The sequence below is a fragment of the Apostichopus japonicus genome, chromosome 1 (assembly GCF_037975245.1).
Source record: "Apostichopus japonicus isolate 1M-3 chromosome 1, ASM3797524v1, whole genome shotgun sequence".
NCBI classification, from domain to species: Eukaryota; Metazoa; Echinodermata; class Holothuroidea; order Aspidochirotida; family Stichopodidae; genus Apostichopus; species Apostichopus japonicus.
The window spans coordinates 11505671-11636623 of record NC_092561.1 but is presented as its reverse complement, the minus strand read 5'-3'; the positions used below and the strand labels follow the sequence as shown (position 1 = coordinate 11636623).

General features: G+C 36.9%; 4 protein-coding genes and 1 long non-coding RNA gene across 11 annotated transcripts; 2 read left to right on the top strand and 3 right to left on the bottom strand.

Annotated features, from left to right (window-relative positions):
• Positions 1-4339: 4339 nt before the first annotated feature.
• Positions 4340-8776, bottom strand: LOC139967608 (C-type lectin domain family 19 member A-like). The gene is made up of 3 exons (XM_071971574.1): positions 8618-8776; positions 7164-7344; positions 4340-4657 (listed from the first exon to the last, which is right to left on the bottom strand). Exons 1-3 carry the CDS (start codon positions 8725-8727, stop codon positions 4445-4447), a joined length of 504 nt encoding a protein of 167 aa, XP_071827675.1. The 5' UTR covers positions 8728-8776; the 3' UTR covers positions 4340-4444.
• A 14213-nt stretch (positions 8777-22989) lies between these two features.
• On the bottom strand, positions 22990-29071 carry LOC139967632 (uncharacterized). Its single transcript, XR_011793059.1, has 2 exons — positions 26515-29071; positions 22990-25931 (listed from the first exon to the last, which is right to left on the bottom strand). It is a non-coding gene; the product is annotated as an uncharacterized lncRNA (long non-coding RNA).
• A 7007-nt stretch (positions 29072-36078) lies between these two features.
• On the top strand, positions 36079-107429 carry LOC139967565 (uncharacterized). 4 transcript variants are annotated; one of them, XM_071971517.1, is made up of 28 exons: positions 36079-36721; positions 44819-44974; positions 56271-56316; positions 56837-57727; positions 58443-58700; positions 60657-60926; positions 62854-63105; positions 63650-63898; positions 65157-65414; positions 70125-70412; positions 71944-72225; positions 75187-75329; positions 75603-75698; positions 76303-76372; positions 79965-80105; positions 81629-81751; positions 82209-82323; positions 82900-82967; positions 83943-84045; positions 84645-84737; positions 85452-85533; positions 86359-86449; positions 87367-87443; positions 88016-88150; positions 91521-91643; positions 95926-96080; positions 96433-96568; positions 104333-107429. In XM_071971517.1, exons 2-28 carry the CDS (start codon positions 44903-44905, stop codon positions 104456-104458), a joined length of 4743 nt encoding a protein of 1580 aa, XP_071827618.1. In that variant the 5' UTR covers positions 36079-36721; positions 44819-44902; the 3' UTR covers positions 104459-107429. The 4 variants fall into 4 exon arrangements, with proteins under 4 accessions (XP_071827618.1, XP_071827629.1, XP_071827601.1 ...); XM_071971528.1 differs by having other exon boundaries at positions 36080-36721; positions 56873-57727; positions 81629-81760; XM_071971500.1 differs by having other exon boundaries at positions 36080-36721; positions 81629-81760.
• Positions 107430-108570: 1141 nt separating this feature from the next.
• LOC139967618 (single-stranded DNA-binding protein, mitochondrial-like) lies at positions 108571-120563 on the bottom strand. Of its 2 annotated transcripts, none has more exons than XM_071971595.1 (6): positions 120429-120563; positions 118640-118703; positions 118315-118428; positions 117694-117790; positions 116994-117082; positions 108571-110391 (listed from the first exon to the last, which is right to left on the bottom strand). In XM_071971595.1, the coding sequence occupies exons 1-6, from the start codon at positions 120429-120431 to the stop codon at positions 110354-110356; spliced, it is 405 nt and encodes a 134-aa protein (XP_071827696.1). In that variant the 5' UTR covers positions 120432-120563; the 3' UTR covers positions 108571-110353. The 2 variants fall into 2 exon arrangements, with proteins under 2 accessions (XP_071827696.1, XP_071827686.1); XM_071971585.1 differs by lacking the exon at positions 120429-120563 and adding an exon at positions 120160-120410.
• LOC139967581 (protein AMN1 homolog) lies at positions 120463-130360 on the top strand. Of its 3 annotated transcripts, none has more exons than XM_071971546.1 (6): positions 120463-120484; positions 123397-123529; positions 124507-124651; positions 125975-126192; positions 127174-127342; positions 128011-130360. In XM_071971546.1, the coding sequence occupies exons 2-6, from the start codon at positions 123488-123490 to the stop codon at positions 128082-128084; spliced, it is 648 nt and encodes a 215-aa protein (XP_071827647.1). In that variant the 5' UTR covers positions 120463-120484; positions 123397-123487; the 3' UTR covers positions 128085-130360. The 3 variants fall into 3 exon arrangements, with proteins under 3 accessions (XP_071827647.1, XP_071827640.1, XP_071827656.1); XM_071971539.1 differs by lacking the exon at positions 120463-120484 and adding an exon at positions 120651-120874; XM_071971555.1 differs by lacking the exon at positions 120463-120484 and adding an exon at positions 120910-120928.
• The last annotated feature ends 593 nt before the right edge of the window (positions 130361-130953 follow it).

The window sequence follows — 130953 nt, the reverse complement described above, 5'->3', positions numbered from 1 at the left end:
CAGTTCCAGGCTGAGAAAGTGAGTATGGATTATCCTCATGACAGTCTGCCATCGTGCAAGCCATTGATTGTGCCCCACAATAACCAATTTAATATTAGACTTGACAAAGTAAAGTCATGTCCATGTTCACAGTTTAATTACAGACTCAGCATTCTGGCAATATACATTACTCCTATGTCCAATGGGACTTGCAGCATGATCAAAGTGTTCCATTCAGTAACTGGTGAAGTAGCTCGGTTAGAATAATACTTTCATGACATGGGTGTAAGCTACTGTAGGTCTTACTGCTGTGTCCCATGGATAGGTAGCAGACTTATGAAAGGTGCTACTCAGTTGATTTCCACGCTTCTAAAGTTTGCCACATTAGTGATACCTTGATATCCCTAGTCTGCTGGCTGCCTATTCAACAAACAAGTTTAAAAATAAGTTAAATTAAAAGTTCTTGCAACTAATTAAGGACTTTGTATGATATGATTGATATTTACAGACATCATCCTGTGGTTTATGCGCATGTTCCATGATTCTTACACGAAGAATCAGGGTATTAATGTTGTGGGTATATTAATGGATTTGTGAAGGCTAGCATTTCTGCTTATTTATTTACGCATGCATCTGTGTAAGGGAGGAATGCTATAGAAATGATATTCACGTGTATGGCGGGCCATCAGTCTCAAATCATGGGAGATCGACTTATACCGATTTAAATCGACATATACCAGTTTCCTTCGACTTATACCAGTTTCCAGCAGCTGAAATTGACTTCTACCGATTTAAATCGACATATACCAGTTTCATTCTACATATCAATCGATTTAAATCGATGATAAGTAAAATAAATCGATGATATGTAGAATGAAACTGGTATATGTCGATTTAAATCGATGATATGTCGAAGTAAACAGGTATATGTCGAATTAAATCGATGATATGTAGAATGAAACTGGTATATGTCAATTTAAATCGACATATACCAGTTTCATTCTACATATCATCGATTTATTTTACTTATCATCGATTTAAATCGATGATATGTAAAATAAATCGATGATATGGTCCATTTAAATCGTCATCTACCAGTTTAAATCGATGATATGTCGAATTGAATCGGTAGAAGTCAGTTTCCGTGGACTTATACCAGTTTCTAGCGTCTCAAATTGACATATACCTATTTAAATCGACATATCATCGATTTAGCTCATTAACATATTCCAAATCCCGATTTCGGTGATGATTGACATGTGGAGATACATCACGTGTAGTCAAGCAATCATGGCATTTAATCCCGACTGACATTGCTCCAATCATGTGGCTGTGAATTCGAAGAGGAATTTCTGTTTTAGTGGCAATTATACTATATTCCATTTGCACCATTTTAGGAAAATCATGCAGGAAGAGTTATCACTGAACTGTTAATTATCTTTGTAAATTAGCCATTTAAAGTTAGCTTGATTAATATGTTGCTATTAATATGTTGCAATTAATATGTTGTCGTGTTTTTCTAATATTGTTGCAATTGTTCTTGCTGTTATAGATGTTTTTATTTGTAATTTATTTTGAAATTCTCTGTTCTTCTCCTATTTAGCTATCATTTCTTGCATAACATGCTGTGACATTGGTTTGTTTGGAGAAGTGCTATCAAAACAATTCAGTAACATTGCCTCCATGCAGGCAAGCCATCTTTGGAGAAATTCTAACCTACCATTTCAATGTTCATATACTTTACTTTTAATACAATATTTATTGTCTTGAGTAACATATAACAGGGCACGTCCACTTGGTATAAAACCAAGCCTAGTCCAACTCACCATGTACTGAGTATGTGCCATATGTTAGAGTCAGATCAGTGAAAACCCAAACTAAAATATCCAATTACAAGTCAAAGAGTACAGCTGAAACACAATTTTGATTTTGTTGCTCACAACAAATTTGGCTTGCCTTGAGGTATTTCTTGTAGTTGTGTGATTTATTTGCGACATATTTGATTACCACTGTGAATAAATGGTAAGTATGGACAACTCAACAAAGTAGCTGCTAGTGGTGATTGGGATAAAACAATATCTTAAAGTCTTGCTTATCTACAGTAAGTATCAACGAAGCAGTCTTTAACTCATCTATTATCAGTTCTCATTTTCCTATTGCATATGAGGGGGCAGGTATAAGAAATTGTGGCTGTAGGGGAATGGTGGGTATTGGTGTGATTAATGGCTATGGCGATGATGTTGCTGCTATATTTGTTGTGTTGCTGATGCAGTATTAATTTTATCTGCCAGATCTTATTTCTGTCTTTTCTTCTTTAATCGATTTCCCTTCCTTGCTCAACATGCTGCTGTAGCATTTGTTTGATTGGAAGAGTACTTTAAATGATGTGCTTCATCCTTGTATGTACACAATTATTTTGTGGCAATCCAATATTTTGGAAATATCTGAGTACAATGCCAAACCTCAGTAGTGATAACTCCATGCCAGCTAGGTTTGAAAAAAGTGATTTAAGCTTATAACCTTATTAACATCTATGGTATGATCATTATACATTGAGGGAGAGATACTATAGCTTCCAGTTAAAGCAGTTGTTTTGGTTAGAGCAAATCTGGCTGACCTTTTGCTAATTGTTTAGTTATTTTCAAGATATTGGATTGTCACATTGTAAATACAAAGTAATGGTTAGTATATGGACAATGGTTAGTATATGGACAATGGTAAGTAATGGACAATGGTTAGTATATGGACAATGGTGAGTATATGGACAATGGTAAGTATATGGACAATGGTTAGTATATGGACAATGGTAAGTATATGGACAATGGTAAGTATATGGACAATGGTTAGTATATGGACAATGGTAAGTATGTGGAAAATGGTAAATATATGGACAATGGTTAGTATATGGACAATGGTAAGTATATGGACAATGGTAAGTATATGGACAATGGTAAGTATATGGACAATGGTAAGTATATGGACAATGGTTAGTATATGGACAATGGTCAGTATATGGACAATAGTTAGTATATGGACAATGGTAATTAGTATATGGACAATGGTCAGTATGTGGACAAAGGTTAGTATATGGAAAATGGTTAGTATGTGGACAATGGTAAGTATATGGACAATGGTAAGTATATGGACAATGGTTAGTATATGGACAATGGTAAGTATATGGACAATGGTTAGTATATGGACAATGGTAAGTATATGGACAATGGTTAGTATATGGACAATGGTAAGTATATGGACAATGGTAAGTATATGGACAATGGTTAGTATATGGACAATGGTAAGTATATGGACAATGGTTAGTATATGGACAATGGTAAGTATATGGACAATGGTAAGTATATGGACAATGGTAAGTATATGGACAATGGTAATTAGTATATGGACAATGGTAAGTAATGGACAATGGTTAGTATATGGACAATGGTTAGTATATGGACAATGGTAAGTATGTGGACAAAGGTTAGTATATGGACAATGGTAAGTATATGGACAATGGTAAGTATATGGACAATGGTAATTAGTATATGGACAATGGTAAGTAATGGACAATGGTTAGTATATGGACAATGGTTAGTATATGGACAATGGTAAGTATATGGACAATGGTAAGTATATGGACAATGGTTAGTATATGGACAATGGTAAGTATATGGACAATGGTTAGTATATGGACAATGGTTAGTATATGGACAATGGTAAGTATATGGACAATGGTTAGTATATGGACAATGGTAAGTATATGGACAATGGTTAGTATATGGACAATGGTTAGTATATGGACAATGGTAAGTATGTGGACAATGGTTAGTATATGGACAATGGTAAGTATATGGACAATGGTAAGTATATGGACAATGGTAAGTATATGGACAATGGTTAGTATATGGAAAATTGTTAGTATATGGACAATGGTTAGTATATGGAAAATGATTAGTATATGGACAATGGTAAGTATATGGAAAATGGTTAGTATATGGACAATGGTAAGATTGTTAAAATTTCCCATCCCAAGGTGGGGAGGGGGGAGAGAAGCTTATCATTTGACATCCCAATGGACTTTGAACTGTATTGTATATTATCACGTTTACCCCCTGCCTCTCGCACTTGTTAAAATAGGCAAGGGCTGGGGTTGGGGGCTATTTAAATCGTCCTGAAATGTCTTTCGGAAGGTAACCTTGTGGTAAGATTTGATGTTTTGTTATGTTTTGTTCTTTCTTTCTTAGTATTTATTATTGTTTAGCCTTACCGTTTATATAGAGTACCATCCATTACCTCCGTCACCTCAAACCTTTAAACCTTACACGGCATTGCGTCTTAAACAGGCAAACAGAGATACAACAAATTCACTGCTGAGATCGTTTTATTAGCCAAGAAAAGAGTTCCCAATCACCAAACTACTCTACCACTGATTGGATTTCAATTTTAGAACGTATTCATCATTATCATCCTAGTATTCACAGATGAATGCCCGGGTTCTGCTGCATTCTTCATCATCCCATTTTCCGAAGTCAGAAGTTGTTTTCCAAATCACCGCACAGTGCTGACCCCCTCCGGCATTGTCCGGTTGGCCACTATCCCATCTGGTGTAGGAGCTAGTACTTCCATCGATCCACCGCCATCTTCCCTCTGAACCACTGTCAGTGTAACCGATTCTGACATGCTTTTTAAAAGAAATTATAACGAGAACTTGTTAAGAAGATATTCCAGAGGAAAACTTTACAATTTACAGATGAGGCAGGAATTATAATTAAAAGCATCCTGGTGAAATTTGCATTCGATTCCTATGTATCATTGTCCAGATTCCAGCAACATTTCGCAACAAAAGTGAACTTGAAGTAAGCAGGCGTAGTGTCATAGAAGCACACTAACAATTTTTTCTTAAAAATGTAATTACAATTTTTAAAATTGAGATGTATCTCAGTGTGAATACACTAGAGATGGGTGTTTTGCTAATTAAGCAGGTGTAATATCACAAGCGCTTCAAAACTGAGTTGCATCTCACTATGAACTCGCTATCATCATTGGTGTATTTCTAATGGGGCACAAAGCTCAAGAACCGGCACGTGCTTGTACAGCAACCACAACATACATTTGATCAAGGGAAGCAGGGTGGCAACTTGTGCAACGAGTTACATACCTTTGCGAGAATATGACTAACAAGCAGGGCTATACCCCCCCCCCCCCACAACGTATTCACCCATGAGCGGCAAAATGAAGGAAAGACAAAACGAGGTGAAGGAGAGAGAAAAAGAAGAGAAAGAAGGAAGAGAAAAGGAAGGGAGAATTAAGAGAAAAGTGACAGTGACGTACGATGTGGGGAGGGGATGGGGCGGTTCTTCGGGTTCCAGTCAGGGGTTGCCATGCCGCCCTCCCCCCCCCCCCAAATAAAGTTAGGAACATTCAATAAAGAATGAGAATTCCCAAGCATGTAATCAGTTCAATCCTTTGCCAAAGCTAGCACCATTTTGCATTTAAGCCAGCTGATACATAACAAACATTTCTCAAAGAGGAGGGCGACTTACACCCTCTTAGTAAGGGGCTACTATTCTGTGTGCTCATTGCCATCAAGGAACTATTATATAATATATATAAGGTATGCACAATGAAAAAGACTAGGCTACTGAGAGGTCTGGGCAATATTAAGGGATGAACTCTTACCTGTTTGGAAATTAATATTATTAATTTCTATAATTTTCTAGATTGGAGATGCATGACAACTTGGAGTCTCTCGCTTGCAAACTTAGGCGTTTTAAGAAATATTAAAGCAAAGAGAAGCTTTGAAAGAAATGAGTTATCCCACTCTACCAAACAAGATTTTACTTAAGACTTGGCCACACATTATCCAGGAATTAGACACAGAGATTACACAGAGCATGAAATTACTCTTAACACTTCAGGGAAGAATAAAACAAGGCCATGGCCTATACATACATGGACTCGGAAAACTGTGGTTAACTACACAGTCTCCCACAGAATACTTATAAAGTAAATAATAATTAATATAAGAGTAAAATATGACACTTAACAGACAAGGCCTAACATTAGCTTGTGGTAAAACCTACCAGAGACTACAACAGGGAAGAGTGTGCTCCTCTTTAGCAGAATTGAAACAAGCAAACAATAGGGCTTATACGGATACAGAGTCACTGAACTCTGGGAACATAGCTATGTAGGGGACAACAAGGAAATGGAAAAAAAATGAAGAGGAGGAGGTACGCCGTACAGGGAACAAATCGATAGACACTGAAACTGGGGGTGCTATACACTAACTTCACACCCTCTTGGGTAAAGTTGGAATCCTTACCCAATCCAAGTTCAAAACAATAGAGTGAAAAATTAATTGAAACGAAATATTTTGCTGTCAATGTGCAACTATGGCATCACACCTGTTTGCTTCAAGTCCATTGATGGTACGAACTAGGACAGTTTCTACCATTAATATCTTGAGAACGCCATGTAGTGATTGTGAATAGGATGCAAATTTCTCATGCATTCTTAAAAATGGCTCCTTTTTCATCATTCAATAAAATAAATTTTCCTCTGGAGTGATATTCAATAAGAAGAATAAGAAACACTTAGGTTGCATACTTTGCAAAAATGCGAGATAAAGGGTGAAGGCCAATCATAATTGATCAAATAAACTTTCTCAACGTCAAACGAAAAGCATGGGTTAAACTCTTTCGTATATCTTTCTCTTTTACTTATTGTTTGTTTGCATTGTAAGAAACGGGGGGGGGCGGGGGGAGGGGCGCAACCTAATCAGCGGTCCCTTTGACATGTTCTTTAGGGTATAGAATTCTCGTATAATAATATATCTAAAAAGAAAACACAAAGATAGCTAACGATCCAGCATGGCCATGAAATACTTCCTTAGCTAGAAAAGGGAAAGCAGAAACGTAATCCTGCCACCCCACCCATCCACCTTTCAAATGATGTAAAAATTGTGTCTAGATTGTCTCACACGTTTACACAACTGAGGCTTTTAGTACGTGGAACAGATAAGACCATCTTTGAAGCATATGTTTGATATACTGCGTTCAAATTGTAAGAATCAACACCCCAACCCAACCCACCCTACCCCACACACCTAACTTGCTTTCATACCCCAGACAAATAAACCTGGTAAAAGCGGGGTTAACTATTTTTCTAACATATTGATGACGTACCTGTCTGTCGGGAATTGGTTCTCTTACTGACTTCCACCATTCATGGAGAAAGGTGTTCTCTTCGGATGAGTCGACAGTCACAAGATCAGCACGCCTACAGGAGCAGTTGTCAGGGTCCAGTCTGAAGTTTTTGCAGTAGGACTGCGATGCATCAAAGTTTAGGCGAGGCTGGTTGAAATACCTGGGTGTTCCAAACAAATCGAGTGCTACAAAGAACTATCTACTGTTATGACTTCTCTTCACCACGTCTGTGCTCTTAATTTCATGTATTTTAGTTGATGTCTTTCTTTCTTATTGGCGTGTTTCTATTGTTTTCATTTCTGTACCTACTTCTTGTATTTACTTGTTATGATGTTAATGAGGGCTGAAGGCAAGATATTAACTTCTGACTACCGAGTAATCCAACAATTACACCATTAGAAAAAGTTGTATTTTTACGTGAACTACCGGCAGACGGTTTCTAACGGGTACATTGAAAACGAAAAATTACGTCGTTAGAATTCCGTCAAAAGAACTTTACCTACTGTCAACAGGTAACTTTCTGATTAATTGTATACTAACTTCTTAATTCGGCAATTAATTTCGTGTAGATACGAATGAATACCACAACTGCTCAACGTGTAACACATAATGTTTGGATGAATTTCAGTTTTTTAAGTTTTATTTGCTTTTAAGCCAAGTCAGCTGTATATATATATATATATATATATATATATATATTTATATATATATATATATTTATATATATATATTTAGGCCTATACCGATTTTGTGTTTTTATGATAATAGTGAACACTTTCACTTTAGTTTGAGCACAGACAAGTTTTCAAGCAATATACACACATCCTTTCATGTCAAATGTATTATTTCTAACAACCTAAATCATAATTTAGACAAATTATATGCATAATTAAGCAACGAAATTTGGGTAACACCTTCACTATGAATATATTCTATATATTCAAATTGAAGTATAACGCTACATACAAATAAAGGTTGAATAATGGGTATCAAGTCATTATATCCACGATTAAGATAGTTATTCTTAATTAACGTTATTTAATTAAAAGTGCGTTCTCACTGTTATTCTACGACAAATGTTGAATGTTAATTTAATATGGTATTATGGTACTTTTACGTCGAAAACGTCCTGTCATTTAACAGGACGGGCAGTGAACGTGAATTTACGGCGAATGCACATGCTATATACGTCCTGTTATTTTAGCCATAAACACTGTTGTTGATACAAACGGCGAGCTACAGTAATATGACGTCAACATTTCATCTTTAATTTAATATATATATATATATTTTTTTACAGTGTACATAAAGTATTAAAATGAGAGATTTGGAAATTTACAAATATTTCAGCGAGACGATATTGGATTGAGATTTACACTTTAATTAAAATTGATATTTTAGCCTGTTTTTCAGTAAAGAGTTTATGAACTCACCTGTAACAATGTCCATTGAATTCCGTCCAAAACTTCGGACATCGGAATTCACCGTAAGTTTCTGCGAACGCAGAAACCAACAGAACAACAATGACAAGACTGGTCTTCATGTTTCAGTATTGATGGAGAAAAAGTGATTGAAATCCAGAGAGTCATAGCTTTATATACGGTAAAACTCGTCTACAGTTAAGGGGTGTATACCCTTACAAATTGGCACTGTCCCAGCGTTCGACATCCTGCCAGTTTGGCGATAATCTGGCAGATTGGTTATAAAGAAGATAAAGTGATGACAGCTTTTTTGTTAAAATACTTTTCAAATCGAACCAATAGTATATATATGTCATTATTAACTTAAGTACAGAACATGACCAAACTTTCAATGCATCATCATGAGTTGATTTCAATCAGTTTTTCTAACATTCCATAACAACTGAAGGTCAAAGTCCATTTGAGTAGTACAATGAAACTTTTTATTTTTCCAGGTGACCTTTAAATTTGTACACAACTAGTATGAAACTTGTTCGGGCGATCAAATGTTAATTTTAAGCAAACTATATTGAGGGAGCGGAGGAATATATACCCCGTTAACTCTTGTCTTCAAGTCCCCAGATAACGTTTACTCGGAAAATTTGATACATTGATTAGCATTATCATTACATTGGAGTATACATATGGAGATGTGCAGCCTACTATGCGATTATGACATAACAGAACAGGCTCTCTGGTAAACAACTTGAAAGCTCAACAACATTGCCCCACAGTTGGCTAGGAAGTAAAATGATATGCTAGTTGCTTACGAGCTTTGGCATTTCAGCAAGCAAGCACCCTCCCCCAAACTAGAACAAATGTATTTGCATAAAAACAGGCGCTGGTTTCTCAGCATCCCAAAGCACGTATAAAGGCCCGGTCACACTTTACCGATTTTTTATCGGAATACTATCCGATTTTCCCGGAGGAATCGAAACAGCCGGTTTTTCGTTCGGGTCTTCTAGCCACAGTGATAAAGGACCTGATTTGCTATCTGTTGAGCCATTCCGATGTGGAATAGCCCTCTCCTAACTTTTGATATTGACTCCGTTTCCTTTTATCGGATAGCTATCCGATTTCTCTTCCGATTTTTATCGTTTTTCGATGTGACGTCATTTCAGAATGTAGTCACAAAACCTCACTCTTCGGCCTAAAATCGGAAATATCGGACCGTATTCCGATAAAATATCGCTGTAGTGTGACCGGGCCTTAATACGCCATACACGGCCAACCCTATACGTACGGAGCAGCAAGCTGTGTAGTATATAATGCCATGCATGTCATTACGGACTAGATGGACGTGGCTGAGATCACCAAATAAAATTAATCAAATAATTAATTGTTTTGATTCGAGAATGTTGAACCATAGTATTTAATTAGGCTAACTGTTTTGGAGTAGTATGTCAGTTCTCAAAGATATATATTTTCTTTGCGTGCATAGAGTCAACACTGATCCGCTACAGATTTAGTGCGTAACGAATCTGTGCAATTGAAATACCTTCAGAATGTATGCCAAGCTTCATTGAAAGTTTACCGATCAGCCAAGCAGTTGATTGAACAGGACTGTTATAAGTCCCACTATTGTAGAGCGCAAGCGCACTACAATAACAAATGAAGGAAAAACTCTATACATTTTTAGCTCAGCTAATAGCTTTCAACTGAGGTATAGTTATCATGCATGCGATTTTCCCGAAATTCTTTCACTTTTTGCACCGTGTTTGAATGGCTACCATTTCGTCATTTTTCATTCGATTTGGCTGAAATTTCTTAATAGGTTTGTGTTAATTTTCATACACGGGATCATATTTTATAAATTTGAAGGTCATTGGAGTTGACGAGAGGAATACGCTACTCCTCCCAGAGCTTTTGTCCAAATTTGCTGAAATGTTGTGGATATAACGTTTCAATGGTTGAACCAAAGTTGTTCAGGGGAAGAAAAGGTCGTCACGTCAGTGCTTAAAACATGGCATTCTGTATAATATTTATTGTGCCCCCCCCCCCCAACATCTTCCTCGTGGTGATTGTCCTTGCAACAATCTTGAATGTAATTGACACTTAAAAGGAAATCTACTTTTGTCAATCCTTGAAAGTAAATGGATATGGCCGCCAAGCTCAAATTTCAACAACCATACCTTATTGCCAACAAGCTAATCAGTGTCCTCGGAGACTTGTTTTAACACACCTAGCATGAGGAAGACCGCTTTGTCCTATACTGCTGTGCCGCATAGAGCAAACATTGCCCCTGGAGAGCCCCCCCCCCCCATCAAGAGAGGGGAGGAGCGCTACCATTTTTACTGCCCATTATCCTCTCATCATTCTTACCTCTCCTTTGTTGAATCTATTTTTGCTATATCCATGGCTCATTTAATTGTCCAACTTAACTATCTGTCCATCTGCATCTATTAATGTCTAGGTACTCCTGGGAGGGGGTGGTATTGCCAGGCTGTGCCACCCTCCCAGTGAAGTCAGCTTTCTCCTCCTCTGGCTAACACCAGAGTTTCTTTATTCTATATTTAGTTTTACGCTTCCAGTCTGAAAATTGATTTGCTTGTCTTCTTAACGACGACTCTATCCTCCTCTGTAAATTACTAATATGCTTTATTTTATTCCTCGATCATACTTGTCAACAACCAACCCCCCCCCCGCCCGCCCGCCCGCCCCGCCCCGCCCCCCCCCCCCGTCACTATTCTTATCGTCTTCGGTTAAGTTCGTTTCATTTAGCCTCTGAACAATATCCTACTAGAATCGAAACGCCAGGCTCTTTAACTTTCACATGTAAATTTGAATGTTCAGAAAGATTCAGGAAAATAGTTTTAAAACGTGTTGACGATATTTGGCAAGTTAACAATTTTGAGGTAAATATAGGATGACCTTCATTGATTGTGTTATATTTGCGGTGCACTGGTGGACACTGGCGGATGTTCAAATTCGAGGGTGGTGTGATTTACATCCTTTTCTTGGTAATATGTTGAGAAAAAAAATCTTGTGAAGTTGACCTTTATATATGAATTGTAGTTATATTTCTTTAGCTGCTCAGATTACATACCATTTCCATGATCAATTTTGTCCAGGTATTATATATCGTAATCAAATCTTTACAAGTTCGTAATAAAGAATGAACGTGCTCGTGCCGAGCCCCGTGGCATTACAAATCAGCACATGGCGACACTTGTGTGAGACAATGGCAGGCGTTGTTTTCGCCTATGGCAAGCCGCGTGGGACAAAATCAGTATTAATATATACTGGTGTTAACTCAATCAAATTATAGTAACATTAATACATTTCAGTACTAAATAGAACATATCACAGTACTAAACCGAACATATCCCATTCTTAAATAAAATATATCCCAGTATTATAAAAACCAAGTATATCTCCCCGTATGAAATCGAATATAGGCCTATCCCAGTATTTAATCAGCCAATCACATTGAAGGTACGGTTTCTTTTGAGACCATGGCACGTGCCATGGTCCGTTTCGTGGTTTGTTTTATATTCACAAACTTTGCCAGGATATGTCTGGACTAACTCTCTTCGAAAAAGCCATAGCCTCACCCACATTAACATAAGACGGATTAATTTACTGGGCCTATATGTATACATACACATCGTCGGTACAGCGCTAACTTAGTGATGGTTGCAACCACTGACACTAAAACCCTTTCATGGTCGTCTGGGCGGGTGGTCGTCTGGGCGGATGATCGTCTAGGTGGATGGTCGTCTGGGCGGATAATCTCTAAAATTAATAAAACTTCATTTGCCATATGCAAAAATTGTTATTTGAGCCTCATGGAATGGCATTGTAGATTTGGTAGAATTACGTACTTGCGTGAAGTGGTAGCATACTTTTAACCAGTGTGGTTTTCCCCAATTTGTTACTGTCGTTTGACGGGACGGGACTCAGTAGCCAAGAATTGTGAGTTTAATGGGCAGCAGCATTTCAAGGAGAGACAGCCATGCACAATTCAAGCAGAGGTAGAATAATATCAACTGTGAATTGTTGTACATGATGATGGGACAGATGGGAGGCACAACAGTTTGTATGAGGGAGGGGGAGGGTGGGAGGAGGGTACATGTGGCAATCCTGGCTATACAGGGAGGGTAAAGAACATGGGACTTGCCATGTAGTTTGGTTAATTGTGAGGATACTAAACATATAAATTACCACCGATCAGAACCGATCAATCGCATGTGCGTTACCAATCAATCGGAAATTCGGTACCGATCGATCGAATGTGCGGTATCGATCAATCGAATGTTTGGTATCGATCAATCGAAAGGGCGGTACCGATCGATAGAATGTGCGGTACCGATCAAAAACCTAAACAATAATTGAGTTTTTTTATTTATTGCCTTCTCCTCTTCTCAAATAAATATAAAATAAGTTCAATCACATATAGAAAACTATACACCCGACCAATAATGATTTTAAACAAATTTGAAATAAATAAACATATTAGATGCAAACTACCTCTAAACCACTGATTTGAATTGTATAGACACCATGTTAATTGGTCAAACATTTGAGGCAGTTGTGATTGTGATATTTCATATAGGCTGCCCACCCCTCAGATTCTTCTCCCTTACAATACTATTTATAGATTTGCGGAATAGGGTCGGAGCCTCTACATTTTCTTTTTGTACGAAATACTCGTCTAAAATTTAATATAATCATGCTTTTCGGGATTTTTTTAGGGCAAAAGTTGACAGCATTTACAACCTGATCTTTAATCTTTTACTTCAGAATGTCTGTTCTGCAGATACAATGGAATTAGATCGAATTAAAGCTCGGCGTTTTTTATTTGTTTTTATCAAATTTATAGACATGAGGTGGGTAGACAGACACTGCCTACGTGTTATTTGATCAAATCGTCTGGGATAAATGAATGGCATCTATCATCGATGATACATGTGTGTGTAATGTATATATAAACTTACTGCAAGTAATCAATGATAAAGACAAAGCGTGTGTATTGGCGATTTGTATAGAGCCAATGTACTAAACACAGTCGTTAGAGCTCGAAACTAAAGGAGGCGAATAAACCAAGATGTGACGTAAGAATTATTCAGACTCCATAAACGTGTGGATCGTGAACCACGAAGGTTCAAAGTTACATAAAAACATAACAGTCATCACAAAGGCTCAAGCGTTCGAAGCATTTCCGTTTTATAGTAATAACTTTGCAGCACACTTTTCTGCACGAGTTTGACCAATTCTATATAAAGCCTACTATAGCGTGCCGGTTATTTACCTTCTACAGGTCCGACGGAGAAGGGGAGCTGCGGTTTGGATTTATCCGTCACTTTTTGTTTTGCCATGTCTAAACATGTATAACAATAACCCAGGCTGTTGTAATCATTGAAAATTCGAGTCAACGTAACACTTAAATATCACTGCATAGCACATTGGTATACCGACGTAAAAGCAATGCCCGGTTCAGGGGCGTATCCAGGATTTTCTAACCCGGGGGCGCGAATTACTATCTAAGCGGAGCGCCACCATCGGTTGGCTCGCAGCGTACAAGAAAATTTCGGGTTTTGTTACCCCCCAGATTACCGGAAATGGCACTTCTCGGGCTTAAAATGACCAACCAAATGTACACTTTTGCCTGATAACCAAGAATTTCCTAAAAAATGTTTTTCATCCATAACCTTTTTGAAGATTGTCACCAGTCACACATCCTGTTCGACCTAATTGCATCTCATGTGGATCATTGCTTTTTGTAGGTAATTCTACGTCGCGGCCCACAATACCCGTAAGCACAATTTTTCAAGGTTTTGAGCCCATTATTTGTTCAGAATTTGAAAATTCACACTCTCGTGAATAAATTCTCTTCCAAAAATATCCATAATGTTGCACAAATTTCATCTATGGACACCAATATAGAAAAACCTCCTTCAACCCCTAACAGACCGGTCAAAATTGCACGAGTAGAGGGAAGTATGATGAAGAATGGTGGTCAGGGAATTTTCGAAAATTCAGACACAGTTTATTTATTGGTGTACAAATATCAAAACCTCTTATAACGGCTATACTATCAAACTTCGTTGAATGGAATGAAAAACTACCATATATTTCCGAAACCGAACACTACATACATATACCACCCGAACCGAATTGTACAGTTGCTTATAATAGCGTTTTCGACTTGAATATATTGCGCATTTATATGCATCTGTGTTATAACATGATAACACGTGTTATGCTACAGGCCTTTTTATTGCGGCCTGTGTTAAAAAATATATAAAAATATGAAAATAAAAACAAATATAAAAAATATTTTATATTATATAAAAATATAAAAAGATATAAAAATAGACAAAAATAAAAAATATAATACCACTACTATTTACTGTATTGTATTGTATCTTTAACATATCTAGCTCTCGCATGCTCCCAAACATAACACGTGTTAGTGTGTTATAACACCCTGGCATATAAATGCATAATATGCTACACGTTAAGAACAAATATAAGCTCACACCTTTTCGGCTTGGGTGCATATACAATTTGGAGGTTGTTCATCCTGGAACGCCATTTTCATGCTCACTCATATGATGTGATATCTGCTGTATGCTTTACAAATTCGAGTAATTGAAAACAAAAGAATGAAATAAATAACTTTTATCTGTTTATTGTGCGATGCCCCACATTATTTTCATTTCGAAAGATGCACAGTTTCAAGTTCATTACATACTGAAGGCATCGGTTCTCTATCTGCCCTCAGTTTAGGGTAGATCTTGGGATTTTCATACCTAGATATTGCTAGATATCCATACAGTTCAGTGTCCTTAGCATTTTTCGGGGCCTGATCTTGGAAATTGCAAAATCGGGAGTGGTCACACTCCATGTAGGTCAGTGGACGTCGACCTCTAGACGTCACTAATACACAACCCGATCACTTGTTATCGATGAAGTGGTGTCTTGCCGGATTTTGTCAAGGTCTTGGTACAACGGGCAAAAGTCATTCATCTGGAAGCGATCAGAAGGGCTGAGCGTAGGGTTCTGGGGTTGTGGGGCGCGCGTTTTTGTGCAGATGGGAACAATCTCAAGGAGTGATGGGTGCGTCCGCCCCCCCCCCCCCCTCCATTACATGATATTCACAGGAGATGTGCTCAATTCTCCAATCGCATGCGGAATTTATTTTTAGATTTCTTGTATGAGTTACGGTACTAGATTTGGGGGTAACAATTAGCATTCAGGTCGGAGTGTATAGCATTTTATCTTTGGATGACAGTGTTGCATCGAAGGACATAGGTCTAGTGCAGTTCGCATATAGATCCTGGTCTAATACCGAAAATGTTCGAGACCAGCCACAGTTGGTTTCATAACACAATTGTACAATTGTTTAAAGCGTCCATACACTCACGCGTAATAGACCATATATGGTATAATTATATGCATTAGTGAGAGAGGAAAAATGGAAACGTCAAAATGGAGTTGTCGGTGTAAGGGGTAGGCTGAGGCGTACGCCCCTTCCGAAATCCTCGATCCGTCACTGGCTACCCTGTGTATATAATAGGGATCAGCGCTGTAATTATGTCACTGTTCCTCTTTCTCTTCCCGGTGTCGTAGCGTTGTTTCTGTGTCATGACATATTTAGACCCGTCACATCATGACTTGAGGGGTTGTTGTTATTGTAAGAGTGTTACATACATTGTACTTAATACTCAGCAGTACAATAATCAATGTGATGATTGTGTGTTTAACATGTTGAATGTAACATTTATTACACAAACAGTAACATGAAATTGATATACTGTCATAGCACAGTGTCCCAAGAATGCTAATGGTCAGTTTAATACAAATATGTTTCAGGTCACAAAGTTCACTATTTTTCCATTTTCTTTCAAGAAGATTATATCGGCTCATTTCATTCTTCATTCTTTATTTGGTACTGGTTGATTGTTGACTCTTAATTGAAATTAAACTATTATCTGCAGCAGATTATGAAAATGCTGCTTATATGGGTGACTACAGGAAGAGTTGTATCTTTGTAAATGTCTTCAAAACCGACAGTTGATTATGATTTAACTTTAGCTATAAACTGATGTTTACTATAAACGTTGAAAAGGTGGGGTATTTATGTGAAAAGAGAAGGAAACTAATTTCTTAACTGGCTAATACCAAATATTCAAGAACCTTCAACTAACTTGAGGATGTATAAGTATTGATCCATTGTGCTTAATAGTATTATATCATAACCCTATCAAAGCGCTGATAGTAAGTTTTACTTGTTGGAAAAGTACTAGAATGCTCTTTATATACCAGCATTTTTAAGTTGCAAAGCTCATATGACATAGAACGATTATCATGTTTCTTGTAATAATATTGTTGTTATTGAAACTAAAGTAACCATGAACAGATCATTTACGTATCCATGCAAGAGATTTTTGTTAATGCTGCGCGTAGAGTTGAATCTTTGCCAAATTTTGCAATCAGACAGTTGATTATGTTAATTTTGGGGAGCTTTCAACTATTTTTACATGTTAAGGGAGTTGGGTCAAAATTGCTAAGTCGACCAATGCTTTTTTGTACATGCATCTTATAAACTAAAATGAAATTATTTAAATTTTCGTAAGCATGCACCTTTAAGAGATAGTACCTTGATACCTTGCCATCCATAACTGGACACAAAGGTTAAAATATCATGACTGTAGTTCACTATTCATGCATGATTGTAGATGCTCGGGAAACCCTCTTTAAGTGTTGAAATAAAAGGTGGAATTCATCAAATATTCTGAATTATTTGTGTTGTCATTCCTCTTTGTTGTCTCTTAAATGTGCTTTTCTGTTGTGATCTACTTAAAAAACAAGGAATCAAGTTGCTTTTAATAATTAACGTATGATACACTTATGAACGGGTGCTATGTTGAAATCGCTGGCAAAATTGTACATAAAAATTTTGTAGTTGCGTTACATGCTGATCATGTAAAACTTTACAAAACAGCAGTTAAGTAAATTCAAGTAAATTTTACTTAAATGTTTTATGGTCCTTATTTGACATGAACATCAAGTAAAATTTTAACCTTCATACAACATTTTCTGAATGTATGTACTTTCAAAAGCAAGACAAGCATGATTCCTGCACGTTGGCAGTACATCTAATGAAAAGAGTTCCCTTCAGGCATATTTACAGTTTTTGTTAATAAAAAACATTCAAAAGTAAAATCTGAAATATAAAATTTTCGGACTAGCTTTTTAATATGATATAAGAACAATCAGTGACGATGCTGTGCATGATCGTATGCATTTCTGGTTTTGGTACCCCCTCCCCCCGCCCCCAGCCCCACTTTTTAAGGTTTTAAGCTTATTTTTTGTTCAAAATTGGATAAATTCACTTCAAAACATACCCTTAATGTTGCACAAAAATTTCATCTATGGACAACCAATATAGAAAAATCTCCTTCAATCCCACACAGACCGGTCAAAATTGCACTAGTAGAGGGAAGTATGGAGAAGAATGTTGGTGAGGGAAGTTTAGAAAATTCAGACACAGTTAAGTTATTGGTGTACAAATATTAAAACCTCTTATAACAGCTACTATAAAACTTCGTTGAAGGAAATGAAAATATACCAGATATTTCCGGAACCGAACACTACGCACATCTACGATTGGGAGGCTGCTCATCCCGGAACGCCATTTTCATGCTCACTGATATGATGTGATATCTGTTTGCTTTAAAAATTCGAATAATTGAAATGAGACTGAAATAACTATTATCTTTTATTGTGCAATGCTCCACCAGTGGCGTAACGATGAGCCTGTGGGGTGGCTCCTGGCCCAGAGGGGCCCCCATTAGGAGGCCTAGCAAGGGCGTCCGCAGAAATGTAGTACAAGGGGGGTCAGTAGGTCATATAGGTGTAACACACTACTTGATACTATCTAAGCGGAGCGCCACCATGGGTTGGCGCGGATCGTACGACGATTTTTTGGCCAAAAAAATACTCCTAGATCGTCGGAAAAGACACTTCCCGTTCAGGTTGCATTTACACGTCGGTTATTTTGAGATCTCATGTCTTAGGATTTTGACTTTCAGTAATGCATTATGGGTCAGTATGCAATGAACATAACTAGAGAACTGTTGGCTGGGGGAAATCATTGAAATGTCAAATGCTTAACCTTTTTTTTTTAATTTTCCAGGGGTGAGCAAGTGCCCCCCCCCCCCTACTGTTTGGAGTATAATGGAGACTACTGCACAAATACAGTTATCAAACCTAAGCATAGGGCCCATAGGAGCCCGTAGGAGTTGCGCCCCACATTCTTTTCATTTCGAAAGACGCGCAGTTTCAAGTTCATTACACACTGAAGGCTTCGATTCTCTATCTGCTTTCAGTTTAGGGAAGATCTCTAGATTTTCATCTCTAGATATCGCTAGATACTGCTAGATGTTCATACAGTACAGTGCCCTTGGATTTTTTCGGGGCCTGACCTTGGGAAATTGCAAAGTCGGGAGTGGTCACACTCCATGTAGGTCAGTGCACGACCTCCAGACGTCATTAATACACAACCCAATCACTTGTTATCGATGAAGTGGTGTGTTGCCGGATTTTGTCAAGAGGTCTTGGTACTTCGGGCAAAGGTCATTAATTAAGTTTCGTAACTCATCGGGCAGTGATGAGAGGGGTTGGGCGTAGGGTTGTGGGCGCGCGTTTTCATGCACATGGGAACAATCTCAAGAAGTGGTGGGTTCGTCCTTTTCTCCTTTTTCTTTTTCTTTTCCGTCCTTCCTCTCCTTCCTTCTCTTTTCCCCCTCTTTTTTCCCTTTTTTCTTCTCTTTTTTCCCTCTCCTCTTTTTCTTACCCGGGGGGCGCGCGCCCCCAACACCCCCCTGGATACGCGCCTGCGGTTTCATTTCTACGAGGAAATTAACAGCTAGCTAACCGTCAAATTTTCATTTTGTGTTTTGACTTAGGCCTACGAAAGTCCGTGGAAGTTTTGGCTTTTTCCTAAAAACTTTCTATAAAAGGTCGAAAGTTTGAGGAAAACACCGAAATCATTCAACCAGAAAAAATTGGTTGTTCCTGCTATTTTTGTCTCACTCACATTTTTGAAGACTATGTAACAACTGGCATCTTCTCTCTATATATGGGCTAACTTCCAAAATTACACACAGTCCCCACCAGAGGGTCGCAAACATCATATTTTGTACTGGGGTATTGGGAAAATAAACCTTATGTTGTATTTGGTTGCATTCATTTATCAAATACTGTATTTTCAACATCTTTGATATTAAAATTCTGCCCTATTTCAGTATTTATCTTTCATCTGGGTATACTTTTATTGCATTCCATTGCAAACATTTATCGCAGTGGTTTTCTTTTAAGAAAACCAAGTTTGTACCAAATTTGCATCTAGTACAGATTTGCATCTGGCAACACTGTCCTGTTATTGCTGATGACCACCAGGGTACCACAGCCAGGTATACTTCACTAGTCATCCGATCTGATGACGTTGTTAACTAGCTTTAATAATTGTAAATAAAAGTGGTATATCAATAATTTTACATTGCAAAGTAATGACATAAGCAAAACTTGATTTTATCAATGATATTTAACAACTTTCTAAATAATTATCACTATACATATGCTTGTGTGAAGCAGTTGTGCTTTGTTAGGCTAGGATAGCCTAACTTAGGCCTAAACGTTACTGGCTATAGCATAAATGCAATAACATAAAGTATGTGTGTAACAACAGGAAAGGATACAGGATTTCGAGAAAGGAAGGGGAGGGGGTCTGAATGACGAGGCGAAGCCGAGCGTAAAAACCTACGTGGGTGGGGTATGTGCCCTCTCATATTTGTTTTTAAATATAGATGCTCTAAGATGTACTTGATCTGCGTGCTAGAGGAATTCATGATTCTATGAAGGGGGGCCAAATATATCATCTTGTGATCGCCGTCCTAGAGAGTGGGAGGGGGTTTCCAAAGCCGCTCCCAATTAAAGACAAAAAATTTATTCGTCCTAAATTAAGGATTTTGTTCAGATGCAACTTGCAAAACCTGGGAAGTGCCATTTCCGGCGATCTAGAGGTACCCTTTTACACAAAAAAGACGTAGTAAACAGGGTGATAGTTTATGCACAAGATACTGACATTCATGTATATATATTACGCTTCACAAATGCCCGGTGTAGAAATTGATATTCGACGCAAATCCGACAAGTACTTTCCAGCGCATACAATTGCTGAAGCACTATGGGAAGTCGTTGTAAGCTGCAGCCAATTCTCCATGCGCTTTCAGGAATAGATGATGTCAGTTATACGGAAGCGTAGAAGGGACATTGCATTGACGAGTTACCAACTTGACAAAACGACAATTATCTGCAAATTGACGATTTGACGAGATGGTAATGTGACAAAATTCAGAAAATTGACGTTTTGACGATATAACGGATCTCGTCAATGCATCAATTTTCTGCAAATTGACGAGTTGCACATTTACTACCATCTCGACAAAATGACAAAATTCAGAAAATTGACGTTTTGACGAGATAACGGATCCGTTATATCGTCAACTCGTCAATTTTCTGAATTTTGTCACGTTACCATCTCGTCAACTCGTCAATTTGCATATAATTGTCGTTTTGTCAAGTTGGTAACTCGTCAATGCAATGTCCCTTCTACGCTTCCGTACAGTTAGATACGAAATGTTGGGGGAAAGAAGTTTTTGAAGGCTAGGAAGGTCATTTGAATGCAGCACACTTGGCAAGTTACGGAGAACAAGGTTGTGGTTAAATCTGGTTAAATCGCTGGTTAAATCACAGACACATTGGTTCAAGAAGCTCGTCAACTTCTTTGTCAAGGAGCCGAGGGTTGCAAGTTTGATTCTTAGAGGAGCTACCGAATTCACCAATTCACAACAACTACCAAAAGGGACATTCATGGTCTGTTGCCCACTGAAGATAATTTTATGCACCATTTAAAGAGAGCACTTTTGTCCTCATTGGTCATGAAGAATGCACATCTACCACAGCCTGAACTACCTGCAGCTCAAACCATGGGCTGGAAAATCAATGAAAATGCTGTCCTGGAACCTATAACATCAACACAACCAGCCTTCCCAGTCCGAGCTCAAAGGATTACCTTTTGTGTTGTGCAAAAAGCAAGTGCAAGGCTAGATGCAAATGTAGGTCAGCTAATGTACCATGTACTGTTCTCTGTGGATGCAAAGCAAAACAGCACACCTGCAGTAGGATTGTTGATGACTCGAAAGAAGGAAGTGAAGATATGTGGGAAGAAGACAGTTCAGATGAAGGAAGTGATATTACCGATATAGATGAACTTGATTTGATGGACATAGTTGTAGATGACGATATTGATGTGCTAGCATACATGGATGAAAATGAAGTATAAAGAGGGATAAACCTACATTGCAAAATAAATAAGAGGTAAACTGAAGTCAAATGTGATGTACTTAAAGTGATGCAAACCCATTGTGTGGTTTATTAACATGTATTTCATAGAGAAACAGTCACATATTTCACCTACATTGTCTTATTGGCATTGTCCTGAACATCTTTTCTGACTTGGGGTCCGATTTTGTCTGAATATACCTATGCTTCTCATTGGAGGCTCTCCTAATGACACAGGCTTCCCTTACCCAATTTATTTTCAAAAATTTGACTACATATATGCAAACTGTCTGAGTTTTCCACCACCCCCCCCCCCACCCGCATCCTAAAAGTGAGCATATGTGACAAAGTTTGGGAGTATCACTTTTATTCTTATGAGAATGTATTCCTAATGTTATGTCCTTTAATTTGATACCCATTATGCCTTCCTTTCTTACCCCTCCCATCCCCACCCACTCACGTTGCCCAACCTAGCCAATAGTGGGTATAGATTAATACTTTCGGTAAAGGTTCAGCTCTTCAGCATAGCAGTGGCGTAGGAAGGCACTTTTGAGTGGGGGGGCTGAAGACTGATGGCTGGCCTGGGGGAGGGGTCTAAGGGGAGGGGGTGAAGTTGAATTTTGAGATTAAAATAGTCTGTTGAACTTTTAAATCGTTACAATTTCAAGGAATAAATCGAAATCTTTGGCAGATATCAGGATAGAAAATTGTGTCGTGAATGTGTCATTTTGTCAGGTCATGATGACAAAGTGTTGCCAGGAGGTGAAAACATGGATATTCCCTTAGCTATATTCTTCTTTTTCTTCTCTTTTCATTTCCCCCTTTTCCATTTTCAAGCTGGAATTACACACTTGACACTGAAAACATTGAAAGCATAACTTATTAGGTACATGCTCAGAAATTCAACATGTTCGATCCACTATTATTTTGGGAATCCCAACTTTATAACGGAAAATCGGTACTGCAATAAATAATAAGTCTACCAAAATCAATGCAAATGAGAACCGGTCTGTAATATTTTGATTTGTTCAAGCCATCACCTTTGTCTGTCAAAGAAGTTTTAAGTTGCTATTTCCCTGCAGGGTGGAATAAACATGTTCTTACCTGTTGGAGGTATGTCGTTCATCTCTATCACATATACACCTGATGATGGTTGGGTGTGCTTCTGCTACCTTAACTAATACTCTTCTAAGAAGGGTATGTAAAGATATTATTAGAAAATTATATTGTATACAAGCATTAAAAGATGCCTAGAAGTTGCGAATTATGTATAGGAGGCTGAAATTTATGGAAACAGCCAGATGCGAACGAAGGATCATGTGAAGGAGGGGCATTGCCGCCTCTCTCCTTGCGCACGCCATTGGCTTTTAGTGCTGTTGCCAGATAATGGTACCTCTTGGAACCACATTGTGACCTGGTTTGCGTTACTTTTACCAAACAAACGTAATACAAAAACATAACTGGATATATCCACTTACAAGTAACGAATTGTCAATGTATTTAATTTAGATTCTTCTACTTTCTCATTTGGAACCCATGAAATGGATTTTGTTATATAATCGTCCCTGATTCTACCGAGGGTAAACCATTACACAGTGCTTTTGCAGGGACCTTAAGTTTCCTGAAGAGGTCGAGTTTGATTTCCCAGATTGCGAATAGAAAATGCTAGCAAAGTTTATTTTTCAGCAATGATAACTAATGGATGCAAATGTGCCTCACATATATGTATCTCAAGTAAGAGGATATTAATGTCCATATATGCTTAATGTCTTTTCGTCGTTATATAGTCATCAATTGAATGATTGATACGTGTTACCGGAAGCCGATTGAAACGCTGAACGTTCACTGTGAATTCTGGACTGCCCACATAGCGTAAACATCTTGTCGTACAGGTTTCAGTAATATGAAAGCAAATGCACCACCTGAATAGCATTAATCTCTCTCTATTGTTATAAACTTGTTTCGAATAAAGAAGATGTGGTTCGTCAATGAGTATCGATAAAGTCCATTAGTGTGTTACCTGTTGGACATAACGAGGACTACTTGGTATTCCAGTAATGGCAGTTTTCTTCATTGTTCATCAGAATGTAGTCCATTGACTTGTAAAACAAATAGAATAAAGAACAAGGAATCGAATAGCATTCTTCCGAGATGAAACTATATAGTTTTATCCTGAAACGTGTACAACGAACAGACAGGCCGAAGAGTTGAAGACATCCCCGAAGTGTAGTATATGTTCCCTTTCGAGGGGAATGGTTATACCCACCTGGCGATGATCACACAGTCACAGTCTCGATGCAAGTGGACTGGGGAATTGAGAGCGGATCAGACGTTCGGTAGTTTGATTTTCGTGCCCAGGTTCTTTCCTGAGTGACATTTCTTAAAAAGTATCCCCGGTATTCAATCATGGTAGAATGATCGACAGATATGTTTTGCTGTAACTTGATAACTCACTTAAATAATTAAACAATAAATAAGGCAGAAATTTAGTCTTGATATATTATAACAAAGAAAACTGACAACTTTGAGTCCAATAATGTTTCTGTAGCTATTTCAGTATTTTTCAAAATATGTATCGTTAAATATACTTAATTTCTGGAATATTCGTTTAGGCTAACTTGATGGTGACGTCGGCTCCTCATTACAGTTCTTATAGTTAATGTTAATCCGTTGTTTTTGAGGTCAACCAGAATATGTTTGTTAAATATCATATAAGCAACAGAGCACCCTTGGATGGCATTCAACACCATTTGTTCTTACTAAATTTTTAATAAATTATAAACATGTCATTTGAGACCATATAATCATCATTTGTGAGTTTTGTAGTGCAACCGAGGAACTAGTCTGATGGGCTGTGTACTAAATTAAAAGATCCAGTCACTTTAACTAGTGAACCTCAACTGTTTAAAGGGTCATTCCAAAACACAAACAAAATTTAAGTAAATGTGCTATAGGAATACAACCCTTGGTAGACTAAGAGCTGTGGTTTTTAATGGTCCACGGCATATCAAAGTTAATTTTGTTCCTGAAGTAATCAAACCACAATACGGGGTATATTATTTGTGAATCTCAAACAAAGTTCTTAAGAATCACTCAGTTTCCGAATCTACCTATACTATCGGTATGAGAATTTGTGGCTTAGAATGGGACCATATTGACACTGGTATACTTTGGTTTTCTTGCAAAAGTGAAATAGATTGAATTCTATGTATATTAACATTTTATCTCATGGTCTTGCTCGTTTGTATGTCTCTGGCATTGCAACGAATATAATGTCTGTTTTGGTGTAGGTTGTGAAAATCTTTGCCAACACATATACGTCAAACGATGAGTTTAATGAAGTTCCTGCAAACCCTTGTGAAACGCATGACTGATGTTTTGCTTGGCTTACCACAAATATCCATTACAATGAAATTCATTCCACTTTTAGAGTGACAAGAATATAAAAAAAAACGGCCTTTAAGGAATTCGATGGCGCTAGTTTGAAACAGGGTGTTTTTTAATATAAAATAATTATGTGGCTCTTAAAGGCATCCGTAGATTTACTTTTAGGCGAATAGCGCCTCATCAGGCCACGTATTCAGTGGACGGTGGCTGCAAGCATGCCGGTCGCAGAAATGTCACCACCTCTGGCCAAAGGCAAGGATTCACGCACGCCACCTAGCACGCTTCTGGTCGATTGACCGACCCTCTGCGCATTCTCCCGGGTTCTTTTGCGACAACAAGGGAGACATGGTACGGGATCCTAGGCCACAAAAAAAGCACCATGCCACAGCCAGAGGTATTATCGCCAGAGGCCTGTCTTGAACCCTAGCCACGATTTACACGACCGACGAGGAATGAGTCTTTCGTTACCCTCTTTATAGCATCGGCCATCACATCAGCTAGTAAATTATATGGTTGAATTAATATATCAAGACTTCAGCGTGGACTGCTGAAAGAGAAAAAGAAATTTTAAACGTGTATAATCATTGATGGAGTCGAACTCAGTTCATCAGGTTACCAGTCCACTACTCTACCCTCTGAACCATTTGACGACTTAACTTTCTAAAAACTTAAATTGGTCTTGTTGGTTGGATACAATCTATTGGTAACATTGAATGACACTGCTTTCAACGAAATCTCTATTCATTTTGATTTACTCTCATTAGAACAACGGATCTGAATATCTTTATCAACAAGAAGCTCACGCTTCAATGTCTTTGTTTAAGGCCCAGTCACATCTCACCGGATTGCACGAACGGACAAGAGTACGCGCGAAAAACAGTCATCCGGTTATTTCCGTTTGCAAAAGTTGTCGCGCATGCATCTGGGGGTTGCAACGTACCGGACGTTCAACGGTGAAAACGGATTACAAACGTACAAGGGACGGACAGCAACGGACGAACAACGGATGAACAACGGAATAACAACGAACGAACTAACGAACACCAACAGATATTAACGAATTTACAACGGACAATTAACGGATAAAGAACATACAAAACGTAGGAGTACCGGAAAAGTAACGGACATACCGGACTAGCAACGGAGAAGAAACGGTCTAAAACCTGGGCCTCCGGAGTGCCTCAAAATCAGGGGGGCATCCTCATGAAGTTGATGAAAGATTTTGGTCTTCCATTCGCAGCTCCTGCATTAGTTTGTCATAAAGACCACACTGCCGTCTTCTCTGTGAACCTAGCAAGGCCCTAGACCAGCATTTAAGCCAAGCACGTCTCTTCCTTCTCTTCTTGACTTGTTCATTGGTCTTGATGTTGGCTTCAATGATGAGCATCTGGGCTTGTAAAGCTGACACTGTGATCTGAAGCTTGAATCTTTCTGAAGGGTCCATGATGTAGGTGTTGACGGTAGAGGTAGGAGCAGAATGAGGCGTGGGACGCTTGGAGTGGACAAGGTGGAGGTACGCTGCATCTCCGTTCTGTTATACTTTCCTGGCCTGAGTTCTTCCGTTTCTTCCGTGTAACGTACGTTACCTATCTGTTCATTGTCAGTTCTATTCCTTTGCACTTCCGTTATTTCTACGTTAGCGTCCGTCGAATATACGGTATAGGTACTGTACTTCTAAGTTTCATCCGTTCTTTGTCCGTTAATGATCCGGTGAGCAATAGCAATAACCAGAGACGAACGGAGAAATACAGTATGCCAAACGCATACAGAACGAACAAAACGCATGAGAAACTGATAAAACGGAAGCTTAACGGATTAGTAACGAATAAATAACGGAGAAATTTTTCGGTGGATGTCCGTTCCAAGTTTTATGCATGTTCAAAATCGACACCGGACAAACCGGACCCTCCCGGTAATGAAACGTAGACGGACGGAGGAGAACCGCATACTAAACGGATACTAACGTACATCAACGGAGTGCCATATTTTATCTTCGTTCCCTCTCCGTTATTGCAATCCGGTGAGATGTGACTGGGCTTTTACATAGCAGCAAACAGTAAGAATGTCGTTTCCTTTCAAGACGTAGATGTACAATAGGCTTATGCCCCGATACTATCGAGGACTTCAAAGCAAGCAGTAGAAGCAAAACGGATTCCGTGAAAACTTCTTATTCACAAAAGGTTGCTTAAGATTATGCTCGCAAGAGAATTCTTGCTGTAAGTTGTCTCCCTTTACAACTATATTCTATGCAGAAGATCATGAACTGGGATTAAGCCTTAAATTTCAACAAACAATACCTATTCACATTCCAAGACCGTTTGAATGAGGAAGGGACAACGTTAACTACATGTGACTAATCTTATTTAGGAATCTGAAAGGCTGGAAATAGCACAGTAATTCGAAACCCGAACAGGGTTTTGAGTTTATGCAAGTAATTTTGGGAAACACGGGGATCGGAAATTCGTCAACTACAAGACTTTGTTTTGTCCGCAGTAACTTGATGTGTTTATTGATCCTCTGAAACTGTAGCATTGCGTGTATAGGTCCCCCCCCCCCCCCCCCAATGACTGTGTTCAACACATATACATAAGTGTGTAATTAGTTTAATACAATATATTAGAATCATCTTTATAAATAACAAATTACATTTTGTCAACACGCTGACATGGTCGACTCTATCAGCAGCTAACATTTCTATAAGGCATAAGTTATAGGAGGCAATAGTGTCCCTTTCAAGGTCGTAGCTACTTTCCCTTTCAAGGTCGTAGCTACTTTCCCTTCACCGACACCCTTCCTTCGGAAGCAGGACACTTCGCCCAACAACCATTTCGCCCAACTGCCATTTCGCCCAACCAGCCTGGTCATTTCGCCCAACCAGCCTGGTCATTTCGCCCAACCTTGATTAAATATGAATTGTTTACGTTACAGGATAAAAACCGAATATTAAGGAAACTTGAGGATCGATCAGTGTGTTAGGGGTTAGGTTTGATAGTAAACGTTCGAATATTAAGGAATATTAAGTAAACTTGAAGTCCTTTACTTTGTATAACTTTAGTAAGGAAACGTTCGGGAATTTTTAACGTTACAGGATACATACCGAATATTAAGGAATCTTGAGGATGGATCAGTGTTTTAGGGGTTAGGTTTGATAGGTTTGATAGTAAACGGTCGGGAATTGTTAACGTTACGGGATACGAACCCAGTATTAAGGAAACTTGAAGTCGTGGTTAAATTGATTAGGCCTACATATGTGATTACATATGTGGTTACATTGATAAAGTGGTTACATTGATTAAATATAGTACTATATATTACGGACGGGTTATATATATATTTTTTTTCTTCAATTTAATAAGGAAACGTTCAGGAATTGTTAGTCAGTAGGATGGATCAGTGTTTTAGGGGTTAGGTTTGATAGGTTCCACACCGATTCCCCTTTGTTTGTATAATAATATAACTTCCATTGTATGCGTAAACGCCTAAAGTAGTGTAATCCTCTCATTATACCCGAAATAACTGCTCAGACTCCGATCGATATTGAGCGGACCTCACTTTATTTACCTATTACGAAGTAACCTAACCCAAAATAAATCAAATTGAACTAGTGGAATAGAAAAAGTATTATTATTCTGACTGAGTATTAGTAAAAATAAGGTTGGGCGAAATGACCAACACGGTTGGGGGAAATGACCATGCTGGTTGGGCGAAATGACCAAGACGGTTGGGCGAAATGCCCATGCTGGTTGGGCGAAATGACCAGGCTGGTTGGGCGAAATGACCAGGCTGGTTGGGCGAAATAGCAGTTGGGCGAAATGGTTGTTGGACGAAGTGACTAGAAAGCCTTCCTTCTCATTAAATTTGCCGATACGTTACTGAACCATGAAAATTGTATCTTAGATCTCTATTACAAAGAAATAAACGAACGGAATAAAAATTAAGTTTCCTCCTGCTATTGATTTGAAAAGAGGTATTTGCGTCACTTCTCAAAGAGTGTGGGTTTGAAATAATTGAAAATACAACCAAAAAATATTTGTCTTTCATCCAGAACTCTGCTTTAATTTATTATTTGTCTTTTATCCAGAACTCTGTTTTAAACAAAAGATGTTGTGTCATTGCAATAGGCGTGACATGCCAAAAATCAGGTTTAAGCATGAAGGTATAAACGTAGCTCGGTAAATTGGATAACATAATGTACGTTACCATGGTATCGTCTTGTATTGGGATATGATATTGCCATTGGGTAACAAGCAAACGTGTCACGCTCACTTCATACAGTTTGGCGCAAATATATCTTATCATCAAAAACATAACGTGAGAACAAGAGAGTAAAAATTGACAGGAGCGGTGCGAGGACTGATGCAGAAGCATTAAAAAAGGACATCGCAGCAAAATGACCCCCCCCCCCCCCCTAAAAAAACAACGATAAAACACTTGCATATAACAATTACGTGGCATGCATGATGACAACGGAACAACTCCTAGCGTTATCTGTATAATTTATCTTAGGCATTTATTCCTCGTATCATAAATAATCATGGTCCTCTTCCCCCTCAATGAATGCTATCGAAATGTTAACTTTCCATTAATGATCTATTTGTGTGAATTCCTCTCACCTATTATATCGTTTTCTTTTGTGACATGAAAAACGGAATAAAACATTTTGCTCATGAATTGAGTTATTGAAGAAAATTGCAGACGCGACTCAGAAAAAATATGTCAGCCAGCAAGTACGTCGTCATGATACTGAAGAACCGATTGGAAATTTAATGACGGGCCTAAAAATGTCGAGATGCCGTGAGATCCTCTCTCTCTCTTGCACACACATTTCAACTGTCCTACAAACCCCGAAGTGTTCACAACTCTTTCTTTCACTATTCAATTTCTTGCTTTTCAAATATAAAAGACGAAGAAGAACAAAATAAAAACTTTCATCAAGCATGTATTCATCTGTTGTGATGTTTTATTAGTGACGGCCATCAGACGCTTCATTTTAATGTTAGCCAGTAGGCACGTCTTTGTGCGTCAAACTACAATTTTGATATTTCCCTTTATTTTTCCACTTTAAACTGCAACTGATAGATCTAACAAACTTTTTATTTTTTATCCACATGTCATATTAACGTTATTTACATTATATTTGATAACTTACCATTTTTGAAATATACCAGTTCTTTCCTTTCTAGGAAATATTGATCAAGTGTAAAATCAATTACACTTTTTTTCTATACGCTATTCTCCCTTTCTTTGTTTTTGATGACTTTTAATGTTAGCCGAGAACTCCTTTGGACCCCCTCCCCCCCCCCACACACACACACAGACAGACTCCCTCTTTGCTCACCCATGCCCGCACTACATTATTGTAGACGGTGATCGTTAACATTGGTTCTCATCGACAGTATTTTGTTATTTATAATTAAAATCAAGTACCCTTCAAAGAGGACGATTAGAAAGGGTAAAAAGAAAAGAAAAACGAAAACTATTCTTATTAATATTAATGTATTGATAATCTCCAGGCGCCACTAAGACGTTTTATCTTCTTTTGAATGTTAGCCAGCAATCACGCTATTGCGATATTAAAACTGCATTTGATCCCCTGAAAAGTTTCATCACAATGGCCTCTGATTTAATCATTGGCAACCACGTGCCGAACATGCGCGATTTACTAATGTTGTTTACTCTAAAAGGAAGATTAAAGATAAACTGATTTCCTATTTCGTCCAGACTTTATGTGAGAAACATCACGTCTTAATAAAAATTACTGTCAGCCAATTCCCGTCTGCCAGATTAATATCAGGGTATGGTTTGTGTTTATATTCTCTGTTCTTTTAGCGTTGCTGTTTAAATTAAATTGGATCTTTGCGTATTTCTATACTAAATCTACGTTGTATTCACACAAAAATGAGTAATTATCCCCGGCCTCAAGGTCATAGCCTACATGCATAACTTTGTGTCACGTGATCTGGTCTAGCCATGAAAAAGTCAAACACAGTTGCATGACTAACTCTAATTCTAGAAATCGGTCGGGTTACAACCATTTTATTACTTCTACTTTAGGTAGTTATTAACCAAAACTAAAAGAGAGAAAATATTACATCCCATTGAATTTCGTACAAAATTGGGTGGGACTATCATATTCCATTAGACTATGGGCCAACGGAGACCCCCCCCCCCCAACTAACTTTAGCTTCATCACCTGACCCAAATTTATTCATGCAACAAATTTAATCTTGCAACAACAAAAAACATCATGTTACAAAGTATTCTCATTTTGCAAAAAGTGTTGAGTTGACGAGATACGATAAGTTGTAAATTAAACATTTTGCAGAAAATTGTTCAATTGCTCATTTGGAATGAAGTGAACATTTTGCAGAAAAATGTTGAATTGACGACATACGATAAGTTGTCAATCAAACATTTTGCAAAAAATTGTTCAATTGCTCAGTTAGAGCAACTGAGCAATCCAACACATTTCTGATTTTTGATAAGATATTATCTAGTTATCTAAACAATTTACTGGAAAATGTCAACTTATTAGGCAAAGATTTTCTTATGTTAATGGCACTCTTAAGCTTCCCTAAATTTCGTTTAAATTTGTTACCACCAAATTTAAACATTATTGTCGGTGAACTTCCTATGTATGGAACGCCAAAACCGACAAAAATGTATTAAAAAATTATGTAAACCTAAACTCATTTTGTGGACACTAAGTTATCGCCACATAATGACCAAGTACAATTGAAGTCATTTTGTGGCACTAATTGCACCTCCACATAAAACCAAGAACATTTTAGTTATCATGCGATTCTACCACTGCCACATATATGACCGCCAATTCCGACAATATTCACAAGCCCTGTGGGGATTCGCATATCGCCACATAAGGATTAACGCAGTCCATTAGTCCTTATGTGGCGATTCGAGTATCCACATAAGGACTCACGACTGTTGTAGGTTTTGGCGCGTAGAAAAACAATAGTTTATAATTTCTCATGCGATGGGGATATTCAAGAAAACGTGTCGGTTTGGGCGCGTGTTTACAAACGTTTTATTTTCTACTATAGGGAGTGTTATACAGTATTTAGTGTACAGCTACAAGCGCGACGCTGTAGCTACACCTAGCACACAACGTACGAACATATCAACTAATTGAACTCAAAAGAAGCAACTCATAGGACTATGCTATAGTTAGTCATTAGTATACTCAATATGGTGTTTTAATTTTTTTTTAAAACATTTTAGGGTTGTATATAGCCATTGATTCCTTTTTTGGGGGGTTAATTTTACTAAATACCAGGCTAGCAATGCATATGTTAAGTGTTACGGAGAATGTTAAGAAATTATCATAATCTAAACAGCTCCAGCATAATGGCATTTCATGTGTTTATACGGGTTATGTTGATTCACAGCATATGCGCCCTGTTAGTGTCACAGTAGTTACAAATTTAGCATAATTCTTTCGACATATATTTTTGTTCCTGCTCCAACGAGAGTATTAAGGGAAGAGGGTGGGGAATAAACTGCAGAAGGACAGAGTCAGCAAGGTGAACAAAAAATGGTGAAATTGAGCTACGAGAAGAGGGGTGACAGAGGGGGAAACAAGGGGAGATTGGAGGGGGACAATAGAAAGGTTAGTCAAGTGTCATTCCTGAATGCTGAGCCCATGAGGTTGAATGGTGGGAAGGCGTTGCATCCACAGTCTTTCTCTGCTGATTCGTACTATAGGTCAGGAGGGCTACCTAAAGATTCAATCCCCGTAGAGACATGTTATTAATGGTATGGCTGGGAAGGTTAAAGTGTTCTCCAACCGGGGTCTCAGTCTTCATGGTGTTGACGTGGATCTGTGACCATAGAATCGCTTCTTGAGGGTGGTTTTGGTTTCACCAACATATACTGGATGCCGCAAACTCTACTACAAGAGATCAGATAGATAACATTATAGGTTGTGCAAGTGGTGTGACCCTTGCTCTTGTGTGTGAGGTGGGTGCTGTGGCTGGTGACGGAATTGGATTCAACAATGTGGTGGCTGCAGACGATGCATCTCGAGGTACGATCACATTTGAAAGTACCATTTTTGTGTTCACCCTGCTAATTAACCTGTCTGTATTCTGTGCGTGTGTATTTGTCCATTATGTTACTGTTACTTGTCATTCAGCTTCTGAAGAAGATCCTGCTAGGATCGAAACGTCAGGTCCACTTACTTTTACACATTCTCTTACGCAGGCTCTTTAGTGGATAAGCAGTTTGCTACAAGTGTTGTTTTATTTTTTATTCTAATTATAATATGGTCGATGCACAGTTGAATGGCATTGAAAGAGCTGCAATGGAACAGAATCGAATGTTGGTGAGAAAATGGTTATTGGACTGCTGCGATCTCCGTAGACTAGAAAGAACGCATGTTTACAGCAGTTAATACTATGAATATGTTTCTATGTTAATCTGTTCGTACGTACGTTATCATGTACTAGGCTTAGCTACAGCGCCGCACTAGAAGCTCTACATTATAAATACTGCGTTGCATTCCCTATATAAGAGCGTATACAATGTTTGTAGTTACGCGCCGAAACCAGTTTTGTCGGTTTTGGCGTTCCATGTAAAGGAGTCTGCGTTCACGGGAGACTTAAAACGAATGCGTATTTAGAGCAATTCATATATTGTTTCTACCAGAAAACCTAAGACCAGTCATTTTTATTATCAACACTAAGGAAAATTCTTGCGATTTGTGTGGCCAGGAGGATTCGTCCGTTAATTGATGAGCATATCCGCCCCATTACCCAGACTGCCTACACTTCAGCCGAATTCGTCTTCGCTTTTAAAGTGCTAGCAGAACAAGCTATATCCGTAGGTTACACTATAAATCTATTGATGCTAGATATGAGCAAGGCGTTCGACACAATTCAAAGAGGATCCTTGCTAAATGACCTAGAAATGGTTCTTGACAACGACAAACTTCACCTGATATCACTGCTAATCGATAACGTCTCCTACACCGTCAAATTAGAGGGCAAACTCGGACTTCCTTTTAACACTAACATTGGTTCACCACAAGGAGACAGTGCAAGCGCACTATTTTTTATAACTTATCTAGCCAACTCTTTGAAATCAGATGATAATGATATCGATGCAGTTATCTACTATATTACTACTACTTAAAACCTGTTGATACGTACATATACGTTACCGTTATGCATGTGTTGCGCTAGGCCGGAATTGCAACAGCGCCGCGGCAATAGCGTGTATACAGATCAGTGGTATACAACGTTTGTAGTTACGCGCCCAAACCTACACGTTTTCTTGAATAGCCCCACCGCGTGACAAATGATCAGCATAAGGACTAATGCAGTTCGTTGGTCCTTATGTGGCGATTCGAGTACCCACATAAGGACTAACGTGGTTCATTGGTCCTTATGTGGATACTCAAATCGTCACATAAGATCTAACGAACTGCTTGGTTCCTATCTGGATACTCGAATTACCACATAAGGACTGGACGATCCTTATGTTGCGACATGCGAGATCCCAACGTAAGGGCTTGTGAATATTGTCGGTCATTATGTGGCAGGATGTCATAGTAAATGTTTTTGGTCATTATGTCGAGGTGCTATTAGTGCCACATAATGACTCGAATTGTTCATGGTCATAATGAGGCGATAACTTTGTATTCACACAAAGACTTAGGTTTACATAATTTGTTTCTGTATTTTTGTCGGTTTTAGCGTTCCATACATGAGAGGTGAAACGGCCGTTAGGACATTCAAGGGATTGCCATGCAATAGACCACTGTGGAAGGACATCAGCATGAAGCAAGTTAGTGTTTGATCGGTGACATCCCTATGTTCCGACGTCTCTATGTTCCGACGTCTCTATGTTCCGACAAAAAGAAATTTTTAAATTATTTTTTTGGACCCATTTCTTTTTTATTTGTTTGGGGGGGGGGGATTTTATTGTTATTTTTTTTTCGGAAAATAATTTTGGCCCGAAAAAAATTGTTTCGAAAAAATAATGGTTCCAAAAATGATTACGTATTGTCGGAACATAGAGACGTCGGAACATAAAGATGTAGGCCTAACCGTTTAATCGCCTTAAAAAGATGTGTAAGCAAAGCCTTACAATTTAGAAATAAGAGGGCATGAGGTGGGCATTGCAGTGGCTATGCATTTTGTCCAATATGTCATGATAGTGCCACCAGAAAAAACCCATCGCAAGTCAATTTGCATGTTAATCTAGAGCGCCATATGCTATAATGATATAAAAACGACAACAATAAAACTCGGACCCTATTGCCAAACTATGTGATTTCTTCGCTATTGACCCCTGATACAGAAAAGAATGCTGATTCGACGGAGCCAGGAGTGTGTGGGTGGGGGGGGGGGAGTCGCAATTAAAACAAAGACATTGATTTATAAAATACATATAACATAAAATGGTCTTGTTCAGCCGGGGAGTCTAGCTTCTCTGAAATTTTTATTCTAAAAACCATTACACAAATAATGTCCCATTTGAAAAACGTGAATGTTCACATGCAGAACTTTGCGTGATCACTAAACCCCAAGTCCTTCACTTTTTTAGCCCCGTGTTTTGTCAATTCTGTCCAACGTGTGACCCCAGTCCCCCACCCCCACCCCACCCTTCCAAACACGCATTCATTATCCAATCTTCGTTGGGCCGTGGGCAGGTAGGTATGGTGTGAAAATCAGTGCCGCAGGAATCCGTCTGATGGTTATTATTTATATCATGAAAGTGATAATCAAAACGATGACAACTCCATTGGTTCTGGTAATTAATAATTGATATAGCATTCTCCAATTTCTCCAGTACCCATCATTTGTTTGGTTTCAAACCCGAGTCAGGGAAAGAGTCCCTTCACATTCCGGCAGGGCAAAGAACTATGTGTATTGCACTGAGGTTATTGTCCTTGAAACTGTTCCCTACCTATCTCAGTCTTTGGGAAGACACCTGTGTCGCTTGCGGCTTATTCACACAACACCTGGGAACTCAGTTCATTATATCTGCTGTAAGCATGTACAGTACTGGACACTAGTTTAATTGTGCAGGCGTGACACACGTAGCAACGGCTTTGGCACTATTGAATCATAGACTGAACTGGTTGACCGCTGTGGAAAAATCTACCGGAAACTCGTTCCTTTCTATTTTCTGTGAACCGAATAAAGTTAAACATCGCTATGGACCTTTGTACGGGAAGTGAACACGATTGAGCCTTCCATTGAACAAATACAATTCTTCTTGGGATCACAGTACAATAGTTCAGATAAGTATCACAGCTGAGAGGATAGCCAGGGGATTTCGCAATAGGGGAAGGGCAGGACGTGCAACAAGGCGGTAAGTAGCACAGTTCAAACGTGTACAATACACACTGTAACTGTACCATATTTCATATTGTGATTTAGTCATAGACATTGTTTTCAATGTAAGGTATGGTATACTATACTTTCACCAAATATCTACGATACCGTCTGAGACTCATGCAGCACTGCTTGGTAACATTTGTAACGTCAGAGTACTGCAGTATTCATTTCTTGTCCAGAGCACTAGTAACCAGGATGACATTTCAAAGGTAAGACATGATCATGATACAGGAATGACATAGTACAACGGGCAGTAATAATAGGCAGGTTTAGTAACTACATTCAGACCTAAAGTAACATGATTTCAAAGGGAACACCGATGGAACCATACCATAGTATTGTACATGTGATGTTTATTGGCTAGCAATCCTTGGAAAAAGAAATTTGCTTGAATGTGTAAAAAGAAAATTTAGGAAGAAACCTACTCAGCAGAACAAAAGTTTTTAAGTAGACATTATATGTCAGTTTCCTTAATACAAGGAGACACAGACTCCAGCAACATCTTTAACTGATCTTACAAAGAACTTTGAGAAGAACTCCCTCAAAATGCTAAGAAAAATCCTCCATTTGGGAGAAGTGATCCTAGTTTAAAAGTTGTTTCTATGAGCCGTCATTTTGTAAATCTGTGATGTCATAGTGAAAGAACATTGCTGCTATGGTATATACTATAAACCACCCTCAAGCCAATGGAATAAGAATAAGAGATTCATGAGCTGTTTGGAAAAGTCAAGGGCGTAGGAACCAGGGGGGGGGCTGGGGGGTGCCAGCCCCCCAGTGAAAAATATGGTGGGGCGGAAGTATCATTCCGCCCCCCGCTTTGCAAGTCAGAAAACCCCTTTTACATTTCCATATGAGAAAAAAAATCTCATTTGGAGCACCAAATTGCATCTACAGTAAGGCCAGGTGAAAATACAAAATTATTTACAAAATGGAGTGGGTGTTGAAGTGTGCTATATTGCACCAAATTGCATGTGAGGCCACCTGGAAATGCAAAAAAAAATCAAAGGGGGAGGGGGACACCCCTCCCCTAAGACCCCTCCCCCAGGCCGGACATCAGTCTTTAGCCCCCCCCCCCCCACTCAAAAGTACCTTCCTGCGCCACTGGGAAAAGTTGTTTGTGACATCTATCTCTATAGCATAGACCAATAATGCTAAACTGGGGTTGTGAATCCTCTAATACTTTAAAAAAAAAGTAGCCTACTTATAAGCACAAGTTTGAGAAAATCAGTTGCCAAAAATTTCCAAAATAAAGTCTTAAATACAGTATGATGACCATTATTCTAGAAACTTATGAAGGATAAAGTGAAACATATGATTATAGCAAACTGTTACAATTAACAGATTGCCCAAGCTTGAGTATTTTTAACTTGTATTTCCATTAACTGTATATAGAACTGTGGTAATTGTATTCTCCATGTGTGGTACAGTCAAATTATTCTGTTGCTCACTAGTCATAGGCCCTTCGAGGCCATTATAATTTGCCTTTCATGAGCTTTTGATTTACAGAAAATAAATACAGTTTGCAGATATATAAAGCAGGAGACAGATGATTACTTCTCAATAAAATATCGAACTACAAAAATTACAATAGCACATTCTACACATTAGTGTTCCAATGGTGCTTTGTGTCTTTCACAACTTGCTTAAATTTATCTGCATTGAGTCACTTCTCATTGAAGTCCATGAAATTTGTCCAATTGATCTTTTCAACGGTGAGTCCAATGCATCTAGGTTTTTGCATCCATCCATACAGTTCGTAAGTACTCATGGCTATTGAAAAGAAAGTTAACTACATAGACCTATGCCTGATTTGTATTGTGCACACTTGAATCCATTAAAGGAAATTATGATCACGATATGTTTTAGTGTAGAGCATACAAATTATTATAATGTTAGTTATGCCACTTCTAGTAAAGCTGAATGTAGTACAGTAGTAGCCAAGAGAAATGTTGTTTATTATCAGTTAGTGGAAGTGATATTTATTTCATTTTTTTGTATAGCATATCAAACAACAAAAACACCCTTCTCATACATTGTTTAATCTATTGCTGACACTGTCATAGCTTACCAGACACAGAACTAATTAGCTTGTTAGAGGAAATTGGGAAACATCATAAGGAAGGTTAATGAGGTGCTTAAGGATGCCATAAATTGAATTGAAATTTATTCTACCACAGAATTACTTTTTATTTAAAACAAAATTGATTAGATGGTTCAGGGGAATAATTTGTCAGGTAGTGTTGGTCATGATGAAGGTGACCGGTGTGTCATAATGCATGTTGTTAGCACAGCTACAGGAACTACAAGGACTCTTCATCAGAGAAGATACCACAATAAATACAGTAAGACTGTGACAGTAAGTATAGATATAAACAGCTCTCTCAGAATCAACAACTCCCACAGGATGCTGTATACAATATATACTATGTATGCATGCAATGATATTTACTTTTAATCATAGGCAATTGACTCAATTATCTGACTTGGAAAAACAAAATTGACCTTCCGTTACTGTCCTTCCGTTACCAAAATGGTAACGGAAGACAGGTTTTAATCAATCATAATGAACAAACGAAGAGGACCAGGTTGAAACTAATTATTTCATTTTGTTGGCCAATCTAAACTTGCTTTGAAGATGAACTTTCATTTTAATCATGCTGCAACTTTTCCTGAAAAACTAAAAAAAGTTTTATTTTCGGTAACGGAAGGACATTTCAAGTGGCAAAAATACCAAAGGCCATTGAAGCGGAACCAATGAGGAAAAGGGGCGAAAATATTATCCATTTAGTTTTCCATGATCTATACTCTCACATGGTAGTGGCTGATATCATTTATATACTCGCTATCAATTAGCAGTGACGAATAGTTTTTTATTACCAATCCTCCAAATTTTTGTATCAACTCCTGAATTTTCATTACCCATATATTTTCATTCCAAAATGCATGAAAATTGCATTTCTGAACCTGATTCTGGAAAATATGGACTCTTAGCTTTCATTTGACACCAAATTTACTATTGTCACACACTTTTAATTTTTTGGGTATCATGTCCACTTTCTCATGGAATTGCCCTAAATCTCTACAAATACATCATCAAAGGGAGTCAAATCTGAAATATTAAGTATATATTCATATTAAACATGTAGGTCTGCAGTGATTGCAGTAATACTTAAACTCTGTGCAGTCCTAGTCATATTTCTGAAGTAAAAACTTGGAGTCTGGAGACACGACAACTTATTGGATTATCTGCAGTGGGGAAGAGGTACCTTATATTTGTTAGAATTGATATATATCTCTAATGAAGGGTACATAGTAGAAGTAAATATTAAGCTTTTGCTAATTTCTGACCTTATTGCTTCAGCATGCATGGAATGCATGTGAACAAAAGGAAATACATTTCCAGGCCACATGAAGTAGGTACTTGAATTGCATTTAGCATCATGTCTGTTATTTGGGAGACCTAGATGAATGTTAGGTCTTTGCAACATTCTCAACAGGTTTGTGGTTCATGTGTGTCAATGATACTACAGGTGGAACCACGTACTACTACTTGTAAGCAAATTACACGTACTACCTCTTGCAATACTTTATCTAGATGGTACAGTAGTGACTACTGTAGTCCACTGCTGCATTTTTAAAGTTTTTAGAATCCAGTTTAAAGGAACAGCATGGCCGGAAAATTGAGTTGTATCTATTCAACAGAGTTGCTCATAGGTTCTGCGACATTATTAAATATATACGCAGTTATTCATTTATGACACTGTGGAGATGTTCAAGGTTAACTAGGGGACAAGTATGTGGGTCATTGTTTAAATATCTTCTTTCACAATTGGAAATTAGTTGTTTACTGCACAGGTTAAGTATTATCTTTGGGTAATATCCGTCTTCAGATGAGTAGAAGATGAAGTCAAAGGTCATCATTGTAGAGACATACTAGACATCATGTATTTCCTGACATTGTTTAGCACTACCACACTTGTATGTATACACATAAGCCCCAAGTTCTTTGCTTTAAAAAATGATAACATGAATGATGAAACAGGAAAGGGTGATGGTGCATACAGTATATTGTACAGTATGTATTACATATTACTAACTTCAGTACACTTACTGTGTATCTAATAGTACTGCTGTTCTAGTGCACATGATGCCAAGCTGTTTGTCTTCATGCCATTGCCAATCATTTCTGCTGTTAAGTCCTCTTGGCTGTTACTTATTTTTCTTCCTGTCCCTATTTCCTTCCTCTGTGGATGTTTAGGTTGCAAGGTTACTGAATCATCTCTTATGTATGGCTCTACCAAGTTAGGTGTAATCATATCAATCCATTTTAGCAGATCCTGCAGTGCTGTTAAAGAAACTCATTTGATTGGAAAAACTTTACGTGGTAGATTTTTAGATCGAACAGTGGTGGAGGTGTTGTTGATAAGGTTGGATATTGGCACAAGATAGGTAATGAGTTTACCAGTGAAGAGTAAGGCCAGAAATGGCATTGCAATTGGGGAAAGAAGTCTTGAGCATGGGCGGCGATCATGGGGGGGACGGGGGGGACATGTCCCCCCCAATATTTTAGGTGGGGGGATATAGTATCTAATATCCCCCCCAATATTTGGTGGCATAGTTTTTTTAAGCATATGTTTTGTATTTTTTTTATGACATCACTAGTAATTTCAAAATAGAAAATGCTTAGATGCAACTTACAAGGCCTGGGAAGTGCCATTTCCAGCGATCTGGGAGGCATTTTCGGCCAAAATTTTCTTTTGCGCTTCGCGCAAACTAATGGGGGCGATACGCTTAGAAAGTGGGTACAAGCTTTGCCCCTCTCTTGGCAAATTCCTCGCAAGGCGCCTGTCTAACCGTGTCACAATTTGTTACTATATATATGACCGAAAGTAGTTTTTACTTTTTTTCGAAATGAATAGCTAGACGGACCGCATCCGTAATGAAATTTGGTTTGCATCTTTGTGTAAGTACGTATATGATCCACATCGATATGGGTTCACCGGGTTTCTATTTGGCCTCTTTCCTACAAGATTTCTAACCGCAGGTGCGTAGCCAAGGGAGGGGGATGAAGGGTGGAGACCGCCCTCCCCCTCGAGCATATTTTTGGGGTATTTTTTTATGATATCGAAGTTTTATAGTAGCCGTTATAAGAGGTTTTAATATTTGTACACCAATAATTTAACTGTGTCTGAATTTTCGAAAATTCCTTGACCAACATTCTTCATCATATTTCCCTCTACTCGTGCAATTTTGACCGGTCTGTTAGGGGTTGAGGTTTTTTTTTCTATATTGGTTGTCCAAAGATGAAATTTTGTACAACATTATGGGTATGTTTTGAAGTGAATTTATTATTCAAATTCTGAACAAATAATGGGCTTAAAACCTTGAAAAGTGGGGCTGATTGTGGGGCGTTACGTAGAATTACCTAAAAAAGCAATGATCCACAGGAGATGCAATGAGGTCGAACATGATGTGTGACTGGTGACAATCTTGAAAAAAGGTTATGAATGAAAAAAAACTATTAGGAAAAACTTCGTTCTCAGGCAAAAGTGTACATCTGGTTGGTCAGTTTCAAGCCCGAGAAGTGCCATTTCCGGTGATCTGGGGGGCTATCAAAACCAGAAATTTTCTTGTACGCTGCGCGCCAACCAATGGTGGCGCTCCGTTTTGATAGTAATTCGCCTGCATCCAAGCAAATGTCCCCCCCAATATTTGAAACAGATCGCCGCCCCTGGTCTTGAGTGAGGGTATAATTAATGAGGAGGGATGGGTGCTGGTAGAGGAAGAGGGAAGGGTCAGTTTCTGAAGACTATGTAAGAATGATATGAAAGATCAAGATCTTCCCACGTTGCTACTAAGTATGTTATGTCATAGTGAAGAAATATATTTATTTGGTGATGTTTCTATACGTAGTTTGTTACTTTCTGTTTTGGAAATAATTCCTTGTCAGTAATAGATAAAAATTAGTGAGATCTGAAGCCCGCAAGACAAGGTGAAGGGTGAATGTGTGGATTCTATGATGTTCGGCCAGTTTGGGTCGTCAGTAATATATGAAAGTTTGTGAAATATGAAGGATGCAGTGCAAGGTAAAGGGTGAATGTGTGGATTCTATGATGTTCGGCCAGTTTGGGTCGTCAGTAATATATGAAAGTTTGTGAAATATGAAGGATGCAAGACAAGGTAAAGGGTGAATGTGTGGATGTTATGTTGTTCGGCCAGTTTGGGTTGTCAGTAATAGATGAAAGTTTGTGAAATCTGAAGGATGCAAGGCAAAGTAAAGGGTGAATGTGTGGATGCTATGGGTTTGTAAATTATTTTTAAGCAAAGTGCATTTTGTTTTTGAGAAATAGAAATTTACTTTAATAGTACGTAGCATTAAGGCTGAAGTAAAATACAATTGAACTGAATCTTAATTATTGCAGTAGACGATTGATTCTACTGGAGAAAGGTAAATGTTAAATGGTTTGTATTGTCAATAGGATAGAGAGGCACAAGTTAAAACGGCCTTCCATACATTTCTTTAGAGCTGTAAACAAGTGCTCTGCATGTGGAGCTTCGCAAATAGGGTACATCCCCTTACCCACATGATATGGGACATTCATAGCAGACACATGCTGTCTCAAAGGAAATATCATATTTATTTCTTGTAAGCCTCAGTATAGAGCCAGTTGTTTTCTTCTACTACTGTTCTTGAGTTGTTGACATTGATTATTGCTAAAGAGTGTACACTAGTAAGCACTTAGCCATGGACTCTTCGATGATTAATATCCAGTCTTCCTGTTTGGTTTCTTATTTGGTTGATTGCGTCAATGCATTGTTCTTTTTTCTAGGAATTTAATTTCTATAATTTAGTAGGAATGAGTGTTTACCTCAATGACTAGGGAGAAAACAAATATTTACCCAAATAGCTTCGTATGCATACACTATACTGTACATGTTCAAGAATTTAACTTTAGTAAATTATATACAGGTTGTTCTTTGCAGCTTGATTTCCATAAAACTTTACCACTTGACCACACTTTTGCATACTTTTAAACTCGCAAGTATAAACTTCTATCAAAACACTTGGATATCCATGTTTATCCATATTGCCACGCTTTAACCGATGGAGAGTTCCTAAGATTATTTCACTAAAATGTATTTTTATGGTAGAATACGGGCAGCACTTAGATATTAGTAACAAGTACCTTGAAGTTGTGAAATCATGCCATTATTTTCTGTTGAATAACAACTCCTCTATTGCAAAGGTTTCTTCTTTTATAAGGGTGATTTTTCCTAAATTTTATACATATATTTCATTAATTAGTACCAATTTTGCCTTCATAGGCCATAATGTTTACCGCAAATGTTCAGACTGACTTCTTAATTGAAGGAGATGAACAGTTTTATGAAACGCAATTTTCTAAGTGGATAGTAAAGCTTATAAACCAACTCTGTGTATTAGCATTAAAATTTTGCAATAGTAGTAAAAACTGCCACATAATTTTAGCAGCAACAATGTAGTTTCCAGGTAATAAACACACACATATATATATATATATATATATATATATATAGATATATATATATATGCATTCATATCAAATGCGATATTTTTAACAACTTATGATTTATTAGACACGTGTATTGCCAAGCACCTACAATAAAACACCTAAAACATCTAACAAGAATGACTTTCACTATGGATATGCAAATTGACAATGTCCCGATATATGGTAAATGATACAAAACGGTAATTAAGTGTTATTTGTACATTCACACAGGTTAAATAATAGGTGTCAAGTTGTACAGTAATACCCACTTTTAAGACTTTTAATTCTTAATAAACGTTATGCAATTAAAAGTGAGTTAAACTGTTATTATACATCTAGCGAATGTTGCTTAACGGTGTAAGGGTATACTTACAGTAAATACGTACGTAACGGAAAGTGATCTTTAATTAACCATGAGTGCACAAGATAACTTACTTCCTGTTATTTTAGCCTGAAAACACTGTTACATTGCACCAATGGCGTGCATTTACTACGCACTGAATGCTTACAATGGGATTGTATTTCTTCTTACACTACAGATTTAGTCCATGGCAGTTGTGGTAACGAAGTGAAATTGTGGTCTTAAAGCCCGTGAAAATCTGCCAGAGGGGTGCATCTCCAACATGACTTCTACCAATAGGAGACTACATCAGGAGAGGAAATGTGTTTATGCTAGCACCTGTTTCTTTATGATGGTAAGTACCTCACCTGCCGGTATAATCCACTTCAGTATAAACGTTAATCAGGAATATGCCATAATGGTAAGATTGTACGGTATTACAGGCTTTCAAAGTGAAGATTTTTCAGTTCCATTAGGAGTAAATCTGCTTGTCACTGGATATATTGAGGTCCTAAAAGCGGTGGTTCATTTGAAATAAGTTCATTGAACTTTGATGGTATCTTAGATACAATAAAGTAGCGGTATTGTTACGATTCGATCAAAATGCACACAGAAATTTACTTAATAGAAGTTAAACTTGGTGTGAGCTAATAGGTCTATACTTATAATATGCAGCTAGCTCATACACTGAGAAGTTGGTCTGTGAAGACGGCAGAAATTTCAATGAAGTGTAGATGACAATGTGTTTGCTAAACTTCAAAATCACTCGACAGTGTTCTTTCCACATCGACATCATAAATTCCTTTGCTAAGTGGAAAAGCAATTTGTAGCATTGTATAGTACAGGCTATTTATGTATGCTCTGTGATAATATGCAATATTTCATCTTTCTACAGAGATGTTTAAACTGATTATTAAAAAACTAGAAACGCTGCAGTGCCATGAAAGTCTGACTTTACAACCTTGTTCAAGCAGATTAGTTGTGTGGAGTTTGTTAGAGTAATAATGACCATATATACTGGTTAAATGATAGGATGTTTGTATGTAAAGTCAAACTGTCAAGGTACTGTATTTTCATTCATAGGTTAAAGCTGTTCTGAATATGGAGCCCATTGGTTTTTGTTTGGTAATGATGTCCATTTTTGCGACACAATTGAAATATGACTAATTAGTTATTTAGGTGTATTTACCTTTGTTCCAACACTCGTTCCTTTTTGCAATGTTTGCAATAACTGCAAACATGGCTTAGACTAGAATATGCGTGTTCATTTAGCCAACAGTTGAACACCCTTCTTTCCTTGGGTCGGTATAAATGACTGCGGCTATTCTTAGAACATCCAAAAAAAAGTGAACTTTAAAATACATTGCATTTTTGGTTTTGATGATAATCGTAACCTATTTAGTCATCCAGCCGGATGTGTGTGTGTGTGTGTGTGTGTATGTGCGTTTGTTTTGTATTCTGACCGAGGACTTGAACAAAAGAATTCCAGGTCCTCGGTTGTGATTTCTAAAGAATCAGCACGTCCTCATAAGAATTCTATCATATGGGGTATTGTTAACGTTAGGGTACGTGGATTTGAACAATGGAAAATACAATGGGGTCCTCGGTCTGAATGTAATACAAACATTCGTGAGTGTGTGTGTCACCTTGAGCTACAACACAATATCTCAAGAAGAGAAGCCTTGACCACTCTCATATTTGGTGTGTAGGAGTACCATGTTGTACACTGCATACATGCCTGTGTTATAAGGTGTAATAAGCGTACTGTTTGTACATGTATACATTGCTATTGGAGTGTGCGATATCATTGTGAATTATCCGTATTATATCTTTGCTTCGTTGAAGTTTTCCGTCGTATTTCGCAATTGTCGAGATTCAATGTCAAATGAAAACTTCAGGTTTGGATGTACAGTAGTAATGTTGGTGAAATGACCATGCCCCGTTTACGAAAATTTACTGTCGCCTAGTTAGATGTTTAAGAGGCAAACCAGATGCAAATCTTGAAAAATCAGAAAAAATTATATATAGCTTGTAACAGCAAAAGAAATGTACCCTAGTCTTACAGTGGTAAACTATGGTTAAATTGGGGTAACACATGGTAACTTTGCCACATTAGCCATATTATGGTACATACTTATTTTACTTGACAAAAACTGTTCATACCATATATACTGTAAAACTGTTTCACCTTTATATTGTTGTCATGCATGTTTTGACTGCAGCATATTGACCAAATCTGGTGCATATAAAATAGTACGCTATAATATACATGTGACATCATGACATACAGTATGAGTTGCTTTGTTTATGTTTCAACTAGCCCAATTATGATACAATCCACCAATGGGTGAAATTTAAGGTAATTTGTGGTGTACTGATTATAGTCAAGACAAGTAGGGAAAACTGTTGTGCAATTGGATACAACTCTGGTAAATTTAGGGTGCAACTGTGGTACAATTAGGGTAAAACCATTAGGGTAAAATTTTGGTACAGCTATAGGGTAAAAGTGAGTTAAGTACTAGGGTAAAACTACAGTATGGTACTGTAATGCCATAGTACACATTGGGTCAATTTGAGATAAAACCATGGTGAAGATGAAATAGAAAGTGATAAAAACCATGGTAAAAATGTGGTAAACCGCATCCATAGGACCAAAATACCCTTGTCAAATTGTTGTATTGTACCACAGTTTATACCATGGAAAAAGGGTGGTATATTGCCGTGGTTAGTGTGAGGTAATTTTTTCCTAGGCTACACTTCATCTTCGGAGCTTGCATAATGAGTTGAAAGAAGATGAGCATTTTCGGCTCCTGTATTTCAGGGCTATAGTAATATAATGACTATGAAGTATGAGGTGTGTACACTATAGTTTTCCATGAAGTAAAGCAATGTACATCATTACATGTACATGCAGAGCCAATACAAAGTCCTAACTTCTGTATTACATAACGCTGTGTTTCGCCGAAAGTTAATACCTTGATTATTGACAAGACTAGTGCATTTCCAATTGCAAAATTGGTATCAATGAAAAGAGCATAATCTAATCTAGCCAATTTTACCAAAAATGAGATTTTCTCCTGTAGCGAGGTCAAGTTCACTGCAAATTTAACGGCACTTTTAGGAGCCATGAAACAGGTGCCAAATTCAATGGCGATTTATCAGAAAGTAAGTCAAAATATAAATTTTTAATGTTTTATTACGAAATATAAATGTTGTGAGATTCACCTTACCCCTTCATGGTGGCTAGCAATGCCTTCTCTTGCATTATTCAAACCTTTAAACCAGAGGGGTAGGTCTCATAAAGCAAGGGCGTAGGAACCGGGGGGGCTGGGGGGGCGCCAGCCCCCCCAGTGAAAAATGTGGAGGGGCGGAAGTATCATTCCGCCCCCCCGCTTCGCAAGTCAGAAAACCCCTTTTTCATTTCCAAATGAGAAAAAAATCTCATTTAGAGCAACAAATTGCATCTAAGGCCAGGTGAAAATGCAAAATTATATACAAAATGGAGTGGGTGGGTTGAAGTGTGCTATATTGCACCAAATTGCATCTGAGGCCACCTGGAAATGCAAAAAAAATCCAAAGGGGAGGGGGACACCCCCTCCCCTTAGACCCCTCCCCCAGGCCGGCCATCCATCTTCAGCCCCCCCACTCAAAAGTACCTTCCTACGCCACTGTCATAAAGTAGAAATACTAGAGCTAGTAGAATACAGGACAAATGCATATATGCATGTTGGCAATTATTCATGCAAAACATGACAAGTTGGCAGTTGTGATCAGTTGGATCAAAAAGTTGGAATCAGCTCTTGGGGGGCTGGGGGCATTAGACATCGGGGGCCCCAGGAACCACCTATTGCTACGCTTCTCTTCTTTTCTCTGAAAAGTCGTGTGTATTTGCCTAAGATGCAAATTTTGTTGGTGTTTTGCAAAGTTCAAGAACACCTACGGATATAGAAATATACCTGTGTTTGAAAGTTTCTTGTGCGTTTATGCAATGTTTAGGTGAACGAACTTCGTGACTAAATGATTTGTATAATTTTGGCCACCTATTATACTGCCGATGTGTGTAAGGGCACATCGATTCCATATCGTTTCTCAGAGACACATAGACTAAAACCTTGATATCTTTACCGTGGAAATGCCTGTACTATACCAGGAGGACAATATCATATGGTTACGAGTAACCTGATCTAGCAGTACTCAAGAACGATATAATGTACTTATACATGCACATAGTATATCGATAAATAGCCAATGAACTAGGTCTGAGTCAGGTAGCAAAAAATCGGAACCTTCTACCCGTTATCATTACCCGGTCGGGTAACGGGTACCCGAAACTCCGGACCAAATATTGGAACCAGCCATACACAATGTTCATAATGGCAGATTACTATACGCTCCGGAATTTACTTTTTCAACGATACTGCTGTTGTTTTGAACAACTGAATTTCATGTTTGATGTATAATAAATAATAATGCAAATGCACATGAAATAAAGGAAAACCTTCCAAAAAAATACTTCCGACTATTTCTTTACTACGATTCAGGGTTCGCATTAGCCGCGGGATTGCGCGATTCCCGCAATTTGATTTCATATCCCGCATGTCCAAAGTTGTCAAGTCGGAATTTCCCCTGAATAAATTTCAGCTCTCAACTTGAATTAAACAGTCATTACGGCTGTGACCGTGTAGCAATTCATCGCTAAACGATCGTATTTGGAATGAACGTTTAATAAAAAGCCACTTGCGATTATTTTTGTCTATCATCCATCTTAACATCCCGCAAATTTCCTTGCCAGTCTTTCCTTCTATGAAATGAATGAATGCAAAATAATAATTTTGAGAATTTCAACTATGAGAAGAAAGCGCTTGCTATGGACTACCAGAACTAGCTGATTGATGACAACAAGGACACGTGCATTCGAAAATCTAGGTTTGCGTTAAATCCCCACAAATCTCTGACCACAGGGTATAGTTTAAATCACAAAGAGTCAACACGGAAATCTAGCCTAACCATCTGTTTATTCGCTCAAATTGTGTCGCAGTTAGCTGGCACTAATAATATTCACCGAATACTTTCGTTATTGCTGCTATCTTCGACCACATGGTAGCCTAACTCCACCTTAAGTCAATGGGGGAAATCTAGCATATCCATCTGTTTATTTGCTTAAATTGTGACGCAGTTAGCTGGAACTAAAATATCCATGGAGTACTTTCATTATTGCTGCTATCTTCGACCACGTGGTAGCCTAACACCAAACTAAGTCAACGGGAAAATCTTGCGTAACCATCGGCTTGCAGAAAGAAAAGAAAAAAACACCGCATATATCCTTGCTTAGAACATTCAATTAGCTGGAAATCGGCAATTGTTTGGAAGGTATGTGCCATTTTTGAAGAGGGAATGTAGTATTTTACGTACACTGTTGCTGTTGCAATGGATTGAAGGTTTCATTTTTGAGTAGTGCCAGGACTTCTAAAGATGAAAGTGAATTAAAGTAGGGAACAAGTGTCCATTGGGGACCGGGGGAGGTGAGGGGTGGGCGGGGATATATGGAGATGGAATTGGGAGAAAATCCGCACCTGTAATATTATAATAGGATAGACACATTCCATGCAGGACTGGAGGAAGGCTGTATTATGTGTTGGGTTGTAACTTTGAACAAGCCATGATCGATATATTTGGATACCTCTGTAAATAACATATTCCGACCATTAAAGCTGATATACTGTACAATTGTACATGACAATTGTAGTGCAACAGTTGTAAGGCAACTGCATAATCCAGTACAGAAAAGTTGGTGCTTTATATTTAGTTATTCCTATTGTGATTTTAGTGGCATTAAGTTAAGGATTTTGTTTTCAGACATAGCTTATATAAAAGTTAAAGATGGAGTATATGTAAGAACCAGACTGGTGAGTACAAACTGCGAAATTAAACCAAACTTGATTGAACAGTTTCGCTGGTTGTTTGCTGGTAAATTGAGCAAGTATATACATTATACATAAATCAATAATAGGTCATTCCATACAAAATCAACCTCAGTACAGTAGTCAGTTTTCCTCGTGTATCTTGAAAATAAATTACCGTGTGGCCAATGGTTATTATAAAGCTCTATGCAGCAGGTAATTGTTCTTCTGTGATATCAGACCCATTCCACAGACCGATATGCGTATGAATCACTTCCATCCTGTTAGGCAAAACCGGAACTAATAATTGTCCTTACAATGTATCCCGATATGAAAACAACTACATAATGATGGCTTGTAGCCTTGTTCTTATAACAAACTGTTAAACTGTCAAACACGAATTCTACAGGTGCTATCCACGTACGATTAAATAAATGTTTTTGTGGTTTGTACACAGAAGGGGAGGGTGCATATGGAAACGTTTGGGCCGTTTGTCCCATTAAACATTGCACGATACGTACCATCCGTTCCATTTGCGTGAGGGGGGGGGTGGGGGCTGCCCAGCAAAAACTAAACGTTATCATAATATTTTCAAAAGAGCCTCTAAAATATGTTTTTATAACGTTAAATGTGGTGCGGTTATAAAAACGTCGGCATAAAGTTTTTAGGAGATATTAATGTTTTAACGAAAAATGTTTGAAAATAATAGCCTGAAAACGTTTTCGTGACATATTTATGACACCACAAATACCGTTATCAAAACAAAAGACGAACGTTTTAATAACGTTCTAAAAAGGTTTTTGCGTTTGCTGGGTGCTTCATGTTTCTACAGGTACTATATATGTTTGATGCACACATTCATTACTATCTCAGTACGATTTTTACACAGTCAAGCACCCGTGACTATTCCTAATTAATGTTATGTCGTGTTCAACTTTACAACCAGATACTCATTTTAAGCGATTTTATCGCACCAATGGCCTGACCACCATCCTGCAACTACGCTACTAGTACTACTATTACTAAGCCTAACATTAGATCTATAGCTACTGTACGTAGCCTATATGGTACTGATAGGCTTTGAAATTCATCTCCTTGACCAACTGCTACCTTTCTATACCAAATCTTTTGAAACAGTATGTCACTTACCGTGTCTCGTAGTGACAATCTTTATCTGTATAATTCCGTCGGCAAACTCGCCGCACGTCCGCCAGTTAGGATGTTAGCCTAAGTGCGATTAAGTGTACACTACATGTACACTTTGCTTGCACGTACGTGCATAATATTCATAGTGTGTGTATTGTAGTCAGGCGCGTAGCCAAGGGGGGGGGGGCGAAGGTGGCAGCCGTCCCCCCCCCCTTGAGCATATTTTTTGTTTTTAATGTTTTAATGATATCGCTAATATTTTCAAAAGAGAAGATGCTAAGATACAACTTACAAGGCCTGGGAAGTGCCATTTCCAGCAATCTGGGAGGCATTTTCAGCCAAAATTTTCTTGTACGCTTCGTGCCAATCATGGTGGCACTACGCTTAGAAAAGTTTGCAATGCCAAATCTACAGTTTCGCCCCTCCCTTGGCAAATTCCTGGCTACGCGCCTGATTGTAGTGGAGTATGGTATTTCCCAGTATTACGATAATAAAATGTAATTTATCTAATTAATCACAGGATGGTCTGGTTGGGGAGGGGGAAGGAGTACATCTCAATTTGTAGCCTGGTGTGAGGTTATCTGTACCGTATATAATAGCCTATACACGATGCTATAATATATTACCCGACACGCATGGAATATTCTGGGCGGTCCAAATTGTGTTTCTTTTCTGGACGAGTGCTTTACGTTTTTGCAATTGTGTTATAAATTTCCCATTTTCATGTACCTTGCTTTGACATACACACATCCCTCTCCCTGATCCCATTCAGTTGAGTCTTCTTCTAACTCGTTGTCATAAATGAGAATAGTTGTGATTGTGTACTATAAGACAGGCAGCCACGTCCTACTTGTGTAGGCCTCCAAAATCTCTACATTAAGAATATGCAAATAAATATGCACCTGCACGAGGACTTACAGTACGGTTATGAGTCGAAGTGTAAAGCTGTACCAACATATAAAGTGTGAACTACGCATGCAATCTATCACTACGGTAGCTCGTTTAGGACAATCGAGTTCTCTTGAGTGGAATGGTGGTGCATGTGTGTAAAACAAGGGGGGGGAGGTTAGAAAAATCTCCAGAAATGATTTTCTACCGAAGTAAATCAGTGGATATCTGAAAGTGTTATAGTTTGTTGCCAGGGAATTTCTCTCAGTTTTCGGGAACCTGGTCCTTGGGCTATGATCCATTTATAATCGCCCGATTTGTCAGGAACTGGGTGTGCCTGACTACCTTTAGAGAGACGAGACATAAAATCTTAACAATGGACAAATTGATAATCAACGAACGGAAAACCTTATAAGTCTGTGAGCATTGTTTCTTCAGTCTGAGCTGGATCAGCATTTTTGACAGGGTCAATAGTTCTAACATATTTTATGAATTCTCATCTAATACCACAACTCTGCTTCGGTAGACCAAGTTTACATCCACAGGAAAGCTGTTTTTAGCTTTTTCCTGATTGTGTAGAAAAAAGGCATTACACCACAAGATATGTAGAGAATAATGAAACGCAATTTAAGAAAAGACAGGTTTAGGGTCTGGGTCAAAGGTCAAATTGGCTAAAATTGTGCGAAACCGTGTGCTGCAAACTCCTACACTGTAAATGCGGTTCCTTAACTTGTTGACCATGAAAACTTGTGCCTGCGTGATTGGTGACGTCATGAGTCTAATGTCAGAGGTCAACTACCCAAAACTTTTTTAGCCATGACCTGCTTGTCAGTATGTTGAAAAAAGTAATTGAACCACATGATATGTAGAGAATAAGGGAACAGATATGAAAAAGAGTACTTATGTGGTTTTTAAGGGTCAGGTCAAGGGCAGTGTAGATCAAATTGGCCTAAATTTTGCAATTAAGTATGTCGTGACCTCTTAACACGTAAATCAGATCAAGTTTAAATTTGGTGGGTAGGTGCCGGATCATGTAAGCTTGTGCCTGCATGATTGATGGCACCATAGGTCAGAGGTCAAAAAGCCTAAAAATTGGTTTTAGTCATTTCTGCTTGTCAACATGTAGGAAAAAGCCACTAAACTACCAGATTGTTGAGGGTTCCATATCCTTATCATTTTTTCTACTAAACCATACATCAAAAACTGGATTCCAGCCTATTAACGAAGATAGCAACCAGATGCATTCAGAAGTAACCCAACAATCACTTTTGTCATTAAAGAGATGAGATCTGCAACTCCATGGATTGCCCTCTTGTTAAGTTCTGCAGCCGATTCTGATCACACTCACCGTACTGGAAACACTTAGTACTGTATCTGAACACACTGTACACAGTAAAAGGTTGATGAAACCAAAAGCATTCAACAGTGATGTAGGAAGCTGCCAATAAGTAAGGTTAGACCTTCCTGGAAAAGTCTTCTTGTCTCTATACACATTATAATATAATTGGGTAAACACTATAGCAACTGCTTACATGGGAAATTTTGATCGAAATTATGCCTTGCTGAGGGCAAAAGGAATCTTTGTGCTCATGATATTGTGTACGGTATGTGTGAGTATTTGTTTGTGTGTATATGATACTTGTGAACAAGATATCTAAAAAAGTGCAGCTTGGTTGAACTTCATACTTCCAAATTGGTAAGGTGTGGTACATGATACTAGGATGCTGGTTATTTACCTCTCGGTGCATATTTGAACATTAATCCTGCACTATATATATATGTCATAGTATTGTTAACCTGAACTTAACATAGTGATCTTCGTGTGTTGTTTACCACAGATGCATGTATATACCAGGTTCAGTTTTTGTCTTCTTCTTTTTTTTTTTCTTTTTTTTTATCTCACAGGGAGCCCTGTGAGATAAATAAAGTGTTCTCCTCATGTTTTTGTGTTTGCTGAAGTTGCAAAGTTATGTAAGAACAATGTTTTTCATGAATGTTGTTAGATATATGCCATGGTTGCCTCTCACTAATAGAATGACTGGTTTTTGAGACGTTTTCCTGCCTTTCTTCCTGAGCTCATTGGTGCTTGCTCAATGGTTGTCTTGCATTTGAATAAACGTATGATGACAAATCAGATTTGTATGACCTTTGCTTACTTCCTTTCCTTCTTATGTGCTTGTATGATTCATGATATGGAGTGTATCTATAAGGGTTTCTCACAGCACAGTGTAGTTTCATATTTTGTATTCAGATGTGGTTTCACTTGCAAGAACCAAGGGGGATGTCATGTCAAATGTTAGGCCTGCTTCTTTAATGCAACTCACAGTCACGCCCTTAATATCCAGGGATCCTCAGCACTTTTCAGCGTCTTCTTTGATAGTTGTTTACTTCTTCAACTATCCAGAAAGACTAGTACTTTTTCACGCCAATTATTAATTTATTTACTGTATATTGTTTCTGCCAGGCCGTATTTTCCTTAGAATAGCCCAAGGTGACACTTGTGCTTTGCGCGTGATTGTCGTGGTACTGTAAATGGAATGTCCACAGAGAACATCTTAGAATAGCTCTCATTGGTCAGTTTTTCAGTGAAGTCATAACCTTGCATGCATATATTAAATAGTCATTTATTTATTCTCCCATTGACCAACCATGCCCCTCCTTGATTATAAATGTAGTGTCACATAACTCACATTTAGTTGGCTGTGGAAGTATACATGTGTAGACTATGTGTGTCCGTATGGCTGAATCGAGCCAGCTTGGCGACTGAGATGACTAGAGTCTTAGTCTTCGAAGTGAACGCTTCATACATCAGTTGTTTGTATAACAAATTGTACCGTCCAATGTAATCTCAACTGATTTTCGTGGACATTATCTGTTACTATAATTATCTCACACAAGTCAATCAAAAGAATAAAATCAATAAAGGAGTCATCTCGAATCAACGTTTTGAGAAACAAAAAAAGTGTTTGTTTCCTCTTTTTTGGAACGTCTCTGTCCCATTTTGGTAAGCTAGACCATACCCAGTGGTGTTAGACCATGGTGTTAGACCATACCCAATGGTGTTAGACCCATGGTGTTAGACCATACCCAATGGTGTTAGTCTGTTACACCCATGTTGTTAGACCATACCCAACATTGATTGGGCTGAGCTTGACCGATAAAAGATTAAAGGTCATTGGGGTCATTGAGGTCAATAGAATCAAAATTTCAAAGCCTTGCAAGCAAAATAGTCAAAAGTACACTTTGATGAACTTTATACTGGCCTGCACATCCACCTTAATAGTGAGTTCGTTTAAGGTCATTTAAGGTCAGACACTATAAGATCCACCTTGTTGCTACAAGAAACCTAATTTTTGTGGAGGTTAACAGATCAAATTCTGAAAATGTCTTATGGAGGATAATTCTAAGTATCAGCTACTATCGCAGTTCGGGAGTTACAAAGCTACTGCTGCATGATACTTCTTTCTTGGGGAAGAGTGGTAGGGCGAAGTGAATTTCTCCTAACACCCCACCCGGTGAGCCAAAATTATTCTTGTAGAGAAAGAAATCCTGTGAACCAAGTTCAGAATTAACCAATTCTTTTTTATGAATTGAGTTTCGTGCCACATGGTTTTGCTACTGCTCCATGAGAACTGAGAGATGAGCAAGATTAGTTCATATAGCCTAACATATATTATATTTCAACTACTGAATAAAGAATGTTCTAATCTATTGCAGGTGGTACTAATTTGCTGTCAAGAAGCTTTCCTTGTAGTTCTTGCAGGTACGTTATATTATTTCTGACTCCTTGCCGAGGGCATCTATGTGATGGCGTGTGTGTGTATGGGTGCGTGCTTGCATGCGTGACTATGTCTGTGTATGTTACACGTTGGCTTGTAGACACAATACTTCAAGAACATAAACTTGCCTGTGCTAGGGATGAACATTACCAGCACCTTTAATAACCTGTTTTCAGATGTTTCCATACCCTTTATCTTCCTACCTAATCCTCGCTTCCCCTTCCATAATACAGTAAATGTTTGTATGGTATGAAAGGGAATATTCCAGTTAATTTTGCCAATAACATGCCTGTGGAATGGCACTTGTAAGTGCAAAGTTAGTTTATTTTCCTTCAGGTTGATTGTTGTACACACACAAAGGTACAGTAGCTATTCTTCAACATTATGGAGTTGATAAGTGCTACCTGCTGCATAGGCTTCTTGTATCTAAGTACTGGGAGTAATATTCCAAGAAAGGTGACAGAAAACAGTGAAGTCATCTTTATTTCTTTCTCTGTTTTTCAGAACCAATGGAGGGTTTGCAGGGAGATTATTTGACAGAACCAATGGAGGGTTTGCAGGGAGATTATTTTACAGAGACGTTTTCTTATAGTGATATGGATGTTGCTTCTGATGACGACTTCACCACAGTCTCATCCTCGGCTGTATCCACCACCAAGAGTACTCAAACAAGTGCTCTCAATCTTCCTACAGAAAAAAGTACAAAGCCAATGAGTTTGTTACCAAAATATTCAACCCATGAATTAGAACAAACTGAAACTCCCAAGCTCACTTCAACAGCAAAGGATCTTGTAACTTATAATGGATTCACAAACCCATCAAAATCATTCCAAGAAAATGAGATCACAAAACCTACAGGTTTGCAAACATCTACACAGGAACCTACAGCAAGTACCTCAACGATGTCAGGCAGTCCTTTGCGAACATCTACACAGGAACCTACAGCAAGTACCTCAACGATGTCAGGCAGTCCTTTGCGAACATCTACACAGGAACCTACAACAAGTTCCTCAACGATGTCAGGCAATTCTTTGCAAACATCTACACAGGAACCTACAGCAAGTACCTCAACGATGTCAGGCAGTCCTTTGCGAACATCTACACAGGAACCTACAGCAAGTACCTCAACGATGTCAGGCAGTCCTTTGCGAACATCTACACAGGAACCTACAGCAAGTACCTCAAAGATGTCAAGCACTTCTGAAGCAAGATCCATCAGAACCGAGATAGGAAGCAGAGAAAACTCATTGTATACAACAAATGTAATGATGTCTCAGATAACCATGGCAACTAAAGGTAACCAAATGGTGACTACAATTGCACTGCCCACAGAATCATCTTCCAGCCTTAGTAATAATGGAGGACGTACAAGCAGGGGGATACCGCCACCGACTGGTAAATATATCAGGAATCAATTATCTCTTGTTATTAGAAATTAAAAACATAAAGCATACATTTCCAAAGAAAAATAGATCTTAAATACATTTTGCACTGCCTTGTTGTTGATTGCACTTCTTGTATTCTTTATAAATCAGTGTTTGATTGCACCAATCATTCCACGTTTTAATTTATGTAGACAGGAATAAAACATGCAAACAATTGTTGTTCCAATGTCCATTATGTGAGATTTAATTGTGAATCAATCCTTTTCACTTTAAATTAACATTGAGAATATTCTGGAAAAGTTGGGTTTATTAAGTACACTTTGGTCACATGACATGTGTAACTGTAATTGATTGAACCTAAAACAGTTTTGTTTTCCATTGCTGCACAAAGTAGATGACTTAAAGGAAACTATTTTAAATGTCCCCTTAAACATGTTGAAGTAGTGAAAAACAGATAATTATATGCAGTACTGATTTGATTCCAAACAGTTAGAAATAAAGGGGGACAGAATTTACAATCACACTTCATAAACATTAATGAATTTGACAGAGAAATTTTGTACAAAGCAGCATTTTGAGCAGGTTTAATCATTGACTACCAGTCTATACGAGTCTCACACAGGCAATGCTCAAGGATACTTTGGGAGTGGGTGGGGGGATATGATGGTCACCAAATCTAGTCTTGGTTTCTTTCTCAACTTAACTCTGATGTTCTGCTCTTTCAGGGTTCTGTACCTGGTATCCCTATGGAAGCTCTTCTGGTGCTATCGAAACTAATGATACAGATAAGTTTACCAAAATTGTCGCTACAGGACAGGGAGAGTATGGAGATGATAAATGGAACCAAACTGAAACGTTTCGTGATAACCCGGTTCGGATTAGATTCAAAGACAAACTAATTCCTGGTGAAGTTTACAATGTCAGTCTTAGCTGTTGTACTAATAGTTCCTGTGACCTCGTTGAGATCCTGACTGTGACTGAAGGTAATAAATGCTGCCTTTCTCTTTAATGTTTTTGATAAAGGACAGAGGAACATCAATCTAGGTGGCTGGAACACCAAGTATAGCATATTCAGTTAAGCAATTCAAAATTAGAAGACTTTCAGGGCCTGACATAACAGGTTTATAATGCATTAATTATTTGCAGACATGGCCAAATTGTCTATCTTGGCCAAAGCTCGACATCTCAAGAATTGTAACTAGGATTAACGTTTGTACGTGCTTGTTAGAGTGGTCAAAAGATTCACATCAAATCAACAATACGATAACTGGATGAAGTTAATATTTTTTAACAATTCCCTTCTTGGATGTACAATTCTCGGAATGGCAAAATGTTTGAGAAGTGACCCTTTAAACGGTCGGGGGTTCATCAGTGTAAGTGCCTGAACTATAATAGTCTGGATTAGTCTAATACACAGACAATTAGGCTAGTTCCTCAGACGCAACACTAAATCAATGGGGTAACAAAAAGACTGTTTCGGCCTCAAATGACATGTTTACAATGTGTTACAAATATGTTAGAACTACAAATGGTGTTGAATGTCATCCATGGGTACACTGTTGTTTATATGATCATGCTAAATGAACATGGTTTTGTTGTTACGAGCAATGGATTGAACATTAACATGAACGTCTGCACTAAGGTGCCCATTTCCATAGATTTAGCTTATTTTTAAAGGTGAATCATCTTGAAAACCAGAATAGCTGTCAAAGTATTACTAGTACTGAATTGTTTTCTCTTGGAGTATTTAACATGATCAAGACATTCTGCCTAAAGTTATCTTATCTTTCTTTAAAGAGAGAAGTATGATACCATCAAATTGTGACAAAATCAGACAAAGTGCAGATTACAACTACTGTATGCAATACATTCCAGGGAGACTAGCAATCCCTTGTTTTCGTTTTCATATAAAACTGAATACATACTTTAAGTTTCAGCTATATACTGCCACAGTTATTCCCATGTCTGTTTGAAATACACATAAATTGCAACAGCCATATTGCATGCCATAGCTTGAAGTTTAACTGCCAGTAAAAAAACTGTCATGAAACATGTCAAGCATTACCAATCAATTTGTGTGAATACTTTGGTTTTCATGATTTATACGTCAATTTGTTGCAGTATTATCAGAAATAATCCTTTTTGCCCAGCATTGCATACAGTGATCACATAAGGGAGTATATTATGTAAATATGTGTTCATTGACTGTGTGATGAATGTTGTCAAATTTACATTTTAGGCATTACAGCAAAAAATTGGATTTATACTTTTAATTTCTGTAACCGACCCTTTAATCAGATTATGAAACAGGTATTTTAATTTTATTAAATCAATATCACAGCTTTGTTTCACAATCTGTTCTTCATATCTCAATTCAGTCTGTTCATATACAGTACTAGTGAAAGTGTGAAGAAATACAAGATATTATAGAATAACATTTCCCTTTCTTAGAACAGTGCTTATTTCTAAACAACTCAGTTTTTCAAGGAAGCTAAAATTGATATTTAGACTTTTGTTAATTTGCACATTGATGGTACTTTCATACTATTGGTGCAGTGTGTAATTGAAGGTCAAAAAAGCTCCCAGTCTGAAAACATTAACATGAAAAGTAAAAACTTACATTTTGGTTAAGCCTCAAGCTTGGTCCTTCTTGATGACTACAAGAGCTTTAATGAAATTTGTAGAGGTCAATGGTCATTTGAGGTCAATGGAAGCTTGAAGCCTGCAAATGCTACCAACATGATAACTTAACAAATATGATTTTGCCAATAACATTGCCAACTGTTTCTCTAAGTCAGACTGTATCCAAGTATGCATGAAGATGTGTTGGTCAGAATAACACAGAGCAACAACTCAGAGGAAACTGCAGCTGTAATGATATACATTAAAGTTGCATTTTGCCATAGCAGTAATACTTCTTTACTAATTTTCCTACATAGCATTTGGACCCAGATATATAGACTCCTGTACAGTTGTTGCGGTGAATACTACTTGGGCTGAATTCTTTTGGACCTCACCCCGGGCAGTTTTCCAAGAGCTGACCATCACCCTCAATTTAACCAATAACAACACTGTGAAGCAGAGAAACGTTACGACCAAAACACCAGGAGTATACACGACAAACGGAACCTTTAGTCTGCACTCATTGTCATCCGGTGCTAGATACATGCTCAGTGTTTTCAAAGGACATCGCATTTATTTTACAACAGGTATGGTAGCCTGGGTAGATCTGCCTCTATAGATTTTCCACAATGGTGCCTGCGTGCTATGATGGATAATTTTGGCATGACTTGCCGGAGGCAAAAGGAAACTATGCCACGGTGATGGCATGTGTATATGACACCAACTTGTAAACACGAGTCAAAAAGTACATCTTGGTTGAACTACATACTTGGTATGTAGATACAGCTTGATGAGAAACCTGTTGAAAGTGGTGAAAGTCAAAGTTCATATGAGGTCAATAGAGGTCAATAGAGGTCAATATCTAAAAGCCTTGTTAAACACAATAAGTCACAAAGTACATCAAAAGTGAAATCTTTGTTGAAGTCCATAGCTGGTATGTTGATCCCACTTACCTGTACCAGGTACAAGAACTCTGTCAAAATTGGTGGAGGTCAAAGCTCATTTGAGGTTGACATAGAACAAAGTCTGAAAAGCTTTTAAACACAATGTGTCTCAAAGTACATCATGTATACATACTTTGTATGTAGATACTACGTACTTGGTGAGTAGAAGAAAGCTGTTGAAGTTGATAAAGGTCAAAGTTCATTTGATGTCAACAGAGGTCAAAGCCTGGAAACGTTAACACGATAAGTTAAAAAGTACATCCTGCTTAAACTTCATATTTGGTAGACCTGTAGATCATGCTAGAGTATAAGAACCCTATTGAGATTATTAGAGATCAAAAGTCAACAAAGGTTATGAGAGAGTATGAGAACACTGTAAACATAACAAAAGAAGAGCAGCTTCATTGCAGTCCATACTTGGTCTGAGATTCTCTTTGGTGCATATAAGACTCCTATTGAAATTGGTGGAGGTCAAATGTCCTTTGAGGTTAACAGAAATAAACAGTCAAAGAAAAGTTTGGATGGAATTTGAACCTGATAGGTAAGTTGACATTTGTGTAAGAACCTTGCTGTATCACTTGAAGTCAGTAATGGTGAACACTTTAAAGTCTTGTTTTCAGTTTTAGTGTTTAAATGTTCTATGCAAAATGTGGCAAGAAAACACAAAGCCAACAAGCTTTCTGGTTAGTTCAGATTTTCACCTTCTTCTTTAAGCTTGATTTTGACTTAACTTTGCTGAAGGCAATTAATGGTAGCTGTTTCTGTGAATAAATGTTGAATTTTGTGTGGAATTACAAATTTTGGTGGAAACTGAGGAAGGTGTGTCTTTTGCTGTACATAAACGCCTTGAATTAGAGAGCTTAGAAGTTAGAGTTGCCCACTGTGACTAGTTAAACACTGTGGTTTTTCAACAGTTCAGATATTAATTTACTCACAGTTGTTCTTTCTCAGTAGCTTTATTTATTACTTTAAAAATATATTTAAACAGGGATTGAGTAGTGGTAATAATGGTACTGTAAAATGTTGATATCATTGTCTGGTACTTGTGCAAATGCTATGTTATTCTGTGTTTTCTCACAGGAATGATCTCCTGGACGTAAAGAGTAAGGCTAAAAAGCATGTACAAAGCAAACTATGACAGTGTCAAGCAGATCACAAAATATCCAGAATGTAAAAACTAGAAGACAGTTTGGTTGAGATATCACAGTCAATTATTATTTGTATTGTGTGGTCATTGTATAATTGATATAGTGGGATTTTTTATTCATTTATCTCAGAAGTCCTCTGAATTCAAATGTTTGCTTGTTGCTTTAGATTTCATGAAAAATGCCAAAATTGCGATGTCATATGAATTGTGAATGCAATACTGAGCCCTGCTTGTTGTAATGCATGTGTTTGGCAGTATAGCTTGGTTTAACTCCAGCATATACACTTTGTTGTACATGATAATGCACAGGAGTGTTTTGTTACAATTGGGAATTGCAATCAGTATGTACTGTAGTACTGAAGGTTCTGTAGATGGAGTTTGGATATTCACTGACAACTTACATTTTTTTTGGTTTATTTACAGTTCCTCAGTCACCAATGAAACTGAAGTTTGATCAGCAAACCTACAAATCTGTCCGGCTTGATTGGTCCCAACCTGATTATGCAGACAGTTTTACCATCTCCTATACAACAGATGAAAATACATATAATTTTAGCAGCGAGAATAATTTCATTTATCTTGATAATTTAAGTCAGAACATTACCTACAACGTTTCTGTTATAGCACAGACAGAACAACACTTTAGTAGCCCAGTAAATCTCATCATTAACTTAGGTAAGTCTTCTGAGGTTTTAGGTCTTTCTAACTGCTATAATTGCTATAAACTATATCAAGTTTAGTATATGACTTCTTTGTGTTCACTCTAGAGCCTAGGTTCTAGATTCTCAACCTCTAGAGCCTAGGTTCTAGATTCTCAACCTCTAGAGCCTAGGTTCTAGATTCTCAACCTCTAGAGCCTAGGTTCTAGATTCTCAACCTCTTACATCATGGACCCCTTGGGACAATGAAGACTGTTCATGGACTCCCAGACAAAGGGACTATCACTAATGACCTTAGTCCCTCCATATTAGAGGCTGGGGGGAGATAAAGAGTTACTGTGCCTAAGGTGGCACTCGTAGGCTTGTGCTGAATGTTCTGACATCATGGATAAGTCAGTGAACTATTGAAGGACCGAACAGGCTTTTATGGACCCTAAAATTTCTAAGGACACCTTTTACCCTCAAAGATTCCCAAACTTGTTGCCAGATACCAAGAAGAATTTTTTTATCTTTTGGAAATAACTTTCATATCCCACTTCTTTGATTTATCTTCACCACAGAGCCGCCATCATTGGACATTTCTGTATTAAGCAGTGACACATCACAAGTCACTGTCAAACTGTCATCTGCTGCAAGATTGGACAATGTGGAAGTTTCCATTGACAAAATATTGACACATAAATATGAAACCTTCAATTTATCTCAAAACCTTGTCATCGGTAGTCTCATGTCAGGGAAGCAATATCACTTACAAGTGCGATTTAAAACAGGAGAACTCTCGTGGAAGAAGAATAAGAATATTTCTACAAGTAAGAGAGAAACCAAGTTATATTAACGACTGGTCTCCTTTCATGTAGTTGTGACATGATGATGCCTGAAAATATGCAAAATATTGAAACTGAATTATACACCATGATGTATTAGATGACATATATGATGACACAAGGCTCAATTATGATATCTAAGATGCATGGTGGAACTATTTGGTGTTATCTGAGATATGAGATGTGATAAACGATGATACCTGGATGAGTTATGATATCTAAGATGTACGTTGAATTAAGAGATGTTATCTGAGATATGAGATGAGAAAAATGATGATACCTGGATGAGTTATGATATCTAAGATGTAAGTTGAATTAAGTGGTGTTATCTGAGATATGAGATGTGATAAACGATGATACCTGGATGAGTTATGATATCTAAGATTATGGTGAATTAAGTGAAGATATCTGAGATATGACATAAATGACATACATGGATGAGTTATGATATCTAAGATGTATGGTGGAACAATGTGGTGTTATCTGAGATATGAGATGTGATAAACGATGATACATGGATGAGTTATGATATCTAAGATGTATGTTGAATTAAGTGAAGATATCTGAGATATGACATAAATGAGATACATGGATGAGTTATGATATCTAAGATGTATGTTGAATTAAGTGGTGTTATCATCTAAGAGATGAGATAAATGATGGCACCTGGATGAGTTACGATATCTAACATGTATGGTGAACTATATGATGACACCTGAAATACGAGATGGGATAAATGATGGCACCTGGATGAATAATGACATCTAAGATCATAAGATGTATGGTGATCTAAATTATGATATCTTAGATGTGTGATGAGCTAAGCAATGAGGAGTGAGATATGGAATGAAACAGGATCTTAAATAAGATAAATGATGATTTATGGATCATTATGATATATGAGACTTAAAGATGAATTGCGTGATAGTATAGGAGATCTGAGATGAAATGGGTAATGATATCTGAATAGCTTGGTGAGATGATTTCAGATATATGACAATGCATGATGTTTATGCTACTTCTATTGTCCACCATAGTTCATGTCTGCATCTTCCACTCCCTTATGTTATCAAGCAAAGAACTGGCCTAAATGTGTGTGACCAAACACAAAGTTTTACTTAGCTGGTTTAGAGGTGTTGTGAGGGTAATAGATCATGGTTGATGGGGTGTTGATGTATATATATATAATCATATTGAGTCTTATTTACTCGTTTCTGTTGTTTTTCTCTTTCATAACATACAGAACCTTACCACCCCACAATTGTATCCAATGACACGTCTCAGTATGGTCGCGTTAATATATGCTGGACAGTGGAAGGCATGTATCAATATGTTAAAGTTAGATTTTCACATGAAGAAATATACAGCCCTCAGGAAATACATAGCAAAGAGATATTTTGCCATGATGAAGAAGTGCAAGGAGGAGTAATTTACCTTGTGAGCCTGGTTAGTGTCAGTAATGGATTAGAGAGTGAACCAGAAAATTTCACGATTCTTACAAGTAAGTTCTTCCATTTTCTTTGAAAAAAATTAGAAATTCTTTTATTTCACATTTTCATGCTAGTGCTAAAAATGTATTTATTGTTGTAGCTATCTGAAGCACTTACTTATCAACACTTTAGTTGATCTTTTATTTTCTGTAAAAGATCAACGCTTTCGCAAATAGACCAAAATCGAAGAAGGAATAGAAAGTATGCCAGAAAGATGTGGAATTCTGGAATAATAAGAAAAATGTCAATGTTACTGTGGACTAAATTCATATTGCTTCGTACTCTTGTATGCTGTACATGATTTACGACTTCAAAATTTACTGCTTCATACACTAAAAAAAATTAAAAATAGAGAAAAGAATTATAGGTAAATATGGGTTATAACTATTATCCTGTACACAGTTATTATGTGTGTATTGCTGCAAATTATTTTAACACATTTTTGGTTATTACAAGTCAAATTTATGTATTTATTACATGTGTTAATTATCTTTGATATCTGAAATTAAGCTACCTCTCATTTTTAGCTCATACCAGCATGCTGGTGTGAGCTATTGTTACAGTGCGGCGTCTATCACTCTATCATTCTATCACTCTATCACTCTATCACTCTATCACTCTATCCGTCAACAATTGGTAAAACTGCTCCCACTCGCACAGTGTTTGATGGAATTTCATGAAACTTGGACACAAGGACCATTGGGTATAGGGCCATCAGAGATGGTCCGAAATTTGGGGTCAAAGGTCACCTGTGGGCCGTAATGGGCCATTTTGTGGAAATACGCAAAATGCTTCTTCTCCTACAGATTCCATGGTACAATGTTGAGGGTTTGTCACGATAGTACTATGGAAGTTTTACCTTCAGGGTGTTCATGAATTTGAGATCAAAGATCAACTAGGGGTCTTTTGTGGCCCGGGCCGTGGCCCTATATTTTCAAATTGCTCCTGTTCGTACAGTGTATGGCCAATTATAATGAAACTTGGTCACAATGTTCCTCGGGATAAGAGTTACGAGGGGTGTTCGGAAAATTGAGGTCAAAGGTCATTTAGGGGGTCATCGGGGGTCATTCTTTGTAATATTTTCAAATATCTCAATCTCCTCAAGATTTTGATGTATCATATTCAAAGTTGAACTGATGATTGTTGGATTGTGTATGAATAAGGTGATGCCTAAAAATTTTTGGTCAAAAGTTAATTAATTACAATTAATCCCCATTGTTTAAAAAAATCTGAGCCTTCACCTTTTGCCAAAGCTCCTTTAATTTGTCTCCCAGTGTCTGCAGTGTTTGTTTACATTTGTGGTTAAGCTCTGCAGAGGCTGTTAGTGGAATTAAAGCAGGACTGGGAGTTGTTATTAACTGTTGAACTGTAAGCATGAGAGCCCTATAGCCAATCAGCACTTGCCGATTCTTAGAAGTCTTTGAGCCTGAGGTATGTAGGCAGCTTGTGAAGTTATGTCTTGTAGGGAGTGCTTGTTATGTCTGCTAAGGTGGAGGGGAGAAAGTTTAATAGGGTAGGTCAGTGGTATTGTTTGAGAGAGTGGGTAAAATAGGATTTAAAGGGGAAAATAGGAATTATAGCCAGTGGTGTGGCCAAGATTCTGCTAACGGAGGGGGGGGGGCATCCCTCACAGGCCCAAAATTGGTTTTGAAGGCCCTACATTTGTCAGCTCGAAAAGGTATGAGCTTCTGCACCATTGGTGCTCTAGTCTGTATCTAAACTGATGGCATTATGCTTAGAAATGATCTTCACGATTTAACTTATGTGTCTTCATGCACAAAGCTTAAATGTCCTATTATATTCTGTGAAATCCATAAGAATAATATCTTAATTTAGTTAAGAGTTTCCTCTTGAGACATAAACATCCTGTAACCCTGCATAGCTAGGTTCAGGGGAGGACTAAACAAGAGTATATATGTTATACTGCATAAATGGCTATGCCCATGTGAAACCACTGGTCTTGACTAGTTAACAGCCATTGATGATCACCAAGACATGGAGCTAGAAAGCTTAATGACTTTACCAGTGAAAGACAAAGTCATAATTGATGTAATTAGCTGCACAGTCTGACCATAGTGATGTGGTGTTATAGTAAGCTGCACATCTTAGTGATGTGGTGTTATAGTGAGCTGCACATCTTAGTGATGTGGTGTTATAGTAAGCTGCACATCTTAGTGATGTGGTGTTATAGTGAGCTGCACATCTTAGTGATGTGGTGTTATAGTAAGCTGCACATCTTAGTGATGTGGTGTTCTAGTAAGCTGCACATCTTAGTGATGTGGTGTTATAGTAAGCTGCACATCTTAGTGATATGGTGTTATAGTAAGCTGCACATATTAGTGATGTGGTGTTATAGTAAGCTGCACATCTTAGTGATATGGTGTTATAGTAAGCTGCACATCTTAGTGATGTGGTGTTATAGTAAGCTGCACATCTTAGTGATATGGTGTTATAGTAAGCTGCACATCTTAGTGATGTGGTGTTATAGTAAGCTGCACATCTTAGTGATGTGGTGTTCTAGTGAGCTGCACATCTTAGTGATATGGTGTTATAGTAAGCTGCACATCTTAGTGATGTGGTGTTATAGTAAGCTGCACATCGTATGATGTATGGGTGATTAAGTGATTATATATAACTCACAATATATCCTAGTTCAAGGACCACTCACACAGCAGGATTCAGTAAGTTTACTACAGCTTGCATATACTAGCTACAGATTCCCCCCTCCAGAGTAAATATACATACCTTTGATTAGGGTTATTCCTAAAAATAACTGTAAAACTTTCCACACTACTAGTTTCACTTCTACTAAGATCTGCTGGTTAACTGAAAGTTCTCTTTCGCTTTCACTGCCGACCAAATTTAAGCTATGATATGCATGATTTTCACATTGACTGCAAAATTGCTAAATGTAGACACACTTTTATTCTGCCAAAAGGTACTAAAAATATCAGGTCAGGTTGTATTTCCTTGTCAGTGACTCATTAATCAAACAAGCTGGACTATGGAATCTATCACACACATCGAAAGTCTTTTTAAGACCTCAATTGAACGTTTCTCTATGTATTAATAATTTAGTTGCATTTGATGAATGGTGTTGGATGTCATCAATCAAAATTAAAACATTTGTTGGTTGAGCTACGTTACTTTTTGGTTTCGATGATAATCGTAACCTTTGCATTTATGATGGCGTATGTGTGTGTGAGTGCGTTTGTGATGCCCAGCTTGTAAACACAACATCTCAAGAAGAGAAGGTCAGACCAATTTCATATCTGGTGTGTAAAAGTACCAAATTGAATACAAGAAGCCTATTGTTTTTGGTGGAGGTCATTTGGGGTCATCAGGGGTCAAATTGTGAAAACCTTGTAAACACGATATCTCAAGAAGGGTTGGTCAGACCGATTTCATATTTAATGTGTATAAGTACCATGTTCAGTAAAAGAAGCCTCTTGTTTTTGGTGACAGTCAAAGGTCATTTGGGGTCACCAAGGGTCAAATTGTGAAAACCTTGTAAACACAATATCTCAAGAAGGGAAGTCGGACCAACGTCATACTAAGTGTGTAACCTACCACATTGAGTACAAGAAGTCTATTGTTTTTGGTGGAGTTCAAAGGTCATTTGGGGTCACCAGGGGTCAAATTATGAAAACCTTGTAAACACGATATCTCCAGAAGGGAAGCTTGGGAGGACCTCATATTCAGTTTGTAGAAGCACCAAATTGAGTGCAAGAAGCATATTGTGTTTGGTCGAAGTCAAAGGTCATTGGGGTCACCAGGGTCAAATTGTGAAACCTTGTAAACATGATATCTCAAGAAGGGTTGGTCAGACCAATTTCATATTCAGTGTGTAGAAGAACCACATTGTGTAAAAGAAACCTATTGTTTTGGTGGAGGTCAAAGGTCATTTGGGGTCACCGGGGGTCAAATTGTGAAACCCTTGTAATCACGATATCTCAATGCTGGAAGCCTGGGCCGACCTCTAATTTAGTGTCTAGAAGTACCACGTTAAGTTAAAGAAGCCTATTGTCTTTGGTGGAGGTCAAAGGTTATTGGTAAATCGTGAAACCCTTGTAAACATGTACACCCTCACTATCCATTACGTCAGATTCATGAAGAAAACTGCTCCTGTTACATCATAGAAACCACATGCAGTTTTGCATTCTGGTTAAAATCAATGCGTGAATATTCACATTCATATTTGGAATCAGACAGTTTTGATATCTTCAACTTAGCCTTCAATGAAGATGCAGATGGACTATTAAACTTTTATAATATGTGGAAAGGTGAATATCTTGAAAGCCAAAATATCTATAGAAACATATCTATCACTATAAGGATATTTAGGTTGGACTACTACACATCTATCACTATAAGGGTATTTAGGTTGGATTGCTACATTTCAAACCTATAAGTAGCATGTTATCCTGTAATTGGATCCTATTAATATCTAAGAATTCAAGTTTGAAAGGGTGATGCAGTGGGGAGGGTGGGAAGTGGAGAGTATTTAGATCACTTCTAATGAGCTTAAGCATTTAATTGGTTGTAGTTGTTCAAAGTTTACCAATATTGAGTTCATATTTGTAAGTAACATAACATGTATCTTGTGATGTAAGACGTTCTGTCAATGTTTATAATTTCTATCTACTATCCATCACTGAATTTGTGAAATCAAACATATTTGGTTCCCTACTGTAAAATTTTATATCTTGGTCTCTTTCCAGAGCCTGATGTTCCAGTTATCTCTGAGCTTTCTAAAACATCAACTAGTATCAAAATCAGTATCTCGTGTCCTCAGAGAGGTATTGCTGACCATGTCAAGTGGACAATTTGTCCATTGGCATATGGAGCATGTAACACACAGAATCTGTCATGTGCTAATGCAAGCTCAATGGAATATCATGCAAGGAATTTGAAATCAGGATCCAGGTACAGATTTGAGGCACATGCAGTCCGAGATGTTGAAGCCAAAAGAGCTGAAAGTGAAATAGTCTCCCAAATATTAATAACATGTAAGTTATCCAGGTTGTACAGCACATCTTATTAGCGTTTTCAGCTTTCTATGTCATGACGATGTGTCTATATTGCTGTCAGTCAAACTAAAGGCATCACATGCAGAGAACTGAACAAATGGTGTAACCTCTGTTTATATGGCTATGGACCTTATTACATGCCCTTGGGTCAGGTTAAATTTCCTCTCTTGTAATGAGGTGAATGAAATATATCACTTTCTGTTTGAAAAATGAGCATATTGAAGGTTTCAGTTTCAGACCACAAGATTGAAACCCTTTGAGCACTTCTGCAACTTGTTTTTAATGTTCTTCAAATGATTTACCAGTATTTACAACACGCACTTACTTACCTCATATATATATATGTGCATTATTCTGTAATACTACGTTCAAATTGGTCAAATCTTTATACAGGGGGTGTGGCTACCATCCATCCAGGCCCTCACTCCTCCTTCCTCTTTTGACCATTCGTATGGAAAGTTGCGTAAAATTGGTCCAATTTTGATGATATTGATAATGTTAGTGTTTGACACGCGGGGAGTTGTTATTATCATCTACGTGGCTAGTATACTTCTACATCATTTTAGAGCAGTTTTCAGCTAAGAATCCTTTACCTAAAAGTGTTTAATGGGGTCTTTTTAGAGCCAAAGTTGTTTACTTCATTTTGTATCCTAATGTATTCTCCATGTATATTGCATGTTAGGATACATTACTTAGATATGGTCTTGTTGATATGCTTTGTTCAAACAGTTAACAGTGTTAGGCTACATTGATTCATCATTCAATCTTAGTCGGTATGTTAATTTTCTTCAATATTATTTGGATGAGATACAAGTGTTAGTATAAGGATTGTGGCCCCCCCCCCTCAAAAAAAAAATAGTATCGGGATTGAATGTAGGATTGATGTTTTCGTTAGACTTTGTGAGGAAATTGTTTCGTTTTTCTTGGTCAATCCTCAGACTTTGAAAATGATAATAAGAATCTTTTGCTTTTGGTTAATGGGAGTTTCTATCTATTTTCAATTCCCTGATGGTTATTCCCATCCCTGTGGAGACCCTTAGAGAGAAGCCATAGTTATCTCTTTACCTGCACCCACACACAATAACATGACCATTATCACTAATGTAGGTGCCAGTCTCAATATTAGTCTAAATATTGTCTATTATAACTAAGGTCTCATGTCCTTATCACTTGTGCCTTGGTTATATATACTAACTCTCACATTGTTCACTTAGTAGCTTCTTGCTGACACCAGGGACTCAATGGAAGTGGATCCTAAGGAGTAAGGAGCAGTCAGGGCCTGGTACCCACCCCCCCCCTCCCCACCTGTTTAAAGACTTGACCAATTTGAGCATAGTATTAGAGGATAATGTAATTATTTTAATGCATGGTTAACAGATTCCCGGAGCAGATAAATGGTTTTGGGGGTTTTAGCTTATTAACAATTACTTGGATATGAAAGAGTGATGATGAGTGAGTTTGATCATTTACAGTTGTGATGAAGTTAAAACTATTGTACTTTTCTTTCTAGATCCCAATGCACCGACTGACCTCCAACTTGTGAAGAGAACTGGCCTAGCCATTACTATCAGATGGCCGCATGTTTGCTCTCATTGTAACTACTCTATCTATGCAATCCCTCTCAACCAGAAGTTGAGGACAATTGAAACATCTAGCGAGTGTGAATTCTCCCTGGATCGTCACTGTGAATTCTCATTCTCTGTTGTACCTGAGGAGCCGTATACAGTTGTAGTCAAAAGTATCAGCTGGGGAGTGGAGAGCATTAATGGTGCTGAGATACATAATGTTTCTAGTAAGTTATTAGTATGCTTGCGAGTCACTTCGCCCAACAACCATTTCGCCCAACTGCCATTTCGCCCAACCAGCCTGGTCATTTCGCCCAACCGCGTTGGTCATTTCGCCCAACCAGCATGGTCAGTTCGCCCAACCGTGTTGGTCATTTCGCCCAACCGTGTTGGTCATTTCGCCCAACCGTGTTGGTCATTTCGCCCAACCGTGTTGGTCATTTCGCCCAACCTTATTTTTACTAATATTCAGTCAGAATAATATTACTTTTTCTATTCCACTAGTTCAATTTGATTTATTTTGGGTTATATTATTGGTAGTTATATTATTATTATTATTATTATATGGAAGTTATATTATTATATAAACAAAGGGGAATCGGTGTGGAATAATATAACCGTTTCTATTTCACTAATTCAATTTTATTTATTTTGGGTTAAATTATTGGAAGTTTTATTGTTATTTTTTGGAAGTTATAATATTATACAAACAAAGGGGAACCGTTGTGGAATAATATAACCGTTTCTATTTCACTAGTTCAATTTGATTTATTTTGGGTTATATTATTGGTAGTTATATTATTATTATTATTATATGGAAGTTATGTTATTATAAAAACAAAGGAGAATCGGCATGTTTGAGGAACTGCATAGTTGTCTTTTTCTGGAGCATTAAGAACTGATGTTCGGAACAGATTGTACTGTGCCCAACTCAAACGAGGGCAGGGCTTTTATCCATCCTTTGGGTTTATCCCATGTGATTGACAGGCTGATGTCAATAATTGATGTTATTGCATTTGTGAGTCAGTAATCCGCAGTTATTGTTTTGGTCAGCCAAGCGTTAATCCGGTCAACCAGACGTTTATCGGAGGCCTATTGTTTGTGGTTTATTAATCCACACCTATTGTTCTGCTTGATGACTTCGGTCAAGGTTTATCAAGTCCGCCAGGCATTAATCAAGGGTATTGTTCACAGCAGTTATGTGTTTATCTAGTTCTACATAGTGTTAATCTAATGTTATACAAACACAGGGGAATCGGTCTTCATAAAAAACCTATCAAACCTAACCCCTAAAATACTGGTCCATCCTACTGACTAACAATTCCGGAACGTTAAGTGAAAAACAATATATATATAAAACCCGTCCGTAATATTTATCAATGTAACCACATATGTAATCACATATGTAGGCCTAATCAATTTAACCACGACTTCAAGTTTCCTTAATACTCGGTTCGTATCCCGTAACGTTAACAATTCCCGACCGTTTACTATCAAACCTATCAAACCTAACCCCTAAAACACCACTCCATCCTCAAGATTCCTTAATATTCGGTTCGTATTCTGTAACGTTTCCTTACTAAAGTTATACAAAGAAAAGGACTTCAAGTTTCCTTAATATTCCTTAATATTCGAACGTTTACTATCAAACCTAACCCCCAACACACTGATCGGTCCTCAAGTTTCCTTAATATTCGGTTCGTATCCTGTAACTTTAACAATTCCCGAACGTTTACTTTTCAAGTATCATATTTAATCAAGGTTGGGCGAAATGACCAGGCTGGTTGGGCGAAATGACCAGGCTGGTTGGGCGAAATGACCAGGCTGGTTGGGCGAAATGACCAGGCTGGTTGGGCGAAATGACCAGGCTGGTTGGGCGAAATGGTAAGGTTGGGCGAAATGGCAGTTGGGCGAAATGGTTGTTGGGCGAAGTGTCCTGCTTCCATTAGTATTCTAGATACAGAATAACAGCTACCAACATTTGTTTATTTCAAGTTACATACTTTAATTGAAACTGCTGATGGGTTCACATGGAAGCTGCCTTAGCTTGGTTTACCCTTTTTTTTAAAGCATGCATCTCTCGGTAAAAGAATATTCAAGTATATTTAAATTAATTGCAAAATTATCTCTGGAGTAAACACAGATTTGTAAACAGAAGAACTTACAATCAAAATATAATCTTTTATAGCAATAGTGAATTTGATCCTTCAGATTAAGATGATAAAGGACAATCTAGTTAGCAAAATGAGACTTCATGGTCTACAGATTGGCTGTCCCTGCTACGAGATAATCCCTATAATTCCTCTGTGGGGGATGTCACGTTTGATATAATCATAACAAACATTAAAGAAACAGGACAGATTTGAACCTGTACTTCTTAGGAATCAGATCCTTATCTAATTGATACTTTGTTTTAACATTTCTTATGCATTACTTATGAATTGTAAATTGAATTTCTGTGTGTCAATCACAAATCAAGGGTCACTCCAGACATCAGTATCAATGGGTTTATTCTTTATATGCTTACTGATAGGTTTTTTTTGTAGGATGTGAAGCAATGTTATTTGGTTTAGCATTTCAAGGGTATCATTAATTTCTATCACTTTCAAGACTGGGTTTATCAGAATTGAGATATGTATTTACTTGTCGTAGGCCCAGCTGATTATTCACTTCCTGTTAACATTATTATCTTCTTGTGTGAGTGGAGAATCCAAGATACTAATACACAAACATGACTAGCAGTTTAAGCCTCAAACAGTAGAGGATATGGAATACAGATATGGCTGTGAGGATGATAATATGTTTGGCTTAAAAGTGTAGAAAAATTATTACAGCAATCAAGTTGATTTCATCATTGAATTATCCTTTTCTTCTTCTCACAATTATATGTATGATCAAAGTATAAAGTTAGAGTGAGCTTCTACAAAGAACCAATCACAGGGGAGTGAGAAATTGTCCATGCAAGCCACAAACATGCTAGCAAGGAAAAGACACTGGCCATAAAAATGTCATTGATAAATGATATTAATTATAGAAAATGTTTTCCAATGTTTAACCAGCAAGTAAGTAAACTCCCAGGGATGGGGAAATCACCAGGGTTGCTCAAAGAGACTTAAAGTAGCTTTAATAACAGAGTAATTAAAACATTTTCATATTAATAAATGAGATTATATTATCATTTATAACAGTGCCTACAGCAAAGAAGAAACCTACGAATATTAGGTTAAATTCAATTACTCCTACGTTGGTTCATATGGACTTTGATCCTCCTGAGGTACCATATGAACACATATCTGCATACATCATTGAATACGGAGGACGAAGAACAAATGTGAGTTTATCTTCAATTCTTCTATTTAAAACTCCTCATTATATTATCTTGTTCAATTCTCATTTTTAATGAAGAATTGGGCATTTCCACCCATAAATAAAAATAGTTTTTCTAACAGTCTTAATTTCATCCATAAATGAAGATTTGTTTAAATACATTCTGCTGTCCTTGATGACCTATTTTTAGTTTCAGATGCCATCATGAAATGAAGTTTCAATTTAACTAAGTTTCCTTTCCAAAATAGATTTCAGTATTGTATTGCCCAATTTTCAGGGAGATGTTTGCAGTGATGATAAGATGTGGTTACCTCCTACACATTTTCGACCAATTAACATGACCGTGAAGGGTGGATGCAAATATAACTTTACAGTAAGTACAAGTCATGAATCTATATCCTTGGTAAATGTATTTGCTTTCTAGATAGGCTTTTACAGTAAGTACAAGTCATGAATCTATATCCGTGGTAAATGTATTTGCTTTCTAGATAGGCTTTTACAGTAAGTACAAGTCATGAATCTATATCCGTGGTAAATGTATTTACTCTCTAGATAGGCTTACAATTGACTGTATCACGTAACATGATAAGATGTGGTTACCTCCTGCACATTCTCGACCAATTAACATGACCGTGAAGGGTGGATGCAAATATAACTTTACAGTAAGTACAAGTCTTGAATCTATTTCCTTGGTAAATGTATTTGATTTCTAGATAGGCTTACAATTGACTGTATCACATAACATAATTCCAAGTCTCATGTTGGTGGATAGGTTCCACTGATTCTTACTAGATTACTGAACATACACGGTGATAGCAGGAAGTAAATTACCACAATTATTGCTTGCACACTATACTACAAGTATCAAGGGTTCCCTTTTCTCTTCATTAAGAACAAGCAATTACATTTTGATAGTTCATATTTAAAGACTACATTTGATCATGTTATAATTGTAATGCTTGTTTGGGTTTTTTCAGATAAAAGCTTACTTTGGACCTACCAATGAAGGGGAGCTTGCCTGGAAAATAGTCAACACAATGGTTGGAGGTGAGAATCCCATAAGGCATTATGCAGCTTAACTGTGAGCTTTACAAGAGCCATGTCTGCTGAATATTCATAATATCAGTAATATCTGCATTAATAATCAGATGTGCAAAAGATTTAAGTTTAGCCTAGATATGCAAAAACAATGCATTCCTATCATGTGTTATTTTTGTGTGTGTTGTAACTTGTCATTGTGACACAAACAATGCATTCCTATTATGTGTTATTCTTGTGTGAATTGTAACTTGTCATTGTGACACAAACAATGCATGCCTATTATCTATTATTCTTGTGTGCGTTGTAACTTGTCATTGTGACACAAACAATGCATTCCTTTTATGTGTTATTCTTGTGTGCATTATAACTTGTCATTGTGACACAAACAATGCATTTCTATTATGTGTTATTCTTTTGTGCATTGTAAACTTGTCGTTGTGACACAAACAATGCATTCCTATTATGTGTTATTCTTGGTGTGTTGTTACTTGTCATTGTGACACAAACAATGCATTCCTATTATGTGTTATTCTTGTGTGTTGAAACTTGTCATTGTGACACAAACAATGCATTCATATGATGTGTTATTCTTGGTGTGTTGTAACTTGTCATTGTGACACAAACAATGCATTCCTATTATGTGTTATTCTTGTGTGTGTTGTTACTTGTCATTGTGACACAAACAATGCATTCCTATTATGTGTTATTCTTGTGTGCGTTGTAACTTGTCATTGTGACACAAACAATGCATTCCTATCATGTGTTATTCTTTTGTGCGTTGTAAACTTGTCGTTGTGACACAAACAATGCATTCCTTTTATGTGTTATTCTTGTGTGCATTATAACTTGTCATTGTGACACAAACAATGCATTCCTATTATGTGTTATTCTTGTGTGTGTTGTAACTTGTCATTGTGACACAAACAATGCATGCCTATTATGTATTATTCTTGTGTGCGTTGTAACTTGTCATTGTGACACAAACAATGCATTCCTATCATGTGTTATTCTTTTGTGCGTTGTAAACTTGTCGTTGTGACACAAACAATGCATTCCTATTATGTGTTATTCTTTTGTGCGTTGTAAACTTGTCGTTGTGACACAAACAATGCATTCCTATTATGTGTTATTCTTGGTGTGTTGTTACTTGTCATTGTGACACAAACAATGCATTCCTATTATGTGTTATTCTTGGTGTGTTGTTACTTGTCATTGTGACACAAACAATGCATTCCTATTATGTGTTATTCTTGTGTGTGTTGTAACTTGTCATTGTGACACAAACAATGCATTCCTATTATGTATTATTCTTGTGTGCGTTGTAACTTGTCATTGTGACACAAACAATGCATTCCTATCATGTGTTATTCTTTTGTGCGTTGTAAACTTGTCGTTGTGACACAAACAATGCATTCCTATTATGTGTTATTCTTTTGTGCGTTGTAAACTTGTCGTTGTGACACAAACAATGCATTCCTATTATGTGTTATTCTTGGTGTGTTGTTACTTGTCATTGTGACACAAACAATGCATTCCTATTATGTGTTATTCTTGGTGTGTTGTTACTTGTCATTGTGACACAAACAATGCATTCCTATTATGTGTTATTCTTGGTGTGTTGTAACTTGTCATTGTGACACAAACAATGCATTCCTATTATGTGTTATTCTTGTGTGTGTTGTAACTTGTCATTGTGACACAAACAATGCATTCCTATGATGTGTTATTCTTGTGTGTTGTAACTTGTCATTGTGACACAAACAATGCATTCCTATGATGTGTTATTCTTGTGTGTGTTGTAACTTGTCATTGTGACACAAACAATGCATTCCTATTATGTGTTATTCTTGTGTGTGTTGTAACTTGTCATTGTGACACAAACAATGCATTCCTATGATGTGTTATTCTTGTGTGTGTTGTAACTTGTCATTGTGACATAAAAATGTATTCCTATTATGTGTTATTCTTGTGTGTTGTAACTTGTCATTGTGACACAGAAGTCTTTCAGGTATCATTTCAAAAGAGTAATAAGAACCTCAGCATATTGTGTGCATATTTTATATAAGGGTGAAACATTCTGATAGATACTAAGCCACAGAATGCATTATATTCCATGAATTAAGTGTGAAATGAGTTTGAATATTTTGGGCACTTAATTAGACTGTATATGTGAAAAACCTCAGAAAGGACTTCCAAATGTGTTATATCTCAGAAGTGAGCTGGTGTTAAATTCATGATTATTTGTAGACATTCTAATTCAGCCCAACTTGCATAATAACCATATTTTAAGGGCATTCAATGGTGTGTTTGGAACTGACATATGTCTTCTTGTCTAATGTTGGATGTTTGTTATAGTTTACAGTGACCTATTTAGTGTTCACCTAAATGTAACAGAATTCTACTAATATCCTCAAATTGGTTATTTTTGTAATTAGCTGGTGTGTATTGTCTGACTGGTTAATGCTGACAAATATTTCATTTACATATGCTAATGTTTTATATAAGTAAATGAATAACAGGAAACTGACTGGGAAATTTTAGAAATGTTAGGCTAGAATGGGAATAAAACCAGTGATCTCTTGGTTACAAGCATAGTGCTTTACCAACTAAGCTATCAAGCCCTTAGTCAGTGTTGATCCCTATATAGCCATTTACTTGCTGGGGGTGCCAGTCAGAAGCCACAGTACCTTGAATACTGTGTAACCGATGGCTATATAGGGATCGCCACCAAATAGGGGCTGGATAGCTTTAATTGGTGGAATCCTCTATATAGCCATTTACTTGCTGGGGGTGCCAGTCAGAAGCCACAGTACCTTGAATACTGTGTAACCGATGGCTATATAGGGATCGCCACCAATTAAGGGCTGGATAGCTTTAATTGGTGGCGATCCCCTATATAGCCATTTACTTGCTGGGGGTGCCAGTCAGAAGCCACAGTACCTTGAATACTGTGTAACCGATGGCTATATAGGGATCGCCACCAATTAAGGGCTGGATAGCTTTAATTGGTGGCGATCCCCTATATAGCCATTTACTTGCTGGGGGTGCCAGTCAGAAGCCACAGTACCTTGAATACTGTGTAACCGATGGCTATATAGGGATCGCCACCAATTAAGGGCTGGATAGCTTTAATTGGTGGCGATCCTCTATATAGCCATTTACTTGCTGGGGGTGCCAGTCAGAAGCCACAGTACCTTGAATACTGTGTAACCGATGGCTATATAGGGATCGCCACCAATTAAGGGCTGGATAGCTTTAATTGGTGGCGATCCCTATATAGCCATTTACTAGCTGGGGGTGCCAGTCAGAAGCCACAGTACCTTGAATACTGTGTAACCGATGGCTATATAGGGATCCAATTAAGGGCTGGATAGCTTTAATTGGTATTGTGCTGTGCTTGTAACACAAAGGTCACTGTGTTGAATCCCATTCTAGCCATACATTTCTTTGCTCCTTTCCTTAATTAAGCTAAAGTTTATAATATATTTGATTTGTGGTGATATTAATGATTCGTCAATTTGTTACAATAGACCCTGACATATCTTCATTATCATCTTGTTTGCTGATTGAATTAACTCAAGTTATTTGTTTCTCTCAGTTCTCAGACCATCGGAACAAGTCCCACGATATCCAGATCACAATTATGTGACTCACCACAGCTTTGCTATCTGGTTTGATCCAAAGTTGTTTGATGATGAAAATGGACCTGTTGAAACTTTTTCTGTGATTGTAGCTGAAGGTTAGCATCATGTGATAACACTGTCACTTATGGTTTTCATTTGTAATTAGTGAAGAGTATATTGTCAGTATAGTGTGACTACTTCAATACAATAGCACACTTTCATTGATAACAGAATATAGCTGCAGTAATAGTAATTGTCTCTTTATAATTTTATAATTTTAGGTTTACAGTCTTGTTCAGGGCCAAGGCCTTCTCACACGACTTTACAACATAACCCTGGTCATTGGTAACTTGTCACACCTACACACCAAAGTGTGCACAATTCAATCAATCTCTCCTGGGGCACCACAGTGCACCACAACCATGTGTCCCCCGGGGGACATCCCATTGGGTGCAGCCACAAACCGGCGCACACAACTATATTTACAAGTTACCTCGCAAGTCCCCATTTATACACCTGGGTGAAGAGAGGCAATGGAGATAAAGCGCCTTGCCCAAGGACACAACGTAATGATCTGGCCAGGGCTCGAACCTGTAATCCTTAGATCACAAGTCCACTGCCTTAACCACTTGACCACAAAGCCCTCTTTCACTACATTAAATTCAGCATAACAAGAAGACATTACTTCATAGTCCTATACCACAAGTTTTCCTTAATATTTTTTATGTGATATTCAATAAATGACAATGGTTTGCCTAACAGATTATCTGCATTGGATAACTTCTTACATCTGGAACTCTTTAACTTCTGATAAATATCCTTTTTTTCATTTCCAGTGCCATCAGTGCTCAACTTAAAACCTCCCATCTTCCCCAAATGACCCCACTTTACCCCATCACTGGCTCAGTGAGTTCTATGGATTGTTTGGTTTTGTGGTTACTGACAATAGCTTTGGTTGGTTGTCCTACACATTGTATGCATAGAAGCTTGTTTCAGGTAGAGAGGAAGTCTTTGTTTCTCTTTACCCAGTTAAGATCTCCACGTTGACCTCGACTTGTTTGCAGGACATTTGTGGTCCATGATGGGGTGTGACTCTAGGCCTTCCTAAGAGACCATCTTGTATAAAGGATACCTAAGGTTCAACTTTTGCCATATCCAATGTGTAGGCTGGTACACTGTAGGTGGTTCGCCAGAATGAAGCTCAGCGTCAGTCTATTGTTTTGAGTGATGTTCGTGCCTTGTCAATTCTGCTGGTAATTAAGGTTTGAGCCCCACCAAGTGTGCTTAGTTCCAGATTCATCATTTCTATTGAAGACACACAAAATTTACTTTCACTTACCTTGATGCACCAATTTTGTTATCCTTGATCACAGAGGTTAAATCTGGCATCCATGACTGAACTGGTTGGTACACTAGACTAGGACCTCACTGCTTTTAATCTCATGTAGACTATACACAAGGGCCTTGTGGTTGTGGTTCTTTGTGAATTGTGTGATGATAGATCATGGAGACGAGTTTCTAGTTTGCCCAGAAACCATTCTTTCCATTCCAATTAGTTCCAGTAGATGGGGATATATGGAATAATGGTGTTAATTGCCTATTGATTAATGTGTGTTACTCTTGTTTCCATTTAATTCAGCCTCCGTTAATGGTAAAGAGTTGACACCAGGGGTAACTCTTCCAGGCTGGAGAGAAGCTATCAGTCAGAATCCAATCCCTCCTTACCAAGCATTCCATGAAGTATCTGTCAGTACATATCAAGGTGAGAAAGGTAAGCAAACTATGAATGAAGAGGTTAGTTGTTACATAGACAGACAAGGTGATGACCAGGTTACCTGTGACAATAGGGGCACTTTATTCCCCCAGAAATAAATTAGGGGCCTAGACCCCCTCTTCCCTCCTGGCGGACATAATATTTCAAGCGTATTCAAATGTGAAGTACATAAATATACAACATGTATATATGCAGTACAACCTAAACAGTTCAAAAATTCTTCAACGTTGTTTTAAATAGTTGCAAGCTAAAGCACCAATTTGCATCTAAGCACCACACATTTTTGTTGATAATATTCAAGCTATGCATGTCATGATTACTCTTGCTGCTTTGGTTGTTACAAGACATACGCACTGGAAGTATTATGAGAGCACTAGCACTGTTTCTCACAAGCAATGAGTAAACATGACTTTTTTAATATTCCATGTACTTTACTTTCTTCTAGAAATTTCCAAGAGATCTGTGGCTGATCCTTTGCCTGTTATAATCGGAGGAGAGGATTGTGGAGATGATTCCCCAGATTATTGTAATGGTCATTTGACAGGTGGAAAAAGCTATGTGTAAGCTTATCTGATCTACCTATTTTCACTTTAGCACTAGAAGTTGGAATAAGTTTGGAGTAATTGCTTGTTATTTTTATGGCAACCATAACATTGTCTAAAATGAATGTATTTGTGTATGTGTGTGCACGTACATGTGTGTATGTGAGATGCCTAGATTGCAAATGTGATCTTCCAAACTTGGTATGTTTATATACCACATTGAGCGAAAAAATTAGTTTATTAATTTGGTGACAGTGGGATTATATTGGTTGTCAGCAAAGATGGAAGATATCTCAGGGAAGTAACTTGGAAGATATCTCATTTCTTGAAGATGGATGTCTCATATAAGATACCAGAATGATAGTGTTTGAGTAGAATCCAAAGTTTATTTAGGTACAGCAAATATTATTAAATATCATTTCTATCACACTATTACTACAGTTAAGTATATATGGACCATGCAGCTAGCTACTATCAATATCTGAGGTTGGCATTAACAAAACACTTGTGCACTTAATGTTAATGTGGTTGTATCTTGCATGGAAGAAAAATAAGCTGTTAGATTTTGTACTTTTTAATATTTCTACTTTCTAGCTACTGGTTAAGAGGTTTCAATGCAGCTGGAGTGTTTGATAGCAGAGTTTCTCCACCATTTGTCTTGCGTAAGTCATATATTTCAATACAGGACACTTCATCATTGTTTTATTATGATAAATTAGTAGGACATTTAATATCCCCAAGTTTCACAATAATAAATTAGTAGGACATTTAATATCCCCAATTAATCTTTTATATCAGATGTATTTCTGGACAGATTATCCATTGGCCAACAATGTCTGGAACACCAGAATGTCTGATATTCAATCAAGGCCACCCATTTAGAGGTCTAAAGCAAGGGCGTAGGAACCGGGGGGGCTGAAAAATATGGAGGGGCGGAAGTATCATTCCGCCCCCCCGCTTTGCAAGGCAGAAAACCCCTTTTTCATTTCCAAATGAGAAAAAAATCTCATTTGGAGCACCAAATTGCATCTAAGGCCAGGTGAAAATGCAAAATTATATACAAAATGGAGTGGGTGGGTTGAAGTGTGCTATATTGCACCAAATTGCATCTGAGGCCACCTGGAAATGCAAAAAAATTCCCCTTAGACCCCTCCCCCAGGCCGGCCATCAGTCTTCAGCCCCCCCATGTTGTTGCTAATCCATAGTATTATGCTTTAGTCTCTTCTCACAAGCAGTTAATAAGACAGCATGTGTTCTCTTTACATATTTATTCCTGTTAGTATAGTAATGCCTGTACTTACAGGATGAACACATTGCCTTGGTTGTAAATAAGTCTTTCGACCTAATGTTTTAAGCAAATCTTATTCTAACCTTCAAAGTGTACTCCTGCATTGCATTGAGATGTGTTTTCCACAACTGCTAGTTGGTGTATGATATTGTTTGAAAAGGTTGCAGTTTATTATGATGATGATGCTATATTCTGTGACGTATGTTGCTGAATTACAGCTGAGGAAATCCATTCTTCCTTTTCTCAATCTCTCATAATCAGTTTGACTTAATTTGTGTTTGATCTAATTAGTTTGTTTGTAATTTGTTTTGCTATGTTCATAATGTCATTAGGTATTTCCTCTATCCAGCTAAAAACCAGTCAACTTTGATAATTGGCTGCTTAATTATTCTGATGATACTCTTCCTGATTGTCATCATCTTAGTGGGTCTGTTGCTACGGAAACGACTCCAGTAAGTTCCTTCATTAATTTGATAACAAAACTAACCACAGTTTGCTGCTTTACAAATTCCTCTTGGCTCTTATAACCATCCATTGTCACTGAAATGTTCTTTAGTTCCTTGATGTTTGTAGTACAGTGGAAATGGAACAAAACTTAATTTTAATGTGGTAAATCTATCAGATGGAGACATGTGAAAATTGTACATACATAACATCCAAGAGCCAAAATTTGTGTAGTTTGTGTTTCTGCAAGTTTTGGCAAAGCTTACCAAACCAATTCCATTTTATTTAAACATGAATTTACAAATAATACAGCTTTGTTGATAACGTTCATCATTTGATATTACATGGTTACATATCTATTGTAACTCACTTACAATTTATTTTCAGTATTGTTGTTTTCTGTTGGTTACTTACCTTAGGCAGGCAAACAGTTCTGATTTTGCAGTCAGTGTTGTTTCTATCATGGTGCCGTATGAGCAATGCAGGAATATTGTTTATTTGGAATCAAACCCTGTGCTTTGCTGCATAGAGATGGATGCTAAACATGGTAATATCATTCCTATGTGTAATACTTTTCTTAATGTGATCTATCTTGTTTTTATGATAGCATGGATAGTAAAGGCACCTACCAGGCAGCCCCAACTAACTCTATGTTACTCCAGTCCATGTCAAGAAATTCCTCAAGAGCCAAGTACATCAGGTATTAAAATAATAAAGGCGTGTAGAAATGGATAGATTTAATTGACAATTAGTCAATGCAGAACCAGGTTTCCTGTATCACATGGTAGTCAGAAATGTCATGCACAACATTGTTAGGCATCCTTAGCAGAACTAAGGGGAAAAAATAGATATTCAGATTTGTTTCAACCAATGTTTTTATCATTTAATTTCTATCTAACTATTCATGCATATTGTCAAAGGTAATGGGCAATAAAATGGACAAAATACGATCAAAGCTCAAGATGTGTTTGAACAGCATTAGTGAGTAATTTTATCAAATCTTTGAGGTTTTACTCAAAATAAAATTGACCATTGATCACAATATGTCTCACTCTTATACATTGAACCAATAAATATAATAAGGAAAAATGATTGTAAAGACCAGTCTGTCCTCTGACCAAGCTGTCCTGCGAACAATTTGTCTAATTTATTCTCATAGCCAAAGTAAAATCTCAAGTGACCAGGATGACTTAATAGTCAATCCAGAGATATAAAGATCAATATTAATATAAGCCGTTCTTGCATGTAGCTCATTTTCAAGGGAAATATCGGTTAAATCAGCCTGCTATTCGGTAAATTTTACAGTCCATCGTGAGGGAAATTGACCTGACAAACTGAAAGCATTCTATAGGCTAAAAGAAGGAGGGAGAATCGAATTTCCTATCATTATTTTCAAGTCTTTTTCTCTCTTCAGAGCTATAAAACTGAGTGAATTCTGTCAAGATTTTCATATCATGTCAGGTCACAGTAACTATGGTTATTCCCAAGAGTTTGAGGTTAGTGTTATGTATCAGTTTGATGTTAGTGTTATGTGTCAGTTTGAGGTTAGTGTTATGTATCAGTTTGAGGTTAGTGTTATGTATCAGTTTGAGGTTAGTGTTATGTATCAGTTTGAGGTTAGTGTTATGTATCAGTTTGAGGTTAGTGTTATGTATCAGTTTGAGGTTAGTGTTATGTGTCAGTTAGTGTTATGTGTCAGTTTGTTTACTTGTGTTGTTTCACATGTCATTAGTAAGAGCATCATGCAGAAATGCCATTCTTTCTCTGATCCTATTTGTAATCCAAGTTTTAGCTCAATTGATATCGCCAATGAAGCTTTATGCCATAGCAAATGTGCCCGTCTGTCAGCATCAATCAAAGGTTGTTGCTCGCAGACCATACACTTAATCCTTATGAAAGTTGTCCAAACTGTTGCCCTTGTCGGAAGCATCAGTTATGTTAATGCACATAGTTGGTGGAATGTTACTTGGGTTGAGACAGGTTCAAACTTGAAATCCTGTAAAGTGCTTCTCCTGCTAGGGTGATTGTTTATCTGCTGGTGAGTAGGCATAGAATGTTTATAAGGGTTATAGGTCAAAGGTTGTTAAGTCCATAATTTGGGTAATTGGCATAATTTCATTAAACTGGATCTTCATCATAGGGCTTTGGGCCAAATTTGTACTAAAGTTGGTAACAATCATGGTATGATAGTGTGGTAAAGGAAACTGCACCGGATCAAGAAGTTCATGTTCATATGAAGTTATTAGCAAACTGAGTGTTAACATTATTAATATGGATCTTATATATCATATGATTGAAACAGCCATCTTGTTCATTTTCAGAATGTTCGAAGGGTTGGCCGGAAGATGACATGTTACGATGCTGTTTTGCCAGAGAATGTTGCCAAAAACAGATACACAAATATATTACCTTGTAAGTATAAACCCCAAAACAGATAGGTATTGTACTACCTTGTAAGTTAAAACTTTGTGACTACCATCAGAGAATGCCTTAAGCAGAGAGGACCAGCAAATTAGATGTGCTTTAAGAAGTGAAGCCTGAAACCGTCAGGGTAAATGAAGAGTAAGTCACTGAGTAAGTCTGTGTTCACAGTTTAACCTTATCAAAAAGTGTAATTATATCTTCATAAATACTCATTTCTTTTTAAATATGTTTTGACAATTCATGTTATGTAGATGTAATGGGTAATGATCAGATCATGTTAAGATGATTCTGGTATTGGTTGATTCATTGGAAACCAAATTAATGACTTCATAATATATTTAGTAAGGTTATTTAAACATTAAAAATTTGTTTTAGCCCCCTGAACATGACCATGGTATAAAGATTTGTCAATGAACGTAGTTAAGTGTAAGTAGCTTCACTTTATATTTACGTTGCTTAATTTGAAACTTTAATGGTTTGCAATACCAGCATCTGTTTTATTGTGAACAGCATTTGCAATTGCTTTCTTACATTTACCAAATCCTGTTGAGCAACTTTAAGCAATTTATATCATTCTCAGCAAATAATTAATTGAGAACTGTGGGGGATAGTATAAACAATATTTGGAGAGTGGAAGTAAATTAATGTCTATACATTTGGAGTTAGTTTACAAAGACAAGTCAAGTTTGTTATATTCTTTATGTGTTATGTTGAATTAAAATATCTTATAGCGAGACTGGCCTTTAAAAGTCGCTTAGGGCTTCTTTAGACAATGACTTGCAGCTTTTCCCCGGTATGAACTAACAATTCACTACATTGCATATGAGGTAGCTGCCTATTTGCACTACAACGGGATGTTATGCAAAACTATGAATTTAATTATTGTACATGTTCTTTTTCCACAGATGATAAAACCAGAGTCCGATTAGGGAGCATAGATGATGAATTGGGTTCAGATTACATCAATGCAAACTATATTCCAGTAAGTTGTCAATTGTTATCCCCTTTTAATAATACCATATTTTCTGGGTTTACCACAAAGGTTTGCTTAGAGAAGCTCACTGTTTGTAACAGCATTGCACTCCTGAAGTAATTCTGAACTGAGTTACTGTTGCATTGTTCTCAGAGAGATCTATAAAATTCTTCTTTCATCCAATAGGTAACAATCAGTGGTAGTAGCATCAACATGACAAACAATGCTTCAGCGTTGATTATATATAAGCAAAGCAGGTTAGGGTGTAGGCTGCATAGAACTACTATGGAAGTGTGGTAGGAGTATCAGTGTCCATATTTGGTTTGATTAGCGATATGTAGTATATAATCACTATATTAGATGCCAGTGAAACTAAGAATAAAAGTTATTTCTGCACAATTCGCTGAATCCTTTGATACATATAAGCACAGTGAGTACTTAGTGGGACCCAATGTTTATTGGGTTTATAGAGTTCTTTAGAGTTGTCCAGTCATGAATGCAAGTGACCTTCATCACAGTTAATACCAATAGTCCTCATCTGCTGCATTTACATGTTATTTCTACTTGATTGTTTCTTGTAGGGCTTCAGCTCACCCAGGGAGTATATAGCTTGCCAAGGACCTCTCCCTGGAACAGTGGATGATATGTGGAGGATGGTTTGGGAACAGAATGTGTCCACAATCGTCATGGTAACACAGTTGGTGGAGAATGGGAAGGTACGTGTACAATTAGACTACAAAGGCCTCAGGTCTCAAACTGTAATTGAGAAATGGACACCTGCACAAAATTAGTGTTGAAGGAATTTTTCATGTTAGAATTGGTCAAATTTACAGCTCAGCATTAAATGCAATCTATAATATTTTGTCCAATGTGTGTAGTAACAGAATTGAGTGAATGGTGTTTCAATATGAAACTTTTGTCTAGTGTAGCACTTTGCATTGAATCTACAATTTATTCCAAGCTATAATTTGAAGAGAATGTGGCTTGTAATGTTACCAGTTCATATTTGAGTCATTTGTTTCTCTGGCTTTCATGTGACTAATATTACTAAATATCTGTTAGAGTGACATCATTGGCAGAATTAAATCAGTTTCAGTACTCACTAAGCTCAGTAAGTAAATCTTCAACTTAATTGGCTTTCAAGCAAATGGCGTGTATGCCATGGCAATGCCTTTTAGGTTCCTATCCGTTTTCAGGCAAATAAGCTATGCAGTCATGTTGGGTGTGTGTACCTGACGCCCTAGCTTGTAAACACAACTCAAGAGTGGTAACCTATCCAGTTATCATATTTGGCATATGGCTTACACATAATTAGTACAAAAACCCTATTGTTTTATGTAAGGTCAAAGGTCATTTTTGTCAGCAGAGGGCAAAATGGGCATGTGGCTGACACATAAGTAGTACAAGAACCCTATTGTTTTATGTGGAGGTCAAAGGTCATTGAGTGTCAGCAGAGGGCAAAATGTATCACCAGAACCTGAACATCAAAGGACCTCATATATGCATGGTAGGATAGCCTTATGTAGTGTAAAGTTCTTACACAATTTGGTGTAGGTCAGAGTTCATTTAATGTCCCCTGGGGTCAAAACTTGTCCAACACATATCTTGAGATAGGAACTTTATTGGCTCTAATATTTGGCATCTTGCTCAGTATAATGAGTACAAGATTATATCCCAAGATAGGTTACATCACATAGCTCACATTTGGCCTGTGTGTTTCTTATAGTGAGTACAAGAACCTATTATTTTGGGTGGAGGTCAAAGGTCATTTGGGTCAACAGAGGTCCAAATTTCAAAATATCAAAAGTAGTATATGTTGAGAATTTTACCTTCAAAAGAGATTATACATGCATGGTAGATTACATAAATGATAAGTATAGGTGAATGCTCATTTGAGGTCTGCAGAAGTCAAACCCTACGAAACTTGTAAAGGTCAGGTCTCAATGAAGATGTGAAACTTATGCTGATTAGACTTTCCCATATTTAGTAGAACCGTCTTGCTGTTTTAGATGGAGGTCAAAGGTTGGCTTAGGTATGTGCAGTATGAACTTCACCCAGGGTTAGCTTGCAAACTACTCATGTGCTGATGTGCTGTATGTGTAATTTATTTAAATGCAAGTAACTGTTGGGAGGGGTTTCCCTCTGGTTTAATTTGCCTGGCTGTTCATTTCTCTATTATATGTGTATCCATCTATTTATCAGTTAGTCCAACTCAGTAGAGGGGATAGTGTATGCACTATGTGGAGTGTTTAGTCTATACTCTTCAAAATTGTCCTAGTTATGGCTCAGGTAAAAAGGTCATTTGAGATCAAGGGAGGTTTAAACATATAATATATTTTGAAAAGGATTTCAGTTTTCATTTCATTTCATTTATTTGTTTCCACATTCAAAATATATAACACAATAATAGAAGAAAATGCATGTGGCAAGTGGAGGAGGTCTGAGAAAGCCGAGGCTCTTACGAGGCAGACCCGCCGTACAATAAGAAAAGAAAAGAAAAAAATGAACAATGCATGCAATAAAACAAAAGTTGCACACACAAATAAACCATGTAACTGTACTTACATTACATAAGATAACAATACACAATTGAAAGAATTATCATATATGTAAAGAAAAAAGAAAAAAAGGAAAAGGAAAAAACCAAACAAATATGTAGTACCTTAGCCAAATTAAACTTTTCAGTATTTGGATAATAGTAAATTCTTCAGATTTTTAGAAAAGATTGCAAGTGATGGGACATTTTTAACCATGTTATCAAGATAATTCCATAACTGGGTACCTGAGAAACTGAAAGATTTTTTTTGAATGTTAGAGCGGATACTATACAAATGTAAATTACTCGAGTGTCTTGTAAAATGGTCATGTATGTCTGAGTTTAAGCTAAAGTGTCTGCATAGCAGGGAGGGCAGAAGGTTATTGTTAACTTTATACATGAAAATACCTAGTTGAAATCTATGAATGTCAGACAAGGTAAGAATTTTTAAATCTTTAAAGAGGTGCGAAGTGTGAGCTCTATAGTCTGACAGAGTGATTATACAAATAGCTTTTTTCTGAAGAATAAACAAGCGATTAAGGTAAGTGGGATGAGTATTACCCCATACAATATTACAGTAAGATAGGTGAGAGTAGATAAGAGAATGGTAAAGCGTAATGAGAACATTCTTTGGTACAAAATGACTTATTTTATAAAGGACTCCTATAATTTTTGCCGTTTTGTTGCATACTGACTTAATATGAAGTTTCCAGTTAAGTTGAGGGTCAAGATTAAGTCCAAAGAATTTGACAGAATGAGTCTGTGCAACAAAGGTGTCATCAATGCATATTTTAAGATTTTTAAACTTGTTGTGAAGTTGATAAAATAACATGAAGTTTGTCTTTTTAACATTAAGGGACAATTTGTTTGATTTAAACCAGTCAGAAACGTGCGTGAGTTCATGATTGATTAAGGAGATAGAGGAATGTGGTTTACTTGTCTTGTAAAGAATACTGGTGTCATCGGCAAAGAGAGAAAAAGATAATTTCTTAGAACATAATGGAAGATCGTTTATATATAAAATAAATAACAACTGTTCTTGTTCTTGTTGTTACTGATGTTCTGGGACAACTTATGTAACTGGTGCACAGACAACATGGACTGGCGTTCAGTAGGTGTATGAGCGATGAAATTATATTAATTATAAAGTGTTTCAAGAATGTCAGTCACTTTGTTTATGTTTACATATGAGTGTTACATATTGAGCTATGGCGTCATTGATTGGTTTCTTAAGTTGGTCAATCTAACAGTGATCTTAGATTGATCATTTACAATGATCTTGTTTAATATATGTACGTTTGATTTGACTTAACTTGATATGTTTTGACAAATTGTAATGTTTAGCTAGAGTGGTCTATGAATAGTGAATTAGGGCATCAAAGAGTGGCTAACTGTATGTCACTAAATGTTATGTTTTCCTACTTTATCCAAGAATGCCAACACCAAATATGTCACAGGTATTTGACTTCTCCATATTGACATGTCTGTAAATGTAAAAAATATGTAATATTTAGTTTTACAATGACACTATATGGTTCTTTTTTGATCAGGTCAAATGCGAGCAATATTGGCCGGATGACCACAAACCGGTCTTTTATGGGGATATTCAAGTCACTATGACTCAAACAACAGAGACAGAGTCTTGGAATCTGCGAGAGTTTAGTCTCTATAGGGTAAGTCTCATTACATAACATGCCTAGCAACCATAGAATGATTACTCTGATTGCACATAGCAAAATGAGCAAATGGCTACACTATAAATGTAAAAGATGTTTTTGTGTGCAGACACATATTGTTATCAGCATCTACCCAAAATGAGCAAACTAATTTATCCCCTGAAGACTTGAAGGTAACACTGTGGTGTGCTGTATCGTAAGCACATAAACACATCACACAAAGCAGTTTTATTATTGCTGTTACAATTTGAAATAAAACAGTGTTTAGTATGTATCGCAAAGCTTGCTTAAGGTAAAACCACAAGCAAGATGCTTCAATATACTGTGTGTGTAGCCAGAAATTATTTCATGCACAGGAAAGGCAGAGCTATTGTTTGTTGATCATGGCATGTGGGTTTTGGTCAGTATACAAATGCATATTGGAATGTTAAATTTAAACAATTTATAATAAACCCTTACACGCATATACATATGCATTATCCTCTAATACATTGGTTTTCAACCTTTTTTCGATCACGAGCCCAATTCGTCTTCCGAGCCGTCCTCGCGAGCCCATACCCTACCCTGCAAAGTTATCAACTTCATAAAATCAATTTCACAGCGTTTATTAGTGTATTCTTGACACAAGTGACCCGGGGACTCAATCAGAGCTATGTATGTTCCTCCGTGATCAGATGACAGGTACTGCCCAATTAGAGCCTATCTCAAAGATTTCTTGCAACCCTCAATGGTACACTGGTTTCATAAGAAATGTGTGACCGTAATCACTATCAGAATAATGCAGAAAAATGGAGATGAGCAATGCAATAAAAAAGCAGCAAAACCGTTTGACGTGTGCATATGAGGCCCAGTAGTATTAAAGGAGATATATTTCGAATCGGTGAGGTAATTTCTATTTATTGAAAACAAATTAACAAATAAAGAGAACGTAATAATACTTTGCGTATTGACAATAGAACGGGAGAACTGATAGAATACTTGCTGCGTGCACTGGGAAGAGCTGGGTTCGATTGAGCAAGGCTTCCACACATCATAACCTTGGTAAATACGTAATACGTAGTGTGCAGTGGTTGGTGGGAGTCACCGAATTCTCTTATACTAGTCTTATAGGGTTAGGGTTGAGTAAATTTTACCCGTTGTACAAGGTTTCATCGAAGAGGCTTCCTAAGAAACATCATCATGTGCCTTCGCCACCAGCCCCCCAAAATGCCACAATTTTTAATCATTACTGGGGCAATGCTCGCGAGCCCACAAAATCGGCTTCGCGGGCCCAAATGGGCCCGCAAGCCCAAGGTTGAAAACCACTGCTCTAATACCAGGTTACTCAACCTGGGGTCCGCGGACCCCTAGGGGGTCCGTGCAATTTATTTGGGGGTCCGTGAGGGCAAAGGGGTCCGCAGGGGGTCCGTGAAAAAACATGGATGTTCCTGATGCGGAGGAACTCATCGAAATTCAATCCTCGATCAACAAAAGAAGATATCTTGAAAGGCATGGCTATGCTAAATTCTGGATTGCTGAAGGAGCATTGATTGCCCCAAATTTAACGAAGATCGCTTTGGAGAAAGCAATAATCCCTTTCGCAACTACATACTTGGCAGAATCTACTCTCAGTGCCGTTGTGCACATGAAAACTAAGTTCCGGAACAAACTCACAATTCATAATGACTTACGGATGGCCGTAACAAAGGTGAAGCCAAACGTACAAAAACTGCTCTCTGATGTACAGGCTCAAGGGAGCCACTGACTCTTGAGCAGAATAAGGACTGGAATCCAAGAGCTAGGTTTTTTCATTTGTTGGCTATATTATTTTTTCCAATGTTTTCTTAGAGTCCCGTTTGTTATATTCATTATGCGTTTTTAAGTCTCAAGAATAAAGACTTTGATTACAGAATCACGAGGAAGCTATTGAGCAATGCACTGAACGAGGACTGGAGTTCAATAGTACTGTAGCCCACTTTGGTCATTTCCAAGACTATATACACTTACAATTTTTCATTTCGATGTAACAAAGATGAAAGGCAGTAGCACAGATCAAATCAGATTTTTGCCTATGCCCACCTAGTCCCGCAGGACTATATGGGCGGGTTGGTTCCAGGGGGAAGACTAGTATGGTAAAAAAGACTGGTGGTACATAATTGATGACTGAGTAAAAAAAAAACAGTGCCATTTGCAGCTATCTCTGACAAAGAAAACCCATAATTCTCCTGACCTCATGCAGAATCAACCAGTTTGTATCTGACAACTCATCGCTTCCAAATTAAAATTTAATTGGGAAATGTATAATTTGAAAGTAAGAATTTCCAAGTAGGCCTATGCCTAGCAATACTTGCAGGTCTAGGAAACTGCATTCCAGGCCCAGAAAAAAGGCATTTCTAAACATAAATTCTTTAACATAAATTTACTTCAAAAGTCACAAAATAATGCACCATTTCGCATCTAACCCTCAAATATTGAAAAAAATCTAGAGGGGGACACCCCCTCTCCTTATACCCCTCCCCCAGGCCGGGGGTCAGTGTCCAGGGGTCCTCCAAACATTTCAGTTTATCTCAAGGGGTCCATGGATAGAAAAAGGTTGAGAACCTAGGCTTTAATACTACGCTCAACTTGACTGGATGCTGGACGCTCAACCAGATGGGATTGCCCCTGGTAACTTGGTTCGGAGTTCTCCCCCGGGATTCACCGGAAAAGACTTAATGGAATTTTTTTGTGAAAAATGTGATCCAGTCCTTCGGTCATATAATTTTTTTACTTTGTATCGCCCTAAGCCTTGCCCTGTGTTGATTTTAATATCTGTAATAGAGTGATTGAAATGTTGGCCCGTCCTGCCAGAAAATTTGAATCTAACACTGACTTACGTCAAGACGTGATGTCAGTGCGGCACATTGGTCGGATTAGATCAGATCTCACTCCAAGCTCGGCCTACAAACAGTACACAGGAATGTGTATTGTGTACAGACTTGTCGTACGGCTGTGATTTAAAAAAATCTCTCAAATAACAAATATCTGAACAAGATATTATGAAGAAGAACTAGTTAGGGAATTCTGGAACGTTTTAACTCTTCAACGGGAAATTTCCATCTAAATCGCTATTTTACTTTCAGAAAGTTAAACTTTCCTCACTACAGTGTAAATTGATAATAATAGCGTCCTTGCAGCCCCAAAACGAAGTGATGCGATGACGTCACAGAGCCCATCATTCTCCATTGTTCAAAATCTATAAGATTAAGTTGGCGCGAGGTTCAAACTTCACTTCCCCTGAACCATAGGATGGAGAATCCCCGAACTAGGACTGTGGCATTGAAGTTTTCTTGAGTTTCTTTTCTTAAACCCAACAGACTGCCACTAAAAAATTCCTTTCATGTTTTAAAAATCCTTGATAGCCTTTTAGATAGATACTTGTACCAATTGCCACCAGTTTCGGCTTTTCAATATTGGGACAAGCATGTAAAGTGCCGCACCTGTTCAAATAAGGTGACGTGTAAGATCTGGGTCAACTGGATCCCGGACAACTGGAAGTCAACACAGGCTTGGACCCTGGAAAGAAAAGGCCAAGACCAAAGCATTGGCAAAAACCAGCCCACCCATCGGCAAGGGAGCAAGCAGCTCCAAGAGCCAGAAAGGGGCTGACCCAGGGGGTCCAGCCAGAATAGAGAATGGAGAGCCTGGTGTGCTTCTGTCCGGAGTGAACCGCGAGTACGGTCACAGATCCGGCAATGTAAGCCGCATGTGGAGGTCGTCTGAAGCAGGAAGCCATTGCTACCCACTTAAAGTAGGCTAATCCAGCCACTCCGTTACCTGTTGTGTCAGGTAGCCAAAGAACTGGAGGATCAGAGAGCTTAAAACTTACTTAGGAACTACATTAACATGGAAGCTGAACACCTAAATGAGTTTTCCTCACCCAATGCAGATTACTTGAATCATATCCGGTTTACCCAAAAGAGAGGCAGAGACCTAGGAGCCCTGGAAGTAAACACCTTGGGATGCCAAAATGGACAAAATGCCAGTCTACTGCAAATGTTTGTCAAATAACATTTGAAACATGAGGTTCTCTCAAGTCTATCAATATCACAGATATATAAATCCTTAGACAGGCAGATAGTTGCTCAAAATATGTTGTAATCATTGTAACATGTCAAGAACATTTGGAGTCATTTGAATAATTCTGCCATTATTATGATCCTGTTATATGTATTTTGGAGTTATATGTAGTTAGTGGTAGATATACCGAGGGCATTTAGGAGATGTCTTACTTACTTTGTTTCATATTTTGTATTTTTAGCCTTCTGAAGACCAGCGAAAGAAAGTGAAACATTGTAACTACCTGTCATGGCCAGACCACGGTGTTCCACAAAACAGTGAATCACTGCTACATTTCATTGAAGTAGTCCGACATCAGAACCAGAAGCACAGTTCACCTATGATTGTCCACTGCAGGTGAGAGCAGTAGTTTATACACCATACAGAGTAACAGGATAATCACACTCTGGAGCTCAACTTGGTCATTTCTAGTTACTAGTCATGTTACTGCTAATGTTAATCCCTATTGTATACTGACCATTCAGGTTTGCCATTACAGTCTTGTCGTGAAATTAATGAAATAAAATTCAGTAAATGAATTTAATCCTAATGATGTGCAAAACCTTTAATGTGTTCAGTTCTATCTTCATCTTTATTAAAGGTTATAACAGAAACAGGTAACTATTAGAGTGATAATCTTGATAATTCATGCTGGTTAAATTTTGCTGGTTAAATTATTCATGTGACCTTTGCCTTTTCAATGTCTCAGTGCTGGTTGTGGCAGAACGGGAACGTTCATCTGTATGGACAGATTACTTCAACAAATTGATGAGTTTGACTATGTCAACGTCTTAGGGACAGTTGCTGAAATGAGGTCACATCGTCAACACATGATACAAACTGAGGTAATGTACTCAACACATGATTTATACCTATCATGTCTGTTTACTTGTTGACTGTAATGAGTAGTAGCTTACTACAGAATGTGTGATTTATACCTATCATGTTTGTTTACTTGTTGACTGTTATGAGTAGTAGCTTACTACAGAATGTGTGATTTATACCTATCATGTCTGTTTACTTGTTGACGGTAATGAGTAGTAGCTTACTACAGAATGTGTGATTTATACCTATCATGTCTGTTTACTTGCTGACTGTAATGAGTAGTAGCTTACTACAGAATGTGTGATTTATACCTATCATGTCTGTTTACTTGCTGACTGTAATGAGTAGTAGCTTACTACAGAATGTGTGATTTATACCTATCATGTCTGTTTACTTGTTGACTGTAATGAGTAGTAGCTTACTACAGAATGTGTGATTTATACCTATCATGTTTGTTTACTTGTTGACTGTAATGAGTAGTAGCTTACTACAGAATGTGTGATTTATACCTATCATGTCTGTTTACTTGTTGACTGTAATGAGTAGTAGAATGTGTGATTTATACCTATCATGTCTGTTTACTTGTTGACTGTAATGAGTAGCAGCTTAGTACAGAATGTGTGATTTATACCTATCATGTCTGTTTACTTGTTGACTGTAATGAGTAGTAGAATGTGTGATTTATACCTATCATGTTTGTTTACTTGTTGACTGTAATGAGTAGTAGCTTACTACAGAATGTGTGATTTATACCTATCATGTCTGTTTACTTGTTGACTGTAATGAGTAGTAGCTTACTACAGAATGTGTGATTTATACCTATCATGTCTGTTTACTTGTTGACTGTAATGAGTAGCAGCTTAGTACAGAATGTGTGATTTATACCTATCATGTCTGTTTACTTGTTGACTGCAATGAGTAGTAGCTTACTACAGAATGTGTGATTTATACCTATCATGTCTGTTTACTTGTTGACTGTAATGAGTAGTAGCTTACTACAGAATGTGTGATTTATACCTATCATGTCTGTTTACTTGTTGACTGTAATGAGTAGTAGCTTACTACAGAATGTGTGATTTATACCTATCATGTCTGTTTACTTGTTGACTGTAATGAGTAGCAGCTTAGTACAGAATGTGTGATTTATACCTATCATGTCTGTTTACTTGTTGACTGCAATGAGTAGTAGCTTACTACAGAATGTGTGATTTATACCTATCATGTCTGTTTACTTGTTGACTGTAATGAGTAGTAGCTTACTACAGAATGTGTGATTTATACCTATCATGTCTGTTTACTTGTTGACTGTAATGAGTAGTAGCTTACTACAGAATGTGTGATTTATACCTATCATGTCTGTTTACTTGTTGACTGTAATGAGTAGCAGCTTAGTACAGAATGTGTGATTTATACCTATCATGTCTGTTTACTTGTTGACTGTAATGAGTAGTAGAATGTGTGATTTATACCTATCATGTTTGTTTACTTGTTGACTGTAATGAGTAGTAGCTTACTACAGAATGTGTGATTTATACCTATCATGTCTGTTTACTTGTTGACTGTAATGAGTAGTAGCTTACTACAGAATGTGTGATTTATACCTATCATGTCTGTTTACTTGTTGACTGTAATGAGTAGCAGCTTAGTACAGAATGTGTGATTTATACCTATCATGTCTGTTTACTTGTTGACTGCAATGAGTAGTAGCTTACTACAGAATGTGTGATTTATACCTATCATGTCTGTTTACTTGTTGACTGTAATGAGTAGTAGCTTACTACAGAATGTGTGATTTATACCTATCATGTCTGTTTACTTGTTGACTGTAATGAGTAGTAGCTTACTACAGAATGTGTGATTTATACCTATCATGTTTGTTTACTTGTTGACTGTAATGAGTAGTAGCTTACTACAGAATGTGTGATTTATACCTATCATGTCTGTTTACTTGTTGACTGCAATGAGTAGTAGCTTACTACAGAATGTGTGATTTATACCTATCATGTCTGTTTACTTGTTGACTGCAATGAGTAGTAGCTTACTACAGAATGTGTGATTTATACCTATCATGTCTGTTTACTTGTTGACTGTAATGAGTAGTAGCTTACTACAGAATGTGTGATTTATACCTATCATGTCTGTTTACTTGTTGACTGTAATGAGTAGTAGCTTAATTACTACAGAATGTGTGATTTATACCTATCATGTTTGTTTACTTGTTGACTGTAATGAGTAGTAGCTTAATTACTACAGAATGTGTGATTTATACCTATCATGTCTGTTTACTTGTTGACTGTAATGAGTAGTAGAATGTGTGATTTATACCTATCATGTCTGTTTACTTGTTGACTGTAATGAGTAGCAGCTTAGTACAGAATGTGTGATTTATACCTATCATGTCTGTTTACTTGTTGACTGTAATGAGTAGTAGAATGTGTGATTTATACCTATCATGTTTGTTTACTTGTTGACTGTAATGAGTAGTAGCTTACTACAGAATGTGTGATTTATACCTATCATGTCTGTTTACTTGTTGACTGTAATGAGTAGTAGCTTACTACAGAATGTGTGATTTATACCTATCATGTCTGTTTACTTGTTGACTGTAATGAGTAGCAGCTTAGTACAGAATGTGTGATTTATACCTATCATGTCTGTTTACTTGTTGACTGCAATGAGTAGTAGCTTACTACAGAATGTGTGATTTATACCTATCATGTCTGTTTACTTGTTGACTGTAATGAGTAGTAGCTTACTACAGAATGTGTGATTTATACCTATCATGTCTGTTTACTTGTTGACTGTAATGAGTAGTAGCTTACTACAGAATGTGTGATTTATACCTATCATGTCTGTTTACTTGTTGACTGTAATGAGTAGCAGCTTAGTACAGAATGTGTGATTTATACCTATCATGTCTGTTTACTTGTTGACTGCAATGAGTAGTAGCTTACTACAGAATGTGTGATTTATACCTATCATGTCTGTTTACTTGTTGACTGTAATGAGTAGTAGCTTACTACAGAATGTGTGATTTATACCTATCATGTCTGTTTACTTGTTGACTGTAATGAGTAGTAGCTTACTACAGAATGTGTGATTTATACCTATCATGTCTGTTTACTTGTTGACTGTAATGAGTAGCAGCTTAGTACAGAATGTGTGATTTATACCTATCATGTCTGTTTACTTGTTGACTGTAATGAGTAGTAGAATGTGTGATTTATACCTATCATGTTTGTTTACTTGTTGACTGTAATGAGTAGTAGCTTACTACAGAATGTGTGATTTATACCTATCATGTCTGTTTACTTGTTGACTGTAATGAGTAGTAGCTTACTACAGAATGTGTGATTTATACCTATCATGTCTGTTTACTTGTTGACTGTAATGAGTAGCAGCTTAGTACAGAATGTGTGATTTATACCTATCATGTCTGTTTACTTGTTGACTGCAATGAGTAGTAGCTTACTACAGAATGTGTGATTTATACCTATCATGTCTGTTTACTTGTTGACTGTAATGAGTAGTAGCTTACTACAGAATGTGTGATTTATACCTATCATGTCTGTTTACTTGTTGACTGTAATGAGTAGTAGCTTACTACAGAATGTGTGATTTATACCTATCATGTTTGTTTACTTGTTGACTGTAATGAGTAGTAGCTTACTACAGAATGTGTGATTTATACCTATCATGTCTGTTTACTTGTTGACTGCAATGAGTAGTAGCTTACTACAGAATGTGTGATTTATACCTATCATGTCTGTTTACTTGTTGACTGCAATGAGTAGTAGCTTACTACAGAATGTGTGATTTATACCTATCATGTCTGTTTACTTGTTGACTGTAATGAGTAGTAGCTTACTACAGAATGTGTGATTTATACCTATCATGTCTGTTTACTTGTTGACTGTAATGAGTAGTAGCTTAATTACTACAGAATGTGTGATTTATACCTATCATGTTTGTTTACTTGTTGACTGTAATGAGTAGTAGCTTAATTACTACAGAATGTGTGATTTATACCTATCATGTCTGTTTACTTGTTGACTGTAATGAGTAGTAGCTTAATTACTACAGAATGTGTGATTTATACCTATCATGTCTGTTTACTTGTTGACTGTAATGAGTAGTAGCTTAATTACTACAGAATGTGTGATTTATACCTATCATGTCTGTTTACTTGTTGACTGTAATGAGTAGTAGCTTAATTACTACAGAATGTGTGATTTATACCTATCATGTCTGTTTACTTGTTGACTGTAATGAGTAGTAGCTTAATTACTACAGAATGTGTGATTTATACCTATCATGTCTGTTTACTTGTTGACTGTAATGAGTAGTAGCTTAATTACTACAGAATGTGTGATTTATACCTATCATGTCTGTTTACTTGTTGACTGTAATGAGTAGTAGCTTAATTACTACAGAATGTGTGATTTATACCTATCATGTTTGTTTACTTGTTGACTGTAATGAGTAGTAGCTTAATTACTACAGAATGTGTGATTTATACCTATCATGTCTGTTTACTTGTTGACTGTAATGAGTAGTAGCTTAATTACTACAGAATGTGTGATTTATACCTATCATGTCTGTTTACTTGTTGACTGTAATGAGTAGTAGCTTAATTACTACAGAATGTGTGATTTATACCTATCATGTCTGTTTACTTGTTGACTGTAATGAGTAGTAGCTTAATTACTACAGAATGTGTGATTTATACCTATCATGTCTGTTTACTTGTTGACTGTAATGAGTAGTAGCTTAATTACTACAGAATGTGTGATTTATACCTATCATGTCTGTTTACTTGTTGACTGTAATGAGTAGTAGCTTAATTACTACAGAATGTGTGATTTATACCTATCATGTCTGTTTACTTGTTGACTGTAATGAGTAGTAGCTTAATTACTACAGAATGTGTGATTTATACCTATCATGTCTGTTTACTTGTTGACTGTAATGAGTAGTAGCTTAATTACTACAGAATGTGTGATTTATACCTATCATGTCTGTTTACTTGTTGACTGTAATGAGTAGCAGCTTACTACAGAATGTGTGATTTATACCTATCATGTTTGTTTACTTGTTGACTGTAATGAGTCGCAGCTTACTACAGAATGTGTGATTTATACCTATCATGTCTGTTTACTTGTTGACTGTTATGAGTAGTAGCTTACTACAGAATGTGTGATTTATACCTATCACGTTTGTTTACTTGTTGACTGTAATGAGTAGTAGCTTACTACAGAATGTGTGATTTATACCTATCATGTCTGTTTACTTGTTGACTGTTATGAGTAGTAGCTTACTACAGAATGTGTGATTTATACCTATCATGTCTGTTTACTTGTTGACTGCAATGAGTAGTAGCTTACTACAGAATGTGTGATTTATACCTATCATGTCTGTTTACTTGTTGACTGTTATGAGTAGTAGCTTACTACAGAATGTGTAATTTATACCTATCATGTTTGTTTACTTGTTGACTGTAATGAGTCGCAGCTTACTACAGAATGTGTGATTTATACCTATCATGTCTGTTTACTTGTTGACTGTTATGAGTAGTAGCTTACTACAGAATGTGTGATTTATACCTATCATGTTTGTTTACTTGTTGACTGTAATGAGTAGTAGCTTACTACAGAATGTGTGATTTATACCTATCATGTTTGTTTACTTGTTGACTGTTATGAGTAGTAGCTTACTACAGAATGTGTGATTTATACCTATCATGTCTGTTTACTTGTTGACTGTAATGAGTCGCAGCTTACTACAGAATGTGTGATTTATACCTATCATGTCTGTTTACTTGTTGACTGTAATGAGTAGTAGCTTACTACAGAATGTGTGATTTATACCTATCATGTCTGTTTACTTGTTGACTGTAATGAGTCGCAGCTTACTACAGAATGTGTGATTTATACCTATCATGTCTGTTTACTTGTTGACTGTAATGAGTAGTAGCTTACTACAGAATGTGTGATTTATACCTATCATGTCTGTTTACTTGCTGACTGTAATGAGTAGTAGCTTACTACAGAATGTGTGATTTATACCTATCATGTCTGTTACTTGTTGACTGTAATGAGTGGTAGCTTACTACAGAATGTGTGATTTATACCTATCATGTCTGTTTACTTGTTGACTGTAATGAGTGGTAGCTTACTACAGAATGTGTGATTTATACCTATCATGTCTGTTTACTTGTTGACTGTAATGAGTAGTAGCTTAATTACTACAGAATGTGTGATTTATACCTATCATGTCTGTTTACTTGTTGACTGTAATGAGTAGTAGCTTAATTACTACAGAATGTGTGATTTATACCTATCATGTCTGTTTACTTGTTGACTGTAATGAGTAGTAGCTTAATTACTACAGAATGTGTGATTTATACCTATCATGTCTGTTTACTTGTTGACTGTAATGAGTAGTAGCTTAATTACTACAGAATGTGTGATTTATACCTATCATGTCTGTTTACTTGTTGACTGTAATGAGTAGCAGCTTACTACAGAATGTGTGATTTATACCTATCATGTTTGTTTACTTGTTGACTGTAATGAGTCGCAGCTTACTACAGAATGTGTGATTTATACCTATCATGTCTGTTTACTTGTTGACTGTTATGAGTAGTAGCTTACTACAGAATGTGTGATTTATACCTATCATGTTTGTTTACTTGTTGACTGTAATGAGTAGTAGCTTACTACAGAATGTGTGATTTATACCTATCATGTCTGTTTACTTGTTGACTGTAATGAGTAGTAGAATGTGTGATTTATACCTATCATGTCTGTTTACTTGTTGACTGTAATGAGTAGTAGCTTACTACAGAATGTGTGATTTATACCTATCATGTCTGTTTACTTGTTGACTGTAATGAGTGGTAGCTTACTACAGAATGTGTGATTTATACCTATCATGTCTGTTTACTTGTTGACTGTAATGAGTAGTAGCTTAATTACTACAGAATGTGTGATTTATACCTATCATGTTTGTTTACTTGTTGACTGTAATGAGTAGTAGCTTACTACAGAATGTGTGATTTATACCTATCATGTCTGTTTACTTGTTGACTGTAATGAGTAGTAGCTTAATTACTACAGAATGTGTGATTTATACCTATCATGTCTGTTTACTTGTTGACTGTTATGAGTAGTAGCTTACTACAGAATGTGTGATTTATACCTATCATGTCTGTTTACTTGTTGACTGTAATGAGTAGTAGCTTACTACAGAATGTGTGATTTATACCTATCATGTTTGTTTACTTGTTGACTGTTATGAGTAGTAGCTTACTACAGAATGTGTGATTTATACCTATCATGTCTGTTTACTTGATGACTGTAATGAGTAGTAGCTTACTACAGAATGTGTGATAAAGTTAACTTGCGCATTCTTCTGAAACATTAAATCATTCTGTGGTTTGATACTCAGTGGAAAACAATATGTTGATTTATCATGAATAAGTAAAAAGATACCTAGTTTATATACATACTTAATACACATGTTCATTGCTTTGTTTAACATGCTATGTTTGAGGCCTATTGCTGTCCTGCAGTTAGACTGATGAGAAGACAGTTCTCTATCACATATCTAATGTATGCACTGAGGATATGATGATCATGTTTAAGATCAATGGAGATTTAGTTACCTTTTGGGAAACCCCTGAAATATTAAAAAACATTGTCTTGCTGAAGGTTGATTATATTCACATGAAATTCTTTTTGGAGCATAATGTGACCCTTGATATTAATTTTATCTTTGAATAGCAACAATATGTCTTTGTCCATCGCTGTGTGCTGGACATCCTGGAGGAGAATGGGCTTGCTCCAAGACCATCTTCTATCCTAATGAATGGCAACTCTGGTGGTGCACTCCTTATGGAGATGATATGAGATGCAGGACAGCAGTTGATTCCTGACTCCATGCATCATATACACAAGAGATTTGGGAAGGGCTGCCATAGCAACCTAAACATGACTGGTCTTTAAAGAGAGAAGCTCCCTAGAAAGCCAACTTTCCATTGTTCCTGGAAAGCTATTATATTTTTGTAATGAAATATTTTATGGACAGTGGCTGGCCTCTGCCAACTTTAAGAAAGTTATAGTGAACTTTAAGAGATGCCAAAATGACAATTATTGTCTTTGTTTTGAGTAAATGTTCATCTTTTGTTTATTGTTTAAACTTAGTTAACCAGTCAGCTATTGTAAAGACTGAATTAAACGCTAAATTTAATTATAACAGATTGAATTTGAAAACAAGTTAGTGTGCCTTTAAAATGATGTGTGTGGAAAATTTTGCATCTGGCAACTCTATGTTGATCGCAAGTTTTTAGTTGATATTTCATCGTTGATTAATTGTCCTTTGTAGGGAATTCTCATAGCGATGGTAAAATATTTGATCATCTTGATGTCAACAAGTCATTATAGAATGAAACTTTACACCATCTGTTTACCAGATTTATTGCCAGCATATTGAATTTTGCCAGTTTTTTTATAATTATTATGATAATATATTTAAAATATTAATGATATTGAAGTCTGCACATATGAGGACTGTTTTCAATGCATGTCTTTATCGTGTCAAAGTTCAGTCTTTTTCCTAAAACTCCTCAATTAAATATATGGAGTAAAGGCTCCTTTAGTGTGGATGTCATTGAAATTTCAGAACTTATCTGAGTTTGGTAGTTAATTTTGTGTTAATTCCTATCCATCCAAATGCAATAACCAAATTAAGAAATTTCTTTAGAATTGAATATAAAGCTTTTCTGCTGCCTTATATTTCAGTCTTCCAATCTTATATAGTATATAGCTAAACATGGTTTATGGTTGTTTGTGAAAGAGGGTGAGTGTAATTAAATAATATATAGTATCAGTACTACTCTTGCTGATAGTCCAGATACTATGCAATTCTAACAGAACATTCCATTGTGTTTACCAACATGGAAATTACATATAAATAACCAATGAAAATACTTGACTATTGAACAACCTCAACTTTAAATATTTCAAACATTGTATATTAATATTATCCTAGTCATTGACAAGTGCGTAGCCAGGATTTCATCTTAGGGGGAGGGGCAGTTTCAATTTATTGACCTTGAACAAGACGCTTTGTGCTATCTGCATGGAGTCCAGAATCCCTCAAAGGAGCCTATGCAGTCAGGTTGGCGTGTGTTTGCATTTGTGACACTTGCTTGGGTGTGCGATGCCCTATCATTTTGGCATTGACCTTATGAATATTAGAGAGGTTATGCGGTCAAACGTAAAAATCTTAACAATGAAATAACTCTGCAACCTGAAGTTGGATTGTAGCCAAACTTGGTATACAATTGTTGGTTAATAACTGGTAATTGTAAACCTGCTTTATTGGGACTATGTAAGCCCCCAAAGTTCCGGGCCCATTTTTAGACTGGGCCCACTTTTTCTTAACATTGCAATATAACTCTGCAACCTTGTGTCGGATTGTAGCCAAAGTTGGTACAGTTGTTGGTTAATGGCTGGTACATGTAGGCCATCTGGGCACCAAAATATTCTGACTGGGTGAGCCCAAATTTTGTTTCTACATATTGTTTCTACCTCTAAAATATTTTTGGGACCATTTAAGTGCTAAATTGTATTGGGCCCAATTTTGGGGAGGGCCAAAATTTCAATAACTCCACAACCTTAAATCAGAATGTATCCAGACTTGGGATGCAGTTGTTGGTTAAAAGCTTTTACATGTTGGCAAATGATATGAAATTGTGTGATGACATACAACACTTTAATATCCCACTATGCAAGGAACCATAGTGCCTGCTGGGCTCGTGTCAATTATTGGGAGTACAGAAAATGATACAGGACCTTATACTTGTAACTGTCTAGTGGGTGCTGCTTGGCTTGCTAATATGGAACTTATAGTCTGGACAAGTGTATGAATGAAGTGATTCTATCTACAGCTCCAGAAGCTTCATTTCAGAGATCTGTAACCCAGGTCATCACCATATAATAAAGTTTGTAATAATAGGAATGATTTCATACTAAAATAGAATGTTTCATATAATGTCATTGCAGGCTTGTAAGTAATTCTCTTTTCTCATGGTTAAGCTGCCTCCATAGATGACAAGCAATCTTTTTATTCTGTGCTGACATTGCTAGTGCTAGATTGAACGATTGCGTTGAATGTAACTAATATCTGCCCGGAAGTACCAGATTTATAGTCAGGTGCTTTGACTTCCAATTCATGATCAGCAATCCGGTGGGTTTGGGTAACTGATTCTTCTGAGAAGTGAGATAGTAGCATGAAGAGAAATTGTAAGTATGATTTACAATGTTAGTAAGTTCTATAAGTAGCCATGGTAAGCTTCATTCAATCTCACCGAGGAGCACTTGACCATCTCAAACTACGACAGACGGTATGCTTAATGTAGAACTGTATATGAAATAAGAAAGATTCAATGCTTTTCTATGAGGATTTCAATTAAATGCTTTGTAGTTAAACATCACATAGTCTTCTGTTAATACCTGTTTGAATTTCAAACAGTATCTTAGATTAATTTGTAAGAATATTAAAACACTGCTTCAGTCTATAGATATGGTGATGGAAAAATGGTAGAAAACTTTATTATTAGTATTTCTTTCTTTCTTCTTTCCTATTTTGGTAACCATAGGGTATTTTTTTAGTTGTATAAAGTTTCTTTATACTTTTGTAACAATGTGCATAATTTTAATGAAAAACTTGCTTATTTATTTCTTACAGGTTTTACTTTGCCAATGTCTTGCCGAACAGGTTCAACATATTTGTTACATTAAGCAATAGATTGTGCCTTCTCTAAATTATATCTTGTTTACTTAAAAATCAAATACATGAATATTTACACTGTTGACAGACATAGTCTTGATTTTGTTCATTATTGTTTTTCATGTTCTTTACTAGCAGTGCACACCTTCTGCTCAGATGGGATATTCAATGAAGGCATTGTAGGAAATGGGTGAAGCTACCTCAGACACTAATTGAGGATTTTTTCATTATAGCAAAAACATTGGAGCTTTGTAAGATCTAATGTCCAAGCTTAGTATCAAGGTTAAAATGAAGACTTTATCAAATATGCAAAGCAGGCATCTAAGACAAGTTGTAAGGCCACTCTCTGATACTAATGAGGAAAAGGCAACATTTCTTAGAACAAAAATACAAGGAAAGTCTGTGCAATGTTGTCAGATTATATGATCTCAGGGTCTAAGGAATATACTGTCCCTTTTTGGATATTATCTTTTATATCCAACCTCATTCACCACTTTGTAGCACCCCCCCCTTCTCCTCCAAGCAGCAAAACAGAAGTCACAACTGACCACAGTGAAGTGTAGTGTTTAATCAGCAGGTTACACAACTGCTATGATGAAAATGATGACATTTTATGATGACTGATCAAAATGTTTTCTTTGCAAATAATCTATCTTTTACATCAAATACTCTTTAAAGTACAGAAAGTCTTTGCTCTGCAAGTTGTAGCATTTCACTAATAGAGTAGTCAATTATTTTACAGGAATAACTTAAATGCATTTGTCAAGTTATCCACAGAGATCATAGCATGCCTTTAATCACTAAGGTGACATTAAATTAATCCATCGATGTTCACTGAGTTTCTGGGATTTTTTTGCCTTGGATTGGATAGGGTTACTAGTTTGTCTATAGGGGATGTGAAGTTTATAAAATACTTATACCTATTGTACTAACGTTATGGATGCATCCAATTGTGGAGTATAAAATTAGACATAAACTTTAAAGGAAAACAAAACATTATTTATCAGTATGCAACTATGACGTCACACCTGTTTGCTCCAAGTTCACTTTTGGTACCACAGGTGGCAACTTCAACTTCCAATATCTCAAAAACAGTAGATAGGAATTGAATGCAAATTTCAACAAAATGCTTACATTATGTTCCTCTTTAACATATCAAACCGAAATGTTGACCTGGACTATTCTTTTAATAAACACACAAGCAGGTATGAATGACAAATATTAATAATACTGAAACACTGCTGTCTTTTATTTTAAATCGTTTCCTTGATATACAGCACAAAGTATGTCGCTAATTTTTTTGAAATCAATCAAATTAAATAACCATAACTTGAAGGAAAAAAATATATACATAAAAGTTAAAAAATTCTCCATGATCTTTCATTGTAAACTGAATTTGTATGTAAGATGCACTATACATAATGCTTTTTGCACACATGGGTAATGAGTTGTTCTCCATAATCTATTAGTGTAACCATGCAGTGCACTTGTAGTGCATATAGTACGTTAAGACTGCGATTAAAATTTGCATAATAAATTAATTATAGCCATACATTGATTAAACTCCACAAAACTAATCACATGATTTAATGATCAGCCTGGTTGAGTGTGTTTAATACCTTGAACAAGTCATTAATAAAATGATATCAATGATGACACATAACATTGGATTTCTTGTGAAGTCTTCACAACCCTGTAATGATAGGCAATACAAATTTCATGATCAAACATCCATTTTAATCTCAGTGAGCAGTTACTCAGGGTACCAATGATTTGTTAAATGAATCACTATTTTATAATATCTTGGAGAATTATGGACTTACCATAGCATTATACTCGAAATTAACATCAACCTTAACTTGCTGATGGTTTAATTATATACCCTCAATATGACACAACTATGAAATATCTAATCTTCAAACATGTAACAAACGTACTCAATTGTGGAATATATTCCAGGTTTCTTCCATCTATCCAACTTTCTAAACACATTTGCAAGAGATGAGGGCTGTTATTAGCTATTAACATAAACATTGCATTGGTATCATGCACCATACAACCTGTGTCAGTTACAAACTAGCCTCTTAGACAACACACTCCAGTACTACATAGGCAAAGTTACTTTCATACTCTTTAGCTGTTTGTTCATACATTATATTTGAAATAATAGAACATCTCCCATAGAAACCTTTTAAATGTCTTAAAGTGTTGGTGATACATCTGCCAAAAGTATTAACTGTTGTCCAATTTATCCATAGGAATTGGACAACTGTTGGCTCATGGTTGTTACACTAGTTCTCTTAGTAGTGGGTTGTAGGACACAGAGGGTAACAGTAAGTAACAATAGGAAATTCACAATTAACAAGGAATTCAGTCAAAGGAACAGCAAATGTCTCAAGTAACAAGGTCAATTCCCATAATATCCCAATTTGGTAAGCTTAGTCGAGAAGTGTATGAAATTACTTATGATTTTTATAAATGGATGTGAGGAAGATGGTGAGATTTATAGGTGTTTTCACTACTACTTATTGAGTTGGTTATACTCCTCTGAGTCAGACAAAGCCTAATTTGACGAAATTTATGCTGTCCGTTTACATTTGAGAACACACCAAACGTAAGTCATAACAGTTATTTACTTACAACGGTTAAAAGATTGCAATGTTTGTTATGGTGAAATCATAAAAAATCTCAAGAATCATGAACACAGTGTAGCAACTCACTAGGTCAAAAGTTGAGACTGGAGGTACACAGACTTTCAAATTGATGGCATTCTTGATGCCTTGGAATGAAAGTGATAAATAAACAATGTTTACTCAGGACAATGAAATGGCAAAAGACGTACATCCAAGAAATGATTAATCTCAGTTGCTAGTATGTTTTTACCAATCAGGTCTCCTTCCAATAATTCAGATGACTGTGTATGGCTGTAGTTCTCTGGACCTCTCCAACTGATTGAAGGAGGGTAAGACATCCTGTATACGAGAAACCAACAATGAAGGTCCGTCTTATCTTCAGTCCTTTGTACCCGATGTTAAGAAAATGACATTATCTGAGAATCAAACAAATTAAGCAGTTTCTAAGCACATGGTTGCATCCCATTACTTAATTGATATATTCCTTACGCAGGGGAAAATTTATCCAGTATCGCATCACAAAATGTTATGCAAAATGTTCAAACAAATTATTACACACCAACCAGAGTATTTTATGAGAGATACAATCCACAGCCTTCAAAACTGCTACACAAGATTTAAACACAAAAGAATCCTTTGTTTTTTATTCTTAAAAACCAGATTGACTCATAAGGATGCTGTACATACTAGTTGAATGTATTACCGTAACCTGGTTTTAAGTAAGGCAAAAGAGGAACACTCTAACAATATATTTTCAACTCAACTGCTTGGGATATGAATTCATGAGTAGCTTCCAGCAGCAATCCACCGTTAAATAAATACCATAAATAAAGCACCAAGTCAATAGGAAAGCTGCAAGAACTGCAAGATCCTGCTCAGTCATGATGGATCAATATCAATAGAGACTACCTGATGATAATGTATTTGATACTGCTCAGTCATGATGGATCAATATCAATATAGACTACCTGATGATAATGTATTTGATACTGCTCAGTCATGATGGATCAATATCAATAGAGACTACCTGATGATAATGTATTTGATACTGCTCAGCCATGATGGATCAATATCAATAGAGACTACCTGATGATAATGTATTTGATACTGCTCAGCCATGATGGATCAATATCAATATAGACTACCTGGAGATAATGTATTTGATACTGCTCAGCCATGATGGATCAATATCAACAGAGACTACATGTTGATAATGTACAGTATTTGATACTGCTCAGTCATGATGGATCAATATCAATAGAGACTACCTGATGATAATGTATTTGATACTGCTCAGTCATGATGGATCAATATCAATAGAGACTACCTGATGATAATGTATTTGATACTGCTCAGCCATGATGGATCAATATCAATATAGACTACCTGGAGATAATGTATTTGATACTGCTCAGCCATGATGGATCAATATCAACAGAGACTACATGTTGATAATGTACAGTATTTGATACTGCTCAGTCATGATGGATCAATATCAATAGAGACTACCTGATGATAATGTATTTGATACTGCTCAGTCATGATGGATCAATATCAATAGAGGCTACCTGATGATAATGTATTTGATACTGCTCAGTCATGATGGATCAATATCAATATAGACTACCTGATGATAATGTACAGTATTTGATACTGCTCAGCCATGATGGATCAATATCAATAGAGACTACCTGGAGATAATGTATTTGATACTGCTCAGTCATGATGGATCAATATCAATAGAGACTACATGATAATGTATTTGATACTGCTCAACAATGATGGATCAATATCAATAGAGACTACCTGATGATAATGTATTTGATACTACTCAGCCATGATGGATCAATATCAATATAGACTACCTGGAGATAATGTATTTGATACTGCTCAGCCATGATGGATCAATATCAATAGAGACTACCTGATGATAATGTATTTGATACTGCTCAGCCATGATGGATCAATATCAATAGAGACTACTTGTTGATAATGTATTTGATACTGCTCAGTCATGATGGATCAATATCAATAGAGACTACCTGTTGATAATGTATTTGATACTGCTCAGCCATGATGGATCAATATCAATAGAGACTACCTGTTGATAATGTATTTGATACTGCTCAGTCATGATGGATCAATATCAATAGAGGCTACCTGATGATAATGTATTTGATACTGCTCAGCCATGATGGATCAATATCAATAGAGACTACTTGTTGATAATGTATTTGATACTGCTCAGTCATGATGGATCAATATCAATATAGACTACCTGATGATAATGTATTTGATACTGCTCAGCCATGATGGATCAATATCAATAGAGACTACCTCATGATAATGTATTTGATACTGCTCAGTCATGATGGATCAATATCAATAGAGACTACCTGATGATAATGTATTTGATACTGCTCAGTCATGATGGATCAATATCAATATAGACTACCTGATGATAATGTATTTGATACTGCTCAGTCATGATGGATCAATATCAATAGAGACTACCTGACGATAATGTATTTGATACTGCTCAGTCATGATGGATCAATATCAATAGAGACTACCTGGAGATAATGTATTTGATACTGCTCAGCCATGATGGATCAATATCAATAGAGACTACCTGATCAGGAATGTATTTGATAATGCTCAGCCATGATGGATCAGTATCAATAGAGACTACTTGATGATAATGTATTTGATACTGCTCAGCCATGATGGATCAATATCAATAGAGACTACCTCATGATAATGTATTTGATACTGCTCAGCCATGATGGATCAATATCAACAGAGACTACCTGATGATAATGTACAGTATTTGATACTGCTCAGTCATGATGGATCAATATCAATAGAGACTACCTGATGATAATGTATTTGATACTGCTCAGCCATGATGGATCAATATTAATAGAGACTACCTCATGATAATGTATTTGATACTGCTCAGCCATGATGGATCAATATCAATAGAGACTACCTGATCAGGAATGTATTTGATACTGCTCAGCCATGATGGATCAGTATCAATAGAGACTACTTGATGATAATGTATTTGATACTGCTCAGCCATGATGGATCAATATCAATAGAGACTACCTCATGATAATGTATTTGATACTGCTCAGCCATGATGGATCAATATCAACAGAGACTACCTGATGATAATGTACAGTATTTGATACTGCTCAGTCATGATGGATCAATATCAATATAGACTACCTGATGATAATGTATTTGATACTGCTCAGCCATGATGGATCAATATCAATAGAGACTACCTGATGATAATGTATTTGATACTGCTCAGTCATGATGGATCAATATCAATAGAGACTACCTGATGATAATGTATTTGATACTGCTCAGCCATGATGGATCAATATCAATATAGACTACCTCATGATAATGTATTTGATACTGCTCAGTCATGATGGATCAATATCAATAGAGACTACCTGATGATAATGTATTTGATACTGCTCAGTCATGATGGATCAATATCAATAGAGACTACCTGATGATAATGTATTTGATACTGCTCAGCCATGATGGATCAATATCAATATAGACTACCTCATGATAATGTATTTGATACTGCTCAGCCATGATGGATCAATATCAATAGAGACTACCTGGAGATAATGTATTTGATACTGCTCAGCCATGATGGATCAATATCAACAGAGACTACCTGATCAGGAATGTATTTGATACTGCTCAGCCATGATGGATCAGTATCAATAGAGACTACTTGATGATAATGTATTTGATACTGCTCAGCCATGATGGATCAATATCAATAGAGACTACCTGATGATAATGTATTTGATACTGCTCAGCCATGATGGATCAATATCAACAGAGACTACCTGATGATAATGTACAGTATTTGATACTGCTCAGTCATGATGGATCAATATCAATATAGACTACCTGATGATAATGTATTTGATACTGCTCAGCCATGATGGATCAATATCAATAGAGACTACCTGATGATAATGTATTTGATACTGCCCAGTCATGATGGATCAATATCAATAGAGACTACCTGATGATAATGTATTTGATACTGCTCAGCCATGATGGATCAATATCAATAGAGACTACCTGTTGATAATGTATTTGATACTGCTCAGCCATGATGGATCAATATCAATAGAGACTACTTGATGATAATGTATTTGATACTGCTCAGCCATGATGGATCAATATCAATAGAGACTACCTGATGATAATGTATTTGATACTGCTCAGTCATGATGGATCAATATCAATAGAGACTACCTCATGATAATGTATTTGATACTGCTCAGCCATGATGGATCAATATCAATAGAGACTACCTGTTGATAATGTACAGGTATTTGATACTGCTCAGCCATGGTGGATCAATATCAATAGAGACTACCTGATCAGGAATGTATTTGATACTGCTCAGTCATGATGGATCAATATCAATAGAGACTACCTGGAGATAATGTATTTGATACTGCTCAGCCATGATGGATCAATATCAATATAGACTACCTGATGATAATGTATTTGATACTGCTCAGCCATGATGGATCAATATCAATAGAGACTACCTGATGATAATGTATTTGATACTGCTCAGTCATGATGGATCAATATCAATAGAGACTACCTGATGATAATGTATTTGATACTGCTCAGTCATGATGGATCAATATCAATAGAGACTACCTGATGATAATGTATTTGATACTGCTCAGTCATGATGGATCAATATCAATAGAGACTACCTGATGATAATGTATTTGATACTGCTCAGTCATGATGGATCAATATCAATAGAGACTACCTGATGATAATGTATTTGATACTGCTCAGCCATGATGGATCAATATCAACAGAGACTACCTGATCAGGAATGTATTTGATACTGCTCAGCCATGATGGATCAGTATCAATAGAGACTACTTGATGATAATGTATTTGATACTGCTCAGCCATGATGGATCAATATCAATAGAGACTACCTGGAGATAATGTATTTGATACTGCTCAGCCATGATGGATCAATATCAATAGAGACTACATGTTGATAATGTATTTGATACTGCTCAGTCATGATGGATCAATATCAAAATAGACTACCTGATGATATTGTATTTGATACTGCTCAGTCATGATGGATCAATATCAATAGAGACCAGGGTTGTTGATTTTTTTTATTTTTTTAAAAAAATATAAAAAATCGGATTTTTTTGATTTAAATTAGATTTTTTTTATTTAAATCGGATTTTTTTTATTTTTTTAAAACCACATTTCAGTTGGACCCCATTGTTGCCTACATTATCACATATATGCACCCATATCCACCCAGATCATTATATCCCCACATTGGGGATATTATGGTGTTGATCACTTTCAATTTGACCACATGTGACCCACTGCAGTGGCCATTTAATTCATCCAATTTGAACAAAACAAATGAGAGCAACGTATGGTGGTACCAAAAGTTGGTGGTGATCTCATATAGTTCCTGATATTCTCCCATTTGGCTTTTAAGCACACTGTGATTGCTATGATGTGGGGATATACGTTGGCGGTTTAACGCCAGCTGATGTCTAGTTTTAATATATAAGCCTTATAGGCCTATAATATATTCAGAATACTTTGCAGGCTAATTAAACCTGGGCCCTGGGCCTCAATCAATTTCCCATTGAACACACATGACCTAAGGCTACTGCAAGTCTAAGAATACCAATTCCAGTCATTCACTTGGGGAGCTTGTTTGTGCAAGCACTGTGGGCCTAACACTTCATAGTTTATCCATCAATATACACAGGAAATACATTCTGGTCCACTCCACTAGTGATAATTGGAGATTACACTAACACCTATTGTATTCTGGGGTGTTGTTTGAGCACTTGACTTATGAATTGAAGTGTCATGACTCATGCCTAAGACACCTTGTCCATTGGGCCTATTGATTGTGCCATGGATGGAGGTACCTCCATAATTGTACACAGATCACATAGTGACCACTAGTCATCCAGTGAGCTCATTGCACTATATCATAATCACATGGACATAGCAGAACATTGCCAAGCCTTAGTCTTATCATATCTCAGCTAGAACACACCTAAATACAGTATGTCTGGTAGGAAACAGGATGCCATTTGGCATCATTTCAAGAAAATACCATCCAATACCATGACTGGGTGCCGTGCGAAGTGTAACAACTGTGGGCATGAATTGCAAGGTCTTGTGAAGAGGATGAAAATTCACTACAACAAGTGCTCAGGGAAGGAAGATGAAGGTGGTGCAAGTACTTCAACGCCTGCTCATGGGGATACAACTGGATACAATGAAAGGAATGGTCACCTCCTGTCTATCACCACTGAGTTGTGCCGCAACAAAACCAACCATGCAATACATCACTCAATATATCATATGCATGCATACAACTTTCATGGCATCAAAATATAGCAAACTACATTCCTGATTTTGTAGGGTTTAGCTACAAATTCCAGCGTAATGAGTATGGAAATTTAGTGTGTGAACGAACTACAGTGTACAGTATGTCTGGTTCAAGTAATCTAGGCCTAGTAATTCTGGTACCACAGAGACTGGAAATAATGAGGGGGGTAGCCTGAATGTCTTACAATAAATTATTGTGTGTACTCTAATATAGAATTGGTGATTTGCAATGATTTCAAGCAACTATTCACATAAAAAATGGAAAAGTAGTAAAAGTGATTTAAATCAGTGATTTTTTTGAAAAAAATCATCTGATTTAAATCGCGATTTAAATCAGTGATTTTAATCAAGGTGATTTAAATCAAACAACCCTGATAGAGACTACCTGATGATAATATATTTGATACTGCTCAGTCATGATGGATCAATATCAATAGAGACTACCTCATGATAATGTATTTGATACTGCAGGAATTGCATCATTCCTGTTCTCCAGGAACACTTGAAAACACTATCAAGCAAAGAATGAGAATTCTTGGCATCAATTACAAACCTGCTTGAATATACATTTCTCTCCTCTCGATTTCTTCTTCATCCTCATACTGGCTGTATCTCAACTGACCTTCCACCAATAAACGGGAACTGTGGATTCAGAGGTAACAGAACACAGGATATTTCACAAATAATTCACAAATTGATATACAGTAAAACCATGTCAAGACAGTTCAGGCTGTTGCCTGCTAAAAAAACCTGATCTGGTGCGATATCCATAACAAAGAACTGATTTCATAAAGGAATTTTTCAGATGGCCAATTATGTAATGGTCGATTACTTACCCAAAAATAATTCTTGCTAAATTTTACTTATCTACAGTAGTCTAGCAGACTTATTACCCTGTTAAAAACATTGTTAATATCATTATATTGGAAGTGTAAAGTAACGGTATGATATAAAATGGAGAATTGTTTACATTAGCAATGAATGATATCACAGACTACTTGAGCAATACTTTTCTTCGAGTCTGAGTTATACAGACCAGAGCACAATACTACCATATCTCAAGTCAAGACCGCAGCACAATACTACCATATCTCAAGTCAAGACCGCAGCACAATACTACCATATCTCAATTCATTAGCAACCCTTTGTGACCAGTAGTAGCAGTGTAAAACATGTTATCATCTGCATTGAGTTGGCCAGAAGTTCCCGCCAACAACACACAAAAGGTTAAAACTTGATTTCTGGCTACTTACCCAGTAGATGCATAGACATAGACATTATCTCTAAGACCTGGACGAAAGATCTTCACTCTATGCCACTCAGTGGTTTGTACAAATGTCTCTGATCCCTCTGTAGACAATGAGTTTGAAATCATGAGATTACACATGGAGGGGGTAGAGGGGGGTTACAAGGATGTTAGACAATTGCTGGAAGACATTAGTGTGCTACATTCTGTGAATGAGTCTTTAGTAAATTGACCATTGTACATAGTATAAGTGGTAGCAATTTTACTAATACAAACTTAAAGATGCAATGATAGGCAATACTCTACCAGTAGTGATGTTGGTTACAAAAAGACATTTTGGGAACTCCAGTTTTCTTTTAATGTGACCAGTAACCTAGACAAGCAACATTCTAGAATGCTAGTAAATTTGTGGTATAAATGGATCATGCACCAAGAAAGAAGAAAAACTGATTTTCCAACTGACAATTTTTCTTTTTGCTCACTCTTTAGGTAAAATATTTCTACATTGCAGTTCTACAGGTCTTCCTTGCAATAAGCAGACAAACTTTATCTTAAAGAAACTGTTTATAAACAGAAAATACATCTCTATACATATCAGTAGTAACGTACAGTAAGGATGGTATCTTACTTGGTTTATAGTAGTTATGTGTGGCCAGAGATAGTTGCAGCACAGGGTGGTCAGACTCTTTGCCCCTCAAGTTAATATTACCAACCCTTCCGAGTAGCGTCACTTTGTTCAGACCTGTAGGAAATAACATCAAGAGGCATGTAAATCAGTTATAAAGAACAAGTTTGTCCATGTCATATCTATGCGCTTTATTTGTAAGTTAAACACTTACATAGTTATACACAGTATACAAGCTTTAAAAAACTTAGTTCTCCTCTTTGAACAGTAACCTTTAGAAGGTAACTAAATACACATTATTGACTGTAGATGAACTGTGAACACTTACATTTTTCCCTGGTTTCATTATCAACGAGTCTCCGGGCACTGAAATGTATACATCTCCTCACAATCTAGAAAATAAACAAATAAGAAGCTATTAACTAGTTAATCGATAAGTCAAAAAAAAAAGGTAAAAAAAAGAAAGCCAGCATGGCTTAGCGATTCCTTGCCATTTGCATTTCGCGGGTTGGACCCGCATTCACACACCCAAACCCGCTGACCCGCGCAAGCGTCTGAAAAACCTGCATTGTAATTGTCAAGTATACATAAAAAAAATTGCATCAAATTTTGACTTAGCAACCATCATTTCTTTAGCATTTAGCATATAATAGAGTATAAAACCTCCTTTACAGCATCATTTGAACCTCAAATTAGCCTATAATTCTTTTCATTGGGGCGAGCAGCGAACATTTTCATGCCACGGCTAAGAATGAATCACCTAAATCACCTACTATTCAATTTATTGATGTTACACACAAACATTTTGGGTGACAAAAGCCTTTCTAAGTGCCAGCATTTTACATGTAGGAATCACCAGGATTCCCAAAAAATTCAAAAGGGGAGGGGGACACCCCCTCCCCTTATACCCCTCACCCAGGACAGTGATTCGTGGCATGGACCAGCATTTGCCTTCTCAAGAGTTGGGAGCTATGCAACATTTTATGAATCCTTACATGTACAAGAGTTTCAACTTTTAGCTTTAAATCACCTTTGATCTGCATGACATTAGAGTTCTAGTAGTCACTAGGGTGAGGTGCCAGACTTCGTATGAATTTTACCCACCTGTTCATTTGGGATTGAATTTTGTTTACAAGGTTTTCACACATTAACCACTGGTGAACTCAAATCAATTTTCACCTCTACCATCTTTTAACTTTTGCTTGCACATATCATTCTTACAAGCACTGAGACTTGGAACTCTGGTGACATCAAACGACCTTTGACCTCACAAACAAAAGGGTTCTTGTACTCGCTTCTTTGGATCCACATTTTAAGTATGGAGTTCATCCAAGGTTTGCTCAGATTGAAGATATCATATTTCAAAGAATTTCAGACTTTGACCACAAATGACCTTTGAGAGGTCCAACTTACACAAGGGTTCTAAGCACAAAGGCGGTTCTACATAATGAATATGAAGCTCATCTAAGCTTTAAATTTGAAGTTATCATGTTATTGTTTGCAGACTTAGACTTCTAGGGATCTTTGACAGAGCTCTATAAGAAACAATAGGATAACTCCATTTTTTATCTATGTTACATGTATTTTATCTCCTTAGCCTCATGTTCCTAGAGCCAGCTTTAAGCATACTAAGCTATAATTGTTTACAAGCAAAAACATAACGTTCATTGATGACTCACATATAATGGCAACAGTAGTAGAACTTGGAAAACTGTGTCAGTTAGAAAATCTATAGAGCTATTGGCAGTACTATTGCTACATAAAATTCTTACCTAGGCTAATTACTACTGCCAATGCTAAGGCCAAAACTGAGATAGGCCTAAGTTTTTGTAGCCTATCGTAACCTACCTGGGAAACACCACTAAGACGAATAAAATTAACCATGACTTCTCTGCATGAAATTGTTTACTTTAACTACTGTGCTAGAACTTAGAACCAGGTTGTGTTAATGTAGAGATCACACAGTAAGTAATCGTTCAGCTGAGATTAAGAAGGCAAGATTCTCAATATCGCGATGCAGTGTGACTTCCCAGGTGAAAGAAAGTGGAAGGGCCAACGTTAAAGTTACCAATATTCGCGCCACAGACAATAAGGGAATTCCCGTAATTGGGCAGTACCATTTTCGGAAGACTCCCAGTTGTCTCATTTAGAAATAGTGGTATTCATCTACGAAGTACGAATTTTCTATTCACCAGTTTCTTGAAATATTTTTCGAATACCAGGGCAGTTAAAGAAAATTGATCGGTCTACACACTTTCCAATTTTGATGAAGTAGAATAGTAAGGTCATTCGACTGTAACAACGTAAACAAACAAACAAACTGGCATTGCAGCTAGGCCCTAGTTCAAACCAGAGCCGTTCAAAGGAAAACAAATATCGTAGAAAATAGCTGTAGAGTGTAATGTTAGAAGGAAAAGGACTGATGCGACTGAAGTAACGAAAAAAACGGAAATGCAAGAGAAGCACCATTCCATTATATGTCGCCATAGAAAGTCTGCAGCATGAACGATAGAAAGTAGTGGAATATGGATTCTACTAGAAGTCTTCCGTCACTTCTATCATTGTGAGCCACCAAGATTTACTGTAGGCCCAGTTTCGCTACTGACGTTAAGCTTAGGCCATGGGATTTAGTTTTTCATTTGCGCTAACACAATTTTTAAGTGGCATGATGCATTTTCAATATTTTATTTCTTGTTAGCTTGTTCCAGGATGTCATTGCAATGTATCGGTCTGTAATTACCACTACTGATATAGTTTGTCCAGTTGTGGCAAATTATAGAAATGGCAAATTAGATAATATTAATGCCTAATTATGGTATTATTAATGCAGATCAGTTCTGGCCACAAGCCTCATGCATGTGTCTATATGCTACTATTTGAATTGATGCATAATTTATGATTTTCTGCAATTTGATGATATTGGTTCTTGAATGACTTATGTGATGGACTGTCCTTTTTGCATAAATAATGCAAATTTTAAATCAGAAATTTTGAAGCATGAGTATGGTGGACTCAAAGCTAACACTTTCATTCCCATGGCCTTATTTATAAAATGATAACACAGAAACAATGACAACTGGCCCATTCTTTAATGGCTGGTCATCCCACTAGGTAACATAAATCAATTAATGCAATGGAAGTTGCATGAAGGATAAATTACAAATATAGGTCATACCACTTATAGGGCTATACGATTGTCATGCACATTTTGTCAGCTTATGCACTGAATTTTCAGAGAAAAATGCCAAATAGGCCTAATTGATACATATTAATGTTATACTGTACCTGGTTTTATACTGGGGAGACTGTTTATTGCTTTAACGTTGGATAGGGCAGGGTTGCAATTTATCATAAGAATGGTGTGAAATTAAGTGAATATGATGTATTCATAGAATTTGTTGGAAACTTTGAAGAGAAACAAAACCTTTTATGTCAATGTGTACTGTGATCTCAAGATCATCCCAGTTTGCTCCATGTGCATATTTGATACAAAATTTGTTCTTGAAAATGGCCCGGGCATATTTGGTAACCAGCTACATCCAACTACATCTGGGTACCAAGTACTTGACATTCTAAAAACTGATACTTACTACTGCTCCCTGATGATCATTGCAAGCATATGATTTAACAGTTGAATGTGAAGACATTGTTATTGTTTGCCAATTTCAGAAATTATTAGAAATTTTCTGATATTGGACTGATAAAGTGGCAGTACGCAATAACTTCCTGGCATATACACAGGGTTGATAGACTAATTCATTGATTCTGCATTCACGCTAAGAACTGTTCTGTTTAGTAATATACATCACTTGTGCATTTTTCTTCTTTGTACAGCCTCTTCATATTTGGTAATACACTAGACTACAAATATAATACTTCTGAAGACACACACAAGTAAGATGATACAATGGAATGCCAAAAGGATTGAACAGTTATTTGGGTTAACGTTTCATGTGTTTTTATATTTAAATACTCATAAACCACTATAGTCCTGAGTAAGAACTTAGTACAGTACTTTGATCAGCAACTGAGACTTCCGAGTTGTACAGGATGACCAGTATGCGTACCAATTAACATCCAAGTATATTCCATCAAATATAACCAAACATTTGCAAACAAGTACTGCTGTATTAATAAAGGCTTAGTAACAAGTACTTTACAAGTACTAGTACAACACTAGGGTGTACTGGACTTTGGACAATAGGCTGGACAGCCTGGAAATTCAGTGCACTGTCCTCCATTTGGAATGGTCTCTGGTTGATGTATGTTTTTCTAACATGGCTTTTAGCTGACTGCATGTTTATTTCTCATTTCTAATTAAAGGATTTGAATTAAAACAGTAAACAATCAATGTTTGATATTCAGGAAATCCTACAACTAAAGTATTCTTCAAACTACTTACAAGTGCATCATCAGTACTCTCCTCCGTATATGAATTTACTTGAATGAATTAACATATCCAACTGGGCAAACAAGTACAATTTCATTTACAGTTAAATGTGTAGTTTCCGGCTTTATGAATGACATAAACTGTGCATATCACTATTATAAACATAATTTATTAGAAGAAAACTTGCATGATTTCCAACAAACAGTAATACATGGTTCATGACTACTAGCCCATGTCATCTTGTCATGTCATCTCCCCAATTGGGGGGGGGGGGGGTCATGGTGCTTATTTAATACCTGTAGTCAAAATAAGCCAGGAAATAGATGGGGCCCAGGAAAATATGGGATGAAGAAGGGTGTGTTTTCTTTTTCATAATGTAGGCCTACTGGAGGATAAATGACAAGTACAAAAAGTTGCCCAGTGACATAATGGTCCTCGGAAACTCTAAAAGTTCTTATCTGGAACAATATAAAAGACATGTTTAGTTGAACTTTTTATGCTTTATTCAATATTCAAAATGTTGCTTTGTTTTAATGCCAGCTGGTTCCTTCCATCCTCTATCACAGATATCATAAGATATCAATTGTTTGGTAAATAGTTGTTCAAAATAGCTAGTATATCTCTGTATATTTAAAATGGTTTGAAGTATAATAATCAGTTTACAATGTTGCTCTGCTTCATAATTGTTTTCACAGAACTATTCATGAAGTTGTAAAGATCCTTTACCTTCATCATAATGATGTTGAGAAACTACCGACCAACATAAAAGAAAAGCTGCTGAACTTAATGTGTAAGCGAGGATTGATAAGTGATGTCAACATTAGTAAGGTATGTGTCTTCTATCTGAGCCTTCTGAGACCTGGGTTCTACTTTCTTAGCTTGAGTCCACTGGCCTTACGTAGTGACAGCATATTTTAAAAGTAAAAGGATCCACGCTATGTTAAATGATTATTCTCTGTTTCAATATTTATTTGGCCTTTCACCTTTACTTCATCTAAACTGCACCTGAAGTAGAGTCATTAATGTAAAATAAAAAACGGGGGAAAAGTTATTTCACGCTTAATTTTTGTTGACTCGATCTGCATTTCCCTCTGGTCTTTTGTTTCAAAGAGTAAACTATGAGGGTTTGTTGCCTGTCACTCTGTTAACTAATATAAAGATTCAGCTGAAAGATTTAGAACTGCTGTGGAGTGTATCCCAAGCCAAATAATATGTGTCAAGTTTGACAAAGCTTGGTTTTGATTAATTCATTCAAATTCAGATTGGATGTCGGATGTTGTGTGAAGTGCAGTGAGCAGTTTGCTTGTTTGTCAACTGCAAAAGACATCTGTCAGCACAATAAGACAGACTATGGCATCGTCATATTGGCAATTATTCAATTATTGCAAAATATGACAGGGAAGCTAAAAATGTTGCAACCAATGCTAGGGTGCCCTTGAGCACCAAGGGCCCACTTCAATGAACTGCCTGACACACATATTGACATGCTTCAAGCCTTCTGCTGAGGTTGTACTCCACCTGTGCAGCCATTCAGCATTAAATATCAAGTGAATTTAGGAGCCTGTCAAGCATATGTGTCTAACATCAACTAATATGTTTTATGCCAGATTGAAGATGTACACTTGTTGGTTTTCACAAACTTTTTTGTAGCTTTCTTTAATATTTCTTGATATATTTATTTTACCAAGGAAAAAAAGTATTTAACAGTCATATTCTTAGCACAGAGGATTTGTCAATGTGAACCTGTGATTTGCTGAGATGTACTCCTGAATAACTCTGTTTCTTAATGATTATTCCTTTACCAGGTTGTGACATCAAAAACACGTCATCTGGATTTGAGTTGGAGTAACTTCTCTGACCAAGCCTTACAGTCAATCAAAGTTTGCAAGAACTTGCGGAAAATTGACATAAACTGTACCAAGGGTGAAAGAGAAAACATTACATCTGAAGGTATATTGTTTCCTTTGTTAGAAACAGTATTGATCAGTGTGTTGGTTCTTGTCACACACTATCCAGTGGCACTTGCCATTGCAATGGTTTATGGTGCTTCAATAATAAAATAAAAGAATTGCTTTTTATATAGCACTTTATACCAGCGATAGGTCTCAAAGCGCTTTACAGATGTTATATTACCCCTGGTCAATGATAATCTGTCCCAGAGACAGTCCCTCCAGTCGGCAGCAGTTATATACTGCACCCAATGACAAGTTACCTCACAGGTACCCATTTAACCTCTGGGTGGAGAGAGGCAAGTGAGATAAAGCATCTTGCCCAAGGACACAACGTAATGAACTAGGCAGGAATCGAACCAGCAATCCTTGGATCATGAGTCCGACGCCTTTCGCCACGACGCTCTCTTGAGCTTCCTTTATCATCATTTAGCTATTTGTGCATGACAGTTATTCCATGCGGGGTATGGCGGGCCATCAGTCTCAAATCTTGGGAGATCGACTTATACCGATTTAAATCGACATATACCAATTTCCTTTGACTTATACCATTTTCCAGCAGCTTAAATTGACTTCTACCGATTTAAATCGACATATACCAGTTTAATTCTACATATGATCGATTTTAATCGCCGTAGCAGGGGGGCTGTGCATATGTAATGGTTAAGTAGATTGTAAAGTTTACTTAATGGTTTAACTTTATAGTTACTTTGTGGTTCCATCTTAATGAGTACAAGAGTCTTTTTTTGAGGCCAAAGGTAATGTGAGGTCACCAGAGGTCAATAGCTGAAATATTTGTAAACATTATTACTTCAGTAGTTGAGCTTGGATAACATTTATACTTAGTATAACATTTGATTTAATGTAATTGAAAGTCTGTAAACCTTGTAATCATGATAACTACAAATGAAATGTTTGAATGTACATTAATACATGGTATATGGATCTGCCTGAGTGAGCACAGGAATTGTTATATTTTAGTTAAGGTTATAGGTCAAACTCTGACAAATTTGTGAACATGATAACTCCAATAATATTTACATGGTTTAACTACACTTAATGTGTAGGATTGCATGAGTTTTAGGTCCAAAAACTTGAAGAACTTGTGTGTCCGTGGGATTTTGTCTGCATGAATAAAGTTGAGAGGTTCCTTTGATTTACTTGAATATCAATTATAAATGTAAACTATGTTACAGTGGATTTAACAATTAAAACCATAATTTGCTTCTTCTGAATGATATTTTTTAACGTGCAATTTACCCAAAAATATACAAGGTTGCAACACATTCCATTATTTGCCTTTTGTCATTTTCACATTTTGCAGGTTTTCAGGTGGTTGCTGAATCATGTCCATATTTACAAGCAGTAGGCCTGAGGCGATGTGTCAATATCACAGATGATGCTATCATTCCTTTAGCCAAGTCATGTAAACAATTGATGGAACTCAACATTGGTGGCTGCAAACACATCACTGATGCATCTCTCGACGCCATTTCACAGTCATGCAAGTTTCTTAGCAGCATCAACTTTTCAAATACCAAGGTTGGTCTCTATTCCTTCACAGATTAATGCAAACTTACCTAGGATATCACTGCAGTTATGATGCTTCTTCATTGATGAAAGAAAAGCATCTGATTGCATATCAGTACTAAATTTGTTTTTGATCATTATTGATTCATTGCTGGAGGCAGAAGGAATCTATGCAATGGTGGAAAAGTGTGTGTGTGTGTATGTGACACTTGCTTGTAAACACTGTAACTCAAAAACTTCATGGTGGTTTAACTTCATACTTGGTAGGTGGATCCGTCTTAGTGAGTACAAGAACCTTATTCTTTTCTGTGAAGTGTAATGATCATTTGGGGTAAACAGAGGTCAAAGTCTGAAAACCTTTTAAACAAGATAACTCAAGAAGTACATCTTTCTTGAACTTCATACTTAGTATATAGATCCAGCTTGGTAAGTGTAAGAACGCTATTGATATTGGTAGCGGTCAAAGGTCACATGTGGTTGACAAGTGTCAAAGTCTGAAAACCTTTTAAACATGATAACTCTAAGTTTAAGCTACAATTTGTACCATTCCAGATAAACTGTTTCTGTGTGGTTACACAGAGACTGTAAAATATGTCTTGCTACTTTTATTTCCAGCTATATATTCTTCATATTATTATCAAAATACAGTAAAATACATCGAAAGCAAGAAGGTATTCATGGTATGGCGTTAATGGGATTAATACACACGAGTGATAGTCAAGAGGGCATGTGTTACTACTCCCCAAAGATAAGTGAACTAGTGAAGTACCGTTGACAGTCTAAGTAATAGATTAGGATATCTCATGGACATTACATTAATAATCTGGGAACTCTCCAATGCTATGATTTTCATTTGGTGAACATAGTTGGTCAAATTCAGTTTAGTTTTGTGAAGGGGCTCTATATGTCTTCAACAAAACATACAGTCATCCAGGAAATGAGATTGTAATTACAGTCAACTAATTCGCTTACCTTTATATTGTTTTCTTGCAGGTAACAGACAACGGTGTAATCACCTTGGCAACAGGTGTCTGTCAACGATCACTGAATGAGATTCACATGAGCCATTGCATCCATCTCACCAATCAATCCATTGAGGCCATTGTCATGTTTTGTCCAAATGTTCAGACTTTGATTTTCGATGGATGTCCATGCATTACAGGTAAAACTAACATTAAAGGATTTTAGGGTACCCTCACTTCCAAAAACTGAGATAAATATACTTCCTTTCTTTCTTCATTGTGTTGCTTCAGTGATCCGTGACATATCTATTGTCTAATCTTTCTTGGATCCTCCCTGTCAGTCTACAATCAGTCTCTCTTTGGTTTCACATTGTCTGCCGCTGTCAAAATTTATCAGAAAGCAGTTCAATGTTTTCTGTTTCTTGAATTTATTCAGTTAGTAATTGTAGTTGGTATCACACACCTTAACCTTGCTTTGCATCTGACCTTAGAAAAGCTTCTTTCTCTCAGGGCCCCCCCCCCCTTCACGTTCATTTTTGTATTACTTGTGATATTTTGATATGTGATGTTTGTATTATTGAAAGGTGGGAATAAAGAACTTTTAATTGGTTAGATTTAATATTGTTACTTCATGCTCAGTGAAGTGTCTTCTTATTGCTGCTAGTAATTTCTTGTGTGTGAGGTATCTTAATATTATTATATAGTATTTTCAAATCATTATTTTGTTTCCTCATGTATAATCAGTCCTGACTTGGCACATATCAGTACCTCTTGCTGTTTCACATTGACTCATTTGCTCTAACAGTCCTATTCACATACTAGTCTTCTGAATAATAAAATTTAGTCCTGTTTTTTTGCATTTACATAGAGAGTGGTAGGCAAATGTTGCAGGATGCACATACCAATATGAAGCAACTGACCTGGACAGTTTACATGACCTAAGGTCAAAGGTCACAAGTTTGAAGACAAAACTGAGTATGACAGAAGGTGATAGAAGGAAGGAAGGAGAAAGAAAAAAAGAATGTCACAAGTCTTCACTGTCTTTCAGTTCACAGAGTTGAGCTGATTTTCTTGTGCTGGTTGTTGTGTTTATATACTTTATAGGTGTATGCATTGTTAATAGGAGTAAACCACCAGATTGACAGCAAGCAAAACCAACCTTAAACATTATCTCATGTACAGTTTTTATCTAGTTACATAAATAAAATATAGCATGAATGCTATCTTACCACTGGTATCTATCTCCACCTCCCCCCCCCCCCCCACCACCCGGGTTCCCACATAGAATATTGTTAAATCTTAACTGAAGCTCCAATATGCCTAGTTCATTCTTCCTGAAGTAATGAACTATTTAGTTCATTTACTTCAGAAAGATGTTCATTCCAACATGTTAAAAGTACCCAGCAACTAAACTTTAAAGTGTTAATGAATTATGCATATTGGAGCTGCAGTTAAGATTTGACAATATTCTATGTTTGATGTGGGAACCTGGGTGGTGGGGGAGGGGAAGGTGGAGATAGATACCAGTGCTAAGGTGTTTATCACTATGTTAGCAGAATAAGCTTGTTTCCTTCCTGTTTTGTACACATGTCTTTATAAACACCCATCAATCATTCATAAGATACACACATACTTTCTTCTAATATTTCTTAGATATTTTGTGACACATTTGACTCCCATTGACATGTGATATACTCAGACTCTAGTGATAATGTTCCCCTGTTGTACTCTGGTATAAGAGGTACACTGCCATAAATTGTGGAAATATTGAAAGTGTGGTTTAGCTTAAGCTTTACATTGTAATACCTGAAACCTTCATGCAGTATGTCTGAAAGTTTCAAGTTCATAATGTTAATCAAGTAAATCATTCCATAACTGCATCAACCAATGTAAGATATATTACTACTTGCACTATATATGGTTATTGCAAATCCATTAATAGGAATCCATGATAACCCATACATCTTTAACATTGGTGACCTTCACTCTCCATTTGCAGGGACAAAAAATCAACATGTCAAGTATGATTTCTGTTCAATTTTCCTGTTTTCAGACATTGTGTCTGTTTACTAGTTTCCTTATTTTGATATTGTTGACCTTTTATGTAAGTAAAACAAGTGGGCTTTCCCTGAATATGACTCACCACTTGAATCCATTGTCTAGTTATTGAGTCAATATTGTTTAAAGTAAGTGTCACATGACCACACATAGATACTGCTATGATCCATAAACTACTATTGTCATCAAACCAAAACTAGAACAGAATTTGTTATTGTTACATGACACCCACCCGACACCTCTGAACGTCGTTCCTGTTCAGTTCGTTCGTCTGATTTTCGCTTTTGTTGATGGCTGTGAAATTGTCCTGTAGCTTCATGATATTCATTCACTATTATTATGGTGCAATAAAAGTTGCATTAATCAAGTGAATAGATAACAGAATGGAACAACTAATGACATTGTTTAAACTGTCTCAAACTGAACAAGCAAAATACTTCCTCTTAGTTCAAAACAAACCGTTATAAGTATCTTGTTTAACAGCATAACTATTAGTAACTCTAGTTATTTCCTATTCTGTAAACTAGTTTTTATGTGTAGTTACCATGCCGACTCATGACTAATGGGTTCAAAATTACCTATGCTGTCATTAAAACAATGATCCATTGAGTTGCGTATATTGAGAGACGCATATCGCAAGAATGGCAAAGAATGTTTGCTCAAGCTATTAGTTTTCAGAAGACTGTAAATGCCAGTGGGAACTCAGAAAACAAAACAAATATACAAATGTATGTGACATGTTTTTTAATTCATATTCTTCATTTATCTACAATAGCATGTTTCTGTTGTGCTTTAAATGTATGATTCATTTGGTACTGCCAGATTGAATGCGGCCGTGGGTGAAATGTTTTCATGTACATCGGACTGACAGGTGCATTCTGCACTGTCATGTAACATTGCATTATTTTAAACAAGTCCTGTAATATTTGCTCATGTCAACTACACTAAAATATCTATGCAGTCAACAATTTGGTTGAATTCCGTCTGTAATAACCAGTGTATTTTCGACTCTCAATTGTCATTTAATTCAAATTAATTTGATGTTTGTTTTATTTTTGATTTGTGTTTGTCGTTCCAACCATTTAAGGTTTTTGCCCATTTGACAGGTTTTTTAATTCAATTTTTGCTGTTGGTGCATTAAAGTGCAACTTATCTTTCGATTAATGGTAGCATATGATGCCAGCAGAAAATCCAAGCAAAGTGCAGCTTCGAGAAGTAATATTATCAGATTCAAATTCAAACTAGCAGTCATCACCTTGATACTATATTGTTTTAGTTTGAACTTCCATTGCCAATCAATGTTACCTGATTATTCCAGAGTTTTTTTTTATTTTCTTCATTTTTGCAATCAGCAAAATGAAGCAAGTCACTGAGTATTAGTCGTTAAGAGCTTTTCCTTAAATGATTCTGATCCTTTCTTCTAAGTTATAGGTTTTCTTGTTCTTACATTTTGTTTATGTTGTTCTTATTTATATGTAGATACCATAAATTAATTATTCTGGATAACTTTATTGATGAGGTAAAACTGGGGTGTGGCAGTTTAAGGAGAAATGGTTTCCTTATTATTGACAAAAATAGTATCATTAGACAGTGTAAACTTTATGTTCACACTGTCAAGAGACAGTAATGTTCATGTTGAGGTAAAGCTATAAACATGATTGCCAGCACCATCAGCCCCATAGACAGGAATTGAGTTGGAGGGGCACCAACAATTTCAGGAGGGGCACCAACAATTTCAGGAAGGGCACAATAC

Excerpts from the sequence above, each read along its gene's own strand:
- LOC139967608 (XM_071971574.1), bottom strand. The coding sequence starts at position 8,727 with ATGAAGACCAGTCTTGTCATTGTTGTTCTGTTGGTTTCTGCGTTCGCA. Across the intron at positions 7,345-8,617 it reads TTCAATGGACATTGTTACAG|GTATTTCAACCAGCCTCGCC; the intron begins GTGAGTTCATAA and ends TGGAACACCCAG. Across the intron at positions 4,658-7,163 it reads AACCAATTCCCGACAGACAG|CATGTCAGAATCGGTTACAC; the intron begins GTACGTCATCAA and ends TCTTTTAAAAAG.
- LOC139967618 (XM_071971585.1), bottom strand. The coding sequence starts at position 120,195 with ATGGTTAATTTTATTCGTCTTAGTGGTGTTTCCCAG. Across the intron at positions 117,083-117,693 it reads TATGTCTATGCATCTACTGG|TTCCCGTTTATTGGTGGAAG; the intron begins GTAAGTAGCCAG and ends CTGAATCCACAG. Across the intron at positions 110,392-116,993 it reads AGAAATGTATATTCAAGCAG|ATAATGTCATTTTCTTAACA; the intron begins GTTTGTAATTGA and ends TTTGATTCTCAG.
- LOC139967581 (XM_071971539.1), top strand. The coding sequence starts at position 120,837 with ATGGATTCTACTAGAAGTCTTCCGTCACTTCTATCATT. Across the intron at positions 120,875-123,396 it reads CTTCCGTCACTTCTATCATT|AACTATTCATGAAGTTGTAA; the intron begins GTGAGCCACCAA and ends TTGTTTTCACAG. Across the intron at positions 127,343-128,010 it reads TGGATGTCCATGCATTACAG|AGAGTGGTAGGCAAATGTTG; the intron begins GTAAAACTAACA and ends GCATTTACATAG.
- LOC139967565 (XM_071971500.1), top strand. The coding sequence starts at position 44,903 with ATGACTTCTACCAATAGGAGACTACATCAGGAGAGGAAATGTGTTTAT. Across the intron at positions 86,450-87,366 it reads ATACACAAATATATTACCTT|ATGATAAAACCAGAGTCCGA; the intron begins GTAAGTATAAAC and ends CTTTTTCCACAG. Across the intron at positions 87,444-88,015 it reads TCAATGCAAACTATATTCCA|GGCTTCAGCTCACCCAGGGA; the intron begins GTAAGTTGTCAA and ends TGTTTCTTGTAG.